Source organism: Aplidium turbinatum, chromosome 8, assembly GCF_918807975.1.
Source record: "Aplidium turbinatum chromosome 8, kaAplTurb1.1, whole genome shotgun sequence".
NCBI classification, from domain to species: Eukaryota; Metazoa; Chordata; class Ascidiacea; order Aplousobranchia; family Polyclinidae; genus Aplidium; species Aplidium turbinatum.
In genome coordinates this window covers 13,099,449-13,236,514 of record NC_137479.1, presented here as the reverse complement: position 1 = coordinate 13,236,514, position 137,066 = coordinate 13,099,449, and the positions used below count along the sequence as shown (strand labels likewise).

The following is a 137,066-nucleotide window of genomic DNA, read 5'->3' as shown; positions in this document are numbered from 1 at the left end:
AACTTCTCACAACCTAATGTAGCAGTTCAACAGTCATTGCTGTCATATAAATACAGTACCGTAGTTCAGTTTATTTGTTTTCGTTGGCCAGAAAAAAATTAATTGTACAAAGACGTGGGAAATAGTGCGTACAAGAGGAAAGTGGGAAGAGGAAATTGGGATGTTCAAAAAGAATATGGAAAGAATAACTGAACTTGGATGATGGTGATGAATGGCAGCGAAAGATTTAAAGGTCACCAAAGTCTGCTGCACGTATTTAATACACATCATCATCATCAACCAATTTTGAATATACAGGCCATGAACTAATCCTCATGTTGAGGGTGTGGCCTGTCTGTCTGTTGAAGTCTTCCTTTTCACACCTTACAGTCTGTTGGGTTGAGAGAGTCCATATGTTTAGGACTAAAAGGCTTAAAAGGTTCTTCCTAAGAAATCACACATGCAAAAGTGTTTTCAGGGAAGCTATCTGTTGACATATTTTAAGATCTAAAACAATGTAATGTGCTTTTGCCTTCCAACTACTCTTTCCACAGCACTTGCGGTAGGTACTCTGCAGACCATTTTAGCTACAGACGGTGTGTTTGCCTTATATGCTTTAATATTCTTATAAGAAAAGTTCACCAAACCTTTTTTAAAAGTTTTAAACATTTTGATCACAACTTTATTTCTCCATCGGCTTTTAAATTTCCAAAATAGGAAAAATAAGTCCCTATCGGGCAACACAAGGCTAACATACCGAATTACCACCAAACTGCATATTTTCGTCTGCTTCTGCACAACGTTGGAGTGTTGCCAAATGTTCATCAATCTTTCAGCTCGAAGGCAAATTATCTTACTCAATCTAATAAAGACCATAAGTTTAAGTTTGCAAACTGGGGTAAGCGTGCGATTACCCACACGAAATAAAATTGTGGTAGTAAGCCTACGCAAGAAAGATTCTAGTAACAGTTCTGTATTGTAGGCTATTAGTCCAGCACGGTCACCTAAACAGGCTAAACTCAACAATTTTTGTCAACCTCCTAGTGGTGAGTACCGGTAATTCACAATTGCAATCAAGCGAATGAAAATAATACAAAGACAGCTGCTCACAGGGCCCTATGCTTCACATTGGACTAGGGCTACCATATGTCCTCTTTTAAGAGAATTTATCCTCTTTTTACAAGAAAAATAAATTGTCCTCCGAGGACACCCAAAAATGCTCAAATCTCCTCTTATTTTACATTTTTAGTTTTCTTGCTCATATTTTCAACAAGATTTCATTGTTATGTGACTTTTTCGCAATTTCCAACCATTTCTGTACCAATGCAACATGTTGATTCATAGATTTTCAAAAAAATATTGCCGTAGACCTACCATTTGATCTGTTGTTCTAAATCAGAGGTGACGAACCTGCGGCCCGCAAAACAACTTGACAATCGCTCATGCATTAAAGACATCTCAAAGCTGTTTTATGCCTTCACTGGTAAAAAAGAAGAAATCCTACACATATGAATGCAAGCGCTTCGAAAATTATACTGTCTTCATTTTATCAGTGCAAGTACTGTTGCTTTATCATTTTTGCTCAAGTTGATTTGTTTTTATTTTTTACTGTTGTATGTTTCGATTCTGCGTAAGATAATTCCAACTGTGTAGGTTTTATTACTTTCATCTGCCGTTTGTTACTTTTCATGAATAATATCTTGAGTTGCTTCTAAAAGATTTCATAGTAGGTTACGATTAAAAAGTTGTGTGGCCCGATAACTCATGTGTACAAATTGACAAAGTGGCCCGCGACCGCAAAAAGGTTTGTCACCGCTGTTCTAAACAATCCTAGTGTGGTAACGTTTATTTAGGCCTAACTTCGGGAGCAGATTGCATGGAAAATTACAGAAACATTAGGAAATAAATTTAGGTTAAAGTAGTTCACTTTACTAAAAGAAAGGAAAACTTATATGACGAAATAACGGATCGCTACACTAGACATTCATTGAAATACTACATTGCTTTGCGATTGTCGGAGGTAGCCAAATCGTGATCAGCGATGAGTGCGAGCGGAACTGCAAATCCACTTGTGAGGGAATTTCCTCATTTGAGGAGATCTGATCAACAAATTTATGAAAAAGAAAAATTGGGACAAACTAAAAATATATTGATAAAATCAAAAAAATGAGTAAATCACAAAAAAAATACAACATTAAAAAAATCAAAAACTTGCAAAAGAATTTGACATGTTTACATTTTAAAGTTCTCACACTTTTACAATAAATTATTGTTTTACCCAGATCTATTTTATATTGATTCAGCGCTTGTTGACGTTGCTGATTGCCAACTGAATAGTTTGGCTAATTTGTCAAGTGAAACAAATCGAAAAAATAATCCAAAGTGCACTATGCAATGCATAATATATAACCTATTTCAAAATATATCGTGGCATGGATAGGCCTACTTACAACTTATGTGGGTGCAAATGTAGAATGAATTTTATCTGTGATGTAGCCACAAGGGTACAAGGAAGGAATCAGCCGTTTAGTTGAGTCTGCCCTTAGCATCTCATTAACAGCTGTATAGCCCTACAACTTCAATTATAATTCGTGCAAGTAATTTTATGATTTCGTTAAAGCAGATCCCTTTTTTTCCGAAAAAGGTTAAGGCATGGCTACCTGCAGATACTGCCTGATTTGTCACATTTTTATTACATTATCACATCACATTTTTATTTTGTCACACAAATCTAACAAATCGTCTTGCGAAAAACAAATTTGTCTGATTTTTTGTGTCTGTTTTTTTTGCCGCATACGTCTATAATTGCCCAAAAGGATGTAATAAATTCTTTAAAGTAACATTGTATTCTACGTATTTTACTCGCTTGCGAAACGTGTCCTCTTTTTAGGTGATGAAAATATGGTAGGCCTATATTGAACAGAATGATGCCGATCCAGAAAATGCGTCCTTCATGTCAAATTAATGTTCAGGGTGGGGAAACTTCGGTTGTTGTATGGGATGCCATCAGGCCCATCACCTTGCTGCAGTTGAATGTAAAATATTTTTGTTGTATAATTTTAAATCTTTATCCTCTGACTGACAAAGCCTTGATAGATTATTCCTGGTAGTTTCGCATACTTGGAGAGGGTTTTGACGCAGAGTCGGTAACTGAGATTGACAGAGTAAATTTTTCCGATTGTTGAAGCCTTGTTGCCAGGAAATTATTCCATCCTTAGATGTTGCTGAATGGAGAACAGTCTTCAGAATGCATTGCACAATTGCACACCCCGAGAGTCGAACCAGCATCGCTTCATCTTGAATCGTTCACGAAGTCAAGCGCTAACCAACTGAGCTATTGGAGCAAAATGTTGACCAGGGCCGTGTAAACCGCCCCCTGTGCCCCTCCACCGGGGGACATGGCTGTTTAAGGGTCCACTCATTTTAGTCTGTTCAATGTTTTTTGAATGTTTAAAAAAAAGCTGTTACAGAACAAAAGCTCAATAATTTCAAATCTTAAATCAGTGGTTCCCAACCTTTTTTATCTTGCACTCCACAGAAAAGAAAAATAGTTGATTGATTGATTAAATCTTTATCCTGGGACTGGGCAAGCTTCTTGCATAACTTAAACATGGCAATTTTGCATACTTGTAGAATGTAGAGGCTTGGAACCACTGACGCAGGCCCGGTCACCGAGATTGACAAAGTGAAGTTTCCGATTGTTGAAGTGCCAATATTGTTGCCGGAGCATTATTCCATCCATTAGGTGCCACTGACTGGAGAGCAGTCCTTAACGTGCGTTGCTCAAGCCTTTACTCCGAGAGTCGAATCAGCGCCGTTTGATCTTGAAGTTCCAGAAGTCACGCGCTAACCAAGTGAGCTATCGGGGCGGGCCCAGTTTGTGGCACCCCGTGACAGACTAACGACCTTTCCTTTGGAATGCAGCAGGTTGTTGAAATAAACCTTTACCGTTTCATACCAAAGACTTCAAAAATAGTATTTATAGCTTTTTTTTATAGGTCTACATGACTTTCAGCTTTAATGCAACAATAATAGCAACACAGCAAATTTACTTGGAGATTGAATGCCACTGTCAAACTGCATTTTGAAAAAAAAAGCAAAGTAAAAGTTTACTTCGGCAATTTCAGAGGAAGTGTGAAACTAATATTGGCTACTGCTCTTTCTGCAGCAAACAAAATGGATAAAAACCTCTCCATTTACCGCTGAAGTACAATCGATAACACAGTGTGTAGGTACATTTTGGCTAAAAAATTTGTCACTGGCAATAGATACATGTTTTATGGTCAAATCGACAATGCTGAACGCGAATTTCGCCATTAAAATGAGCTCCTGTGTACCATTTTTGAGAAAAAAAACTTTTTAAAAAAATTGATAAGTTGTATTATTCTGTATAATAGCCTATATATAACAAGAGTTAGGGTGCACTGTGCTAAATAAACGTGGTAAAGTCAAGAGATAATAGCGCCTGTGATTAGGCCTAAATCCAGTTGAGGCAAGACTCAGAAGTGTTGTTCTGAAGCTTTGCGCTTGTATTCACCAGTAGATTCTCTCTTCCTCGACAAGCAGATTCCGGCCAGCATCGCCCGGCTATTCTTGCCCTTGTAATCTCCTCTCTATAATGTTGGCCATATTGTGCTCTCCAAGGTTGTATGATGCCCTAGCCGGCCATTCCTGTTGAATGTAGTGATATTGTCCGGACCGACTGTCCCATAGACATGAGAAACAACAGTACTTTGTGTACGGTACCCCAATTGCATTCCCATCAGCATGTTCAACACCTTGAAGTCTCCACACAGGTACCTTGGAATGTATCCTATTTGATGGCTTCCAAGATAGCTTTCATACTTTCTCTTGACTCCTTCATTGTTGTAGAATATGGAACAGGGACTGATGGCTTTCTATTCCCATTATGCAGTGGTACTGCTTTGAGACTTTCCTTAGAGGAGTTGATGAAGAGTCCCCAGTCTTCCGGATCATGATGACCTTCCAGATCACCCATCAGTCGTAAAACATCATTGCAAAATGTCAGCTGGACCCCATTATCAATCACCTTAGTTAGAAAAAAAGTCAATCAACTCCTTTCCTCGTTCACGAACACCCGAACAGTGACAGCTTTATCTGCAAGTTTCCACTGTTGCAACCGTGAAGCAAGTAACTCTGTATGTCTCATTGACTACTCCAGTGCTCTGACCAAATTGTTGCACTCTGGAAATAAGATTTCGTGGTGGTTGCATCGTGGTCTGGGTTCATAGCAGTCAGACAAGGAAGCATGAGAATCTGATGCAATGCTTGAGTCACTATCACTTTGTTCAGTCACTGGATATACAGGAATGGATAAGTCAGGGTCATCAGCATAATGTTGCAGAAGTCGTATTGCAGTGGGAACATGAGGATACTCAATGGCAACCCGATTTTCGTTATTCAATACTTAGGGCAATTTCGTGAGACAAAAGTAACAGTTACTGCATGATTAAAGGAAAGGGTTCACGACGGCAAACAAACTTCTTTTCTGTCCTGCTTTTCATGAAGCTAGCTTTGATGAACAATCTGCACAAACGATGTGAAGAGCCCAGCTTCTGTCTTGGTCTCCAAGTTTGACTCCAAAATATTTTGCATACAATTCGGAAATGTGTGACGTCACTGGACGTCTGTTGCCCACTACAATGTATAAGCCGCATATGTAGCAGAATTTATCTGGATGGTTAACACAGGATCACTTTCGAGAGTCAGATGTAGAGGGCTTCAAGGTAAATTTGTAATATGATGTAGGCCTAGTAGACATACATATATTTTTGGTACCGGTACATATCCAATGCAATAAGGATCCCAATAAAACTGTAAGCCTAATGATGGTCAGACTTACTCGTTGCTGCACTACCACCATGTGTGTATGTATGTATATACAGTAGGTCTTCATTGCAAAAAAATCATCATCACACAGTTAGAATGGCCCATATACACCGGCATTACCTTGCATTTCAGCTTTACATCGTGCAGTGCAGTGTATCAAACAAAAATTCAATTTTTTGCAAAAACTGTACACAGGAGCATCTTTTAATAGCCATATTCGTGATCAGCGACCCCAAATTAGCTAGAAACAGCGCTTCACTCCCCAGTGACATTTTGGTGTACACACTGTGATAATTAATCAATGCAACTTTTACAGACATTGACGGTTAGTTAGTTTACGGTTTTCCGTCCTTTGTTTCCCGTATTGCAAGGGTTGGGCATCAACAAATTTCGAACCGGCTTGATGGCGGCTTTCCACGCACTCCTATTTTTAACGTTGATCATTATGTAGCGGACGTCGAGTGGTCTGAACATCCGCCCATACCTAGCTGTAACTGCTACAGCAACATCCCGGGTACTAGCGTGTAGTGGGTATGATCTTGAGAACAATACCTTGCTCCTTTTTGCGAGTATGAGTTTATTGCAAAGAAATGAATGAACTTCCACGTCGGAACGTTGTAGCCAAATAATGCCTTGATTACAAATAGAATGAGTTAAACTAATTCAGAACATAAAAAACTACACTACAACCATAATTAAACTAACACCATGACTTCCAAGAAAGGAATCCGTGGCAAACTGACTGAGAAAATAAGGCACCACACAACTGGCCTCAAAAACCATACTGAAAACTGAAAAACTAACAAACTGACTGTGTTTTAAGCTGAACGATTGATTTAAAGGAGGCTTATTGCTTCAAGAAATGCAGCATGTGTCATATGCGCAACGCTACAACAACGTAAAACTACGTATGTAAATCAAACCCTGATAAGTGGTGCAAATTCCGAGGAAACGCCCTAATTTTCAGGGTTATAGGTGAATTGTTCGTAAACAGTTTTTCGTAAAACAATTGTTCGTAAACAATTGCTCGTAAAAGCAATTCTTCGTAAAGCAATTCTTCGTATACATCAATTCTTCGTATAGGTGAATTGTTCGTAAACAGGTGATAGGTCAATTGTTCGTGAACAATTTTTCGCAACAGCAAGGTTTGTCTTGCAATTTCCGATGAAGGTGCATAATGCAAATTTTCCTGAATAACCAAGTTACGAGACATAAACAAATAAGCACAATGAAAAAGCGCATTTTTTGTTATTTATTGGAATACAACAATTGTCTGTGTTTAGCAATTCTTTGCTTACACTACCAATACTACTTTAAGTAACTTCGTACAAATTGTCCACAAGCCAAGTTTAGTATGAAGTATTGTGTGCAATTCCACGCAAGTAGGCTAATCACAAATTTCATCATCTTGAAAGTCTTGACGCCAGGTTCGGACGACTCTAGTTAGTCTTTCTGCACTGTCCTTGTACTTCTTCTTTGGAGGGAGTCCTGCCTGGCCACTGACATACTGTTCAATGCGAACCTCATTTAGGTTTTGCTCTCGCTTGATTGCAGATATGAACTTCCAAATATCTGGATGATTTGCAGATACCTGGAACATGAACCCTCTGTGCCATCCTTCAATGCTATTATTAGTTTTGGGAAGGCCACTGAGGACGCCATCATAGCAGTTCCACATTTGAGTTGCAAACATTGGAGGACGGCGCCCTTGACGACGATCTGGGCGCCCAACCCAAGTGTCTTCAAAATAGTCAATTACTGGCTGAGCAACATCTGGTAATACATTCCCATCGTTTTTCTCCAAATGCACTGGCACAAATGGAAGAACCAGCCACGGTGAGTTGAAAGTGGGTACTCTCTGCTTACTGCATTGACCATGGCCATCTCAAAGTCAGTCATGATTGTCTCTGGAACAGCAACAGCAGGTAACAACTCCATGAATGTATGTCCCTCTCCTTTTGTCCCCCAGCAAGGCATACACCAGAGGCACTGAAGTGTTTTCCGTCAGTCCGTGTATCGTGTAAAGCTGTTCAAACAGTGAAGGCACTGTCTTGAAGGTGGCGTCAGCATACCAGTGCTTTGAACGGGCAAGGAGCTGCAGATTTCTTTCAGTGGCACAATTATGTGTTTAAGCACAATTAGCACATATCTAGCATATAGGCTACCCTAATTGATTGTTCGTAAACAATTGTAACTGTTTTTTAAAAAAAAAGCTGTAGCCCAACTTTCATGAACATTTGTTTACGAACAATTAGTATTACGGTCAATTGCATGCCCGAAGAATTGCTTTACGAAGAATTGCTTTACGAAGAATTGCTTTTACGAAGAATTGCTTACGAACAATTGTTTTACGAAAAACTGTTTACGAAGAAAACGTCGGACACCAATTTTCAGCCAGCGTTTCAAATTCCTACCAAGCACAAATTTCACAACGGCAATTAGACTAACGCAAACACGAAAAAAGCCGCTGGCGCTACAATTACAAGGATTCCCCTTACGAAGGTTGCTGGAGTACGGGGAGGAGGCGGTTAGCACGGCCCTGGTTGCAATTGAATAATAAACAATATGGTCGTTTCGTTGTTTCACTGTCAATATGAAAACTTGTGCCAGTTTTGCAGTGTATGTGTATTATGCAACTTGCATATTTAGAACATGTAGCTTATTGCTTTTACACATAAACATGAGCATATTAGGCCTACTCCTATACTAAAATCCCCGGATTGGCTTGCAATATTGTACCGTAGCCTATTCGCTTTAAAATATGTCTATTAATTTATAAAGTTTTCCCCGAGTTTTCCATGGTTTTGCTCCGACCTACAGTATCTGGACACTTTCCTTGTTCAGAATAAACCCAGGGACCTCAGAATACCTCAGGGACCTCAGAATACTTCAGAGATCCCTGATAAACTTGTCAGAACTTTGCGTTCTCAACATCAATTGCTCTTATGTAGGCCTAACCCTTCATGTAAGACACAATATGAAAATTGCACCTTCCCAGTTGTTGCTGCCAATTGCTGAAATTGTTTTCTTGTTTATGTAAAAGATGGTAGGCTACTGCAATTATGCATTCATCAAATGCTGGCATTTGCACAACAATCTAACCTCTTAGTGTAATTTCTTAAGAATCGATTTCGCTATAGTAATAGCATCTTCAGCTAGCACATGTAAAAAAATAAATTTGAAAAATTAGTAAAACAAACAAATAAAGCCAACTCCGATATTATCAACACGCATAAAATTCTATGTTAAATAGATGGTTACATAAGTAAAGATTTAAATCAAAAGCTGCAAGCCTAAATCTTAAACTGGTGTTCTGCCACAATTTCCAACAACATTCTGGTACAAAATTCAAGAAATACATGGTCACAGCGGTAAACCATAATTTCTTCGTGGGAAAATTGTAACTTAAAGTTCCCGGATCCGTTCGTCTGCATATAATGACCGAAGAAACACACACTTGAACTTCTTTTCAAAAAGTGTATTTCTGTAAAAATTAGCCCACGGCTACCGAAAACGAGGGGGTGCAACGCGTACACCACTGAAAACTGTCACTACAGAACAGATTACTTGGATAAAAGACGGAACCTTTGTCCAGCTAGCAAGCACTAAGCCAACAGTTAAATGTGCGGCCAACTTTCAAACAATCATTTTACGAATGACCAGAATAGATAGCAATATCTCAAATTCACGTATGCAGTACTGCGACGCAATAATGAAAGACAATTATGAAGTCATTCCAACAGGTGTTTAAAGCTGATGTAATATTTCCTGTTTAAACAGGCCCAAACAGGTTTGACACAATTCTTATGAACGCTGGTGCAATTTTGGCACATGCTTTAGGAATTTCCATGACGTAATATTCAGTAGACTTGAACGGTTTTTATATGACGTTTGATTTGGTGAAAATTGTCGGGAACATAGCGGCCCCTAGTTATGACAGTCTGACATGGCATAACTAAAAGGAAATGACGACAATTGTGAGCCAATGAATAAAAACACACGATACACAAATTGTTTGAATCACTCACGTTTAAGTTAATACGTAAATACAAAGGGCATGCAAAGAATGAACAACAATACGGAATAATACACGACGATAAATGAAATTGGTACCATAGGTACACGCTAAAAATGACGCTATATACCATGGTTGCGATAATAACCGACTGTTCTGGGCTCAGACAAGGGTCGGCCACCGCAGACAAAACCAGGCTCAAACCATAACACTTAGGTGTTCTTTACGGGGGCGAGGCACGAAATATCCCTCAACACGTAGTCTACTTTCACTTTCCCCGTACTCTCATCATAGTTGCAGACGGCAACTTTGGCTCTACGAACCACAGGCTTCCCTTTCCTAATTTGTGGAACTACCTCATGCACCCTCCCAAGTTGATACTTCCCACGTTTACCAATGTCTTGGAGAGAACCTACCACTACAAGTTGACCAGGCTCCAAATTCTCGGCCATTTTTAGCCATTTTTTCCGGCCCTGAAGACCTGGCAAGTAAAAATCGATCCATTTACTCCAAAACTGCTGAGAAAGTGACAAATTGAACCGATAATCCCTTCTTAATTGGTCACGATCATGTGGTTGCCCAACAGCACAGTATGGGTCTAAGTATGGGGTCAAAAGTGAGGCAGGGGTGATGACAGTAAAATCCCTAGGATCGTCACTCAAAGGTACCAAAGGGCGTTCGTTCACGATCCGAACGGCACTACTGGTGTACGTAAGCAGTTCAATAAAACTGGGCTTACGTATTGAAGAGTCCAAAACGTGAAAGAAGTATTTGGTCATATCGGCCACGAAACCAAATCTTTCAAGCCGAAATCTAGCCAAGACATCTACCAGAGGGTTTAACAAGTCAGGACCCGAAAACATTACATCATTAACACAAGTTCCTCGAAATTCAGACTTGCCATCGTAAAAAATGCGCTTTTTTAATTGTGACGTCACAAAGTATGGTAAATACCATTCAAATCCCTTGACATTTCCTGCTTCACCCGCGCGCTCAATAAAGCCATTAGATTTAAGATCTTTCATGGTGTCAGTAAGGAAATCACGAAGTTCAGGCTGTTTTAAAGCCTTCTTTCTTAAAGCAGCAGCTCTATCTGACGCCAACACAAAATTGTTAGGTAGATCAATATCTTCCTTCAACGGAACAGGTATCTCAAATCGACCATCTTTCAACTCAATATTCGGTTCGACAAGTTCTCTAGCCAACTTATCATTGCGAGACAATTCACAGGTTTCATTTTGCAAAGTCAAATCCTGAATGACTTTATTCAGGTCTGCTATTTCCATATCACGAGACTCAATTTTACGCTGAAAGCCAGAGATGGCATCCGACTCTGAAGACGTCTGCACTCTGCACACTTTAGCAACGCTTTCAACTAAGGGTGACTTACCACCACAAGCCAACCAACCGAGAGGAGTGAGTAAAGCATGCGGTTCACTGCGATTTTCACCAACACGTTCTTCTTTTGCCCACATCAAATAAGCGTTGTCGTTTCCAATCAGTACATCTACAGTACTACAATCATTCAAATGAAACATATTCACGTCATGAAAATGACGGAAACTACTTAAATCCTGCTTATGTGGTAAAGTCTTAACATCTCAGCCCAAGCTGGGTTAACCACCGAAGTTATATCACAAAACAGTTCATTCGTCTCTAACGACTGAATGTTGAGTTTAACAAGTTCAGCACAAGTAGGTTTCTGACCAGCCAGAGTATCCATTTTAAACGACGCTTTATCATACGGTTTAAGACCAAGTTCGCACACCAAGTCACTCGAAACAAAGGTCAACTGCGAACCAGGATCATGCTGACAATACACCAACTTCGATTTGCCAGTCATTGGATTCAAAACACGAGCAGCAGTAACGCGGTTAAAGGCTGCTTTAACATTTCCAATCTTAACATTACGCACAGGAACTCTGGCACCAGCATCATCTTTACCGACCGAATCCAGAGAATCACGTGACGTCACATAAAAATCATGCAGAAGAAAATAGTGTTTCCTATCGTTGTTAGGCCCACACTGACGACAGTTGTTTGCATGATTACAGTCCTTAACCATATGCTGGCGCAAACAGTTCAAGCATTTTCCAGCTTTCACAATGACATCTCTCCGACCTTTAGGTGTCAAGCGCAAAAATTCTTTACAATTAGACAAAAAATGATATTCAACTTGACCACGTGATGAACAACAAAAACATGCCGGTATGTCACTACGTCTGGCCACACCGCCGCGCGGTGCGCCAACAGCAGTCGAGTACTGCGAACTCCCTGAAATCACATTATCATGGGGTTTTACCGACGTCTGCCTAACCGGACATGAAGGCAATTTTCCTTTGCCAAACTTTTTAAATTGCTGCGACTCACCAGAATCGCCCATTAGCATAATGCTAAAATCAGTCGACTTGCGCGTTTCCTCTCGTACTACAAATTCAAACAAACTCTGAAAGGTAGGTTCCTCAGTGCTACCATACTGATCACCTAAAAAGTCAAGATAACGCTGCTTAGCGTCAAACGGGAGTCGCTTAGCCAAATCCAAAACAAAACGTCCTTCTAATTTATCACGCTGACCATAAGCTTTCGCGTAAAGCAAACACTGCGACAATTCATCTTTAAACTCTTTCAAATCACTGGAAGAGATAGAAGTCAATTTGCTACCATAGCGATACTTTCTAATTTCTGGTTCTGCGAAAAGACCTCCACGAACTCCAAAACGTTGGGACAAGCGAGCTAACGACATTTCTATCCTGTCTTCCTCTGACAAGCCAGGAGTGTCAGAAACCAAATTAGCAATCGTTTGTGCAGCTGTTCTAACACAAGCTGCTTGCAACAAAGGCAAACGAGTTCCCTTAAAGGGCGAAGCTGCCATCAAGGCCATAACACGATTTTTAAAGAAGACAAATGGCATATTATTACCATTGTAACCAATCAAGGCCGCCTTATCGAAGAACGTCCTACTATTTTGGTATTCAAAAAAGCAATTCTGCTGTTGAGAACTCGATTTAGCGGGAGAAGACAAGCTATATCCCTTAAGGGGCTGAGTGGGCTCAGTCACATGCACAGCCCGATCACGATCCTCACACACGTTAAAATCAGGAGACGCGATACGCCTCTCACAACCACCCAAATTACGTGTAGCTGGGCGATCAAAAACTAGCGGCGCTGAAAACTGTGAAGGGGGCAAAGCATTACTGCTAATGGCGGCCCCGTGACCTGTACGCTCTGGGGGAGGAGTTCGGTTGTAATTTGCAGACCTTGGCTCTACAGCCTTCGGAAGACCCTTAGCCGTGGCCCCGAGACCTCCTGAAACAGCTGGAAAACATGTGGATTGTACAGGTCCACTTACGGATTGAACAGGCGTGTGGAAAAGGTTAGGTAAATTAAACTGTGATTGATGTTCACTTCTGGAATGCCTAGAAGAGCCCTTCCTAGAGCTACGCCGGGAGCCCAACTCAGAACGATATTCAACTAAAACTACCTCTTTACGTTGTTCGGCCCTCAACTGAGCGTCTTTGAGTGCGAACTTAGCAGCTCTCGCTTCGGCCTCAGCTCTCGCGATGGCCTCAGCTCGTATGGCCTCAGCTCTCGCGGCGGCCTCAGCAGCTCTTGCTTCGGCCTCAGCTCTCGCGGCGGCCTCAGCAGCTCTCGCTTCGGCCTCAGCTTGGATCTGGAGCTCCTCTCGTCTTAACTGTAGGTTAATTTGTGCAACTATCCGTGACGAGCTCTCAGACATCCTAGTGCTTACATTTGAGGCGCTATCCTCAGGATGTATGTCAGCATCCAACCTATCTGACAACTCACTTTCTTTTTGTTCGAAGTTATTTTTTAACGAGTTAAATTCGGGATCTACCCTATCACGAAGTTCTGCCAAGATTGCAGAGTTAACAATTTTACTCAAAAGAGCATGGAAATGCCGTAATTCCTCTTCTAAAGTAGATAAGTTAGATCGAAAAATTAACAGTTCCTGCTTATCACTCAAAGAACCTAGGGCCACAGAAAGTTTCCCAATTTGAGTCAAAATATCCCGTCTAAGATGCCGGGCCTCTCGAACTGACTTAGCCTCATCGTTAATGGGTCCCTCCCCAGAATGGCCTGCCCGACCGCAAAGAACATCATCAGGCTTAAACTCAGTCAAGTCGACGGCGGTCGAGTCCCTGTCACCACCACCGAGTGTAGACATATCAAATGTTAGGGCTAAATTTAACAATTAAAAAATTAAGTTACACAAACACACAAATTACAGTAGTTATAAAAAACTTAACTGCAAAGACCGTAAAAATACAAAAAAGAATTTAAATGCACGATACCGTAGCTGTACGAGTATGTGAAGTCCAAACGTCCACAAAACTTGCTTGGATTCTTCCACTTGAATCTTCAAGCACAGATGGATTGCCTTTAATCTTCTTTCTTGCCAATAAATGTCAAAGTTATTTTTCTTCTGTACCAAACTGAGAAGAAATGTCTTTACTTTTCTTTACTTCTTTAGACTACCAACCAATAAGATCTTCTTTTATTATTTCTTTGCTTCTAAGTGCTTCTTGGCCTACCAACTAACTAACTTCGTCTTTTATTTTATTTTTTTCTAAGTGCTTCTGTGCCAAACACTAGACAGAGAATCGTCTTTTATTTTTTATGGTCACAGCGGTAAACCATAATTTCTTCGTGGGAAAATTGTAACTTAAAGTTCCCGGATCCGTTCGTCTGCATATAATGACCGAAGAAACACACACTTGAACTTCTTTTCAAAAAGTGTATTTCTGTAAAAATTAGCCCACGGCTACCGAAAACGAGGGGGTGCAACGCGTACACCACTGAAAACTGTCACTACAGAACAGATTACTTGGATAAAAGACGGAACCTTTGTCCAGCTAGCAAGCACTAAGCCAACAGTTAAATGTGCGGCCAACTTTCAAACAATCATTTTACGAATGACCAGAATAGATAGCAATATCTCAAATTCACGTATGCAGTACTGCGACGCAATAATGAAAGACAATTATGAAGTCATTCCAACAGGTGTTTAAAGCTGATGTAATATTTCCTGTTTAAACAGGCCCAAACAGGTTTGACACAATTCTTATGAACGCTGGTGCAATTTTGGCACATGCTTTAGGAATTTCCATGACGTAATATTCAGTAGACTTGAACGGTTTTTATATGACGTTTGATTTGGTGAAAATTGTCGGGAACAATACATCAACATATATGATCATCCATCAAGTAAATTAGAAGAGTTCAACAAGATGTATATAAGGAAAAACGCAATTTAGTTTACAGTCCATTACAATAAGTTTACATTGATTGCATTAAGTTTGTGCAAAAGAAGCTGAAAAGTTTACATGAATTCAAAACTCGCTTGAAAACGTTTTATTTTACTGAACATTATGACTGAAAGTATCGTATTATTTATCACCATTGTCATGTACAGCGGCCAGGAGCATAGTTTGCACTGTGGATAAAGTTGTTATTATTATTGTACGGTATGGTGCTGTTCCCGTTTCTGGCAAATAAACCATTGACAGATCAATTATCCGCCAAGTGGCGGTAATGCGCTGGTAAAAATGGTAAACCAACGTTGAGTTGATTGACAGCTTTTACAAAAACAAGTTAATCCTTTTGATTGGATGAGCATAGTTCCCCACGTTGGTATGCTTCACTGTCTTAGTGAATCTCGATTTCCTGGTTGAGCGCCGCGTGCTGCCGCATAAACCAACTGAGTGATTTGCTGTTTGGGTGGTTGAGAATTAGTTGGGTTATGGCAAGCAGTCTACCTGCATTTGAAATAAGTGATATGGTGTTTGCATCCATTAGACTATTGGTGGTTTCACAGTTCAGCCTGATGCAATGTTGCTAAAGATTATTTTGTTATTATTCATTTGTAGTCTTGATTTTTAGTGTAAATTGTAGTTTGCTGAGTGAGGTCAAGGAAAGGAATGTGAGGACCTTGTTGCACTTTACTCCATAGTAGGCTATGCTGATTGCTGTACTATGAAGCTGTTTTAAATGCAGATTACTTAATTGCACACACCTTTGAGAAAGATTTTTGTTGAAGGTACAGTTAACTTACCAGCCTACTCAAAACCAGCAGGTAGTAATATGGGCTGTTCTGTGGTATCAACCCACAACAAACTTTGATTAAAACATAAGAGAAAATGACAACAGGAAAGCTTCAGTATTTTGCAACAAATAATATTGAATTATTTGAATGTCACAAAGGCAATAATTGTCTATGGTTCAAGAAAATCACCTCTTTATCAAAATTGTACGTTTTGTCACAAGGCAAACCATTCAGCTTAACATTTAGGCATGATTTGCATTGGGGTACTTGCACTAAACAAAAGGCATGATTGATATGATTTAATGTCCAGAGTGGTTTGAATGTATTGTCGCTTCCAGTTAGCCTGCTGCAATATTACTTTCATTGTTATACATATTTGTTTTTCATCCACTTTTAGTTTTAGCTTAATTTACATCAATTGTTTATGTTTTTCAGTCTTATAGGTTTCAGCTTTCTTTTGCCTTTAAATTATTTAATCAATAGTTTATTTGTCAGAAATAAGAACATAGTATATATTTGAAATATGCAAGTAAGATACACAATGCAAAAGTTGCACAAGCTCCCATAATAACAGGGAGACGATACAACCATATGGTCTAATAGTCCATCGCCAGTCGCCACCCTACAGAAATGACAATATACCATTTAAAAAAAGGTGCTGGTTTAGGATCGGCCGCCTTGGTTAGTGACGTCACGAAAATATGTGACGTCATGCAAAAAAACGCAACTACTTTTAGGAAGGGTGCAAAAACGCGGAATAGAAGTAAAAGCGGAATGCCTATTGATTTTTACTATTTTGTACCAATTCTCAGCAATTCATTTTTACAATAAAAATACTTGCTTTATTAACGTAACAATTTTCACGTTTATATGTTATCTATAAAACGAGAAATCGTTGTTCAAACGTAACCGCTCGACGAAGCTTTTTTCCAATGCATTTTTCAAGGCGATTCGATCGTGGTTCAGTATAAGCCGCCCACAGTTTGCTGTGATCGATGAATACTCCCTCCACCAAATATGCTGTAGCTTTCTCATTTCTGCTCGGATTTCAACAATCTTCCTATCGTTGGAAAGCATGATGACTGACCTACCCGAATGGATTAATTGCCAGTCTAAAGTAGGCATTATATTTATGCAGCGCTAACTTAAACTGTACTATTTTGTAACAATTTTCAGAAATTCATTTTTTACAATAAAAATATCAAACTAACACAAATTAAAAAAGTATGTCTTGCTTTATTTATATGTTAACTTTCACATTTATATCTAATCTACAAAACGAACAATCGTTGTTCAAACGTAACCGCTCGACGAAGCTTTTTTCCAATGCATTTTTCAATGCGATTCGATCGTGGTTCAGTATAAGCCGCCCACAGTTTGCTGTGATCGATGAATACTGCCTCCACCAAATATGCTGTAGCTTTCTCATTTCTGCTCGGATTCTAACAATTTTACTATCGTTGGATGGCACTATGCTTCATCTACTCGAATGGATTAATTGCCAATCAAAAGTAGGCATTACATTTATGTAGCGCTAACTTAAACTTTACTATTTTGTACCAATTCTCAGCAATTCATTTTTTACAATAAAAATACCAAACCAACACAAATTAAAAGAATATGTCTTGCTTTATTCATATGTTAACTTTCACATTTATATCTAATCCACAAAACGAGCAATCGTTGTTCAAACGTAACCGCTCGACGAAGCTTTTTACCAAAACAATGCAAACACAAAGCGATCAGTTTCGAGTGTTCATTGCAAGCCGCCCACAGTTTGATGCGATCGGTGAATAGTGCCTCCACCAAATATGCTGTAGCTTTCTCATTTCTGCTCGGATTCTAACAATTTTACTATCGTTGGATGGCATTATGCTTCATCTACTCGAATGGGTTAACTGCCAATCTAAAGTAGGCATTACATTTATGTAGCGCTAACTTAAACTTTACTATTTTGTACCAATTCTCAGCAATTCATTTTTTACAATAAAAATACCAAACCAACACAAATTAAAAGAGTATGTTTTGCTTTATTAACCTAACAACTTTCACGTTTATATGTTATCTACAAAACGAGCAATCGTTGTTCAAACGTAACCGCTCGACGAAGCTTTTTTCCAATGCATTTTTCAAGGCGATTCGATCGTGGTTCAGTATAAGCCGCCCACAGTTTGCTGTGATCGATGAATACTGCCTCCACCAAATATGCTGTAGCTTTCTCATTTCTGCTCGGATTTCAACAATATTCCTATCGTTGGAAAGCATGATGACTGACCTACCCGAATGGATTAATTGCCCGTCTAAAGTAGACATTATATTTATGCAGCGCTAACTTAAACTTTACTATTTTGTACCAATTCTCAGCAATTCATTTTTTACAATAAAAATATCAAACTAACACAAATTAAAAAAGTATGTCTTGCTTTATTTATATGTTAACTTTCACAATTATATCTAATCCACAAAACGAACAATCGTTGTTCAAACGTAACCACTCGACGAAGCTTTTTTCCAATGCATTTTTCAAGGCGATTCGATCGTGGTTCAGTATAAGCCACCCACAGTTTGCTGTGATCGATGAACACTGCCTCCACCAAATATGCTGTAGCTTTCTCATTTCTGCTCGGATTCTAACAATTTTTCTATCGTTGGATGGCACTATGCTTCATCTACTCGAATGGATTAATTGCCAATCTAAAGTAGGCATTACATTTATGTAGCGCTAACTTAAACTTTACTATTTTGTACCAATTCTCAGCAATTCATTTTTTACAATAAAAATACCAAACCAACACAAATTAAAAGAATATGTCTTGCTTTATTCATATGTTAACTTTCACATTTATATCTAATCCACAAAATGAGCAATCGTTGTTCAAACGTAACCGCTCGACGAAGCTTTTTACCAAAACAATGCAAACACAAAGCGATCAGTTTCGAGTGTTCATTAGAAGCCGCCCCCAGTTTGATGCGATCGGTGATAGTGCCTCCACCAAATATGCTGTAGCTTTCTCATTTCTGCTCGGATTTTAACAATTTTCCTATCGTTGGATGGCATTATGCTTTATCTACCCAAATGGGTTAATTGCCAATCTAAAGTAGGCACTATATTTATGTAGCGCTAACTTAAACTTTACTATTTTGTACCAATTTTCAGCAATTCATTTTTTACAATAAAAATACCAAACCAACACAAATTAAAAGAGTATGTCTTGTTTTATTAACCTAACAACATTCACGTTTATATGTTATCTACAAAACGAACAATCGTTGTTCAAACGTAACCGCTCGACGAAGTTTTTTTCCAATGCATTTTTCAAGGCGATTCGATCGTGGTTCAGTATAAGCCGCCCACAGTTTGCTGTGATCGATGAATACTGCCTCCACCAAATATGCTGTAGCTTTCTCATTTCTGCTCGGATTTGAGAAATTTTACCATCGTTGGAAAGCACGATACTGCATCTATCCGAATTCATTAGTTGCAAGTTTAAAGTAGGCATTATATTGATCTAGCACTAACTTAAACTTTACTATTTTGTACCAATTCTCAGCAATTCATTTATTACAATAAAAATACTAAACCAACACAAATTAAAAGAGTATGTCTTGGTTTATTCATATGTTAACTTTCACATTTATATCTAATCCACAAAACGAGCAATCGTTGTTCAAACGTAACCGCTCGACGAAGCTTTTTACCAAAACAATGCAAACACAAAGCGATCAGTTTCGAGTGTTCATTACTAGCCACCCACACTTTGCTGTGATCAGTGAATACTGCCTCCACCAAATATGCTGTAGCATTCTCATTTCTGCTCGGATTCTAACAATTTTACTATCGTTGGATGGCATTATGCTTCATCTACTCGAATGGATTAATTGCCAATCTAAAGTAGGCATTACATTTATGTAGCACTAACTTAAACTTTACTATTTTGTACCAATTCTCAGCAATTCATTTTTTACAATAAAAATATCAAACCAACACAAATTAAAAGAGTATGTCTTGGTTTATTCATATGTTAACTTTCACATTTATATCTAATCCACAAAACGAACAATCGTTGTTCAAACGTAACCGCTCGACGAAGCTTTTTACCAAAACAATGCAAACACAAAGCGATCAGTTTCGAGTGTTCATTACAAGCCGCCCCCAGTTTGATGCGATCGGTGATAGTGCCTCCACCAAATATGCTGTAGCTTTCTCATTTCTGCTCGGATTTTAACAATTTTCCTATCGTTGGATGGCATTATGCTTTATCTACCCAAATGGGTTAATTGCCAATCTAAAGTAGGCACTATATTTATGTAGCGCTAACTTAAACTTTACTATTTTGTACCAATTTTCAGCAATTCATTTTTTACAATAAAAATACCAAACCAACACAAATTAAAAGAGTATGTCTTGTTTTATTAACCTAACAACATTCACGTTTATATGTTATCCACAAAACGAACAATCGTTGTTCAAACGTAACCGCTCGACGAAGCTTTTTTCCAATGCATTTTTCAAGGCGATTCGATCGTGGTTCAGTATAAGCCGCCCACAGTTTGCTGTGATCGATGAATACTGCCTCCACCAAATATGCTGTAGCTTTCTCATTTCTGCTCGGATTCTAACAATTTTACTATCGTTGGATGGCATTATGCTTCATCTACTCGAATGGATTAATTGCCAATCTAAAATAGGCATTACATTTATGTAGCGCTAACTTAAACTTTACTATTTTGTACCAATTCTCAGCAATTCATTTTTTACAATAAAAATACCAAACCAACACAAATTAAAAGAGTAACCTATGTCTTGCTTTATTCAAATGTTAACTTTCACATTTATATCTAATCCACAAAACGAGAAATCGTTGTTCAAACGTAGCCGCTCGATGAAGCTTTTTTTGACAATTTTACTGACGTTGGAAAGCATGATACTGCATCTACCCGAATCAATTGGTTGCATGTCAATTGTTCAACTCCAAGCTATACAGTACATTTACCTAACGCTAATTTAAACTTTACTATTATAACATCAATTACTCCAAAAGTGATATGACATTTGGACAACACCATGAACTCCAAACAAACTTAAGCAATGATATCCATATGCAGACAATAGGCAAAAAGTGTTTACTAATTCCTTTTAATTGAATCTTGCTTGAACATTTTTAATTATTCCAGACATGTTGGATCAATGTGCTTGGCCTACGCAGTTTTTGAAGTCAAGATTCAGTTGGTCAAGCAAAAATAGTAGGCTACACATTTAGCCAAACGCAGCAGCACCACTTTTCAAGATTAAACAATAGAAACCCGTTAATGATGCAGAAATCAGTAGTCTTTTTTTTGGTACAAAATAGTAAAGTTTAAGTTAGCGCTAGATCAATATAATGCATACTTTAAACTTGCAACCAATGAATTTGGATAGATGCAGTATCGTGCTTTCCAACGATGGTAAAATTTCTCAAATCCGAGCAGAAATGAGAAAGCTACAGCATATTTGGTGGAGGCAGTATTCACTGATCACAGCAAACTGTGGGTGGCTTGTAATGAACACTGGAAACTGATCGCTTTGTGTTTGCATTGTTTTGGTAAAAAGCTTCGTCGAGCGGTTACGTTTGAACAACGATTGCTCGTTTTGTGGATTAGATGTAAATGTGAAAGTTAACATTTGAATAAAGCAAGACATACTCTTTTAATTTGTGTTAGTTTGGTATTTTTATTGTAATAAATGAATTGCTGAGAATTGGCACAAAATAGTAAAGTTTAAGTTAGCGCTACATAAATGTAATGCCTACTTTAGATTGGCAATTAATCCATTCGAGTAGATGAAGCATAATGCCATCCAACGATAGTAAAATTGTTAGAATCCGAGCAGAAATGAGAAAGCTACAGCATATTTGGTGGAGGCAGTATTCATCGACCACAGCAAACTGTGGGCGGCTTATACTGAACCACGATCGAATCGCCTTGAAAAATGCATTGGAAAAAAGCTTCGTCGAGCGGTTACGTTTGAACAACGATTGTTCGTTTTGTGGATAACATATAAACGTGAAAGTTGTTAGGTTAATAAAACAAGACATAATCTTTTAATTTGTGTTAGTTTGGTATTTTTATTGTAAAAATTGAATTGCTGAGAATTGGTACAAAATAGTAAAGTTTAAGTTACCGCTACATAAATATAGTGCCTATTTTAGATTGGCAATTAATCCATTCGAGTAGATGAAGCATAATGCCATCCAACGATAGTAAAATTGTTAAAATCCGAGCAGAAATGAGAAAGCTACAGCATATTTGGTGGAGGCACTATTCACCGATCGCATCAAACTGTGGGCGGCTTGTAATGAACACTCGAAACTGATCGCTTTGTGTTTGCATTGTTTTGGTAAAAAGCTTCGTCGAGCGGTTACGTTTGAACAACGATTGCTCGTTTTGTGGATTAGATATAAATGTGAAAGTTAACATATGAATAAACCAAGACATACTCTTTTAATTTGTGTTGGTTTGGTATTTTTATTGTAAAAAATGAATTGCTGAGAATTGGTACAAAATAGTAAAGTTTAAACCATCAGTTAATGGCTCCAGTGTTTATTTGTGAATTAGGGTTAACTGATTCGTATAGATGAAGCATAATGCCATCCAACGATAGTAAAATTGTTAGAATCCGAGCAGAAATGAGAAAGCTACAGCATATTTGGTGGAGGCACTATTCACCGATCACATCAAACTGTGGGCGGCTTATACTGAACCACGATCGAATCGCCTTGAAAAATGCATTGGAAAAAAGCTTCGTCGAGCGGTTACGTTTGAACAACGATTGTTCGTTTTGTGGATTAGATATAAATGTGAAAGTTAACATATGAATAAACCAAGACATACTCTTTTAATTTGTGTTGGTTTGGTATTTTTATTGTAAAAAATGAATTGCTGAGAATTGGTACAAAATAGTAAAGTTTACGTTAGCGCTAGATCAATATAATGCATACTTTAAACTTGCAACTAATGAATTTGGATAGATGCAGTATCGTGCATTCCAACGATGGGAAAATTTCTCAAATCCGAACAGAAATGAGAAAGCTACAGCACATTTGGTGGAGGCAGTATTCACTGATCACAGCAAACTGTGGGCGGCTTGTAATGAACACTGGAAACTGATCGCTTTGTGTTTGCATTGTTTTGGTAAAAAGCTTCGTCGAGCGGTTACGTTTGAACAACGATTGCTCGTTTTGTGGATTAGATATAAATGTGAAAGTTAACATTTGAATAAACCAAGACATACTCTTTTAATTTGTGTTAGTTTGGTATTTTTATTGTAATAAATGAATTGCTGAGAATTGGTACAAAATAGTAAAGTTTAAGTTAGCGCTACATAAATGTAATGCCTACTTTAGATTGGCAATTAATCCATTCGAGTAGATGAAGCATAATGCCATCCAACGATAGTAAAATTGTTAGAATCCGAGCAGAAATGAGAAAGCTACAGCATATTTGGTGGAGGCAGTATTCATCGACCACAGCAAACTGTGGGCGGCTTATACTGAACCACGATCGAATCGCCTTGAAAAATGCATTGGAAAAAAGCTTCGTCGAGCGGTTACGTTTGAACAACGATTGCTCGTTTTGTAGATAACATATGAACGTGAATGTTGTTAGGTTAATAAAACAAGACATACTCTTTTAATTTGTGTTGGTTTGGTATTTTTATTGTAAAAATTGAATTGCTGAGAATTGGTACAAAATAGTAAAGTTTAAGTTAGCACTACATAAATATACTGCCTACTTTAGATTGGCAATTAATCCATTCGGGTAGATGAAGCATAATGCCATCCAACGATAGTAAAATTGTTAAAATCCGAGCAGAAATGAGAAAGCTACAGCATATTTGGTGGAGGCAGTATTCATCGATCACAGCAAACTGTGGGCGGCTTATACTGAACCACGATTGCTCGTTTTGTAGATAACATTGCTCGTTTTGTAGATAACATATAAACGTGAAAGTTGTTACGTTAATAAAGCAAGTATTTTTATTGTAAAATTGAATTGCTGAGAATTGGTACAAAATAGTAACAGTTTAAGTTAGCGCTAGATCAATAATAATGCCTACAAACATTTAAAAATCAATAGGCATTCCGCTTTTACTTCTATTCCGCGTTTTTGCACCCTTTCTAAAAGCAGTTGCGTTTTTTTGCATGACGTCACAGATTTTTGTGACGTCACTAACCAAGGCGGCCGATCCTAAACCAGCACCTAAAAAAAATGTTACAGTAAGACACAATGTTCCTGTGTTTCAAAATGCACAAAAAAAACATATTTAAAATAAGAAAACATAAATGCAAAATTCCAAAAAAAGCAAGCAGAGCTTATTCAAGTTTCAGACTAAACCTTTAATTGCATATGAAACTGAAAAGTTGATTTCCATCACTGTTGATACCACTGTTAACTTCAATAGCCTATTGTTATTATCATTATTAGTTTGGGCACTGTATGTGATTGAAAGGTGAATGAGCATTCTGCTTTGCTAACATGCCATAAGTTATTATTATAACATATCACTTACGGTGTAGCTTTGTAAAAATTAATGTTTTCATCTATGTTTTGAAACAATAAAATGATAGTTTTTTCAAACTGTTTGGAACCTTTGACCAGACCACTGTTCCTAGACTCCTAGTACCTGCAATCCTGCATGGAGTTGTTACTTAATTCAGTGTTTGATCTATTTATACATTAGTTGCTGCTTGTTTGATATCTCGAGTTATGCTGATGGATGGATAAAGCATTTGTAAATAAATCACAATATATAGAGGGATACTGATTGGTATGAACTTTGTGGGCTACATATGCAATTTTGCTGAATCAGTCTATGTTAAAAAATTTACTGATTATTCTGTATGAAGCACCTATCTAGAGTGAAGTATCCCTATTTTGTATTTTTGGCTCATAATGGTTCGCTACTACAGTACGTCTATAGGCTAGTCTATACCCCCACAAAATATTTTTTAATACTATTACACTGTTTTAATATCATTGTAGTTTATGTTGAATATGTTTTCCTCCCCCCAACTGATGCTTTTGCCCCTCCCCTAAAATTATCTTTGTATAGCTACGTCACTTTGTTAGTTTAGTTAGCCATTGGTGAAGAAACGATTTCATCACCCAGACCCCACTATAAATATCACTACAATTAGCAAAATCTGAGCTTTAGCTGAATATCATTACCGTACTTCGGTATATGGTACTCACCATGGTACTCACCAACTCAGCTTTTTAAACGAGTTACTACAACACTGCACCTATCTGGAGTGAATTATCCCTATCTGCATTTCCGGCTAATTGTTCATTACTATATCTATACCCCCACAAAATTGTGTTTCAATAATATTACAACGTTTTAATACCGTTGCAATTCACGTTGAATGACGTTTACTCCCCCAGAACAGATGCTTTCCCCCCTAAAATTTTCCTTTTAACCACTAACTCAGCTTTTCAAACGGGTTACTGCAATACTGGGTGCTCTTCCACAAGACGCCCTGTTGGTCAACCAGACAAAATGATGACGTCACACATTGGAATGGACTATTATGAAGGAGGAAGTGCGGGGTGGAAATGGAACGAAATACACCAGAAGGAAATTGTCTCCCATTCATTCATTTCTTGTTCAATTTCAACAAATTTGCTATTGTTGGAAAGCACAAGCATAGATCTAACCAACTAAATTAATACCAAGTCCCAAAATACTACTAGCTCCATCTGGTGGCCACCTAAACTTGACCAAATTCAAACCATTATCAAAAGTTTATTTGCAATGATAAAAACATTAAACGACAAACAATTAAAAGAACATGTTACTGTTTATTGAAGTGATAACTTTCATTTTTATACCTTATTTAATATATGAGCAATCGTTGTTCGAAGACAGCCCCCCAACGAAGCTTTTGCCCAATGCATTTCAATGGCGAATCGATCCTCTTCCAGTTCACGCCCTGCGTGATCAATGGTGAATCGATCGTCTTCCAGTTCACGCCCTGCATGTTCACGATAATTAATTGTCTCCCATTTATTCATTTCTTGCTCAATTTCAACAGATTTGCTATCGTTGAAAAGCACAAGCAGGGATCTAACCAACTAAGTTATAACCAAGTCCCAAAATACTACTAGCTCCATCTAGTGGCCACCTAAACTTGACCACATGCAAACCATCACCAAAACTTCATTTTAAATGATAAACAATCTAAATTAAATCCAATTAAAAGAACATGTTACTGTTTATTGAAGTGCTAACTTTCATTTTTGTATCTTATTCAATATGCGCGCAATCGTTGTTCGAAGACAGCCCCCCAACGAAGCTTTTGCCCAATGCATTTCAATGGCGAATCGATCGTCTTCCAGTTCACGCCCTGCATGTTCACGATAATTAATTGTCTCCCATTTAATAATTTTTTGCTCAATTTCAACAGATTTGCTATCGTTAAAAAGCACAAGCATAGATCTAACCAACTAAATTAATACCAAGTCCCAAAATACTACTAGCTCCATCTGGTGGCCACCTAAACTTGACCAAATTCAAACCATTATCAAAAGTTTATTTGGAAGGATAGGAACATTAAACGACAGCCATTTAAAAGAACATGTTACTGTTTATTGAAGTGATAACTTTCATTTTTGTATCTTATTCAATATGCGCGCAATCGTTGTTCGAAGACAGCCCCCCAACGAAGCTTTTGCCCAATGCATTTCAATAGCGAATCGATCCTCTTCCAGTTCACGCCCTGCATGTTCACGATAATTAATTGTCTCCCATTTATTCATTTTTTGCTCAATTTCAACAGATTTGCTATCGTTAAAAAGCACAAGCATAGATCTAACCAACTAAATTAATACCAAGTCCCAAAATACTACTAGCTCCATCTGGTGGCCACCTAAACTTGACCAAATTCAAACCATCACCAAAACTTCATTTTAAATGATAAACAATCTAAATCAAATCCAATTAAAAGAACATGTTACTGTTTATTAAAGTGGTAACTTTCATTGTTATATCTTATTTAATATGCGCGCAATCGTTGTTCGAAGACAGCCCCCCAACGAAGCTTTTGCCCAATGCATTTCAATGGCGAATCGATCGTCTTCCAGTTCACGCCCTGCATGTTCACGATAATTAATTGTCTCCCATTTATTCATTTCTTGCTCAATTTCAACAGATTTGCTATCGTTGAAAAGCACAAGCATAGATCTAACCAACTAAATTAATACCAAGTCCCAAAATACTACTAGCTCCATCTGGTGGCCACCTAAACTTGACCAAATTCAAACCATCACCAAAACTTCATTTTAAATGATAAACAATCTAAATTAAATCCAATTAAAAGAACATGTTACTGTTGATTGAAGTGCTAACTTTCATTGTTATATCTTATTTAATATGCGCGCAATCGTTGTTCGAAGACAGCCCCCCAACGAAGATTTTGCCCAATGCATTTCAATCGCGAATCGATCCTCTTCCAGTTCACGCCCTGCGTGTTCACGATAATTAATTGTCTCCCACTTATTCATTTCTTGCTCAATTTCAACAGATTTGCTATCGTTGAAAAGCACAAGAATAGATCTAACCAACTAAATTAATACTAAGTCCCAAAATACTACTAGCTCCATCTGGTGGCCACCTAAACTTGACCAAATTCAAACCATTATCAAAAGTTTATTTGCAATGATAAAAACATTAAACGACAAACAATTAAAAGAACATGTTACTGTTTATTGAAGTGCTAACTTTCATTTTTATACCTTATTTAATATATGAGCAATCGTTGTTCGAAGACAGCCCCCCAACGAAGCTTTTGCCCAATGCATTTCAATGGCGAATCGATCCTCTTCCAGTTCACGCCCTGCGTGATCAATGGTGAATCGATCGTCTTCCAGTTCACGCCCTGCATGTTCACGATAATTAATTGTCTCCCATTTATTCATTTCTAGCTCAATTTCAACAGATTTGCTATCGTTGAAAAGCACAAGCAGGGATCTAACCAACTAAGTTATAACCAAGTCCCAAAATACTACTAGCTCCATCTGGTGGCCACCTAAACTTGACCAAATTCAAACCATTATCAAAAGTTTATTTGGAAGGATAGGAACATTAAACGACAGCCATTTAAAAGAACATGTTACTGTTTATTGAAGGGCTAACTTTCATTTTTGTATCTTATTCAATATGCGCGCAATCGTTGTTCGAAGACAGCCCCCCAACGAAGCTTTTGCCCAATGCATTTCAATAGCGAATCGATCCTCTTCCAGTTCACGCCCTGCATGTTCACGATAATTAATTGTCTCCCATTTATTCATTTTTTGCTCAATTTCAACAGATTTGCTATCGTTAAAAAGCACAATCATAGATCTAACCAACTAAATTAATACCAAGTCCCAAAATACTACTAGCTCCATCTGGTGGCCACCTAAACTTGACCAAATTCAAACCATCACCAAAACTTCATTTTAAATGATAAACAATCTAAATCAAATCCAATTAAAAGAACATGTTACTGTTTATTAAAGTGGTAACTTTCATTGTTATATCTTATTTAATATGCGCGCAATCGTTGTTCGAAGACAGCCCCCCAACGAAGCTTTTGCCCAATGCATTTCAATGGCGAATCGATCGTCTTCCAGTTCACGCCCTGCATGTTCACGATAATTAATTGTCTCCCATTTATTCATTTCTTGCTCAATTTCAACAGATTTGCTATCGTTGAAAAGCACAAGCATAGATCTAACCAACTAAATTAATACCAAGTCCCAAAATACTACTAGCTCCATCTGGTGGCCACCTAAACTTGACCAAATTCAAACCATCACCAAAACTTCATTTTAAATGATAAACAATCTAAATTAAATCCAATTAAAAGAACATGTTACTGTTGATTGAAGTGCTAACTTTCATTGTTATATCTTATTTAATATGCGCGCAATCGTTGTTCGAAGACAGCCCCCCAACGAAGATTTTGCCCAATGCATTTCAATCGCGAATCGATCCTCTTCCAGTTCACGCCCTGCGTGTTCACGATAATTAATTGTCTCCCACTTATTCATTTCTTGCTCAATTTCAACAGATTTGCTATCGTTGAAAAGCACAAGAATAGATCTAACCAACTAAATTAATACTAAGTCCCAAAATACTACTAGCTCCATCTGGTGGCCACCTAAACTTGACCAAATTCAAACCATTATCAAAAGTTTATTTGCAATGATAAAAACATTAAACGACAAACAATTAAAAGAACATGTTACTGTTTATTGAAGTGCTAACTTTCATTTTTATACCTTATTTAATATATGAGCAATCGTTGTTCGAAGACAGCCCCCCAACGAAGCTTTTGCCCAATGCATTTCAATGGCGAATCGATCCTCTTCCAGTTCACGCCCTGCGTGATCAATGGTGAATCGATCGTCTTCCAGTTCACGCCCTGCATGTTCACGATAATTAATTGTCTCCCATTTATTCATTTCTAGCTCAATTTCAACAGATTTGCTATCGTTGAAAAGCACAAGCAGGGATCTAACCAACTAAGTTATAACCAAGTCCCAAAATACTACTAGCTCCATCTGGTGGCCACCTAAACTTGACCAAAATCAAACCATTATCAAAAGTTTATTTGCAATGATAAAAACATTAAACGACAACCAATTAAAAGAACATGTTACTGTTTATTGAAGTGCTAACTTTCATTTTTATACCTTAATTAATATATGAGCAATCGTTGTTCGAAGACAGTCCCCCAACGAAGCTTTTGCCCAATGCATTTCAATGGCGAATCGTTCGTCTTCCAGTTCACGCCCTGCGTGATCAATAGCGAATCGATCGTCTTCCAGTTCAAGCCCTGCATGTTCACGATAATTAATTGTCTCCCATTCATTCATTTCTTGCTCAATTTCAACAGATTTGCTATCGTTGAAAAGCACAAGCATAGATCTAACCAACTAAGTTAATACCAAGTCCCAAAATGCTAATAGCTCCATCTAGTGGCCACCTAAACTTGACCACATGCAAACCATCACCAAAACTTCATTTTAAATGATAAACAATCTAAATTAAATCCAATTAAAAGAACATGTTACTGTTTATTGAAGGGCTAACTTTCATTGTTATATCTTATTTAATATGCGCGCAATCGTTGTTCGAAGACAGCCCCCCAACGAAGCTTTTGCCCAATGCATTTCAATGGCGAATCGATCGTCTTCCAGTTCACGCCCTGCATGTTCACGATAATTAATTGTCTCCCATTTATTCATTTTTTGCTCAATTTCAACAGATTTGCTATCGTTGAAAAGCACAAGCATAGATCTAACCAACTAAATTAATACCAAGTCCCAAAATACTACTAGCTCCATCTGGTGGCCACCTAAACTTGACCAAATTCAAACCATCACCAAAACTTCATTTTAAATGATAAACAATCTAAATCAAATCCAATTAAAAGAACATGTTACTGTTTATTAAAGTGGTAACTTTCATTGTTATATCTTATTTAATATGCGCGCAATCGTTGTTCGAAGACAGCCCCCCAACGAAGCTTTTGCCCAATGCATTTCAATGGCGAATCGATCGTCTTCCAGTTCACGCCCTGCATGTTCACGATAATTAATTGTCTCCCATTTATTCATTTCTTGCTCAATTTCAACAGATTTGCTATCGTTGAAAAGCACAAGCATAGATCTAACCAACTAAATTAATACCAAGTCCCAAAATACTACTAGCTCCATCTGGTGGCCACCTAAACTTGACCAAATTCAAACCATCACCAAAACTTCATTTTAAATGATAAACAATCTAAATTAAATCCAATTAAAAGAACATGTTACTGTTGATTGAAGTGCTAACTTTCATTGTTATATCTTATTTAATATGCGCGCAATCGTTGTTCGAAGACAGCCCCCCAACGAAGATTTTGCCCAATGCATTTCAATCGCGAATCGATCCTCTTCCAGTTCACGCCCTGCGTGTTCACGATAATTAATTGTCTCCCACTTATTCATTTCTTGCTCAATTTCAACAGATTTGCTATCGTTGAAAAGCACAAGAATAGATCTAACCAACTAAATTAATACTAAGTCCCAAAATACTACTAGCTCCATCTGGTGGCCACCTAAACTTGACCAAATTCAAACCATTATCAAAAGTTTATTTGCAATGATAAAAACATTAAACGACAAACAATTAAAAGAACATGTTACTGTTTATTGAAGTGCTAACTTTCATTTTTATACCTTATTTAATATATGAGCAATCGTTGTTCGAAGACAGCCCCCCAACGAAGCTTTTGCCCAATGCATTTCAATGGCGAATCGATCCTCTTCCAGTTCACGCCCTGCGTGATCAATGGTGAATCGATCGTCTTCCAGTTCACGCCCTGCATGTTCACGATAATTAATTGTCTCCCATTTATTCATTTCTAGCTCAATTTCAACAGATTTGCTATCGTTGAAAAGCACAAGCAGGGATCTAACCAACTAAGTTATAACCAAGTCCCAAAATACTACTAGCTCCATCTGGTGGCCACCTAAACTTGACCAAATTCAAACCATTATCAAAAGTTTATTTGGAAGGATAGGAACATTAAACGACAGCCATTTAAAAGAACATGTTACTGTTGATTGAAGTGCTAACTTTCATTTTTGTATCTTATTCAATATGCGCGCAATCGTTGTTCGAAGACAGCCCCCCAACGAAGCTTTTGCCCAATGCATTTCAATGGCGAATCGATCGTCTTCCAGTTCACGCCCTGCATGTTCACGATAATTAATTGTCTCCCATTTATTCATTTCTTGCTCAATTTCAACAGATTTGCTATCGTTGAAAAGCACAAGCATAGATCTAACCAACTAAATTAATACCAAGTCCCAAAATACTACTAGCTCCATCTGGTGGCCACCTAAACTTGACCAAATTCAAACCATCACCAAAACTTCATTTTAAATGATAAACAATCTAAATTAAATCCAATTAAAAGAACATGTTACTGTTGATTGAAGTGCTAACTTTCATTGTTATATCTTATTTAATATGCGCGCAATCGTTGTTCGAAGACAGCCCCCCAACGAAGATTTTGCCCAATGCATTTCAATCGCGAATCGATCCTCTTCCAGTTCACGCCCTGCGTGTTCACGATAATTAATTGTCTCCCACTTATTCATTTCTTGCTCAATTTCAACAGATTTGCTATCGTTGAAAAGCACAAGAATAGATCTAACCAACTAAATTAATACTAAGTCCCAAAATACTACTAGCTCCATCTGGTGGCCACCTAAACTTGACCAAATTCAAACCATTATCAAAAGTTTATTTGCAATGATAGAAACATTAAACGACAGCCAATTAAAAGAACATGTTACTGTTTATTGAAGGGCTAACTTTCATTTTTATACCTTATTTAATATGCGCGCAATCGTTGTTCGTAGACAGCCCCCCAACGAAGCTTTTGCCCAATGCATTTCAATGCTCGTTGTAGGACCAATTCTAGGTTTGCTTTTTTGTGTGGGGAAATTGAGAGAACATCTAATTTTAAAAACACATTTTGATGGTAAAGCAACTTGCAATAGATTGAGTTTCGCTTTTAGCAGCATGATCGTTGTTAAAGATCGAACAAGGTAAACAGCTTGATTAATCTTTCTGTTGATATCAACAGTTTTTCTTTTCATGTCATCGTTCCGGTGCCCCTGTGTGTAAAGCAGCGTTTCTCAACCTGGGGGTCGCAAAGGTCATTTCACGGGCTTCGCAAAGATATTCATAAAAGATTTTCGAAATCGCAAAGAATCCTGGAAAAGTGAAAAATCTTTGCAGCAATCACTTTAGTACACAATAATGTACCGTAGTCGATTGTTGTAGAAAAATTAAATCTTCGTGTTTTTTAATAGTTGCACTGAGGTCTCCACAGGGCCTCTGAAAGAAATTTTCTGTAGGGGTACGAAGAGTCATTCCGGGCCCCCTTTGTCTTTGGCAAAGCGCGTGATTTTGCTTAGGCGTATTACACACCATACAACATTTTACTGCAAAATTGGTCATCTGTGCGCAATAATAGCATCAGGCTGCAATAAAACTATTATTTAGTGTTTTGTGTTGTACATAGCCTATCATGTGATCTGTTCCTCGCCAATTATTCCTCGCCAATTGCGTAAGCTATCCTGCATTGAATTCGTGTGTCAGTTGTTGATGCCGGTGCTGTTGAGAGGTGTCGCTTGTAGCTTACAGCTTTAATGCAAAATTTTCAAATTCATTCATTTATTTCTCTTAGATGTAGCCTATAATTAGTCCTGATGAGGACACTATGATTTGGTGTCGAAAACGTTGGATTTAGTAGTTTTTTCTTGTTTTTTTGTGTGTTTAATAAAAAATGTTAAATCCACTAACGTTACTGAGTGTTATATGTATCTGCGGTACAACAAGTCAAGCTCTCTACCAAGGCTCAAACGTAACATCTTGTCAAAACATCATCAAATTAATCGTCTGACCAATAAGCTTTCTTCATTAACTTTTGTATTCACCACATGCCTAGCAGAGGTGAACGAAGTTACTTTTTTTTGACTCGGTTCCGTTCCTGCTCCGAAAGTATTCACTTCGGCTCTTGCTCCAACTTCTAAATTCATTTTGAAGTGAAATAAGCGTGAAACTACCTTTTTCAAATAATTTTAAAAAAACACAAAAAAGCCCAAAAACACCCGAGCTTTTTAAGAAAAGCCCGAGTTTTTCTCAACCCTGCTTTTGCTTCCCTATGTCCTAACCGAACAGGAGAAAAACCAACTTTTACGATTTAATTTTGGGTGCTTTAAAATGGAACATTTTTGCACGTAAAGCATTAAATCACCACTTTGGGCCCCTAATTTGCGCGCAATGCACTCAATTACTTCTCCGGGCCTTTTTGCTACATTACGGGCCCCCCAGGACTAAATGATAACAACTTTTATGCTTGAATTTAGTCGTTTAGGGTGGTTTTAACCATCATGTTTTCGCGTAAAGTATAAAATCACAATTTTGGGCCTCCCAACAATCACAGGCCTGGGCCCTCAAGGGTACGCCGTACCCTCAGTATCCCCCTCTCATAGGCCCTGGGTCTCCAAGCAAAACATTCAAACACAAACGGTTTTGGAACTACAAACATTCGTGCTTGTACGAAAAGCATAGGCTACTATGTGGCTTCATGCCACACCATCACTATTGATGAACACGAATATTTGCCATTTGTTGATAACGTACAGGTCTGTTCGGAGGATTTGTTGAGGAATCAGCATCAAATCGGTGGACCTGGCCACATCGTCGCTATCGATGAGTCCTTGGTGGCCAGACGAAAACCAGGAAATTCACAAGGGCGCCCAGTGCCACAGCAGTGGATCTTCGGCGGGATTGACACCACAACAAAGTAAGTTATATATTATGTGCATGTTTACCCCCTACAACTAGGCCTACGCCTAGTCAACTACGTTCGAGCAGGTGAGCAATATCACTTGGGCTTGGGATTTGAAGGAATATTTGACAACACTTTTATTTAACCTACCCTCCTTAGGGCACGTTCTTTTGCACCTCAATGCCTGTAGATATCCCTAGTAAAATTGTGCTATTAGAGAATGCTTCATTGTAATGGTACCGCGGCGGGACAGGGCTACACTGGAGGCAGAAATTCTACGCCACATCGCACCAGGAACAGAGATTCATTCCGATGAATGGGGTGCATACTCTAACTTGTCTAGTGAGTGTTTCTTGTAGTTCTATTTTAAAATGACATAGGCTACACTAACATGTAAACACTTAACGTAGATTATGTTAAACATTAAATGGATTGGATGAAGTACATAAAATGCATGTAGATTAAACATTTGTGTAGACTAGGTGTACTGAGAGTAAAAATGTGTAGGGGAGATGTGGCACCTATGGGACGAATATGACATTATTTCTAAAAAAACGTTATTTTAAAGCAAATCATGAACTAAAGCAATTTTATTGCAAAGTTTAGTCATTGTTTCTTAACATGAAATCAAAACAGTGATGACTGTAGGCTAATATTCTTTATTGTTTTTTTTTCATCATTAAAAAGTGTCAGACAACTGTCCCATAGGTTGCTTACATACATGATCAATGGGACAAGGGGTTATGTCCCAGGAGACACTTTTCTAGATACATCAATTGATTGTCAAGGGTATGATGGAATGAAAGAGACTCAAGAGAAAAGAAGCAGAACTTGTTTTCTTGGTTTTCATCAATAAATAGACCCGCTTTTCTTTTCAGACATGATAAAATAAGACACTTTAAAGGTTCAATGAATTGAAATCTAAAAAGGTATATACTTTTGCCATGATCTATAGCAAAGTGTAGTGTAATAAGGCTTTTCAAGATTGTACAAAATAAAGCAGTAGCTCTTATCTACATCCCTAGTGAAAAATACTTTTTAAGTGAAAAAAATTTCTTTCAGCCTTAAAATAACGTAGGAATATGTCCCAAAAGTGATTGCTTGCACAGTCCCATTGGTCATTCAACCACCAGTTTGTGTTTAGCTTGTCTGAAGACATATCACAGTACAATGTGTACTTTTCTGTTGTGATAGCATCAGACCCAACCATTTGGCTTAAACTGTCATGCCAGGTCCCACTTGATACAACTTATTCATAGTGTAGAAACTGTTAACAACAATTAACCATTTAAAGTTACTTTGGGAGCAGAAAAAAAAATCAACTGACCTCGCCACTTAACTGCACAGCTCCTTTTCAAAAAGCACGATGGCTCATGCCAAAACAATTATGCATCCATTAAAAATAAATTTAACAATTTAACATGTTTTTGTTATTTCTATTTGGAAACCGTTGCAGCAAGCATTTTAGGCTGAAATTTATTTAAAGTTGCTTTCGTATTTTTTAGATCTTGGATATCGCCACCAAACGGTCAACCATCACCATCATTATGTTTCGGCCACAGGGGTTCATACGAACCACATTGAAAACCTGTGGCTGAATTGTAAACGGAAATTTAAAAGAATGGGTGGCACCACAAGGCCCATGATACCTGGGTATCTTGATGAATTTATGTGGCGACATCAGTTTCCACGGGGACGACATTTTCCGGAAGTTCTCCGCGCCATAAGGGAGTCCTACCCCTTACTGTAGCCGCCACATCGTCCATTTGCCAAAAAAAAAAAAAACAGCCCTTTTCAGGGCTACCTAATGATAAAAAAGAGTTGCTGCCCACATAGCCTACTTTGTGATATTTATTCTATAACAAACAAACTAGGCTAAAAAAAGTGCAATGTCACATGAAACAAAATAATTTTTTTAACTTACGTTTGTAACATGATTTTTGTGTGTTAACGTTTAAGGTTTGGACCTATGAATCATTTTGTTTACACACACGGATGCCTTTGGGAAAAAGACTTCGTGTGGTAATGAAAGAACACGAGAATGCAAGCCCAAGTCATTTCATTACGGTTTCGTTACTTACCTTTGATCCATATTTAAGCCTAGGTTTATTAGGCTTAGCCTATGTGTTGCGAAAAAATTTCTTGGCTAAGCATTGAACAAAACATAAGTATCCGCACCCACTGTCTCGCTGGTTGTTGTTGCTTTTTATTATTTGCAGAGGTTTCTCCATCCAAATAGGAACAATTTTCTGGCTCCTGCACTTGGAGCTGACATCACTTGCTTCCTCAACCGAGCTTTTCCAATAGATGTCGACTGAGGGCCGAGTGACAAGAATTCTTCCACGACCTCCCAAAGGATCAAAGTTCTACACCGCTCTAGAGCACACATCGCTTTCCTATTGATCAGTGTTTGTTACATTACTTGATTCGGACAAGCCATCACACCACCAACTAGGCTATTTGTGTGCCTGATCCTAATACTTTCTATGACTTTAGCATTTTTTCAATATAAATGGGACACAATTAATTATCGCGATCACGCAATGTGAATCCAGAAAGACGATCGATTCGTAATTGAAATGCATTGTGCAAAAGCTTCGTTGGGGGCTGTCTTCGAACAACGATTGCGCGCATATTGAATAAGATACAAAAATGAAAGTTAGCACTTCAATAAACAGTAACATGTTCTTTTAATTGGATTTGATTTAGATTGTTTATCATTTAAAATGAAGTTTTAGGGAGGGTTTGCATGTGGTCAAGTTTAGGTGGCCACCAGATGGAGCTAGTAAAATTTTGGAACTTGGTATTAATTTAGTTGGTTAGATCTATGCTTGTGCTTTTCAATGATAGCAAATCTGTTGAAATTGAGCAAGAAATGAATAAATGGGAGACAATTAATCATCGTGATTACGCAGGGCGTGAACTGGAAGAGGATCGATTCGCGATTGAAATGCATTGGGCAAAAGCTTCGTTGGGGGGCTGTCTTCGAACAACGATTGCTCATATATTAAATAAGGTGTCAAAATGAAAGTTAGCCCTTCAATAAACAGTAACAAGTTCTTTTAATTGGTTGTCGTTTAATGTTTTTATCATTGCAAATAAACTTTTGATAATGGTTTGAATTTGGTCAAGTTTAGGTGGCCACCAGATGGAGCTAGTAGTATTTTGGGACTTGGTATTAATTTAGTTGGTTAGATCTATGCTTGTGCTTTTTAACGATAGCAAATCTGTTGAAATTGAGCAAAAAATGAATAAATGGGAGACAATTAATTATCGTGAACATGCAGGGCGTGAACTGGAAGAGGATCGATTCGCTATTGAAATGCATTGGGCAAAAGCTTCGTTGGGGGGCTGTCTTCGAACAACGATTGCGCGCATATTGAATAAGATACAAAAATGAAAGTTAGCACTTCAATAAACAGTAACATGTTCTTTTAAATGGCTGTCGTTTAATGTTCCTATCCTTCCAAATAAACTTTTGATAATGGTTTGAATTTGGTCAAGTTTAGGTGGCCACCAGATAGAGCTAGTAGTATTTTGGGACTTGGTATTAATTTAGTTGGTTAGATCTATGCTTGTGCTTTTTAACGATAGCAAATCTGTTGAAATTGAGCAAAAAATGAATAAATGGGAGGCAATTAATTATCGTGAACATGCAGGGCGTGAACTGGAAGACGATCGATTCGCCATTGAAATGCATTGGGCAAAAGCTTCGTTGGGGGGCTGTCTTCGAACAACGATTGCGCGCATATTGAATAAGATACAAAAATGAAAGTTAGCACTTCAATAAACAGTAACATGTTCTTTTAATTGGATTTAATTTAAATTGTTTATCATTTAAAATGAAGTTTTGGTGATGGTTTGCATGTGGTCAAGTTTAGGTGGCCACTAGATGGAGCTATTAGCATTTTGGGACTTGGTATTAACTTAGTTGGTTAGATCTATGCTTGTGCTTTTCAACGATAGCAAATCTGTTGAAATTGAGCAAGAAATGAATGAATGGGAGACAATTAATTATCGTGAACATGCAGGGCTTGAACTGGAAGAGGATCGATTCGCCATTGAAATGCATTGGGCAAAAGCTTCGTTGGGGGGCTGTCTTCGAACAACGATTGCGCGCATATTGAATAAGATATAACAATGAAAGTTAGCACTTCAATAAACAGTAACATGTTCTTTTAATTGGCTGTCGTTTAATGTTCTTATCATTCCAAATAAACTTTTGATAATGGTTTGAATTTGGTCAAGTTTAGGTGGCCACCAGATGGAGCTAGTAGTATTTTGGGACTTGGTTATAACTTAGTTGGTTAGATCCCTGCTTGTGCTTTTCAACGATAGCAAATCTGTTGAAATTGAGCTAGAAATGAATAAATGGGAGACAATTAATTATCGTGAACATGCAGGGCGTGAACTGGAAGACGATCGATTCACCATTGATCACGCAGGGCGTGAACTGGAAGAGGATCGATTCGCCATTGAAATGCATTGGGCAAAAGCTTCGTTGGGGGGCTGTCTTCGAACAACGATTGCTCATATATTAAATAAGGTATAAAAATGAAAGTTATCACTTCAATAAACAGTAACATGTTCTTTTAATTGTTTGTCGTTTAATGTTTTTATCATTGCAAATAAACTTTTGATAATGGTTTGAATTTGGTCAAGTTTAGGTGGCCACCAGATGAAGCTAGTAGTATTTTGGGACTTGGTATTAATTTAGTTGGTTAGATCTATGCTTGTGCTTTTCAACGATAGCAAATCTGTTGAAATTGAGCAAGAAATGAATAAATGGGAGACAATTAATTATCGTGAACATGCAGGGCGTGAACTGGAAGAGGATCGATTCGCCATTGAAATGCATTGGGCAAAAGCTTCGTTGGGGGGCTGTCTTCGAACAACGATTGCTCATATATTAAATAAGGTGTCAAAATGAAAGTTAGCCCTTCAATAAACAGTAACAAGTTCTTTTAATTGGTTGTCGTTTAATGTTTTTATCATTGCAAATAAACTTTTGATAATGGTTTGAATTTGGTCAAGTTTAGGTAGCCACCAGATGGAGCTAGTAGTATTTTGGGACTTGGTATTAATTTAGTTGGTTAGATCTATGCTTGTTCTTTTCAACGATAGCAAATCTGTTGAAATTGAGCTAGAAATGAATAAATGGGAGACAATTAATTATCGTGAACATGCAGGGCGTGAACTGGAAGACGATCGATTCGCCATTGAAATGCATTGGGCAAAAGCTTCGTTGGGGAGCTGTCTTCGAACAACGATTGCGCGCATATTGAATGAGATATAACAATGAAAGTTACCACTTTAATAAACAGTAACATGTTCTTTTAATTGGATTTGATTTAGATTGTTTATCATTTAAAATGAAGTTTTGGTGATGGTTTGAATTTGGTCAAGTTTAGGTGGCCACCAGATGGAGCTAGTAGTATTTTGGGACTTGGTATTAATTTAGTTGGTTAGATCTATGCTTGTGCTTTTCAACGATAGCAAATCTGTTGAAATTGAGCAAGAAATGAATAAATGGGAGACAATTAATTATCGTGAACATGCAGGGCGTGAACTGGAAGACGATCGATTCGCCATTGAAATGCATTGGGCAAAAGCTTCGTTGGGGGGCTGTCTTCGAACAACGATTGCGCGCATATTGAATAAGATACAACAATGAAAGTTAGCACTTCAATAAACAGTAACATGTTCTTTTAATTGGCTGTCGTTTAATGTTCTTATCGTTCCAAATAAACTTTTGATAATGGTTTGAATTTGGTCAAGTTTAGGTGGCCACCAGATGGAGCTAGTAGTATTTTGGGACTTGGTATTAATTTAGTTGGTTAGATCTATGCTTGTTCTTTTCAACGATAGCAAATCTGTTGAAACTGAGCAAGAAATGAATAAATGGGAGACAATTAATTATCGTGAACATGCAGGGCGTGAACTGGAAGAGGATTGATTCGCCATTGAAATGCATTGGGCAAAAGCTTCGTTGGGGGGCTGTCTTCGAACAACGATTGCTCATATATTAAATAAGGTGTCAAAATGAAAGTTAGCCCTTCAATAAACAGTAACAAGTTCTTTTAATTGGTTGTCGTTTAATGTTTTTATCATTGCAAATAAACTTTTGATAATGGTTTGAATTTGGTCAAGTTTAGGTAGCCACCAGATGGAGCTAGTAGTATTTTGGGACTTGGTATTAATTTAGTTGGTTAGATCTATGCTTGTTCTTTTCAACGATAGCAAATCTGTTGAAATTGAGCTAGAAATGAATAAATGGGAGACAATTAATTATCGTGAACATGCAGGGCGTGAACTGGAAGACGATCGATTCGCCATTGAAATGCATTGGGCAAAAGCTTCGTTGGGGAGCTGTCTTCGAACAACGATTGCGCGCATATTGAATGAGATATAACAATGAAAGTTACCACTTTAATAAACAGTAACATGTTCTTTTAATTGGATTTGATTTAGATTGTTTATCATTTAAAATGAAGTTTTGGTGATGGTTTGAATTTGGTCAAGTTTAGGTGGCCACCAGATGGAGCTAGTAGTATTTTGGGACTTGGTATTAATTTAGTTGGTTAGATCTATGCTTGTGCTTTTCAACGATAGCAAATCTGTTGAAATTGAGCAAGAAATGAATAAATGGGAGACAATTAATTATCGTGAACATGCAGGGCGTGAACTGGAAGACGATCGATTCGCCATTGAAATGCATTGGGCAAAAGCTTCGTTGGGGGGCTGTCTTCGAACAACGATTGCGCGCATATTGAATAAGATATAACAATGAAAGTTAGCACTTCAATAAACAGTAACATGTTCTTTTAATTGGCTGTCGTTTAATGTTCTTATCGTTCCAAATAAACTTTTGATAATGGTTTGAATTTGGTCAAGTTTAGGTGGCCACCAGATGGAGCTAGTAGTATTTTGGGACTTGGTATTAATTTAGTTGGTTAAATCTATGCTTGTGCTTTTCAACGATAGCAAATCTGTTAAAATTGAGCTAGAAATGAATAAATGGGAGACAATTAATTATCGTGATCACGCAGGGCGTGAACTGGAAGACGATCGATTCGCCATTGAAATGCATTGGGCAAAAGCTTCGTTAGGGGGCTGTCTTCGAACAACGATTGCGCGCATATTGAATAAGATATAACAATGAAAGTTAGCACTTCAATAAACAGTAACATGTTCTTTTAATTGGATTTGATTTAGATTGTTTATCATTTAAAATGAAGTTTTGGTGATGGTTTGAATTTGGTCAAGTTTAGGTGGCCACCAGATGGAGCTAGTAGTATTTTGGGACTTGGTATTAATTTAGTTGGTTAGATCTATGCTTGTGCTTTTCAACGATAGCAAATCTGTTGAAATTGAGCAAGAAATGAATAAATGGGAGACAATTAATTATCGTGAACATGCAGGGCGTGAACTGGAAGACGATCGATTCGCCATTGAAATGCATTGGGCAAAAGCTTCGTTGGGGGGCTGTCTTCGAACAACGATTGCGCGCATATTGAATAAGATATAACAATGAAAGTTAGCACTTCAATAAACAGTAACATGTTCTTTTAATTGGCTGTCGTTTAATGTTCTTATCGTTCCAAATAAACTTTTGATAATGGTTTGAATTTGGTCAAGTTTAGGTGGCCACCAGATGGAGCTAGTAGTATTTTGGGACTTGGTATTAATTTAGTTGGTTAAATCTATGCTTGTGCTTTTTAACGATAGCAAATCTGTTAAAATTGAGCTAGAAATGAATAAATGGGAGACAATTAATTATCGTGATCACGCAGGGCGTGAACTGGAAGACGATCGATTCGCCATTGAAATGCATTGGGCAAAAGCTTCGTTAGGGGGCTGTCTTCGAACAACGATTGCGCGCATATTGAATAAGATATAACAATGAAAGTTAGCACTTCAATAAACAGTAACATGTTCTTTTAATTGGATTTGATTTAGATTGTTTATCATTTAAAATGAAGTTTTGGTGATGGTTTGAATTTGGTCAAGTTTAGGTGGCCACCAGATGGAGCTAGTAGTATTTTGGGACTTGGTATTAATTTAGTTGGTTAGATCTATGCTTGTGCTTTTCAACGATAGCAAATCTGTTGAAATTGAGCAAGAAATGAATAAATGGGAGACAATTAATTATCGTGAACATGCAGGGCGTGAACTGGAAGACGATCGATTCGCCATTGAAATGCATTGGGCAAAAGCTTCGTTGGGGGGCTGTCTTCGAACAACGATTGCGCGCATATTGAATAAGATATAACAATGAAAGTTAGCACTTCAATAAACAGTAACATGTTCTTTTAATTGGCTGTCGTTTAATGTTCTGATCATTCCAAATAAACTTTTGATAATGGTTTGAATTTGGTCAAGTTTAGGTGGCCACGATTGCGCGCATATTGAATAAGATATAACAATGAAAGTTAGCACTTCAACAAACAGTAACATGTTCTTTTAATTAGATTTGATTTAGATTGTTTATCATTTAAAATGAAGTTTTGGTGATGGTTTGAATTTGGTCAAGTTTAGGTGGCCACCAGATGGAGCTAGTAGTATTTTGGGACTTGGTACTAATTTAGTTGGTTAGATCTATGCTTGTGCTTTCCAACAATAGCAAATTTGTTGAAATTGAACAAGAAATGAATGAATGGGAGACAATTTCCTTCTGGTGTATTTCGTTCCATTTCCACCCCGCACTTCCTCCTTCATAATAGTCCGTTCCAATGTGTGACGTCATCATTTTGTCTGGTTGACCAACAGGGCGTCTTGTGGAAGAGCACCCAATACTGTACTACCGTATAACCAATTTTCAAGCATGCTTTCTTTTGCATTTTGACCAAAAAGATTGTAATGCGAGAGACTCAACCAATGAAGTGAGTCTGCGTTTTGAACATCCCTCAAATATTGTTGGACTGGCTACAGCTACTGCAGCACCCACAATACATCATCCCAGGGATGATGTAGGACTGAATTACATAAATTTGTTTATCATCCCTGGGATGGTTATGGGCCGCAAAGGGTTAAAGTAAAAGCCTGAAGAACAGCATCATTCAAATTGTAGTATCTTTGTGACGTTTAAATTCGTTTTTCTAGTTACCCAAATTGTTGCATGATGTTTAGTTTAGAATTCTATTTTGTTTTAAATGTTTAGTTGTTTTATACTATAGAGACATAGTGTTCTTCCATGCAGTGGCGTAGCCAGGGGGGTTTTGGGGGTTACAACCCCCCCGCTTTGGGAATGATGCTTTCAGTCTAAAAAAAATTTGCCTAATTTTAAACAAATCTGCATTAAAAAAGCGAGTTTTGCCAATAGCAAACACTGAAATATCTCAGCCTGGAAGTAGCAACAAGAAAACATAGAGACTTAGCTTTATTTCCGAAAAATACCGAAAAAAACATGATCTAATGCTTTTGCTATGCCACCGGACAGCACCATTTTACAGTAATATTCATACCCACATTTTTGTTGAAAATGCTGTCAGAATGCACCAAATTCAATGTAATTTTTCAAAATTTTCTGGGGGAGGCCCCCCAGACCCCCCTGCCACTGGGTGTCGTCTTAGGCGAAAATCCCCTCCCCTTTCAAAATTCCTGGCTACGCTACTGCTTCCATGTTAGACAGGCAGTCATTGTCAGGTTTCTTGAAGAAGTTGGTTATGTTTGATAGGCGAAATATCAGAATATGTCAGCACTTGAGGTTATCACTTACAACACACCTTGTGATAATTACTTTAGTCTACACCAGGGGTAACCAAATTTTTTTTTCTGAGGGCCGGATTGCTGCGAGATTTAACAGCTGCGGGCCGGATGCAAATTGCGAAAATATATACAACTATTTAGAATCTCCATTGGCTTGAATTGAGCACTATAAATAACAAAGTCAGCGGTGGAATAGCAAAGTTGTGATGAAAATCGAAAGGTTGCTGGAAAAGTCATCCCCTGCTGTGATACACTACAGGGCATCGTGCTCTTGAAAAAACATTACATTTTTCCAAATTTGGCCTAGGCTGTCCCGGGTGTCCCCATTTGTCGAAATTGTGGTGACCTAATGATGAACAGCAACGTCAGTCCTTTCCAAAAAGTTTGGTAACTTTTTTCCTTAACGGTTGTAGTGCAGCTGTTATTTCTGCAGCACGTGGCGGCCGGATGAAATCAGTTTGCGGCTGGTTAATTTTGTGACCCCTGGTCTACACCAAAAGAACATGCTTTTTTAACTAGTTTTATCAACTGTTAGCATTGTATTGCTAACATTCTATTGTTTCTGAATTGTTGCAGTGTTGTTATCGCTGTGCCAATTTAGCAATACTGTAGTAACCATATGCAGCATTGGTTAATAACACACTTTCTGAGAATTTTAACATGATATCTATATCTCTTTTCAAGTGTCATCTAATTTCTATCTAAGTAATTGCAAATGTGTTCTATTATTTGACATATGTATACATTGATGTGGGATGTTTAAAATGGTTTACATATGCAATGATCAATGGAACTTAGGCTAAGCAAGGGGAATTTTAAAGTTCCCTTAAAATTTTGGTATTTCATACATGTGTCAACTTGTAAAGCAGAACGCTAACAGACATGAAGAATTCAATAAATCATAAAACTTTTCCTTAATGTAAAGCACATTTTCAGCATGATAGCTTATTTGCTTAAGCATGTAACCAGTTTTGTCAACTGGGAAAGTTGAAAAGATGTTTAATTTAAGCTTCCTGCTTATCATTAGTAGACATATAGAAATATACGAATATTACCATAACCTTCTAAAGGTCCCATTTCATGTTGAAACAGACCATAAATACTTCCTTCTAGTGTACATTGTACATTCACTGTAGTTCTACCAGTTGTGTGCAGCTAATGAGGTTCCATAATCAGTCAGAGAAAAGGTTTAAGTTGATTTGATTAATATGAGTACCGGTATGTCTTTTGCTTTGTCAAACGCGTAACATAATTTGAGTATTGATTTTTGTCTATGCAGTAGTAACTGCATTAAACACGGTTTTAATTCCTTTAGAAAAAAAATCAATACATATCAAAACTCAAAAATGTTTGAGTATGAATTAAATACATTTTGTTGTATTTTTGGTCCTTCACAATAGGTATTACAGTATATGTTTCTGTGTCCAACTTTAGACAATTTATCTAGTTCAACTATAGAAATACAATAGTTTTGTTCTTGCTCATTTACCTTTATAAAAAAAGCTTTGTAATAACATCTGCATTGCTATAACTCTGGTGGTAATTCACTAAGGTGGTAAAAAGTAGTCTCATTTTCAACTTTAAAGATACCTGTCATACCAACACTGTTTAGTGTTTATGTGATTGCTATAAAGAGATTATTACATCTTTGTTTTGGTATCATATCATCTATTTTCATCCCTTCAAGCACTTAACACCCAAGATTGTCAATTTGCTGTTGTAAAAAAACAGGCAACTTATGGAATATGGATGGCTGAATTTTCATTTGGCTTTGAAAGTTTCTTGGCACTTTTCGTCTGTTGCTGTAATGTATATAAGACTCTATGTCATCATGCACTGCACAATAGTGACATGCGTATGCAATCTTGCTGTGAAACCATTGTTTTCTTGCAATACCTTGAAACTATAAGCCAATTGAAAATCAAGATATTTTTCATACTCACTGTCGGGTCATTTCATTATAATACAGACAACATTTCAAAATTTGGGCACCACCTAATTTTTTTTATTGGCTTAAAACATGCTTCTTACTTTTCTGAGAAGAATGGTGCAAATTAGATAAAAATTAGATAAGCGGTTCTCGAGTTATATGTGAAATAACCCTTGGCCACTAGGTGGCTTCATAGATAAGGAGCAATAGAAAAACGACAATATCTCAAGAACCACTCAACATATTTGGATAATTTTTAGCTCTACCCCCATGTTTTCTGGGGTGGGCTATCTGTTTATAAACATTAAAACAAGTTTTGGCTACTGCTTTTTGAGATAAAAAGAAATTGACCTCTTGTCGTTACGCACCAATAAAACCATGATGCGTAACTTTAAAAAAAAATTTTTTTTAATTAGGTAGAGAAAAGATTGATAAAATGTTTGGCAAAAACAGTGTAGTGCTAAAGTCTCAACTTTCTGCACAAATCACATTTAAAAGTAGCTAAAGATGGTTCCCTGAAGAGGTTCAATACTCCTTTGTGATGTCATAGACATATTTAAAAGAAATATGGTTGCACTTAATCCATCCAATTTGAACTAGTTTGCAGGACTTTGAGACTTTAGCAGTTTTCTGTTTTTGCCAAACTTTCCATCAATCTTTCCTCTACCCAATTAAACAAAAAATATTTTTTTTAAAGTTACGCATCATAGTTTATTGGTGAGTAACGACAAGAGGTCAATTTCTTTGTATCTCAAAAAGTAGTAGCCAAAACTTGTTTTAATGATCATAAACATATAGCCCACCCCAGAAAACATGGGGGTAAAGCTAAAAATTATCCAAATATGTTGAGCGGTTCTTGAGTTATTGCCGTTTTTCTATTGCTCCTTATCTATGAAGCCACCTAGTGGCCAAGGGTTATTTCACTTATAACGCGAGAACCGCTTATGTGGCTTTTATCAAATTTGCACCATTCTTCTCACAAAAGTGAGAAGCACCTTTTGAGCCAATAAAAAAAAATTAAGTGGTGCCAACCAATGTCTGTATTATAATGAATTGACCCTGTCACATGAAAATTAAAGCTGTATTGAATGAAATACAATTGCAAAAAAACACATCAGATCAGAAGATACAATAGATTGAGTTTTGCTTCGTGATAGATAGCACATGACTAGGACTCTGTGTGTAACAGCTAGTGCAAACCGCTACTGTATTACCACAGCGAACTCGCAGCATCAGGCTTAAACTAGTCGTTAGTATCTACGTAGTGCAGACATCAGAAGATGGTTGTACCAGGTACATAAGTCAGACAACATGCCTTTAGTACAGAAGGTGTCTTCCTTGGCATGTCACCATAATACCTGCTGTGAGCCTGTGGTTCACCTGAGCAGCGAGTTGATGAATTTTTCTTCACTGCTATAGTCTGTGAATTTGTGTTGGCACAACATTCTTATTTCCTAATAATGTATTTTTTTTTGTTTACCCCAATGATTCTCAACCGCGGCCCTTCTGGCTGCATGCGGCCCTCAACCATTTTTCTTGCGGTCTTTATCGATGCAGTGAAGAAAATGTTTGTGTTAGAAAAAATGCCTGAAATTGCGAGTATACTCCGTTGTCACATAACTTACGTGTTTGCAAAGAAAAATCTTATAACATTTCTTCATCTTTCACCAAAGCCATTAGTTTTGTTTAACAGGGGAGTTACGCCAGACTAACATTCGCGAGAAATTTCTCACTCTGGACTCCATTCCCAGCGCAACAAAAGGGATATCCATGTTTTGTAAATATTGTGCAAGTCTCGTAGAAGCACAGTTAGACCCGTCAAAGCTGTGTCCAGTTGCAACAGATAGGTGTCCTTCAATGTTAGGGAAGAATCAAGGTCTTCATGGACTTGTAAATAGATGGTGTGAAGAGGATAATCTTACTCCTGTGATGTGGCACCACTGCATTTCACACTCAGAAAACATCGTTGCTAAGTCACTGAACAAGTCTGTTTGGATAGAAATCGTTACCTCAACAGTAAATTAGATTCGTATCGCAAGTTTCGGAAATTTTTGGCAGGTTTTAATGCTGACTATGGAGATTTGCTCATTTTTACTGCAGTTTGGTGGTTAAGCTGTGCTACACGTCTCAAAAATTTCCATGGTACTTCTCCCGGAGATTTGCTAGCTAGAGACAAGGATTTCAACATTTTAACCAATATCTCATGACTTTTGCGTTTATTTGTTTCTTAGCTGTTGCTCAGTTTGTGTAGGCTACTGAGCAGAAGATACACAGTTTAAGATGGCGTAACGTTGCCGAATTAACAAGAAAACCAAACCGCTTACGTAGCAGTTGAGATAAGTAAAAGCATACCTTCTTGCAACTAAAAGTGAAGTTTTTTCATAAATTTTTGATATGAGTTTTATCTCAAACACTGATAAGTGGTTTTGGATAATTTTTTGTTGGAGACAGCTTGGCTTCGTTTTTCACCTTTACGTTCTTTGTTGTTGTTATATTTTATTCTCTAAAGATTTCTAAGAATATTCCTTGTCTTCAATCGTTTCTAATTAGCAAATGATATAGTAGGAGTAGAGGAAGACTGTGTGAGTGCGACAAAAGTACAGTAAAACGCGTCTATATGTGTGTGCATTGCACTAAGTGTCTAAGAGGGACTGTACGATGATTTGAATAAATGAATAAGGTCGGTGATTCAAAAGGTAACCAAATCCAGTTTGTTGAAATTTCTGTTGTCTCAACACACATACGGTAACTATTTAGCTTTTTCTTTTCGACTTGTATAGACAAGGACAACCCAAGAGTGCTCGATAGTACTTTAACTTAGTTAAACAAGTTTTTCAATGATAGTTGAGTTGGAAGAGAGGGCATGTCCGATCAGTGTTGTTTCTGTATCTTAATGCCAGGAAATAACAATAGTGCTTTTTTCTCAACAAATTTGATAGAGGATTTGTTTTACTTTGCAAGCTTTGTTCCATCCTATCATTGTATTAATATCACTCCATTGTTTTCAATATGTCAGTAGGATGTTAGAAAAATTATGATATTTTTGAAGTTGGTGAAATATGAATGGCATTTCCCCCGTTGATTTCAGCTGTAGAAGTGTATTTAGTTTTAAGTTGTGCCACGCAGGCACTAAAAAGCAAAAACCTTACATTGCTTTTTGAAAACCCTCGGTGGTGTGAAAGAACATCGGAGTCTTTTGTATGCTTTTCAACAAATGAGTATGCGTATCTTTGTTAAAATGGAGACTGTAGGCTACAACGTTTTGACATTTTTTAAGTTTCTTTCAGCAGCACCATTTCAACAGCTGTTGGGTAAAAATGTATCTTTCAAATCTCGGCTGTTCTGTACCTCTAACAACAGACAACAGCGCTGTTTCATCCATTGTAGCAACATCTGTTTCATCTATTATTGTGCATCAAAGGTGCTTCTGGATTGATCGGTTTGCTTTATTGGTGTTCTTGATATGTTTTCTCTTTAGCTATGTTTAGTTGTGGGAGCAAGACAAGCTCACAGGGAAATACTTTCCCTTCCGTATTTGATAGTAAATTACCAAAAAACTAGTGGATTTGCGTCGTCGCAAGTAAGGTATTTTTATGATTGACGGAAATAATATGAAGGATTGAAGGTCCATATATTTAAACTACCCTTTTAATTATTTATGAATTTTATCGCATTGATCTTGTCAAAGTGACCAATATTTTTATTTTTGTGGTTGAGAGGTTTGCTTTACCTACTCTCAGTACGGTACATCAGTAACTATGTATATACAGTAGTTAACCTTTTAAGATACTACCCTAAAGCTTTGAGTGTCCCACTGTCCAATGTTGTAATTTATTGCAAAAGCTTCAGTCATACCGCTTGTTCCCATCCATTGGTACGATTGCTGAAATATTGTTGCTTGTTTTTGACAGAGTTAAGTCTAAAAGGACTCACTTGTACACCTAAATAGAGCGTTGCAATTTTGACTCAAGCGAATTGCTGCTGGATTTACAAGAAAACAGTTTCCTGAATTCCTTCCAATTGCGCAGGAAAGCGTTCAGCGACAATGTTTACCAATAGGCCACCGGTAAGTTAGACACAGCTTTGAAAGCTATCTGGTGCATTTCTTTTACCGTCATATGACTTTTGGGGATTTTTGAAGTTTGTTAAAGACTTCACTTCGCAACAAATACTGTAGATACGCGTGTAAATTGGTTTAGACCTGTAATTCTTAAAACAGTTTTTTGCTGCTTTACACATTTTTTGTACAAGCTTGCTTAGTTTTTCGTTCAATCAAATGGTTTTGCAAACACTTGCCAATCAAAAAAATCATACCAACTCTTTGCAATTCCAAAACTTATACGTATACCGTATTTGCTGCATCTCTGCTCAATCGCACCATATTAAGACTAAACGATCCGATTCACCAATTTTCCTCACGTAGCAAACAATGGCACGAAAGGGTAAAATCGAAGCCGTTGCAAAACTGCTCGGTTAGGCGAGTAGTTGTATTTAGCATTCAATCATTGTAAAAGCAGGCTGCAATAGGTTTTAGGTTTAAAATTCAGTTCAATACATTTGTTTTTATTTCTGACCACCACAGCGCAAACAATACACGTCAACATAGAAAAGGGTAGAAGCGACAGTTAAAGCTCATTACATGAGTGAGAGGCATTTAACACAACACATTCGGTTTGAGGTTATTAGTTTCACCACTCACATGGCATGTTTTTTTTTACTAATATTAAGACAGAAATAATGGATTTATCGGGCGTTGACAAATTTACCGATAATGTTCAACTCTGCTGTTTTTGTGTACCCAAACAGTAAACTGTTTACTTTGCGCTTCTATGCCATAGTTAATATTTGCCAACTTGAGTCGACGCGCATTATAAACCAGTAAAGTGATTTTCTAGTGCTGTGGACGGCCTATCATTGCACTCGCCCCATATCACCTATTATCTTGCATAATTATGTATGTTGCACCCTTCACAATCAGTGAGAATGTACTTTTGCAGTTGATCGAGTTTCTACTTTGTAAACTTACCAACTGAAATACATCGAAAATGTGTAGGTGATGTTGAAACTGTTGTGTGGATATTTTTGAGACTGTTCTTACAAGGAAGTGGCATCAGAGCGTAATGTGCTGACAACTGGTCTTTTACATTGCACGTGCGTTTTTTAAGGAAGACAATTTGTCTTTCTAATTTTGTTTTACTCAAGCAACTGCAGTTTTCGAGTTTACTTTTTAATGCTCATTTTGTGACTAGGTTACTTTCATGCTCTTGTTGAGACAGCCCTAGTGAATTATGTGCTTTATCGCATTCACTTGTGATGTTCAAATTAGTGGGCCATATTAATCTACCTGCTGCGCCCATGACGGTTTTCATTATTAGGCTCCCAGATCGAAAACTTTGTTATCTCCTTAACTTTACAGCCTATTTTAGATTTAAACAGACTTCAGGTTTTTTTTTTCAATTTTTTTTGAAACTTTGAAATGTTATTTTTGGTATCAACAGAATAGTAATTTTTACCTTGCTAATTTCTTTTTGCATGAGCTTGTTTTCGTGTTCTTGGTCAGGGTCATTTAGATTTGATCAAAGCCAATACGAAACGAGGACAGAACATAAGAATATCTTGAAACGTAGACAGTGCGGTAAAATTTGAAACGTGTGACTTTGAATCACCCTTAGGGGTGTTCGAATAGCATTTAAAATCTTTTACGTTTCAAATTAAATTTGTAGTGAAGAGTTGCGTTTCGCTCTGGTATAATTCATTTTGATTACGCCTCAAAGAAAGGTAACTTGGCGGTTAACACAAGTTATGCAATTTTGTGTAATGGCTTAGCAAAATATCGATTCTCTTTAAGTTTTTGAGTTAATTGATTTCAAAGAATCAATTTTCAGGAATCTTTCCGGCTGTTAAAGCAAAGACACCTCTTTGTACCAGCTGCCCTTGAATTATTATTACAACCATTCAGTGATCATACCACTAGTGCAGCACATTATATGGAAGACACTTGAAACACAGGATGGTGTGCCACCAATACCAAGCTCCATGGTTTTATACCTCACCCCGTGGCGCGCCCCCATGGTATGGACCTGACCTGACTTGGGTCAAGCTCAATAGAATTTGAACAGGACTCGTCCGCAGTATGTACAGGTGTCTCCCTCATCGGCCTGCAAATGCGGCCGGAGGAACAAACTGCTGACCATGTCGTTCTTGAATGCCCCATTTACAAGGCGCCAAATGGAATGCATGGCGCAGCAGAACTGAACGAAGCCACACTCACCTGGCTTTCCATCACCTGCCCCGAAATTTGAACAATCCTGCCTCACGCGAAAGACGAAGAAAGACTATCTTACTAAAAATCATTGCTGTGGATAAACTGAAGTTGTTACGAGAATCATTTCTTTTAGTTGTCCAAGGCTTTTCACGCAACTTGTTTGTTCGGTCAACATTAGGCAAGGTACTGGTTTCGTACAATATCAGCTACATGCTACGGCAAACAACAAAATTATTCTTGTGTTTTTTCGTTTGTTCAAGTCCAGCATGGGTAAACACTGAACTGTGCAAATAGTCGAAAGGCCGAACACGTTAGTGAAACCGTAGGCAATAAATAACGATGATGAAGTACAGATAGCAATTGTTTTTAGACATGAATCCTATCAAATGTTAAATCGATCCTAACTGCACTTTTTCAAACGGTTTTAATTTTGCCGTACGGTGTATCGCGCTTCGGAAATGTATTTGCGGGAGCAAGACGGTATTCGATGCGCAATGTAATTAATGGGTGATCCATTCAAGGCTCCAATAAACAGAGAGAAACTCTATAAATTTTAAATGTTTACACAGATCTTGCTCTCTTTGAAAGATCACAATCAACACCCCACTAAAATTCTTCATTTATTGCACAATTTTATCACAATGTTTAGCGAAGGCATACTAGCTGTTTGAACACTGTCGAAATTCCATCAAATTGTAATAAATAACTTTTATAGTTCAGTTAACAATCTATTGTTTGTCGCAGGGTCCCTCAGCCCAGAGCTTCAAGACTGTGCCTGATCTTTGCGACAGAATAAAGGGGGACTTCGGATGCCTTCAAGCTTACAATCACAAGTAATTAAAATTACTCCACGAAATTTAGTTTTTTATGCTTTGCTATATTACTTGTATTTAATAAGACACTTTTTACAAAAAAATTTCTTAAATCTTGGAGACTTCGCCTAAATTTGTGTGCGAAGTGATTCTAGAAATAATAAAGTGTTAGTTAAGTGCGCTCAAGACTCTGCCCTACACTGGCTACCATACAACACCTTCTTGTGCAAAATGAATAAGGCCCAAGTTGACAAAATATTTGGTTTTTATGGCGTTGGAAGTCAAGTGATGTTTGCTTTGTGCATAATGGACAGCTTCCATTCGCTTGAAAGGCTGCTTTGCTTGTTGTGAGTTTAAAGACTGCCTTTGTGTCTCTCTTAGAAGGGAATCAATTTCTTGTGTTGACAATGTCTGTGTGTTTATGGTATCTGCTTAATTTCGACCAGCGATTTATTCACCCCAAGTCCATCTCATGTAAGCAGTTGGTCATGCCATCCACATTTTGCTGGTCAAGCAAAGTTGAAATACGGAAGAAGTTTCTTTCATCTAATCTTTTGTCTATTAATTATTCTTTGCAGCTTAAAAGTGGAGATTGAAAAACTTGCCACGGAAAAAACAGAGATGCATCGACAATACGTAATGGTGAGTCTAGTACAAATTGAATAAAAAGTTAAATATTTTTGATCACTGCCCGATCAGGCAGTGATCAAAAATAACGACTGATTTGCCGTCTGTGTATCGGTTGTCGAGTATTCTCGATTGTTATTTGATGGTAAAACTTGGTAATATTAACACAGCAAAATCAGATCTTTTTACGTTGGTTTAACGTTACATAAGTTCAACGGTGGTTTGAAATGTATTTCATCTTTTGAGGCCACTCTGCTTGCAAGCAAATGGCCACGTGATGTGACATTGCTACTGCTGTGTCAAAATCTCCGTGATGAGTTCTAACAACGCTTTCATTCGAATGTGTTGGTAATTTAATTAAAATGACACCTACTTCGTCTAATGTGTGCCGTCTTGCTAGACTCGCGAGAGGTCCCAAAAGAATTCACGGGTTTGCGACTTTAGACTATAGCAACTGGTAGGGGTACAGCGTGTGTTGAAGCGGATATCGCATTTCACATATGCTGGGCAAAGAACTTCTTTGTTTTGCCGTTAGTAAAGCATGGCTAGTCGTGTAATCGACAATATGCTTTGAGTTCATGATTGAATTGAACATTGGTCCAGTTTCCTCAAGCAATTACTTGAGCGCTGTATTCAGGCAATTCGCAAACAATTAAAGGAAAAATCAAGCTGATGAGGCAGGCATTTTGAAGAGTGTTGACATCCTGTGCCGTGGTGCAGTACAATGGCTTATAATCTGGCACTGAAATACGCATTTGACAGTTGGTACGTGAAAAAACTTCGCTACATTGCAGACAGGAAGTATTCGGAGTGTTTGAGCGGTCTGCCATTGGGTAATAGATTAGAAATGCTTCCCACTGCACTCGTAGAAAACCTTTCTTCGAGTGAACCTTTTGCGCCAATGTTCATCCGCCGTGTCAAGACTTTTCGTATGCCAATCACGATGTAGTCGAACCTTGCGAATATCTTCTGCAGTATTCGCTATTAAACTTACTGAAACTTCCTGAATGTTTCGTCTTGTTTGAAAGATTCTTCTCGATTAAGTGGCAATTGTTCCCATTCGCTTTCAAATGAATTGCATCATATTCAGTGATACCAAATAAAGCAAAGCTCTACAATTTGGTGATCAACGCAAAGAATTAACGAAAGTGTTTGTAGATCACTAACCTCAGACTTTTCATGATTATAGTTGCCTAGTATGTATTGCTGCAGACAGATTTTTAACGACACATGTATCGAACGAAACTCAGGCTGTTGTGTGACTGACTTCCTTGAAGGCTGACTCGCGTTACCTTTGCGCACCCAGAGAGCAACTCAGTCGCTTTTTACATTGATTCAACGTCTACATACGTTGAATCAATGTAAAAAACGACTGATTTGCTGTTTAGATACTTCCTGTGGTATTCACATAGTCGCAAGCGCACCACCACGTTCCTGTTGGAAAGTGAACATATTTGCATTAGTCGACCGTTGAAAAGGAGCAAGGGTATATATTACACAACTATCTAGCCTTGTCCCGGACGCAAAATTTTTTTTCTAACGAACTTTTTGTTACTTCGCATAGAGTTTGTATTAATACCGTGTGAATGCAAACATTTTTCGTTGGCGTGTTTGGTTCAGTGGTTTCATCTTGTGCCTGATGTTCGTGAGAACAACGGTTCGACGCCCATCGAAGTTAATTTTTTTTCTTTAAATAAATTTTTGCTGTGCACAAAGACTTTTCAAAAAAAGTAGGATTAGGGTTAATTTTTGATCAATTCGGAAAATCTTACTTTTAGAAATTTAGAGTGACCAGATTCAATTTCTTTTCTCAACTTTTTTAAACTTGACTAGACTAGGTGTGTCTCCAAGCTTTTCAATGTTTAAATTTGGACCTGGAGCTTTGAAAACCGCGCGACAAAAATGAATCGGCAAAAACAGTTTCGCGCGTTGCGCGGTAACCAGTAATGGTTACACTTACAGAAATATGCAAATGAGACAGAAAGTTCGTGACAGGTTTTGCTGTGTGGGGGATGGGACACTGATTCTTGCCACGCGCAAGGAACATTATCCGCTACCCCCCCAATGTTTTGCTTTATTGTCGAAATTTTGTGCTAATATCAAGTTAACACTCTCTCTTAACTCTTGTTATTTTTATCCTTATGACATTTGCTGGTTTCTTTTACAGTATTACGAAATGTCGTATGGCCTGAACTTGGAAATGCATAAACAAGTAAGTCATTATTTTCACGCATTGTTGAGCAATAAAACATTTTATTGATTAGCCTGTTTCTAACTAAAATTTCAACAAAGCTGTTCAACAGGCGTCTTATCTATGCAAAAGCAGTGTGTTCTCCTACTGTATTATGAACTAACCTGTCACAAAATGTTGCAATAATTAAATCGATGTAAATTCAGATGTTTTATTAGACATCATTGACTTGTTGGAACAGGTAAACGTTGCCTGTTTAGCACATAGCAAAGCACTACTGTAGACCAGGGCTACTCAACTGGCGGACCGCGGCCCGAATCCGGACCTTCTGAGTGTTGATAGTGAACCTCGGCCTTTTGAAAGAATAACCTCATTGCCACGTTTCTGGGCCTCTTTAAATAGATTTATACTGGGAGAAAGCATTTTTTTTCTGTAATTATCCTAGTCCTAGTAGCTGGTGAAGGGGCCCCCAACACTTTGTCAAAAATCCTAGAGGAGTTACATTTTACTTTAAAAAAAATGGTTTGTTATTATCATTGATACTTTAACTTTCGTGGTTGCGTATGAAATAATTTATTCACCGGACCCCTAAAAGCATTCAATTCGTCGCACCGGACCTTTATCAGCATTAGTTGAGTAACCCTGCTGTAGACCCCGTCGTAGCAAACAAGTGAAAAGCACGCATTTGGGTTTTTGTTTCGGATTTGCGTTTTTTTACTTCATTCGTTTGCAGCCAAATGTTTCTGTGCTTTATCATTTTTGAACAGGTACGGTACTCGATCCACTAAATTGGTCATGTTTGATTAACGAAACGTCGGAATATACGCAGTTTATCACTTAAAATTTTGCTCATTTGCACCACGAGAACGTGATACGCTTTCAAATGCTTCCAGTTCTCTAGAGTCCAGATGTTGCTTTGACAGCCAACAATGCTTTATTCAGTTTATTGAACTTGGTTGCTTTCAAAATCATTAACACAAAGGGGAGATTAGGCAGGATCATTTCGCTTGTTTTAATTTATAAATGCTCAAATTGATTTAGCTCTATGTTTTTCTTTTGGGGATGCTGTGTTGTTTGTATCAAGGCCAAGATGTAGTCTTTGTACCAACGGAACAGCAAGAGTTTTTATTTTTGCATCGATTCAATCTAGCGATGTTGAAGTAATGGTTATCAAGATAAAATAACACACTTAATTTTAACGCAAAGGTTTGCATGTCTCACACGTTTTGAAAGATTGCACTATATGGGAAGTCCGACCAAATGCAAATCCATACGTCACAGCTGTCTTTCTATGCTTTGATATTCACTCCTTCAAGTTGAAATTTTGTGGCTTGCATCATGAAGTGTAGTGTGTGTGCTGCAGCAGTTCAGTTTTGGAATTGGTGGTTCGTTTTAACAATCTTTTCTCAGGTGTATAAACATAGATAACTATTGAGTAAACTATTGTACCAATAATACATAATTGTTTGCTCTTTGAGACCCAAAATTTTCAACTAAAGATGTTGAAATGTTAGAGTTGTTACTTTTTCACACAACGTTGAATAAGTAAATGCAAATTAGGTCATTATCCTCTTACACAACAGCAAACATTAACACATTTTCCGGACTGTTGGGGTGTCGTAGAAGAAGGTCAAAGAGGCATTGTGAAGTCAAATGAACCAACTTTGCAACAAAAATCAGCGTGCTGACAATACAGCTAGCTCGTACTTACGCAATTTCGTCTGGAAAAACAGCTGCTAAGCAGCAAGTTTTGGCGAACGTTGCAATCGCACGTGCAACGACAACGTAGGAAACGTAGCATGCTGCGCAGGCAACAGACGGTAGCAGTCTCGGAGAGTTTTGAAAAGTAAAATGGGACCACAGAAAATTCATAGCTTGCACCCCACACGGCTCAAATTCCAGATCGAAAAGAAGTGTCATTCTTGGATAAGTCGTCGATATGATGACGATCTTTGATTTGCGTAAAAGTGACCAATCTTCTTCTTTATTTTACCTTTGGCAAACTCTCCCAAGGACAACGACAAATTTACCCCACCAGCTATTTTTTTGATCAGTCACTGCGTTTGTTATACAAGAGCCTACCTATGGTAACCGAGCCTCGGTTAATAATCTAAACGAGGCTGGGAAGCTCGAACACATGGTCTGATGAATGACGCAAAACGTGATTCCTCTTGTCACGTTGCAACTTGATCATTTCATTACCCATAATATTTGAAGACCCATACTGTATGAGATCGTGAGCCGCGTGCCACAATTGATAATGAAAGGAACAGGATGGATTGTTAGCTTGGCTGGATTGCGCTTACTTTTAGCGTGTTTACTCTTACCCGACTGCGGTCGGAAAATTTGAATCTACAAATAGTTATTCGATTGCACTCAAGTTTCTTCTCAAAAACGAATTGAAGTTTGAAGCGCACTCGTCGTGGCCACTTGCTCGGCACTTAACCACCTCTCTCTGTATGCTTTGAAGGGCTACCACTCGATCTCGTCGCCAACAATAAAAACCTAATCATCAAATATTTTGTAATCTCTTTGCGCTTTAATTCAATTCTTTAGTAGTTTAGATTGGCTTAGGAAGCAAAATCACCTTCAGTCATGGACAGTCTCGAATAATCCGCACAATTTTTATGCTTTGGAAGTGTTTGACGTCTGTTGATATTGTGTTTGCCTGTGGAAATGCCTTTTTTCTGTGACTATATTACTTTGTGACATCAGCATTCAGTTGTGTTGTTTCTTGTTGACCTTGACTGGTGTTGTGGCTTGTGACGAGGAACTATTTGATGTTTCTGGTTTGTTGTGTTGATGTACTTGTTGTTGAAGTCTCGTCAGTTTGATTAGTACTGTATACAGTCTACTGAAGAAGGTAACAAACACACTAACAAAGCACATGATTTTCGAGTAGGAAACAATTGCCCATTACTTAAGTATTGGTGACTCTTCTTGGACGATGAACAGTCGAAGTGACACCAAGTCGTTTCTACAAAGTGGAGAGTTGAATACGCAAAAAGTTTTGAATCATTTGCGGGGAAACAAGTCAAAACAAACCATTTTAGGCAAAGAGTGAAGCAGCTTGCATATAAAAAGACACTGACTTGGCAACTAAGCCAGCGATACAGCAGTTGTTATTTTCAAATGTTACTGTGTCGTTAAAATGAACTGTTTGGATACGAGCAGTGGATTCTAGGGCTAACAACGTGAACCGTATATATTTTTTTTATCAAATAATCGAGCAAAACAAAAGTTTTTTGTCTAATAATCAATTCAGCTGAAACATATTCAAATCTGTGCAAACTTGAATGTCGACATTGGTTCATTAATAGGTGCAACAATTTATTAGGTTCGCTGTGTCATTAGTTGCTACTGATCCCGTCATTTGCACAAACCGCTGCGAACATCTGCACAAGCCGCAGAGACTGGTGCAAATTGTTGCCCAGTGGTCGATAAAACTTAAAATAATGTTTTTGAGACGTTTCAAGAGCCAGTTTAGCGTTAAATGCTCTTATTGCTCTTGCTTAAATTGTCGATTCCAGCATTTTTCTGCAAAATGTTATCGCACGTCCAGGTTAAAGCGATGAGCACTATCATGAGATGATAATGGCCAGGGGGAAACCAGATATGAAGAGCTTATTTGCAGGGCGCTTGGGATATATCGAACATACAAGTGGTTGACTTTAGGCCAACATCTGTCGTTGCTCTTGCTTAAATTGTCGATTCCAGCATTTTTCTGCAAAATGTTATCGCACGTCCAGGTTAAAGCGATGAGCACTTTCATGAGATGATAGTGGCCAGGGGAAAACCAGATATGAAGAGCTTATTTGCAGGGCGCTTGGGATATATCGAACATACAAGTGGTTGACTTTAGGCCAACATCTGTCGTCTTATTTTTCACAGTAGTTGGTAATATAAAACCAATTAGGCGCTTCTCTGAAGTATGGCCTCACTTTTTGTATTGGTTTCGTCTGCACGTTTCTGTTAGGGAGGTTAACGTGGTTAAGCATCTCTAAATAAGTTCGTATTTTGTCGTTTTTTTTTACCTTCGTTTATTGTCTTTTTAAATTAAACTTATCTGACTTTCAGCTGAAATGAATAGTCTGTCGATCAATGGACGGTTATTATTAGTTTTTTTGTTGTTGCAGCAGGGCGCAGCACTGAAATCAATCGATTTGCTTGTCATAAATTTTGTGGCGTGCTGTTTGACGTGAATACACTTGAATGCATATTCGATTTCTATTAGCGCACTGGCTTAAGGGATGATACCATTCAGCGGCGCGGCAGCGTATAATTGTATTTGGTTGGGAAGTGTTTTGAATTATTCAGCAATTTCCTCGCGCACTTTGATTCAATCGATGCAAACACTATTAATTTCGGAATCGTAATTTGCACACTAACTCGTGTTTTGTATTCATGTTTGTCTCAAATTTTTTCTCTTCAACTCCGACTTAGTTCATCACCAATGATAAAATCGATCAATGCTCACTACATGGAGCGTTTGTGGTTTGCTTTTGTCACTAACAACGTGATTTGAAAACTTTTCCTTTCTCTTGGGTTGTCCTGACCCTTAAATTTTATCCAAAACGTGTGTGTCAAGCTTTCTGAGGAAGCAATGAATTGAGAAATCGCTTTTCAACAACGTATTTTTTGAATTAAACTTTGCCACCAATTACGCGTTGTTTCAACATCATGAAATGTTGTTGCCTAAACCGCAGACAACTTGCACTTTTTCCACTTTGCAAGATGAACATGCAGTTGGCATACTCTATATATCTAATTAAGGTTTTCGACATACATATTTCCCAGGGGTCTTAGTACTAATCGGAAATTTTTGTAATTTTCTTCTTAATGCGTCATCTGCGCGTATTCGACAATGCAATCATTTTATTTGATTTAGGATTGATCTGCCCTTTTCAACCACATTAAACACTTTCACATTTCACGGATATTTTGGACATTATTTTTTTAATTTGTACTTGCTGCCCAACTTGTTTTAACACTTCAAACATTTACTTACTTTCTAGCAATTTCCCTAGCCAATCCACCTGTAGAATAAACAGCCTAAATCTGCTAAAGTAGCTTTTAAAATTTGTTTAATTCATAGCCGCGTTAAAGCCGACACAGAAGTTTAAGTATCAGCCTGTCAATTTCCATTGTGGATTATTTTATTACCGGAAGTAAAAAGTTTTTACTTAAGCTTTGTCTTGCTTGTCGAACTTCAGTTAACAGTACAGTCTTGGTTTCATGCTTGATCTTTTTCAAACAAATTAGCTGACTTATTATTTAACAGTAAAGTTTTTAGAGTTTCAATGGATTTTTTTATGTTTGACTGACCATATGGACTGACATTTTTTGGCCACCATCACAAAATGTTAAGCTTTGCTTTTTTTTATCTGCGTTTATTTCTATTTTGACAGGTCTGTAGCGCTGCAATGATCTGACTAATTGTGTATCTAACGATAATGAACAACAATCATTTGATAAAACTTTCTACACGTCATGCTCCACAAGCAGCTTGACAACGTGATTAGACGACAGCTCACTTTGCAGCTTAGGGCAAGTTTTCAAATATTCAAAACTTGTTTCATTTTACAAATGCATATAATGTTAACTTCTGTGTTTGTCCTAAAGAATCGCAACCGCTTTTGTGCAGGGATAACTTGTACTGTTAGTTTGTTTTCGTAGAAGTATATCGTATATCTGCTTGACTGAGAGAATGCAGGCTCGAAGGCCTCTCACGTGTCACGCCTACACAGTAGGCTACACATGGCTATGGTCTTTCGCAGTCTTTCATTGGACACACACTCTACGTTTCGTTTTCTTTTTTATGTACGTTTTGTTTTGCAACCGAACAAAAAATAAAGAACTGTCTGTACCATGGACTTGAACCGAATCTGGACAGAATCGATTGTAGAAATGCGCCGACCAAACCATGCTCTTCACGATGGTGCCAAAATTATCACATTGTTAAGCACCGTCCTTCGTGCAGTGTTGAGTGAAGTTCCGGCTTGCTAAGGCTGCTAAGCGAACTGCTTGGTGAAAATCGTCATTTTGGCATAGGTAGCGTTCTGAAATGTTTAAGATAGTGCGTATATATCTAAATAAATCACATGGATCACGGCGCGCTCTGGTTTGAAAGGCTTTTTGCCAAAATTTAAGCTTTTACTGCAAGTTTTGTTAAATGAATTCGAATTCCTCATATCTTCGCTGCAACAAAAATTTGCCGCAGCCATTACGATCACTTTTCCTTGAAGGAGTAATTATAGAACAAATGTGTCTTGGTATTGGAAGCGCAGTACAACTTTTAGCTTTGAAGCAAAAGCTGTTTAGCCAACCTGTTTTTGCTTTACATCAAGACACTGGAAGTTCTTTTTTTTGCGTCTGAATGCGTGCAATGTCTTTTCATAAACTTGTCAAACGGCGCGAAATTAAAACCGAAAAAGTTGCAACAGTTTTTGCGGCTGTCACTTCATCATATGGTCCTTGTTATATGGGGCTGTGCTAGGAGGAAGCACGACCCAGGCCATGTCAGATTATCTCGGGATGCGTGGTGTTAGTCACTTTTTTTGTGAACCACTCACTTCCTCGGGGCTGCTGACGCGCAATAAATTTTGAAGTTTACCGTCACGATATCAAAGCCTGCTTGAAACGCAAAATTAACAAAAAAATCTCAACATTTTGGATCGATGTCGTGTGAAGAATCTAATCCATTAATTCCTTTTTGCAGTCAGAGATAGTGAAGAGGCTTGGAACAATATGCACACAGATTCTACAACATCTTCCGCAAGAGGTTCGTTTAATACTGACAATCCTGAAAAGCAAACTTTATAAAAAAAAAATTTCTGAAAGTTTCTTGTCTTATTTTGTTCCTTGTAGTCCTAAGCTAAAATCGAGTTTTAGCTTTGGTCCAGCGGAGGTAAGATCACTGGCGCAATTCACTTTTTTATCCGATTATGTCCAAAACATCCTACTCCCCCATTTTCATCATCTCCCTTAAGCTATCTTTCTATCTTCGTTTACGTCTTCTTTTTTCTTTCCCAATTTCAAACTGTCATTAAGTGTCCCAACCTGTTGTTCTTGTTTCTAAGTTTGTCTAGTTTTATCAGTATCTCAAACCATGGCAGCATTTCCATCTCCATACCTCCACACCTGCATCTTGTATTTGCCATCGCTTCTATCTCAAATCACCTGCGAAGTTTTATCAATGTCTTCCATGCATCTGAATTTTACTTGTTTTGAAACCTTCTTAACCTCTTTGTGTGTTGAGCCAGGCCTTAAAACTCGTGTTTTTGTCCGGCAGCCATCGTGGCCTACCGAGAGCTCTTTCTCGGCGGCCAACTCTGCATGCTTGGAGGCCAAAATACAAAACAACGATAGCACAATTAAATAGAATTAAACTTGCAACAATGCCAAAATGATCACTTAGTGTTATTGAAGTCTCAGCGTCCTGCTATAGAATCGTTGTACCACGCAATAAATGCTTTATCGGGATTGTAATCCGGTATTGTGGGACCATCTAACGACCCTAAATTATTTCAACTGCACACCGCCTTTCGTAAAACCTGACCATTTATACCGTTATGATGTCACCATTTAGGGTGTGAACTGTGACGTCACTATCCCACAGCGGAAACATTTCTCAACTCTGAAGACACGTGTTTTCCCCTCGGATGTCAATTAACCTTTCCAGATAACAAAATCCGTCATTTTGGCATTGATTCTACGTTTGCAGTGGTTAAATTAGGGTAAAAATGACGAATTTTGTTGTCTGGGTAGTTCTCCCTTTTAACAACGATTCAATGTCCGACAACATTGAATCAACATAAAAAAGACAACATTGCCAGCCAATGTAAATTAGCACTTCGGATTAACGCTTTGTTAAAATAAATGTCGGGAATTACAAACAAGACTTATAACCGGTGATCGCAGCTGGACATTTTCCATACAATAGCAAATGTTTCCGCACCATATAACAGTGGTGATTATGACGTGCTGACCTAGTTTTGTAACACTTTTTGATACTAGATATTTTCGACAGTTAATCCACGATCTTTCTATTGCAAAATTAAATAATTAGCTGAAGAAACCGGCGGCCAAATTGGCCGACTGAGGAGGCAGCACCGGCGGTCATTCAAGCACTACTTAGCGGCCATGTCCGCGATGGCCGCCGGCTGCTTTAAGGCTTGTTGAGCGTTACTGGTCTTAAAATGAGAAAATGCGACATACAATCTGTTAAAACGGTATGAAGGTTACGACAAATATTGGTCATGACTAAGCTTGCTTTTATTCTTTTTCCAGCAACAGCAGCAAGTCCTATCTGCGATAGAACGAGCAAAGCAAATTACGACGAGCGAGATTAATCAGGTAATTGTGGTAAGTGAAAAGGTACCGCCACGAAGAGTTCACTAACAAGCCACCGTAGATACATTTTGAATTTTTTTTAGTGATTGTTTTATAGTCAACTGACGTGAAGAGAAGAATTGCAGTAAAATGTTGTTGAGACCGAATATTAGTGCTGTAGTCTTTGATAAGTGGTGGACGGTGGTGGAGTTGAAATTAATCCGTATTTTTTAAAAGTAAAACTAGTTTTTTCAGATGCGACGCTAAATTCTTTATTCTGAAAATATGTTTTTTATGCAGCAACTCCAAGTTCAAAACTTGATGTCCCATTCTGGGGGATCAACGCATCCTTCCGGACACCCATCAATGAACGCCCATGCTGCGATGGCAGCTGCTTTTGCTGCCAATGGGGTCGTTCCTCCTCCTGTTCTTCCTCCTCAATCTGCGGCTGGGTTCACTCCTACTGGACTTCCCGCATCTTCATCTGCTGCTGCGGCCGTAGCCAACGCTCTCGCTTTTTCGCACTCCGCTGCAGCTGGACTTCTTCCGCAACACGCTCTCGCTCAACATATGTTCGGAGTTCGAGGTCCTGGAGGTGCCCCGGCAGTGATGATGCACGGTCTCAACATCAAAGATGAAGGGAGACGACCCACTGACCAAACGGCATCAGGTAGTGCATCTTCTTCAATTGTTTATCTCTTGTATGAAGATGGGAGCCTCGCTACACTGTATCATGATCATATCCATCATCACGTCAGATCATGTTTACGTGGACAAGAGCAATTGAGCATCCAAACATTTCAGAGATAATGAGAACTTTTAAATGCTCTACGACTTAGTGTGCGGAACGTAGAAAAATTTGGCGCCAGCTGGATGTCGAAACATTCTGAAAAATAAGTCTCACGACTTTGATCGTGTTCGATAGGCTATAATGAGGACAAGATTCCGCTGCAGCTGCTATCAGCGAAATAGACCGTCTTGTTATCGTAAGCTCCATGCAACTGAACCTCATATTCTTGTTTACGGACACTTACTGTCTTTGAGTGTTGGATTAGCTTGTGCACACTTGCTTTTTTAATGGTCCAGGTACTCAAAACAACTCTCCGTGTAGCCAAAGGGTTGTTGAGTGAAGTATAAATACACTTAACAGGTATTATTGACTTTAGTGCGGTAGTTTTTGTCTGTTTGTCAAATCTACCATAAATAATTAACGTGGATGAACGATTTCTTGCAATTTATAATTTATTGGCAAGCTTCTTATAACAGCGTGTACCATCTATCACCTCCGCCAAATATGTTGGCTGTAAATTTTCTCTCTTTTTGTCTGTTTTCTTCATCGCTTTGACGTTGAGGATGGCTAGTTGTTACTTGTTATTCATCCGCTGATTTTTGCAGGAGAACGTGAAAGGGAAAGAGCTACAAGTAGGCAGGTGAGGTTTCAAGCCACGTTTTGCAAAATGCTACGTTTTTTGCAAATTATCTAGCTAAGCAAAAGTGCAACTTTTGCTAGCTGGATAATGAACATTGCAACTGGCAAAGTTTTTACAGCGCTCTACGGTTTTTTCGTCTTGCGTCTGTTTCATGCTCCCCATGGGCCTTCTTGCTCCTTTATTCTAAAAAAATAATTGAATCCCTATTTAAAAGCTTTGGCTCAACATCACCAAGACAGAGACCCGGGCCTTCCAAAAGTTGCAAAGAAACTAACTGGGCGTTGATTTGGTTATTTTTACGCATTTGCTTTAATTTTTTGGAGTTGCGACGTTTTGGAAACCTCGACTTCGCCAATATTATTTTGTTTTGTCATTTTGTTGCCCTGCAATCCCTGGATTGGTACAAGGTGATAGGGTGGGTATACGTTTCTTTTTAGTCCTGTAGCTGTATTTTACATGCACTTTGAATCTGCTATTCCTTTCTAAAATCGATTGAAGGCGCTAATTAATAATTATTACTTCCACTGGAAAAGGTTCACAAGCGTTTTTGCCAAGCCTGACAGTTTTAATAAATAATTCAAGTATTTTCATCTTTTTTTGGCATGACGCTTCTTCTATTCAGTGATTCTGTTTTCAGTGAGGATTTGGTTTGGTTTCAGAAAAACGTAGACATGCTTTCGTCTTGATAGATCACGCCCCACGTTTTTTTTTTAAAATTTTTTGTTGGAAACGCCTTCATTCCATTTCATCTGTTAGGCTCTCACTGTATGTCCCAAAGCGCAATATCAAACGCGATTATTGCCATTCAATTGATGCGGCCGGCTGTTCATATGCCAGACATTGTTGCTTATTGCTTTGTGATTAAACTTGAACCTAATGCGTCTTTTGATACCAATTGCATTTCCTATTACCCATCATGGAAAAGTATCGCTCATAAAACGTTGATTCACTTTTTCCAAGTGCCAATCCTGATGATGCCATTACGTAATGGCACATGCCCTGCACGCTGCAGTATTTTTCACACAGTTTAGTCATGCTTGCAAAGATTGTGATTTCCCTACGTGGAAGTTACCTAAATCTAGATCAATTTATATTTTCGAAGAACAGTGAGGTGAGAAGGCAAGTTCTCTCACACATCATTTCGTATTTGAACTTCATAAAAAGCACGCACTTTATAACGTCGCTTTTTTGTAGTTTCTAAAGTTTTATGGACGCGACAGAGCGTCAAACGAAAGTCTGTGGTAAAGGCCTCCCGTTTGATCAAATTTGTCATTACTACGTCACAAGAATGAATTTAATCAACTTCACGCGTCTGGAAAAACCTATCCCACCCAGAAAATCGGTCTATTTTTACGACGTCTGTGGACACTGAATCAATGTGAAAAAATACTGGTTTGCTGACTGAATAAGCTGAATAAGCATGCGTTGAACAAGCAACCATATCAAGGTTATCCTATTTTTTCATATTGTAATCTAAAGATCATGGCTGTTTTCATGATAATCCACCAAATCGCACCTGTTCACACATAACCATTTAATGTCATGTGTAAAGTCAATACCTTCGGCTCATATTCTCCATATGCTAATCACGCTATCATATTTCGCCGAGCAAGATCAAAGAGATGCCACTAGATTTCGCTTGAAGGCATTCACATTTCACAACCCCACCGAGTGGGCTCATTTTCAATGAAACGATTTCTTTTTGACTTGCTTGGCGTTTTTTTTTTGTCGGAGTTTTTCGATGATTACCGTTTGCGCATCTTTCCCATGTTTGCAATGAACGCTCTTGGATATAAGCAGAATGACATCCCATTGCACTTTTCGGAAAACTTATTGTTGTTGCATTGTGACATTTCTACCAATCTTTGTGGTACTATCCAGTATCCAGTGCACTGCTTGTGAATCACGTGTTCGAAGACGCGCTCTCACTAGCGCCCACCGATCTTCTTACTAATCACAGCGCCTACCTATGCTGGCCAATCACAGCGCACTTTTCGAAGTGTTAGTCTAAGACTAAAAAGGTAATCACAGTTTTGTTCATTTATTTTTGTAATATTTCATAATTTTCATTTTTAAAACTGGAAAGATTGTGCTTTCTCATTTAAAATTTTTCAACTCACATCCTCGTGTAAATTTTCTGATCTGGCCGCAATTATTCTTGATCTGTAGTTTTAATTCTTTTTCTATGATCTTACTTCAATCAATATGAAAGAAATTAACAAAATATCGATCGTACTGGAGGGCATTTGTCGAGAGTTTCATTTTTACAAAAGATTAGCTCAATTTCTCTTGTCCTGTCAAACGTGCATTAAAAATACTGAATAAAACTTCACTTCAAGCTGGAACGGAGGTTAATTTTTGTTAATAATTTGGCAAACGAACACTTTTTAACGACCCTATGCTTTTAAACGTTGCGATGATGTGAAAACTAAAAGTTTTGCTTTGAGCAGGTTGTTATATTGCCATTGTATGGTATGTGCTACGCGTTGACTGAATGATAAATAGCGTTAAATTTACGCTTTCAGACCGAAATTTCAAGCCAGTGCTATTCTTGTGCTTTACGTTTTCCTTCATACTGCACAAGCGGATGAATAATTCAAATCTTTGTGTAAATTACGCAATCGGATTCATCCAAAATTCATCGCAGACTGCGACCGGCGTGTGTGCTTTCCCCATACTCTCTTATTGCTTCTTGAATAATTGATGTGGGTAACCTCTAACTGTCAGATCATATTTTTGCGCATGCTGAATATTGCATGCGCTTTCGAGGGGGTTTAGGCCACAATAAAATAATTATTTGCCTTTTCTCTGATTGCTAATAGCGTTATTTTCATGCAGAATTATCGTATGATTTTAATAAGGAAAACAAAATCAATTGATTGATTGTGTGTCTTCTTTAACATAGCTTTTCTCCGCAAAGCAACGACTCCCCTATTGCAGCAGAAAACCGTTTGCGACATAATTTCTGAATGCATGACACGCGAAACAGCCACTTTTTTATAATCTAGATCTAAACACCAGTCCTTGTTACACATCGTTGAAATTTATCACATTGTTTTAACTGTTTCCCGTCTCCCAGGCAACAAATCAGTTTGTTATCATTGATTCAACGTTTGTGAAGTGTGACGAATCGTCTTTATTTATTGACCTTTATAGACTGTGTTGAATCAATGCAAAAAAAGAACTGATTTGCTGGCTAGAAATTTGCGCACAGCTTGGAATTGTGAACAAGTGGGAAGTGTAGTGATAATCATCAGGGCTTTGCTGTAATTTCTCTTAAAGCGTCGTTTATTTCTATCACCGGTAATTTGACACCATCTCACAGAGCAAAACACACACCCTGCAGATACGATCTGCCACAACAGCCGATTTGCCTGGACGTAATTCACAGCAAAAAATGTGCTGAAACTTAAAGCTACATTTGCGTGTGTGGGCAGTTTGCTACTGTCGAACTGGCAAATATTTGTCCATATTTTTGTTTGGTGTTCACATGTCGTCATATCCGCTTACGTTTGCTTGATCAACCGCGACGTTGTTTACTCAAGTCAAGAGCTTGGTTTTTGTTCTACGTAAAATTCGATGTTTGAATATGTTTCAATGGTCCTTGTAGCATTCCATGTAGATCAGATATAGTAGCTGTCTCTCTGTTGGAAACTGTTTTTTTCCAAAACTTTTCGTTTCTCGGGTGGTCACATCAAATATCAGATGCATACAGAAATGAGTTGTCTTTCCTGGTAGTGAGGTCTTAAATCTGCGGCAATCAATCTATTTTAGAAAGTCAATTGGAAACGCTGAACTGTCTGCATGCATTGGCCGCGTGTTTTGCATGCTAAAAGGTAGCACTTGGTACTTTGCAACCACACAGAAACTGTTTTGCATTTCAAATCTGAAGTTTACCTTACTCCCCTTGGGCCATGGAAACTAATGACTAAGGTCTTGTATATTTTGTGGGAAGTCTGCAGTGCACTTACCGGCACCGTCCATACTAATTTGTGGACTTTTTGAAATGACATTACCATTCTCCAACCACTTCCATTTCACACAAAGCGAGATGATTTTAAACTGTCGATATCTTTTCTTCAATATTCAGTTACCATGTGTGCAATTAATCCACTGTCGGATAATGTGTTTGGTTATTAAGTTATCTTCAATTGAATAAGGCCGCTCGTTTGTCCAGGCGAGAGCAGTTTTATCCATTAACCTTATTTTGCCATCAAAGGCCGAACAGTTGTTTATGACGTTGGCCTTCCAGTGGCACAAGTGTTAATTCAGTTACCTCGTGCAAAGCCGTTGTGTTTGACTTGTTTTCCTTTTTCAATACCAATTTATAGCTAATTAAGTTTTTCTCTCAAGTAATCGCATTAGCCGCTTCGCATTTACGCTGTAATTGTGTTTGATAGAATTTGCTTGTTTGTGGTCTCAGTATATCGAATTTTATCGCGTGCATTTACGTCTAGTCGGTCCTGACAATTTTTCTGCAAAGAGTAGCTCATAATTCTACGAGCTTCACACCTATTTAGACATTTCATGAAGTATGCATTCGTATATTTAAGCTACTTAAATTAGAATGGGTGTACCTTCGTTATATTCCATTTTCTAAATAACCTTCACCTACTAAACCAAGTGTCATCACACTCTGAGGGTTTTTATTTCAAACTGGTTTGTTATAGCATGTAAACTATCGCTTTTTCCCAATTCGTGGGTTCATTATTTTTCGTAGTGGGCAGTTACCATTCGGTATGCAGTTATTTTAGTGGTTTTATCATATTCAAACATTTTGTAGTGAAGTTTTTTTTGTTTTTAAAAGCCTTTTTGGAAAGCATGGGTTCCAGAGACATACGGTGGAAGCTTTGTTGAAAGGTTTAAACCGGATGTTTCCTGGGAAATCCGACTTTTCCGAAATCGTTACTGCTGTAGAAAATTTAAGACTTTTTTCAAAATGCGTGCTTGGGTTCATACATTTTAACGTGGAATCCTGACCCGAATGGCGGCAGCGGCTTGTTTGTAAGCTTAATAGTCGAATAACCGCTTGAGAGACCTTTTTCGTCGTTTCAATTTGCGAATCATCTACAAGTACAGCTTAATTTGTTATATTATATCAAGGCGCTTTGAGGCTACTGTGATAACCTTGATGTTTGAAAAACACAGTTTGTTGGTTTCGATTACTATCTGACGCACCAATCATCAAACCTACTTGTCTCTTGTCCTACGTTGTATTTTTGAATTTATAACCAATACAGTTGTTATGCTTTGTTACGATACTTGCACATGTCAATTTACCGTCTTAATGGAGCTTTCCAAAAGGTTAGATAGCATCGCAAAACGGGTCAAGATTTCGGGTTATTTTCGGGTATTTATTTTTGAAGCTCTATTTAAAGATTCGAAGGCTGAACTTACCAAGTAAACGGTTTGAAGTAGAAAAAAAGTTTGCGTCAAAAGTGTTTATCTGCCCCTTTGAAGCAACACACGGGAATCCATTTCCACGTCTTGTCAACTGTGCTGTGTCTTGGAGCCCTTTAGCGCCGCACTTGTGTTCAGTTTTGAAGAGGTTTGAAAGTCGCTTCTTTTTGTCAACACCACGGTCATTGCGTACTCGCCTGTCTACTTGTGACGTCATTATCGCGTTAAGCGTTGTGCGAACACTCAAAGCAGAGCAGCGAAGGGTTGTTGACTTTTCTTTGTTATGTGATTATTATTCTAAACACGCGTAAAACCCTGTGCGATGTTTGTGGTACTTGACTGGCGACATGGATTATTTTCATAAATTTGTTTTAGTAAAGTTTGTTTTTAGTAATTAAACGTCGAATGAACGGAAAAACCATTCTAGTCCGTTGGAAATTTGTCAAGTGCTCGAAAAACCCTGATCTGCTAATGAAATTGAAATACTCGAAACCTCTCTCATTCTACCAAATGCCACTTCATCTTTGTGTAGGCTCGATGGCAAATTTTAAGTCAAGTGCTTCCACTAATATATCACCGTCCATTTAGGTAATGGGCGTTTGGCATTGTGATCATGCATTCTCTTAAAAAAAATTGCGATAAGCCTTATGTAACTTATGTAATTCCTTTGTTCATGTAGTCGTACATGCACTACGGATGTGACAGCTTTCCAGCTGTTGCTAGGTGCTGAAATCGTTTGCTTATTTCCATAGAGCGATCAGAAAATTTAAATAGGTTCAAAACTCGAGTGAAAACATTCTATTTTACTGAACACTATAACTGAATGGAACATTTTTTCACCTTTTTCACGCACAGCGCTTGGGAACATAACACTGGTCAACAGCAAATTTTTAACGGAGTTCCGATGTGACTCTTGAAGTGGTTTTGACGCTAATTTCTAAAATGTCCTTATGTATTTCTCCAGCACACAAGTTTTTAAGATTTTAGAAACCAGATTTTTGAGATATTTGAACATTTGTTGTTTAAGTTTGATCTACAGTGACGCAAATCCGACGCGATTTGCCCCAATAGTGACAATTTTGACCTCAAGCTTGCACAGTGCGGATTTCACAATGCATTGTGATTACCACTTGCATTTTAGAAACATTGTTTTAATGATTAAATACGTAAAATATTAAAGTGCAAATATTTTCAAAACCTGATGTGCTGAGAATAAAACGAGCGCAGATTCGGAATCATGGCAGAAAATTCATCTAGAAAAAGTTACTTGTATCTCTGATTAAAAAAAATAGTTAAAATCTGTTGACCAGTCATAATTTGTGCTTTGGAAGTGGCATTGTATAAATACTATTTTTAGGATTACTATCTATTCTATATTATCGTTAATAATTAGACACTGTTCTGTTTGTACAGAATTCGTCCTCTTCTCCTGTTGTGACGTCATCAGAGAAACATCGTCTTTCCGACCAAGACAGTCAAGCATCTGCCACCAAGCGCCAGAGAGCAGACAATGAAAAACACATTAAGGGGGTGCGGTCTTATTTTGATGCCATTTCGTTTTTTGGTTTACATATCGATCTCCTTTGCGAGCAGAAAAATCGATGCAAAATGTTTGTGTCTACTGTTAACGCGTGTCATTACACATTGGTGTGAATGCACGCATTGTTTCAGCCAGTGTATTGCCATTTCACAGGAAGTCAGCGATCACAGTGACAAGGATGTTGTGGTCGATGACGACTCATCACCTGACGAACCGCGCAACAAATCACCCGTGACGAGGTCAACGACCTTGGACGATGGAAGGTAAGAGATCGAAATGTTTGCATTTCAAAATAATGCAAAAACATACGCTCTGAACTGATTTTTGAACATGTTAGCATTTTTATCAATTATTCAACTAATTTGCCGTTCTGTACAGGTCCCCAAGAGAGAATATCGTTTCTTCGAGCACACAAGCAAACAATAGAAGTGGGGGGAGTGCAAGCAGCACCCCCACCGCCGTCAACGGTACTTCTAATGCGGGTTTCAACAATGCAGTGAAGAAAGATGTCACATCGACCACCGGGAAAGCTAAAGAGAACCATTCTTCAGTGAGTTCCATTGCGCTTGACTGTAATTTAACGTTGATTCAACTTGTAAATTTTTTAAATACTTTTTACGTGTGATTGTCACGAGTTGTTTGCTTACGTGCATTTTAGGTTGATAAATCTGGCAGCCCTCGCTCCAAAGCTTCGGGCAGTCCAAGCTTCGTCCCATTAAACCATAACCACGCTCGACACCGCTCGCTGAGTCCCCGACCAGTAGGGCCTCAGCCCCCTTTAATACCTGGGAGACTTGGAGATGACATGGGTAAGATGCTTAATTGTTTATATTGTATGTTCTGCTTACAAGCAATTTAATAGGAGAAATGTTACGCTGACATCGAGATCGAAGGATCATTTCTTTTCTTTGTTTCATCGGCGAGATATGCCTCATACTCTCGCATTGCGGTGGTTTGTGCGGAAACCTGGCGTCACTAAATTGGTTTTGTCAAAGTGGCAAGTTGCAGGCGTATGCCGAGCTTTATGTTCACGTTGTGTTTCACACTTCACATTATTCACCAAAATCTCGACGTACTTGGTGACGATGCAGATTTGTCAAATAAAACGTATATGTTGCGGTGTATTTACTGGTATATTCTTTTTATAATGTAAAACATGCTTTTTGTTTCACCTGATGTAGCACGGAAACAGTACACATGTAGTCTAACCACGTGGCTGCAGGAAATGTTTATGTTCAATGCAAGGCTGAAGTTTAGAATAGAAATGAAATTCACAACAATGCTTAAAGATATTTTTAAATCTATCGAATTATTTTTTTCCTTTTCCACTGAACGAAGAACCTGAATTTTTTCATAAAAGTTCTCGAGTTGAGCAGTTTAGTTTTCTGACTTTAAATCGTTTTAATTTTCAGCCCTTCCCCTCCGTCCTCCTGCTCCTTACAATCTTCCTTTCAATTTTCCTCCTGACCCCGCCACTGCTGCCGCTCTCCTTAACTTCCAGTCCAGTCCGATCGCCTACCAAGCTGCTGCAGCTATGGCATCTCGCGGACATGCCCATCCGACTGGATATGACATTCATTCACACATCAGAAGTGCTCCTCCTGGTATCCTCCCGGGATCAGCTGAGAAAGTGAACGAGTTAGTCCCTAGCAAATAATTTTTTGCTCTTTTGCAATGTTTCTAGCCAGCAAATCAGTCATTTTTGTTGCATCTGTAGTTGAATCATAAAACTATGCTGATTTGCTGGACGGCTTTTAACGTCTAGCGATTTTTAAAAAAATGGAAAGTTTCGCCATCTTTGTACGTTTTCTAAAATCGGGAGATTTGTATTCACTCTATCGATTTCAAAATGTTAATATTTGTTAGTCACAATCAATTTACGATTTACATATACTGATGGTTTTAGAAATTTAGAAAGGGTTTGAAGGTTGTGACAATTTTGGCATTTCTCACCGCCTTTTTCTTGATTTTGACATCCAATTCCATAACTTAATTCTTTGAGCACGTGTGCTGCTTTTAATACTACATTATCATGAGTTAATGATCTGCTTTTTGTTAAACAGGTACTCTTTCCATCTAAGCGCTAAAGGGCAACGCCCACAACCAGTTCAATTTCCTGGCGATGCTCTGCATGGCGTACCAAGGACAGCGCGCCCTGTACTGAGCCTCATGCACGGCGAGGTAGTTTGCGCCGTGACCGTGAGTAACCCCACGCGCCACGTTTACACTGGAGGCAAAGGATGCGTCAAGATCTGGGACATGAACATAAGCAACGGCGTAACCGGCAATAACCCGGTAATCCGGCAAAAACCGGTTTCGCAATTGGATTGCCTTGAGCGCGAAAGCTACATCCGATCTTGCAAGCTGCTCCCGGATCGTCGGACGCTTTTAGTAGGAGGAGAAGCAAACTCACTTTGCCTCTTCGATCTAACTGGCACTCCGAAAGTAAAAGTAAGAAAATAAGGCAATGTTCTTAAACTATGTTGATAACACTAACGGATGATAATCTCGAAACTTGTAAATTTACAAGTCTGTCCTGAGCATGTAGCTTTGCCATTTTTTTGTTAAGATTTGATTGCATGAAATATTGAAAGGAATTAGATCACTAATCAACAATCAACATGTTATTTTCCGACGCAACGACCAGTTCGTTTATATACTTATCATCATCAACAGTATCATAGCCGATGCGGCCTTTGATGAACTAGATGCTCAGTTCGTAAATTTTTCCAGTGTTCCCTTTGTCGCGCAGTGTCCCAAAGTGTTCTTGGTTGGCTGATTGATGTATTGAAATTGGATATAAATGTTGTTCGTTGTCTGCCACGAGCACGTTTCCCGAGAAGGCGGCCGCTTAGACAGAGATTTTCAAAATCTTCTTTTCTGATAATGTGACCGAGAAATTTGAGTTGCCTTTGAGTTATGTTGTTCAATAGTTCCTTGTCTTGATGTACCTGGTTTAAAACTTCTGCATTTGTGATGTGATCAGTATATGAAATCCTGAGCATTCTCCTGTAAAACCACATTTCAGCTGCTTCAATGTTACGCCTAGTTTCTGTGTTGAAGGTCCATGTTTCACAACCATACTGGAGAACAGACCACACTAACACTTTGAGAAGTCGCACCTTCAGAAGAATAGAAAGCTTGCGATCCAATAGAATAGGTCGTAGTCTATTAAAAGCGTCTTTAGCTAGGCCTATTCTTCTTCGTATCTCTCTCTTACATCGTGCATCCGCTGTCAAGAGAGAACCAAGGTAGTTGAAAGAAGACACTTGTTCAATTGTGTTGCCTCCCTGGTGAAGTACAAAGTGGGGTTCAGGACTTTGTTTGGAGATAGTCATGCATTTTGTTTTTTTGTCATTAATTTCAATTCCATATTTTGCACTGATGTCTGAAGTTTTGTTAATTAGTGTTTGTAAACCATCCGGGGATGTCGCTATGAGCACAGTGTCATCAGCATAGCGAATATTGTTTAATGAGATGCCGTACACTAAAACTCCCTCATCAATACCTTCTATTTCTCTGAGAATTATTTCACTATACAAGTTAAACAGATCTGGTGACATCACACAGCCTTGTCTGACCCCACGTTGAATTTCAAAATATCTAGACAGACCTTCTGGTAGGCGAACTGCAGCTTGTTGTTGGTAATACACATTCTTAATTATGCGCAGGTCCTTGTGATCAACGTTAATGTTGTTCAGCATCTCAAAAAGCTGTTCGTGACGAACTTTATCGAAGGCTTTTTTAAAATCTACAAATGCTAGATATAGGTCTTGTTGGACTTCGATTGCTCTTTCACCAAGCATTCTCATCGTAAAGATTGCGTTGGTTGTTCCCCTGTCTTTCATGAAGCCAAATTGATTGCCCCCTATTTCTGGAAGCAATTGCCTTCTTAAGCGTTGGAGGATGATCTTTAGCAGCAATTTCACAGTGTGTGAGATCAGACTAATAGTGCGATGTTTGTCACAATCAAGTGTTCCTGGAACTTTGGTAGTGCAACGAATACTGATTTCAACATGTCCTCAGGAATCACACCACTTTCATATATTCTGTCTAACAGCTTCCATATGATGTCTATTCCTTCTTCGTCCAGGGCTTTAAGCATTTCCACACAGATTTCATCTGGCCCAGCTGCTTTTCCTGTTTTCATTTGATGCAGAGCCCACTTAACTTCGGCTTTCAAGATCGGTGGACCTGTCACATCTCGAGATGCGTCTTCAGTAAGCTTGCTTCTGCTCGCATCCCCAAAGAGGTCCTGTATATATTCCTCCCATCTCTGAGTTACATCTTTTGGGTCATGAAGGATGTCTCCATTTGCCGCTCTGATACATTTCGATGTTGGTGCTGATTTTTTGCCTACAAGCTCGTTTATCTTTTTGAACATGTTTTTCCCATCAAGTCGAAGTTTCTCAATTTCTAGACATTTTTCTTCAAGCCATATTATATCAATATATCAACATATATTCAAGCCACTTATATCAATATGCTATTCTTAAATAAATTATTATTCCAAGAATAAATTGTAGCAAATGCAAAACAAAGTGCTCAATGCAGGTAGCAGAGCTAATAACGTAATAATAAGTATAATAATAGAATGAAACCTCAGGTAGCGCATAACTTAGCCAGTTTAGTTTTTTTTTTGTAAATAAACTATAACTATTGTATACTTATTATATTTACCGACCAACTTATCGAATGTTGATATTCAGGCGAAACTGCCCTGTGCAGCACAAGCTTGCTATGCCCTTGCCATCAGCCCAGATTCAAAGTTATGCTTCAGTTGCTGCAGTGATGGCAACATTGCAGTGTGGGATTTGCAGAGCAACTCCGTTGTAAGGTAGGTTGTAGCCAAATGGGGTTCTTATGTTGTGTTTCAGTGGAGCCTATTATCGTGCCGTTTCCACATTGATTTAACGCTATCGAACATCGGATGAGTGTTGTTGAATTTTTATTCGTGGAAATAAAAAAACAATTCTAGAATAACACGTTGAGGTGGATCCGGCCACCCTCGGTGAAGGGGACGTCACCGGATTAAAACTGGACTACTCCTACCAGTAACAGTGAAAATCTTGTGGTTTTGCCATTACAGCAGTGCAGCGTCGCCACCCTTACACAAATGGCTTCTTTTTTGTCCTGTTATGCCAAGTTGTGCTAGATTCAACACAAAAACAAGAAACATTTTCACATATTGTAATTTACCACCTTTTTATCAACATACAGTGATCAATACGCTTCATTTTTCATCCGTCGTGAATGACGTAAGCAATTAAGCATGCAACTTTACTGTAAAGGTTTTTCCTGGAGCTGTTTGTCATGTTTCAATTTGACACAAACATTCAGGAAATTCCAAGGCCATACAGACGGTGCAAGCTGCATTGACATATCGCCAGACGGGACCAAGCTTTGGACTGGTGGTTTGGACAACACTGTTCGGTCGTGGGATCTCACTGCTGGAAAACAGCTCCAACAATATGACTTCGATTCGCAAATATTCTCTCTGGGTTACTGCCCGACTGGGGATTGGTTGGCTGTGGGGTAAGTTAATACTTTCGGATTAATTGAAATTTATTTGCCCTTTTGCTTTTGTTGTTGCACGTATGAAGATGTTAAACATGTTGTTGCTTTTCAGCATGGAAAACCACACAGTCGAAGTACTGCACGACACGAAAAGCGAAAAATACATGCTGCAGTTGCACGAGAGCTGCGTTCTCTCGTTAAAATTCGCTCATTCCGGAAAATGGTTCATCAGCACCGGGAAAGACAACATGCTCAATTCATGGCGGACTCCATACGGTGCCAGTCTCTTCCAGGTACTAACTGCAGCTACATGTGATCTAGTTTTATTTGCACGGTCGTTCCATTTGCTTATTCATTGCATCACATTTTTCAGCACAAGGAAGCCGCTTCCGTCTTAAGCTGTGACGTATCAACCGATGACAAGTACATTGTGACAGGATCAGGAGACAAGAAAGCGACGTTGTATGAAGTCATGTGATTGTCACGGTTCAATGAGCATGGAAGCTGCAGAGAATTTCTTAACGGAAGAGGACAAGAGACGTCTGAGTTGGTGTTTGCTCCACAAGGAACCCCCTCCTTTGTTTTATAGACAGAGGCTACACTGAGCGAAGATTGCTTCGGTAAACAACTTACCTTTTACGTAAATGTAACATTGCGCGATGGTTTATCGAGGTAACCACTTCATTGCACGTCTGTGTTGTTGGTTCGTGATGAAATCGTTGATTTTATAAATAAACGAGAAGGTTCGTCTTTTCCGGTCCGAAAGAGCTTTCATTTTTTCATCGTTAGACAATTTTTGCATCGTTTTAACAATGCAAAATCACAGTTTTGCGGGTTGGGTTATTGTGATGTTTCAAATATATGGATATTTGTGAAAGATATGCCGCGGAAGGATACAAGTGCGTTGCTGTTATTAATTTGCTCTTGTTGCGTCAGGAAACGTCCACTATGCGTGCAAACAGTATATTTTTAGCTGCACGGTCTTGCTTCGACAATGGTGTTTTTATATCATTAACCCCTTGTGCACAACACCAACTTTGCAGCTTTGGTAATGAACACAGTGCTGTGATGAAGTTATTTCAAACCTTCAATTTTAACTTTAGATTGAGTTTCAATTTAATTTTGTACTTATGTTTTAATCGTGATTTCGTGCGGAATAATATTTTCTACTTTTCATGATGGTCTTGTTTATATTCAGTAAGAAAAAAAAAACACTTATGCCAATTCAGCGCATTTTGAACGTTGAAGCAACGTCATGTGTGTGGGAAACTGTTGGTTATTGGCAAATATCCTCCAGCGCTTTATCCTCAATTTTGCACAATTTATTAGTTGCGGTCGTGATTTTGTTTGCAATTTTCTTTCGTCGTATCACTTTCCATTCTAAGGTTATGCCGATGAGTTAGCAACCTCTCTTACTGTACCGTTTGCATAATGTGGTCTATATACAACCCAACCAGCATTATATCAGTTTCCTTTTACATTGTATCAATATAAAGGGAACTGACTTAAAAGTTAGAAAAAATATTGGATTAAAAGACACATGGATTTTAATTATCGTAATTATGCGAAAAAGTCCAGAAATAGCTTTTTACGATTTTCTAGCGCTTCCTTGTTTGAAAGGTCCGCGTTTATCATAAAAAAAAGCTATTTCAATGTCCCTCGCGTTCGATTTTCTAAATTGAATTTTTCCAAGGAACTCCAGTAGTTCTTTCGATGAGTTATAAAAGTGTGTTTTTTTTCCATTTTAACGTCAAATTACTTGCTGTATGGTCTTCAAACTGCTTGCTTATGTGAATCGGTAGGTGTTGATAAAATTATTTGTGATTGTGAAGCTATTTTTTGTTCAAAATCATGGAATCTTTGTAATGAGAAAATAACTGTGTAATTTAATATGTCATATTAATTTTCATCGGCTTGTTTTTTTAATATTAGGTTGGTAGGCTATATTTTATTGTCGGTTTGGCATGTAGAATCAGCCAAAATATCAAGAAACTTGCAGAAAAAATCGCAAGAATTCATGACACTTGTGCAAATAGAAAATTTGACGGAACTCAGGACACAAATGTATTTATTTTTAATCTGAAGCAATGTTTTGCATTTTTAAGCGTTTTTTCTTTAGTATTGTTCTGATGATGGGTTGGCTAGTTGAGCCGGGTCTTGCGGAGTTGCAGGCTTTTTGTTGGTGTTGTGAAATCTAAAAACTTACTTTTTTATACTTTGTCCGAATGGTTGTACTATGGGATCGAATACTCTTCAAATCTTCTCCCTTTGCCAATTTATCACTGTCAAAGTTTTCATCATCCCGTGACGGACGCTGTGCACAGCAAGGTTCAACCATTGTCCAACCTGCTGGCATTAACTGCTTTTGTTGTGATTGTATTTTATTTTTTGCGTGTTAGTTTAGGTGAGTGGAAGCAGCACGTTTCGGTACTTTGCAAAATTTCTAAAACGGTTGTGGATTTTTCAGCACGGAGATATCTCAGACACGTCCTTGGCACGATTTTTTCCTTCGTTAAAATTGATTTTCGGCACTCTTAACACTCTTCCGCACCATTTTATCTTGACTGAAATTTTTGTTTGGAAACACTCAACAGCCCCCTTAAAAAGGACACGCCATTTTGTGTCTAATTCAATGATTTACTTACAGGAAGCATATGCCTCTGGAGGTGTTCTATTTTATTGGGAAATTATGACGTATTTGTTGCCTGTAATTTTGGGAAATTTCTTATCCCAGTGTAACGCGAGATACTTTATCACTTGCAATACTGAAAGTAAACGGTTTTTGGATTATTATTTTAATCAGTACTAGACTTACAGCTTTTCAGTTCTTGTTTTAAAATCGTTATATTTTATGCTAGATATGAGTCAGCGCAGAAAATGGGGGTACATGTTGTATCTTATTTCGCGCAATCGGTCCGTTATTTGAACCGATTTATTTGCAACGTTTGCAGATGTTGAATCAACGTATTAGGATAGATTTGCTAGCTGAGATGGAAAGATGTGTTGTTCCTGTTGTTATTTGTTTTAAATAGAATCGAATCGAAGCAAACCTGTGATTATTTTAACCAAGTGCAAACAATCGAAAGTGTGTATTAACATTAGACATGGCGTAGGAAACCCGAAGTTGTGGCCCCCGACACCTCAGCGGAACTAACGCCAAACGAAAAAACAGACCATGTCTTACTCCTTGCTGACAGTTTCGCATACTTGTAAAATGCTTTGCACGACTGACGCAGGCCGTTTACCGAGATTGGTAGAGTGAAGTTTCTATAGTTGTTGTCTTTAAGCTGCTACCCTATCCACGAGATTCCGCTGAATGGAAAGCAGTTCTGAAATGCGTTACTTCAGCGAACATCCCGAGGGCCGAACCAGCGCTGCTTGAGTCGGACGTTTAACTTTTGAGCACAGGGCTAGTTTACAACTTACGTGGAGCGAATACAGAAAAAAAAATTAAGGAAGGATGCACTAAAAGTTGAATGACCCAATGATGTTTAACAAAATGAACAGGGTAGATTTCTAGTTTTGGTCGCTGTTTTCGTATTTTGTCTACGCTTCAGAATCACACTTGTACGCCCACTTGACTAAATTCATCCAATTAAAAATTTAGATTTTTGTAGAAGCAAGAGTCACAAAGTTTGGTTTAAAATTGAGTTTCAAGTCAATTTCATTTCATCACCACATGACCTTTGACGAAGGTTTGCCTGGTCTTCCAGGGAAATTTCGATTATCCGTCCACGGTGTGGACTACCGCATCATGTAGGCTAAGTAGGCCTACACATGGCCAGGGGCTCCGAGAGAGGAGGAAGTCGGCCTACTTTCCCCCCTAGCATAACGTTGCAAAGGAAAAACGAGTAATTGATTGAGTTTCGCTTTTAGCAGCATGATCGTTGCTTACTTCACAGTGTAGATTCTAACGATCTGTTTAAGCCTGATGCTGCAAATTAGTTGTGGTAATATCGAATTACACGAGCTTTCGGAACACAGTTCCCTAGTCATGTGCTATGACAAATGGTGTTGAATTCAGTGAGTGCTTCTTTCATGTGGCTCTTTGGTTTAGCTTGAGGCTGCCGGCTGTTGAGTTTCTGTGCTGTTAGGCGCTATTGCTGTGAAATTTTGTTGAATCAGTTGTTGGTAGATTAGGTGACGTAGTTCTTCCCTTTCGGCACGGTTGTTGATTTTTGGATTTTGCCTGCTGATGAATATGGCCTCTTTGAAACGTAATTGTACCGCGTCATTTTCTCTGGCAATAATTTTAAATTCAAAGTCGGCGTGGCACTGTTGTTGATGATCAAAGATCGAACTTTTATCTGAGCTAATGTGTTCTTTGATGCGGGAGTGGAGTAGGCGGATCGTGCTGCCTATATAGCTTTTCCTGCATTTTTTGCATGTGATCTTGTAGACACAGTTCTTGGTGGTACACATGTCGTTGTTCCGTAGTTGGCAGTTTTGCAGCCGGCAAACGTTCGGATTTTTGTGGTTTTTTAAGTGCGTTTCGGAGGGTTCGTGAGCGTCGAAAGAGGCGGACTGGCAAGTCCAGGTCTTTGAAGACTTTCTTTATTTTACGATCCGCGTCGTCGCTCATATACTGTAAGGAAATTCGAAATGTATTGGGTTGTATTGTGTCTGAGGTGGGGGTTGTCTGCTTTGTTGCTGTCGTCGTCGTCGTCGTCTGGGTGGTTGCTTAAGAAAGTCCTTTGGGTATCCCTTTTCCTTGATTGTCTTTTCGAATTCAGTCAGGTGTGGTGCTGCTTTATTGGGTGATGAACATCTATCCCTTTTTCTCTGTATTTCGTTTAAGAGTATGGTCTTCTTACTGCTTGTGGGTAGGGCCGAGTCGAAGTGTGGGAGTAGTTTTGCCTTTGCTTTTTTCTGGTAGAACTCGTGGTGGACTGTGCCGTCTTTGTCGATTTTTATGGTGAAGTCCAGTGGTGAGATGATGTTGTCTGCTGTTGGTAATTCTATTTCAAAGTTGATGGCTGGTGCGCTTGGTTGAGAGCATTTTGGATGGCTGAGGCTTCCTTATTGTTGACTGTCAGCAAGAATGTGTCGTCAACGTATCGTCTGTAGAGAGTGAGGTTTGTCTGGTTCCGCAATGTCTGCTTTTCAAGGGTGTCCATGAAGAGGATGGCCAGGACTCCAGATATGGCGTTTCCCATTGGTAGACCGTCAACTTGGCTATAGAACTCAGGGATATCTAGAACAATATTTCTTACTCAAAGACGAGCAATTTTCCGGGTGGCAATTTTCTCGACGGCAATGTTCCCACACGGGCAATTTTCCGGAGGGCAGCTTTCCGGCGGGCAATTTTCCGATGGGCAATTTTCCTAGTGCCGCAGTTTCAAACCTGTGCTTCTCTGCATTATGTAGATCACAGTCCTAAGCGAGATTCACTCTACTAACCTATTTATGCAGAGATAAAGAACTGTTCAATGTTTTTCGGCCCTAGAGGAGGCTCACACGACGTCGACGAATGGACAATAAGCTGATGAATTTAATAAAGTTAAAAGAAGATGTAATCAAAGTTACAAAAAGCTGGAAAGTAGGCTACTCGCAAGCTTAAGTTGTTATAGGAACTATGAATTAAAAAAAAAATGTTTTTCTGAGGACGAAACGCTCCAACAACTCCGCTTCACCAGCTCAATCTTGCAAACGAAATTTATTCTACTGTAGGCTACGCTATGTTGCAAGGGATTCGCTAACTGTTGGTAGCTTATTCACAAATGTATCAACAAACTCCAAGATATCATTAAGCTTAAAAGTCCTATGGAAATATCATTGTATGTCTGATGTGTAGTTGCTCGCATGTGGAACAAATTTAGACAAGTTGTAGGCTACATTTGTGCAACAATGACATTTTTGATGAGCTGGTAGGCTACTTTTGAAAGAAAACTACCCAGCAAACTTGAGCTGCAAACCGGAACGCATCACCCCATGATATCTACTCAAGGAAGTCATTGATTGCAACATTCGAAACACTTTTCCAAATATTTTTGTTGCTTTGAAAATTTGTTACCTAAACCAGTAGGCTACCTCCAACGGTTGCGAGTTGAAAGCGTGGTTTTAGCACACAGAAATTTGTAAGATTTGTGTACGCACCACCACGACCCAAAACCGACTGAAACAGTTTATGCATGTTGTGCATCAAATTAGACCTTGCAAGATCTTCATTATTTGATGCTGTGATCCGTAACTTTGCATGGCAAAAGGTTCGGAATGGATTGAATGCTTTGTTGAGCTATTTTCATTGCCCGCATTGTGTGTTTACAATTTTTTCTTTAGGCTATCCACTGTAGATTATACTAAAATTAGGCTACCACCTATAGCAATTTCGATTCACAACATGACTGGAACCAACGCAGACGCAGTGACACAGACTTGTCAAGGGAGGAGACGTTATCACCGACCCAAAAGCGGCTCTTGCAGGATTTCACACAACGAACAGACAAGAATTCATCAGCAAACACGCCCGCACTGCCTTAACACTAGAGAGTTTGAACAAACTATACAGCATTCTTTGGATATGGTGCATTTTTATTGGAAGTTTCTTTATTTGGGGCGGAAAATCGTTTTGGTACGGACCTAAATTCTTCTCTCAACGGCCGTAGCCAAAGGCACCATGTATGAGGTGTGCATGTGCACATCATAGGCCTACAACTTTTCTGCAATTCTTTCAAGAGAAAATATTGAGCAACAATGCCAATTTTGCTGCAAGTGTAGTCGAGTGATTTTAGTTGATTTTCATAATTATTGGAATAAGTTTTTTCCAGGGATTCATAGTATGAATCCCTGGTTTTTTCATATAGATATTAGATATATAGCCTACGTTGTTTAAAATCGAAACTTTAAAGGAATTCAATTTCACGATGAGAAAAGTAGCCAAGTTCGGCTTAAGACACATGATGCAATGTTCGTTACAAACTCGTTACTTGTATTTTTGCTGAAAAATGTTTTTTTGGGGCCCACTTTTAGTATTGTTTCCCGACCAGTCATGATTTCTCTCGGAGGCCCTGCACATGGCACATTTTACTTCATACTTTTATAAACACTGAAATGAGTTACTTAAATTGTTAACCACTTGCGTGAGTAGGCTAATGTGTTTTACTTCAAAATTTTGCTTTATTTTTTCTGAGCATGTTCAATGGCATTCTGAGCATGTTCAATAAAAATTTAGGTATGAATATTACGGTACTGTAAAATGGTGCTGTCCGGTGGCATAGCAAAAGAATAAGATACCTTGAAATACTGAAAAATACCTTGTTTGGCATTTTCAGAAATAAAGCTATGTCTCTATGTTGAGTCTGGATGCAACCTATTTGGTCCCCTGAAAAATTCGTACCCCGATTTCGTACCCTGCAATCGGAGTAACAAAATCAAATTTCGACCTATTCGACCCTGAAAAGATCGAGAGAAATTTTGAAATGTTTGCGGCAACTCCGATCAGCGATTTCGGCTCTGTTGTTTTTTTCCTCGATCTTTTCAGGGTACGAAATAGGTTGCACCCGTTGAGTATGTTTTCTTGTTGCTAATTTCTTTGTTCTTCTTCTTGCGTTTGAGGCCGCCACAGATTACGTTGTTACATCCAGGCGTAGCAGCCAATGGATTGTGTATTCATCGAGCGTTGTTAGGTCCACATGTCTATCTTGTGGTCGGTATACAGGACATTGATAGATAATGTGGTGTGCAGTTTGAAAATCTGAGCCACACGCACAAGATGGTGAATCGGCGAGGCCCCACTGGAACATGTTGCTGCTAAAACGGCCCACTCCAGTCCGCAGGCGATTGAGCTTCACCCATTCCTTCCGGGGTAGTTCTGCTCCAGGTGGGGTGTTGGTATTGGGACGGACTGTGAATTGGGTTGGTCTCGCAACTTCTCTCCATTCACGGTTCCAAACTTCGGAAATGTGGAAGTTCGATTTGCACATAGCTGCAGCATGTCGGGAGAACGGGCGTCGAGATTTCAAGCGCTGGGGCTTTTGGGAGTGCGAGTTTAGAACAATCTGGTTGAGGAGGTGGTCATCCCTTGACATAGCTTGTAGGACCAGACTACGTACGTGGTTTTCCCTTCGAAGTCTGCCTGGGGCGATGCCTGATAGTACCGGCAGAAAGTCAGTGGGAGTTGGAAGCAGGCAACCGGTGATTATTCTCATGGTGGTGTTGAGGGCAGTGTCAATTTTGGAAGTATGTACGCTGCGGCACCAAGTGGGGGAAGCATATTCGGAGGTGCTGTAAACAAGTGCAAGAGCACTTGTACGGAGTGTGGATGTACTAGCACCCCAGGATGTTCCAGCTAGGCATCTCAGCAAGTTGTTGCGTGCTGATAGCTTAGCATGGAGGGCTTCAGCATGGTGTTTGTAGGTTAATTGTCGGTCGAGCTTCACTCCTAGGTAGGTGGGACACGGGTTGTGTGGGAGTGGGTTTCGTTGAGAGAGACTGCTGACAATTGGCGCGTAGATTCCATGATGCAAAGGTGAAAAGGTGTGACAGTGGTCTTTGCCAGGCTCAGTTTCAGCATCCACGGCTTCAGGTAGTTTGCGATTTAGGCCATGTTATATGTAAGTGCTTCCTCTACCCCATGCCAGGACTTGTCAGAATTGAGTAGTGCCAGATCATCAGCATAGCCGTACTGGCGTGACGTAGTCTCTGGTATGTCACTAATGTAGATGTTAAATAGTAGGGGTGATAAGCATGATCCTTGCGGAACACCGTTTTTTAAGCGGCGGGGCCGGCTGCACTGCCCGTCACTCGTCTTAAGCAAAAAGGTCCGATTTGCAAGAATATTTGCGAGAAATCGCACTACCTTTTTGTCTGGGATCATGCGGAGGAGCTTTACGGTTAGCCCTTGGTGCCACACAGTGTCATAGGCAGCAGTGAGGTCCACCAAGATTACTCCTGCTTTGTTGCCCTTCTCGAAACTTTCCTCAATATCCTCGGTCAGCTTGACTGCTTGATGAGTCGTACAGCGTCCGTGCCGAAATCCAACTTGTTCTTTTGGTAGCTGGAGATCAACAACTGGCTCGAGTCTAGTTAGCAGGAGTCGTTCCAGGATCTTGTATAGGACGCAGAGTAGTAATATTGGGCGATAGCTCTTGGGATCATCAGCTGGCTTGTTTGGTTTAGGTACTGCCACTACAGTTGCTTTTCGCCAGATTTTAGGTATGGCCTGGAGGGTCAAGCAAGCAGAATAGAACCTTTTCAACCATGCCAGACATTTGGAGCCACAGTGCCTCAAGAATTCTAGAGGGATGTTATCGGGCCCTTGTGCTTTCCCGCTTTTAACTTGTTTGATGGCAGACGCAAGTTCTCTGGTGCTGAAGAGGCTGACAGATGGCCATCTGCGCTTGGGGCGTTCCAGAGCCTGCTGCATTCCTGCTTCACTGCAATGGCGTGCTTCTTGTTTGCCACTTTACATTTACCATTGGCTAGGAGCTGTTGTGCTATGGAGTTAGCGGTTACAGGGCATCGTTTAGGATTGGAGGTGCGGCCTGTAAGACGATTGAAGATTTTCCATGCAGCTCTGCTTGAGTGGGTGAAGTCAATGCCTTGCACTGTATCTTCCCAACGCTGCTTACGTTTCACGTTGAGGTGTTCTAACAGATCAGTGGCAGTCATGGATGTCTCTTCACTGGTTTTTGAGGCCAGGAACGCATCATAGCGTTTGTTGCATTCTTCGTCTCATGATGGTATAAATTGACGACGGAATCCACGGGGGATGGATTTCTTTGCTGCGACGAGTAAGGTTTTGCAGAAGGCTTTATAAGACTTCTCCAGTCCGTTAGAAGTTGGTTCTGGGAGGTGCCGGGTTTTCTTTTCAACCAGGAGTGTGAACTTGGTCCAGTTTACCTTGCGAAAATTCCACCTCTTCACAGGTTTGCTTGGGACTGGGTTGAATGGGTTTTCAGGGGTGATGAGCGATGGTCTATGTTGGGACTTAGGAAAGGGGCTAAGGATGGTACGGTTTGGTAAAGGTTCTTTTAGGTTGGCACAGGGATATCTATAACTACGGGATTGGAAACTGTGTGGAACTGAAAACCATTTTATACACCAGTAGGGTCATTTTTCTTTGTGCGCTGCTGTGATAAATAATCACATAAATTGACCTCAAAGGGTAGCAAGTTGTAGGCTAAACGAACAACCAAAAGTGTAATCGTCAATTCACCTGTAAATTGTAAGGTCTATGCTTGCCTGGTTTGTTTATTTGTTTGTATTCCATTAGTGCAGTTACGTTGTATTTTGTTTGCTGCTTAAAAAATTTCCAGAATGACTATTGGTTTTAGTTCTGATGACATCGTAAACGAATTGGTTTCGTACTGGATCGATGAGTGAACAAGTAGATGATACAACAGCATATTTCACTGATTGCTGAACACTCCTCATTTACTTCTGATCCGATTTGCAGTACGCAAAATGTTAAAGAACAACAGTAGGCTGTTTTTGGACTCGTTGCATTCATTCATTTTTTGAATTCATCATTTTTTTTCTAGCAGCGTAAATGTACTTTTATACATCAATTAAGTTTCATGTGAGTGTACATTTTGTATTATTATTGCAAAATCTAACTTTGTATATCTTTTAGTCTGTATTTTATTTTGTTAATCTTTCTGTAGTCCTAGTAATGTGATGACCCTACTGATGTATAGCACTGGATAGAGTTTCCAATCCCGTAGTTATAGATATCCCTGGGTTGGCAAAGGCCAGATCTGGATTGGTTGTTGTTTTTCATCTTCCTGACAAAAAACTATCTTGTTGTTTTGGGTTGAACATTAATTGGATACCAGTGACAGCTGCCCATGATTCAAGCGCTATGCCGTCTGCATTTGAGTGGCGGTAGCCCCAGGTTGTGCTGTGGGAATTGAAGTCTCCGGCATACATGCATGGTGGAGCAAAGGCGGGAATGGAGTTAGCTTGCAGACGTGTATTTGGTGGTTTATACACGTTGATCACAGCTGTGCCTTCGATTTCGGTGGCTGTCCATTCAACTTCACAATCAGGGTTGGATGAAGCAATCGGTATCCACTTAGCGGAGTTCTTTACATATGTGGCTATTCCATAAACATTGCTATTGGTGCATGCTGCCAGGGTATATCCACTGATCTTTGACTTCGATACTTTGTTGAATTTTTTTGTTGTTCGATATTTCTTTGTTGAATTCACTTGTTGAATTTTTCCATTGGAAATGACAAAATTACTGCATTTTCTGAGTAAATTGCGGGCTCCTAATTTGCGGGCCCTGTGTGATCGCACGGTTTGCACACCCCAAAGACCGGCACTGCCCCGGCCGCGAATTTTTTTTTCCACGACATTACTGTCTCATTTGCATATTTTGGTAAAAGTTTGTATTAAAACCGTGTGAATGCAATATTGCGACGTTGGCACGGTTGGTTCAGTGGTTTCATCGTCTGCCTACTGATCGTCAGAACGGAGGTTTGACGCCCGTCGAAGTCAAACTTTTTTTTTCTTTAAATTAATTTTTGCGGTGCGCAAGAGCTTTTCAAAAGAAGTAGGGTTAGGGAAAGCTTATATTTTATTATCATTGCAGAATTTCATTGGCAAATAGTTATTTCGCAATCTGAATCAACCAATCTCTCAAAACACTTTCGGAAAATCTTACTTTTAGAGTGACTAGAATCAATGAGACAGAAATGTCTTGGGAAAAAAATTTCGCGCCCCAGCCGGAGGGCCACGGCTGATTAGGAGCCCACTTATTTTAGTCTGTCTAATGTTTTTTGACTGTTTAAAAAATAAAATACTGCAAAAGCTCGATATAATCAATAGCTTAAATCATGCAGGGCCGTATTTACTGCTTTCCAACCCCCCGACTGGGGGCCTAGCCTACCTCTACCTAGAGGCCCAATCAGGGGCACCAGAAGAGGGGGCGGATGTTTCTGCCCTCAATTTTTCTGTGCATGGGGACAGGGGCGCCGGAAGCGGGGGGCAGGGAGGCGGATGCCCCACCCCCTGTTTTCAATTTTTCTGCAGATGAAGGGGCAGGGGGGGCAATGGTGCCTTTTTAAAGTCATGTAGCCTAAGCTACTGCACATTTTGCAATATAATAATTTCTGCTATTCGCTTTTAGCTTATTTATAATCTTTCATTTTTGCCTCAAAATAATATTTACGGCACAAAATTTTGCAACTGCAACACAGTAGCCTACAGGCCTTAAAACTCGTTTTTTTTTTCGGCAGCCATCGTGGCCTAACGGGAGCTCCTTCTCGGCGGCCAAATCTGCGTGCTTGGAGGCCAAAATACAAAATAAAAATAACGATAGCACAAGTAAATAAAAATAAACCTGCAACAATGCTGAAATGATCACTTAGCGTTGTTGAAGTCTGGGCCTGGGCCAGGCCCGTAATTATACATTTTAGCTTGGGGGGCTCAAAAGCTGTTAAGTAAAAGGCTATGCGCATAACATTTGTAGTTGCAATGAGTCTAATTTGCGTTTTTTCGGGCAAAGGCACGGCAAATGTTATAAAGTCACAAGGTGCTAGATAGCAGTAATTTCGAATGGTTGGGATAATTCCAGCCAAAACATGAGTAATTCCAGCCAAAATGATTGCAGAATAGAATAGATGCAATATTTTTAACACACAACTTTGTCAGGAATGACCCTCGTGACCTTGTCTGGTACAGGTCTCCACCAAACCAATTTATCCCCTTTGGGGTGTAGGAGAGAGTGGGTATAATTGGGACGCGTTACAACTGGGACACCTGCAATATTTCCCGCGTTTTACATCCAGTCATGCTAACGATCACGTGTTCACGTAAACATCAGTTTCCTTTCACTTGTGTGCATTTGAGATCATTGTTGTAGCAGCTATTCAATTATATTTCTCCATTCTTTCAAAGTCATCTTAGAAAGGAACAATAGGCTACTTCATACCAAGGACAGCATAATATTTGCCGTCAAGTTTGGAGATCTTTATATTCGCTAAAAGATCAAAGATATTTTTTCACAAACATGTTTAAAACATTGCATTTCTATAGTGTGCTGACTGTTAACATCATTTTCGTTATTTGAGTTTGTTATTATTGTAATAAAACTAAAAGACAAGCTTCAACAGCAAAATTTGTGTGCATTTTTTGTACTGCCCATTTTACCCCAAGGTGTCCCACTTCTCCTAACACTGTGTCCTAGTTATCCTGCACGTGTCCCAAATATACCCATTTGACTCACTGCTTTCAAATTCAAACCATTCATTTTTCTTTAAACCTATGATTTCATGCAACTCATAATAGATGAAGGGCATCAAACTCCACAAAATACAAGCGCTAGTAATAAAATCTCGCAAAGCAAAAAATCGTAATTTGCGTTTTTCTGAACTCTTAAAATTTTGTCTCACTTATCAGGGCCGTAGCCAGACCGTAGAGCAAGGGGGGGGCCAACTTTTCGTTAGGGGGGGCCGAAAAAATTTGAATGATTTTGGCATTTTAACCTCTTAAACACCGGTATCCACAAAAATTGCAATATGTCAGTTTAGTGTTAAGACCAGTAGCGTAGCCAGGAATTTTGAAAGGAGAGGTTTTGACGACCGGCGGACGAAGCCCGACGGCGTGTTCGCCTAAGACGACACCCAGCGACGGGGGATCTGGGGGGCCTCCCCCAGAAAATTTTGAAAAATTACTTTGAATTTGGTGCATTCTGAGAGCATTTTCAACAAAAATGTGGGTATGAATATTCCTGTAAAATGGTGCTGTCAGGTGGCATAGCAAAAGGATAAGATCATGTTTTCTTCAGCATTTTTCGGAAATAAAGCTAAGTCTCTATGTTTTCTTGTTGCTAATTCCTGGCTGAGATGTTTGAATGTTTGGTATTGGCACAACTCGCTCTTTTAATGCAGTTTTGTTTAAAATTAGGCAAATTTTTTTAGACTGAAAGCATCATGCTCAAGCATAAAGAGACTGAAAGCATCATTCTCAATATCGTGACGTCACACGCGTGCCAAAGGGGGGGGGGGGGTTGTAACCCCCCTCCCTTTGGCTACGCCACTGGTTAAGACCAACACTGGTCTCTTATCACGGCAACCATATTACAATGACCAACATAACAAAACAATTGTTGACTTGTTGTATAAATAGCGGTACTTGTTACGAGCAAAAACTTTAACTGGCTTGAAGAAGCTAGTGCCGAGGATTTTGATATATATGATTACATTCCGCCTATACAACCGTGAGCTAGTCTATTGCAATTGCAGTCGCGGATGTTTGGATGCAAGCCGTCTCACGAACAAGTCTAAATCGATAGATTTCGATACAGAATGTTCAAAGGCCATAAGCACTAAGTTTGCCTGTCTTGGTTGTTGTTACAGACGGTTGTTCGCCTGGTCAAACGTCATGTAGAAACCGTTCGGGTCTACTGAATATTACGTCATGGAAATTCCTAAAACATGAGCCAAAATTGCACCATCGTCCGTAAGACTCGTGTCAGACTGGTCTAAACCTGTTTCAGTTTGAGGCCTGTTTGGACATGAAATGCTGCGTCACGAACTGCTGGCGTGCCTTTGAGTTATCACAAATTTTTCTGATTCATTCTTGAAGTTGTTTGTTGGAAGTCAGTTGCACATTTAACTGGTTTATTTGGTGCTTGCTAGCTGGACAAACTCTCCGTCTTTTATCCAAGTAATCTGTATCGTAGTGACAGTTTTAGAGGTGCAAGGAGTTGCAACCCCATTTCGATAGCCTCGGGCTAATTATACTGGAATACACTTTGAATAGACGTTTCGAAGGTGTGTTTATTTTTCGGTCATTACGTACAGACAAACGGATCCGGGAACTTTATGTTACAATTTTCCCACGAAGAATTATGGTTTACCGCTGTGACCAGTTGTAACATGCTCCGTCTACTGGGAGCGTCAGCCCTTGTTAACACTGAGAATCCACACTCACAAACGGCAGTGCTAGATTCAAATGTAGCAATATCTGCTGCAAGGTTGAACACTTCACAGATCAGAAAACTAGAAACAAAATTTATTTACACTGATTGGATTGAAGAAAAAAAAATAAACACTGCTTAACTGCACAAATTTGGTTTATCACTGCACAAATTGGTTATCACTGACCCTTAGAATTAAGTATGGTAAGTAATGGGTATGAATTAAGTATGAATTAAATATGGTAAGTATTTAAGAATGGTAAGAATTAAGTATAGCCTAATTTGTACCGGTTTGTAGGCCTGCTGGAAATCCATTCCCTCTTTGTTAGGTTATCATTCTTTCCCAAAACATTTTTATTTTACACAGTTTCTGACAATTTTTTTACCAACCTAACACGTGTTGGCCTTGGTTGAATTGAACATGTTGAGGTTGCCAAAGGAGGAGTTAAGGGGGGGGCGAAATTGTTTAATCATCATAGCTGTTAACTAAACAAAACAATTGTAGTTAATTGGGCCAGTTGGAGCTCTGCAACGCGAAAATGGGCAAAATCATTATAATTGCAGCTGTTGCTCAAGAATGTTGGGATTTTGCCAGGGGGGCGAATTTTTTTTCAGGGGGGGGGGGCGAGGCCCCCCTGGCCCCCGGATGGCTACGGGCCTGCCACTTATCTCCAGTCTCCCCTAATATTCGGCAGTAAACGTCAAAAAACACTAACAGCTATCCAAGCTGATACCAATACCAATGTTGATGGATGATTTGTTTTTAAGAGATATTCATGGACAATATTTCCAAAACCAGCATCTTACTCCATTGTAATTGCTTTTACCTGAGATGCCTTGCCAAAAAAACTCACCCAAATTGTTACGATATAAACCAAACTAGAAACATAACTTGGCTTTAATCAACTTAAATTCGTGCTAAACAAACAAAACAAATATAAGGTTAACTAAATATATCTACGGTAGACATAGTTCTGTAACGTTTCTGGGGTGGCTGGTTGAATGCTTCTGACTAAGAGTGGCTGACAACGATAGGCTACTAGATTGTTGAGATCAGGAAGTACATCTTGTATTACGCCACGTGTTGAAGCGATCAAGGCGGATTCAGAAACGTCACGTGGTCATTCCATCAGAAGTGTGTTGTTTGAAAAGGATAATAATAATGTTATGGTTTTATTTATTGTCGCTCTACAACAGCTAAGGTCTTTTAGCGACAGGGCTCATTTTTAATTTATATCAAGTTTACGATGTTATCACATTATTACCCGACTCATTCTCACTGCGCTATGCAGGATAGAACACAATCGGTACCGTTTTTAAAGTCTTCGGTTTGACCCGACCTGGAATCGAGCTCAGATCTACCAGCACCAGAGCCGAAGGCGAAACCACTCGGCCACTGAGCTGGTTAACTGCAAGATGAAACAGTGGCAAGGCTAGAGTACAGAACTAGAAAAGCGTACAATTACCTAGTAGTCTGGGAGCCTACGACAGAAGATTTCACCCCATAAGGTACAAAAGGTTTGACCCCTTGAAGTTACCTGGGTCAACCATGTCACTCACAAAAAGTATGGAAGATTGACCGCACCGGGTGGATCTGGTCCCTAGAGCCCCCTAAAAAGCCCAAAAAAGGGGGTTAATTTCACCCCATAAGGTACATGGACCAAACTTGGTGAAAACGAAGTTCTATGTCAGGACATCACAAAAATATCAAATCTAACAATATTTTCGAGTGGAAAGGTGATGTAAGACCCCCCCGAAAGTGTCCTCCCGGGGGGTTAATTTCACCCCATAAGGTACATGGACCAAACTTGGTCAAAACGAAGTCTTATGTCAGGACATCACAAAAATATCAAATCTAACAATATTTTTGGGTGGAAAGGTGGTGTAAGATGCCTTCAAAGTGATTTCCCTTAATGTGACCCCCTCGGAAGGTTTATTTCACCCCATAAAGTACATGGACCAAACTTGGTCAAAATGAAGTCTTATGTCTGGACATCACAAAAATATCAAATCTTACAATATTTTCGGGTGGAAAGGTGATGTAAGATGACTTCAAAGTGACTTCCCATAATGTGACCCCCTCGGAAGGTGTATTTCACCCCATAAAGTACATGGACCAAACTTGGTCAAAACGAAGTCTTATGTCAGGACATCACAAAAATATCAAATCTAACAATAGTTTTGGGAGGAAAAATGATGTAAGACTCCCCCAAAGTGACCCCCCAGGGGATTAATTGCACCCCATAAGGTAGGCTACATGGACTAAAGTAGGTTAAATCGAAGTCTTATTTCACAGCATAACAAAAATATCAAATCTAACAATATTTTCGGGTGAAAAGGTGATGTAAAATGTCATCAAAGTAACCCTAAGAGGGTTTATTTCACCATAGAGTACATGGACCAAACGTGGTCAAAACGAATTCTTATAGGACACCACAAAATATCAAATCTAACAATACTCTCAGTTGGGAAGATGATGAAAGACCTACCCAAAAGTGAATCTCCTCCTGTAATTTAATTTACTTCATCCCTTACTCGAACCAACCTTAGTGTAACGGAAGTGCTATGCCAGGACAGTACCAATGGATTAAATCTAAAAATATTTTTATTTAGGTTTTGGTGAAATACATACGTACACAAGCTGTCCCATGATGCATGAAATGGAACTATAGCCTACTTTACAAAAAGTTTTTGTATAAATCATGTTCAGTCAATCGAAAAAAGGCAACAGGACATGACAATACATGGCTTTGTAACACCAAAAACAGAAAGTACATGAGAAGCATATAGGCTACAGTAGCCAGAAAATTGATCCAAGATCTTGATACGACCACTAAATGTTGACTTAATCGAACAACTGACTATCCAAATCAAAACGTTTCGAAATGAATCATTTGGAACGTTAATTCAGGCAGTAATAAACATTTTCCAGCTGCTACAATAAATAACCCAATAAACCCAATGTAGTAAATTTTTGTTTAATGCCATTTGCTTCATGTCTCCAATCAGTTATTGTAACTGTTCATTCATAAACAGAGATTGTTTGTGTAAATGTAAACGGTCGTTTCTTTATTCTTCATTGTCACTGCTGTCGCTTTCACTTTCTTCGTCTTATTCTTCGTCTTATTTGGATAGTCAGTTGTTCAATTAAGTCAACATTTAGTAGTCGTATCAAGATCTTGGATCAATTTTCTGGCTACTGTAGCCACGGGCGCCGATCCCTATAGGACAGTGGGGACATGTCCCCACCATCTTTTTACATGTCCCCACCATCTTTTTACATGTCCCCATCATCTTTTTACATTATTTTTGTAACGTAAAAGGGAAAATATTACCCGAATGTCACAATTTTACCAGTCAAACGTTTAAAATATATTGAAAGGAGGGGACAACATTTTTGTTTTATGCGAGGAAGCTCCAACCGTAGTAGAAATGTTTTATTAGGCAGAGAAACCCTGGTGTAACTCGCAAATTGTATTTAATTTGGTTACGCCAGGGCCACACAGTGCAGAGTTTTAGAATTACTTTGAAAGAGTCGTACAAGCATGTAGTGCAGTAAATGTAGCTTGTGTTACTTTTGTATAAGAAAAAAGCTATTTTTTCAGTTATTATTACATTGAGGTTACATTGAAGAGCTGCTGAAATGTCTTTACCGGTTTGGCAAAAAATTGTATATAGGAAAATCAGCAGTTGGAAGGCTGGCAGGCAGCTTTTTTTCAATTGAAAAAACTCTTACCCTACCCAATTTTTAAAAGACTTGTCACGTTTCAAATCGTCTTCAGTATGGACATGGCCATGGTCAACCTCCTAAACTTCAAGATCGATCGGTCAGAGTATTTTGCAGTCATTGACAGCTCGCAGCAAAATCTTACTGACTATTTCAAGTCGACCGATCTTGAGTACTACAAAATTCTACAAGAATCACTCTTCAGTGGAAAGCTACAATCACATTTGGTAGACGATTATCTTCAGTTCTTTGACACAGAGTCCCTTGCACAAGATTTTCGAATGATATTCAAGAAGATACCATCCGCTGTTCGGCAAATGTTTCCCCAAGTGGAACTTTTGCTCATATCACCAGCCCGCTCGTGTTCAGCTGAACGCTCATTATCAACTTTGCGACGTATCAAAACTTTGTTACGATCTACCATGACACAGAAACGGCCAAATCATGCAATGGTCTGCTATGTGCACAATAAAGTTTTGAATTCGATCAACCTTCATTACAAGCCAAGAATCAACCAAGGACTTCGTTTTTAATTCGCCGGAGACTCGTTGCCGAGTTGCAGTGTTTGGACTTCTGCTGTCCAATGCTGACACTGACAATTAAAATACATCACATTAGACTTGTAGCCTATCTACTGTAGGCCTATTTGTTTGTTCGTTGAACAGACCCCAATCTTTCAGCTCGCTTCGCTCGTCTGCCCTTTCTTTCCTAGTAAATGTCCCCACCAATCTTAGAGAGCGATCGGCGCCCATGACTGTAGCCTATGTGCTTCTTAAGTACTTTCTGTTTTTGGTGTTACAAAGCCATGTATTGTCATGTCCTGTTGCCTTTTTTCGATTGACTGAACATGATTTATACAAAAACTTTTTGTAAAGTAGGCTATAGTTCCATTTCATGCATCATGGGACAGCTTGTGAATGTATTTCACCAAAACCTATATAAATATATTTTTAGATTTAATCCATTGGTACTGTCCTGGCATAGCACTTCCGTTACACCAAGGTTGGTTCGAGTAAGGAATGAAGTAAATTAAATTACAGGAGGAGATTCACTTTTGGGTAGGTCTTTCATCATCTTCCCAACTGAGAGTATTGTTAGATTTGATATTTTGTGGTGTCCTAGGACCTATAGGACTTCGTTTTGACCACGTTTGGTCCATGTACTCTATGATAAAATAAACCCTCTGGGGGTTACTTTGATGACATCTTACATCACCTTTCCACCCGAAAATATTGTTAGATTTGATATTTTTGTTATGCTGTGAAATCTGACTTCGATTTAACCTACTTTAGTCCATGTAGCCTACCTTATGGGGTGCAATTAATCCCCTGGGGGGTCACTTTGGGGGAGTCTTACATCATCTTTCTTCCCAAAACTATTGTTAGATTTGATATTTTTGTGATGTCCTGACATAAGACTTCGTTTTGACCAAGTTTGGTCCATGTACTTTATGGGGTGAAATACACCTTCCGAGGGGGTCACATTATGGGAAGTCACTTTGAAGTCATCTTACATCACCTTTCCACCCGAAAATATTGTTAGATTTGATATTTTTGTGATGTCCAGACATAAGACTTCATTTTGACCAAGTTTGGTCCATGTACTTTATGGGGTGAAATAAACCTTCCGAGGGGGTCACATTATGGGAAGTCACTTTGAAGTCATCTTACATCACCTTTCCACCCGAAAATATTGTTAGATTTGATATTTTTGTGATGTCCAGACATAAGACTTCATTTTGACCAAGTTTGGTCCATGTACTTTATGAGGTGAAATAAACCTTCCGAGGGGGTCACATTATGGGAAGTCACTTTGAAGGCATCTTACATCACCTTTCCACCCGAAAATATTGTTAGATTTGATATTTTTGTGATGTCCCGACATAAGACTTCGTTTTGACCAACTTTGGTCCATGTACCTTATGGGGTGAAATTAACCCCCCGGGGGGTCACTTTCGGGGGGGTCTTACATCACCTTTCCACTCGAAAATATTGTTAGATTTGATATTTTTGTGATGTCCTGACATAAAACTTCGTATTCACCAAGTTTGGTCCATGTACCTTATGGGGTGAAATTAACCCCCTTTTTGGGCTTTTTAGGGGGCTCTAGGGTCCAGATCCACCCGGTGCGGTCAATCTTCCATACTTTTTGTGAGTGACATGGTTGACCCCAGTAACTTCAAGGGGTCAAACCTTTTGTACCTTATGGGGTGAAATCTTCTGTCGTAGGCTCTCGGTCTATAGGGCACACATGATTATGTAAGCGAGTAAACAAGGTGAACTACAGGCAAGCAATCATTACACAAACTTAAAAATCATTATCGTGCAATCTGTCTGGAATAACCCTATAGGCCTAACTAGGTATTACCCTACCAGTACATAACAACTACAAAATTACAAGCAAGATAATTGTACAAAGTGACATATGAGAATCAAAACAAATTAAATATAGAAAGTCTTGGGTCTGGGATTACTCATTTGGAAAACCAAACGTAGCTTGTCTGGCAGAGTTTGCATTGATGAAGTCCCTTGATATATTGTTTACATTCAAGCTAGAAACTAGCCTACCTTTTTGTGTACATGCAACAGCAATAAATTATACAATCTGTCATGAGACATAGATGTTCTTAAACAAGTTTTTAAACGCTTCATTGCTGAAAATGAACGCTCGCTGCAAGCATTAGTTGATGGTGCTAACAGAATCATTTTCACCAGTTTTTTGACTTTCCCCAACAAATTTGAAGAGCTTGAAGTTTGGCTAGTTTTTAGAAATGCCAATATGTCCGACAGTTTAGTATGCTCAATATCTAAATTTAAAAGGGAAGGGCTACTCAAAATAATTGTTGTTGAGTGATTTTATAAAGGGAGGAATTGAAGTAAACGTTTTAGCTCAGTCTACAATAGGCTATGTATCTCTTACTTTAAGCTTGGGGGGGGGGCATTGTCCCCCCAAGCCCCCCGGCAATTACGGGCCTGGCCTGGGGGACGTCTGACAATAGAATCGTTGCACCACGCAGTAACTGCTTTATCGGGATTGTAATGCAGTACTGCAGGACCATCTAACGACACTCGCACGAGTGTCTCCAATGTGGCTTATTTTAAAGAAGTTTGCCACTCTCCTAGAATTCTTTTTAGCAACGAAAAACAACGTTCGACATATTGTGTTGACGATGACGGCAAGGTAATAAAATAAGTATTTCAATGATGTGAAGAACATTAAGGCACCTGCAGCTAATAAAGCCCGGCCAGTAATAAGGCCTACCCCCTGGATCTCCGTTGTTACAAATCTTTTAAACAAAATTGGAAGATCTGATTGCTGCTATGGTGAATTGAGACTAACTGGTAAAGTTTCACAGCCTAAAGTTGAGAACTTTTTGAGTTACTGAAAATAGAAGTTTAGGGGGACTGAAATTGAGTGGTTTTATTAATTTTGTGAAAGATATGTGAAAGATATGTGCAAAGATATGTGCATATATCTTTGTGTGCACATATGTGAAAGATATGTGCATGCTGATGCAGTAAAACCAATAAATTTGAACTTTTTTTCTAATTAAAGCAAGACTGATAATGATGATCGTTAGACTAGGCTAATTTTGGTAATGAGGCCTATGGGCTCCTGGGGTAACGTTGTGCACCCCTGGTTAAGAAAGTGAGGGTTAAAGACTTGAGTGACCTAAAAATTCTTGTTACACCATTAATCCAATTTGTTATTGCAATGGAAATATCATAATTTCAGAATCAAAATACTTTATCATCCCTACCATATCTAAAAACACTATGTCGCTTTTTAAAAATGGAGCATGGGGCGGGGGAGGGAATAATTGTCTCTGTGTATTTAATTAGTAGTTATGTGCCTGTGTTGTCGATTAGAATTTGTTTTGTGGTGTTGTTAATTGTGAAAATACACCTTTTCCATCACTTTTGGTGCTAATTCAAACCGGGCCTTATTCACAACACATGCATCTAATAAGGCCCGCTTGAGATTTTTTTAATTTTTTTAATATTTTACAACCCCTTTCATTTAGAAACTTGTTTAATAGATATGTTGTTTATATAGACCCAAAGTATCCTCATTCCAAGTTTCGTTCAAAATTATTTTAGAAAGCAGTATTTAGAAAAATATTGAGGTTTGAAAATTAGCGGACCTTATTAGCTGCAGGTACCTTACTAAAAGAAGCACAATTTTTGCAAAATAACTTATGATCAAAAAATGTTTTCCCCTGGGATGTCAACTAACCTAGTTCTCCTTTTTAACAACGATTCAATGTCCGACAACATCGAATCGACATAAAAACGACAATATTACCAGCCGATGTAAATTAGCACTTCGGATGAAGATTTTGTTAAAATAAGCGTCGGGAATTACAAACAAGACTTACAGCGCTGGTGATCGCAGATGGATATATTCCATCAATAACAAATATTCCAGCACAATACAACAGTGGCGATTATGACGCGCTGACCTAATTTTTGATACTAGCCTACATATTTTTGACATTTAATCCACGATCATTCTATTGCGAAATTAAATAATTGGTTAGACCGGCGGCAAAACTTGGCCGACTGAGGAAGTAGCACCGGCGGTCATTCAAGCACTATTAGCGGCCATGGCCGCCGGCTGCTTTAAGGCTTAACAGTAGGTTACATCATTATAACATAGTATGATGCCCTTCTTTGTATACCGGACACTTGTAGGCTATCATTACTCAATAGCCTACATAGTGAGCTGAAGGATTAGCATTATTGCCATATCTTAACTTAAAACTTGAAAAAAATTGGCCCTTTACTAAACAAAAGTGCCCTTTTTTTGTAATCTTGCTCCCTCAGTCAAAAATCGTTCCGGCGCACCTGGATGGGGAGCAGGGTTGGAAGTAACGACTAGTTGTCTCTATTCCACAGCGTTATTCGTTGCTTTTTGAATATCGAGTGCTTATACCCATTCCTTTTAAAAATAAATATAGAATGCGCGTTATTCACTGCTTTTTTATACAAGTAACGAAATCATTATTCGTTTTTCACTAATCGATATTTAGGAGAACTGCTGAATCATTTTTTGTTGCTCACTTACTTCGTCGTCAAAACAAATTTACGAAATTTAGCTTTCGGATTACTATCCGACCTAGTCCCCTTCCGGTTTTCGAACTTTAAAGGATTAACCCTATCTCAATGCGAGCTGATAGGCCTACTTCGTACGCGGAAAGTACGTCACGGGCTATCTTAGCCCCGTGCTAATTAATCGCTAATAACGAGAACTATGAAAATTACAGTGCCAAAATATTTTACAAGATAATAGCCATGGCCCATGTGTATTGTGAATATAGAAATTAATTTTTTTCCAATTAGGTTACAGTAATTTATTGAAATAAAGTGTTTGAGATGAAAAAAAGTCAGAAAGTTGTTTTTTTATTCTAATTTCCCGAAAATAGCTTCAAAATTGACAGTTCGAAACTTCGAACGCATATTTTTGAATTATAACATGGAGTAATGCTAAACTAAACAAAAAATTACTTTTGCTCATAAATATAAGGTATTTTTGGGCGTTTTTATATTTCAAAGTAATATGAAGACGCTCTGAGACGAAATGCTTATCATGAAGGGCAGGAAGGTAGAAAAATGACCAGTTAGGTTTAGAAAATTCTCAAATAAAAAATAAAAGTCAAGAAATGTCACATTTCTAGCATATTTCTTTTTGTGAAATATTTGACTACTAGAGTGGGGCGTCCTCATAAAACCCCGTGTCGCTACAGATAGGGTTAAGGAAAATTTTGCGACAACACGGTTCGGAAAACGATGCCAGTGAGAGTCGTTAACAGTGTTGCCAACCTTGCGGTTTTCCCACAAGTTTGGGCTTGCTTTTTTTCGAGTTCTCGTATTTTTTTTTAGTTTGCGGGTTGCTTGTTTTTTGGCCAGTCAAACTTTTTTAAACTTATTTTAGTAATTGCTATTCATTGCTTTTTGTAAGTATTGATAGCGGAAAGTCATTGCTTTTTTTGGCACTATCGAATAGTGAAATAATCATTCTTTTTTGACTAACGACTTTCAACTCTGATGGAGGGCAGGGAGCAATGGTGCCCTTTTAAGGTCATGTAAGCTACTGCACAATTTGCAATATAACCATTTCTGCTATTCGATTTTAGCCTACTATAATCTTTCATTTTTGCCTCAAAATAATATTCACCACACAAAATTCTGTATCACAGTAGGTTACATCATTATAACATAACATGATGCCCTTCTGTGCCATTGTTCTTTGTATACCGGACACTTGTATCATTACTCGACAATGAGCTGCTGATAGCAGGACAAAAAGTTTTACATTGTCCATTTATTTTATAAACTTTAAAACTCTGATTCTTTCCCTACTTTTTTTAGGGAAAGGATCAGCTATAGTTCAGCGGCTGCAATGTTGGTTTGGCTAATAAAGTGTTTTTTTTTTGTGGAAAATCTAAGAGTAGTTTACTCTTTGCTAAAATGACGAATGTGAACTTCTTCTCTACATTGAAAGAGTTTGCGGCCCTACCCCAATGCTTTCTTGTGGTATTTTTAAGCGTCATCATTAAATATAGAGGCCCACTAGTGGATTTCGAGGGGAGGGGCAAGATAGTGATTACGTCTCTGCTTACGACTGACTTACTTAAAGTAATCTGTGACTGATTATACGATTTCATATTATCTTGATAGAAAACTTTTTTTACAAATCCAACAAGAACACAATTTATCCCACTGATTTGAGATTTAAACTTTGGCTTTGTCACTGTGATTATTATTATTTTTATTCCGGAAGCGTTGCTCTTGACAATGTGCTTTGTTCTTAAAACAGTTCTTGTCGTAAATAGAGAAATTTATATTGTTCTTAAAAGGCAATTACGTAGATCTCTTTTGTTTGATGTAAAGAAAAACATGTTCTTGCGAATGAACCCCATGTTCTTTCAAGAACTTTAACTGTCTCTATTATTCAACAGTGCAATGAAACAATCAACACTAGCGTGGATATTAAAACAAAACTATTGTTTTTAAAAAAAGATTTCTCATACAAAAACTTGTGTAGTGACATGGGGATTTTACAAACCATCCTCAATTACTTAAAAGACGGTGCTACGAATCAAGAATTTCACATTTTGGAAAATAAATCCAAAATCAGTATAGGTCTTGAAAATCGAGTCACGTTAACAAAAAAAATATATAATAGGCTTAAATGTAAAAAAGTATAGAATAATTTAAAATGAAACAGATCAAGCTTTTTTTTAATTATGAATATGTTCAACATCAAAAAACAATATATTGAAAAAATACTGATTTTCTTCCAAAATGGGTGAGTTCGAATTTAATCTTTGTCGACAATAGTTCTGTTCCATTTTTACCTCTAAAACGTGTTATAAAACAGTCTAAACAATTACAAGACCTGAAACATAGTAAATCTGGGATGGTAAAGGATGGACTCGCGGCTCCAGAGGCTCACACGACAAAGAAGAACACCACATTAAATCAAAATTAAAATTGTTTTATTAAAAAAGGTAATAAAATATACAGTATGCTGAAAACATTGATTAAAATATTAATTAAGGAAAAGACCAACACGCAAAGAGATGTGACAAATATACCGTAGTGACAATGGAGGCTACAGTATAGCCTATCCTAGTATGTAAATGAGGAACGAAAGCGGAAGGTAAAGCGTATGATAGAAAAGTGTATTAACTAAAACGTTACTTGATGAATTATTGAAATATATTACATATTAAAAATACTTTTATTTTAAAAAGTCATGTCAAGATTGTGCTTTACAGGATATTGCAAACATCTTTTTGATATAGAACAACACCAGGGACGTAGCCATGGAGAGCTTGGAAGGGGAAATCTTTCCAATAAAATTTTATCTTGCTCCCCGAAAAAAATATGTTTTAATACCATTACAATTGATGTTGAATGAAGTTTGCTCCTCCAACAGTTGCTTTTGTCCCTCTATTTTTATTTTCTAGCTACGTCACCGAATATAACTTGTTAATGATGATATTAGTTTTAAAACTACCATCAATCCCGCTTAATTATCCAACAATTAGTGGGACCACCAGCTTATTACAACCATTTTTTTAATACGTGAAAACAAAAAGACCAGCAACCTATCAAGCACATTAGTAGCTCCACACTAAAGAAAATAAGAAATGACGTTTTGCTGTCGTTTGAATTTAAAAGTTTTCTTTAAGTTAGATGCTAGTTTTCTTTGTCATTAGAGTCACAGTTTTGACATCTGTAGAATGGTTCTTCTAATGTACACTCTTCATGGGAAAATAACCGACATGAAACGTATTGGATCCATTGCTCAGCTGATCTACTGTTGCAAAATGGCTCTTCATAAACAATGCATGCTCGTTTTCTTTATCCTTTGAACGTTTGTTTTTCTTGAAGGACAAGTAGTGGGTTTCTCAGGCACTTTGATGCAAAAGTTTCGTTTTCAGTACCAATTTGAAAGTAAGGACCTATAAAACAATCTTGGTCCGAGTGTCAAGCTATCAGATGAAAAAAAACAAAATGGCCGCCAAAATCTAAGATGGCGGCCAATTTCCAGATTTTTTTACATTATGCTTCGTAACTTTTGTACTATTGAACCTAGAATGGTGATTGTGGTCTCTAAACTTAGGTTTGTATGTATAAGTAATTCGATAAGAATGAAATAAACATGATTGGAGCACAGAGTGGCGATTTTGGTGTCTATGTCAATGATACGTTCACTGTTCGCACCCTTATTACATCATTGTTTTTTAGTTTCGAAATCGGAAATCGATGTCTAAGTAACTTCGAGTCATAGCAAGGAAAACAAATTACTTCCTTTGTTTCTAGCATTTAAAGAGAATGTCCTCACTGATTGATAACCCCTGCTGATAATTTGTGCCATAAACAGAGTTTTTTAGGCAACTAACTGGCCTCAACCGACTTGTTTGTTTTGATGCTAAACCAGCTACGTAATGCCCACTGCACTGTTGTTTGTGAACGCCGCTTCGTTTGGTCGTTTATTTGAGCGTCAGCAAAATCTTACATTTTGTCGACTCTGTTTCTTGACGTTGAACCAACGTCTGTTCTTTGCTCTAGACCACCACAATTACGCAAGGTGGATTCCAATCTTTATCCGAGACCTAGAAGGTCTTCCACTTGGCATCCAGGAAGAATTTAATATGGGACACTGGACAATAAATCAAAGCAATCACCGTTTCACATCCTTACCTATCGATCAAGCACACGAGCAAGCCAACAAAAGGGTGAAAGGAGTTGGTGGCACTATTGGTCTCACTGAGAATCGTGACATGTTAGAACGCTGGATATTGACTGGCCCAGAAATCAGCCGTGTCGTTGAGGAGTTCAGTGGTGTAAATGCTCACGACGATGATGAAGAAGAACTCCCTCATCATGAAGAAGGATGTGCATCTCAGCACCGATTTTTGCGCCATGTTAAAGACCTGATGGAGGTGTTGCTGAGCAGTGGAAATCCTTTTGAGGAGTTCAGTGGAGACATGGTTACATTAGATAACAAGATGTGTGAGTCGGCGGTTGCTGCTGTATCTGTCCATAAAGCGAGTCTTTGGGACAAGAGCAGTACAATAACTTCAGACAGAGATTCCAATGACACATCTTTTACAGCACCGATCAAGCGCAACAAGTTAGTGTTCTTCCATGAGAAGAAAACACAAAAAAAGTCAGCAATTAAGCTGAAAATGCAGCACTTCAAACGTCACGCAGAGCTTTTTGGGCAAGCTTTTCTTGAATTAGACAGCCGTGTGGAGAACTTGGAGAAGTTTTTTTTCAGCGCGAATCTTCCCTATACCCACCTGCGTTGTCTTCTGAAGGGGAGTCTGCTACTATTCGGTGAGTCCGATTCGGTAAGTCCGATTCGGTAAGTCCGATTCGGTGAGTTCCTAACTTCTAACCCTTAACCCTAACACCTAACCTCAAACCCTAAAACGGCAATGATAATTAGGCTACGGTACCCGATAATTTAAAAAAAAAAATAAAAAATCCCCCGTTAAGGGATCGGACTCACCGAATCGGACTCACCGAATCGGACTCACCGAAACGGGCCATTCCGTCTGAAGGGTCCCTCAACTCTTGTACAAAGTCAGATTTGCTGGTATATATCACGGAAGCCAGTGCAAGTAGCGCAATTTCTGTCGACGAGGACTTACTTGCGCCAGATGCTTACGACTTCATTATTATTGACGGTGGAGTACTGATACACTCACTTCCTGGTACAACTGTCCAAGGCAAGACCTTTGATTCATACTTCGACAAGGTATTTTGCCCAACAGTTCACCATGACTTGAACCGATCGACAAGAGTAGACATTGTTTGGGACCAGTCCAGTATTGTGCACTGACGATCAAAGGAGGCACAAGGGAAAAACGAGGAACAGGCATCCGACAGCGCGTATCTGGTACTGCCAAAGTCCCAGGAAATTGGCAGAAGTTTCCAGCGAATGCTGATAACAAAAATGAACTGTTCACATTCCTGTCAAAGATAACAGAAGAAGAGTTCCTAAATGACAAGAATGTCTACATCACTGCAGATAATCAAGTCCACCATGTTGGGAACGGTCCACCAATGAATCAATGCAACCATGAGGAAGCTGACACGCGTGTTTTAGTACATCTCCTCCACGCACTCCAATCTTCGTCAATTGGGATGGTGTATATTGGAGACACATATGTTGTCGTAATCCTTCTGAGTAACTTTCATCGCATAAAGGCTCTGAACCCGGCAGCAGAAATTTGGATCTCATTCAAAGCGGGAAAGAGAACCAAAATGATCTCCCTAAATACTATTCTCCCTAAAATAGTCGGCAGCAGTGGCCGAGTGGTTAGCGCGTTGGGCTCGCAGTCGAGAGCCTGAATGTTCGACTCCAGCCACCCGCACTTGCTGTTGTTTCTCTGGGCAAGAAACTTTACGATAATTGCCTCTACCCAGTGATTGATTTCGAGTAATGGGTAGTACCAAATTTAAGTCATATGTAGAGTAGACAACCGGAAACAGACATTGCAGTCGGCTGCAGCGTGGGTCAGGTGTACGTCGGAAGGCGTAGACCGATGCATAGCGCTCAAGTCTGCTTTCCCGCAATGCAGGATAAAGATAATAAAAAAAAAAAAACTATTGCCATAAACCTAGGCACGACAATATGCAAAGCCATGGCCCTTTTCCATGCATTCACTGGATCAGACAGTGCTTCTTCCTTCAAGTTCAAGGGTAAGCAATCCTGCTGCACGTTGATGCACGAAGTTCCATCCCTCATGGAGCAATTTTCAACTATTGCCGACACTCCATTCCAAACATCCCCAAGGTTGAAGGAAATGGCAAAAAGCTTTGTCTGTAAACTGTACTCAAATGAATCAAATGAGGACAATGATGTTGACCTCGTCCGAATGAAGTTGTTCTCACAGACAACTAGGGACGTGGAGAGAATTCCCCCAACTAGTGATGCTTTGGATCAGCATCTTAAAAGAAATGTCTTCCAAGCAAGCATCTGGGCAACAGCCTACATGTCCATGATGTCTGTCATGAACCCAATTGACCATGGATGGAAGGAAGAGGACGGAAAGCTGCTTCCCATTTGGACCACGCTGCCCCCGCCAAGGATGTGTTCCATCTATATGTGAAGTGCTCTTGCACAATTACCTGCTCTCGGTGCAAATGCGTAAAGACTAAGTTAAAATGCACACGCCAGTGCAAGTGCACATGCAAGAAATAGCTGGACTACACAACAATTTTCAATATTGACAATTGACATATATATAAAATACACAATTATTTCAATATATGGGCCTTCATTAATTTGTTAGCCATTTTCTTATTAAATGTATTGTTTTGAAGAGTTTTTTCGAGCAATTTTGCAAGCCTTTTGTTATAATTGAGTTTGCTTTATGACCCTAAACCAGGGGTCGGCAACCTTTTGAACGCAGCCTGCCAGTTTGCGAATTATGTGGCTATGTGCTAATGTTAATGACTTATTCTCGTGCCAAACATATTTTTGGTGCGGACAGTTTTGCCCTAACTGCCCTAAACTATACGAGCTGAATCTGTAGCCTATTGATGTAGAAATTTGGCATTCTTGCGTGCCTTCGACTAACTGTGTGGTCAACTCTGCATTGCTTCGTTATTTCGCAGTCATTCGTACTTCTAGCGCAGAACTAACAAGATTGTTACACATTTATTTGGAACTTCACTCAATATAAGAAAACGTATTGCTCTAATCGTGTTTATTTTACTTTAACTGAATTACTCATACATACAAACCTAGGTTTCGAGACCAAAATCACCATTCTAGGTTCAATAGTATAAAAGTTACGAAGCATAATGTGAAAAAATCTGGAAATTGGCCGCCATCTTGGATTTTGACGGCCATTTTGTTATTTTTCATCTGACAGCTTGACACTCGAACCAAAATTGTTCCATAGGCCCTTACCTTTAAGTTGGTACTAAAAACAAAACTTTGCATCAAGTTGAAATGAAATTAAAAAAATGCACAGGCATGGAACCCCACTAAAGTGGTTTCTTGCATGTTTATTTAACGACGCCTTGTTTCCTCTTTTACATGTGTATTTTTAACCTACTTATAGGCTATACTATTTTTTTCTCAATAAATTTTTTCAAAGGGATGGTGTGGAGAGATTCGAATTCTGCTAAACACGAATACGTGTGCGTTTAAATATCGATTTCATAGGTTTGCATTATTGAAATAGCCCACGTTTGGCCGACACAATGTCAATTGTTGGTAATTGTGTGTGGGTACCTTTACATGAAGAGGAACATGGAATGTCAATTAAGTTTACTAGGCTACTGCTGTACTGGTATTGTTGAACCTTGCTTGCTTTTGTATCTTTACTTTTCACATTTCTGGATGCTACATGCATGCCATATTTTTATTATGTGTTGTGACTTCCTTTTAAATGTTTTGTTGGACTGAATTTGCTTCGACTGAAGCAGATCACTTTAGATGTTATTGTCTTCTGGTAAAGGAAGATAATTTCTGAGTAACAAAAAATTTTTTGATGATGGTCTAATAAGGTTTCTTGATGTGATTCTAGCTTATCAGTAAGACAATATGAAGCAGAGATATTATTACAGGAGATGTTGTCATTGAAAGATCTAAAATCACATGTCCTGAAGCCATTAATTGACTTTGCAATGGTAGCTAATTTATTACATGTCACAATAAATATTTTGACAACCTCAAAGTAACTGATTTTATTCCGTAATTGGCAAACATTCAAGAGTCAGCTGATGCATTACACGCACTTTTTAAAGGTTTTAAACTGTTTAAAAATTGAAAGAAAGATCGTTTCATTTTATCGCAAAATTACTTGTGAGTGCAATAAGATGAAAGAGTGAAAAAGAGAAGCTTTCTCAGTCCGAGGATAAACATTCCCACAGTTATTCATTCAATGGATCCTTTCATTCTTTCCGATCTTCTTCGTGAAAGATACCCTCAGTATCTACATAGCCTATACAATGATGGCGGAAATATAAAATAATTTAAACAAACTCTTCCAGAAAAAAAAACAGGGCACAAGCGTTTTACTCTTGATAGACCTTTCAGTTTTTTCATGTCTTGTTGCTTTATATACACATGCAAACCTGTACATAACCTACTTTGTATGTTTTTGCGATTGTTGATATGTAGGATACATTTTTTATTCAAGTGAAGAATTGGCAAGTTTATGGCACCTAAGAGATCTTCAGAATGAATTCAAAACTAAACGTTTTCTTAGCTGTTGCTACAATCGCTGTGCTGACTGCTGCAACTAACAGCAACAAAAAAACATCAAGTGAGTTTGTTTAATGTTAGCCTACCTAGTTTCTGCATGAATAAATAACTGTGTAGCCTACAACACTAACATAAAAAGGATGTGTAGTCAGGCCCGGTTTTAGGAGAGGGCAGAGGGTGCAGGTGCCGCGGGCCCCCGACTTTTGAAGGGCCCCCCTACGTGGACTAAATGTGATTTTGTGTTGTTGTTTTTTTCTTTCAGCATGTGAAGTTTCTGTAAAATGCTGTGTAGTGCAGTGCTGGATTAATGCTACTGTAGATGTACAAGTGGTTTTCCCGCCGTAGGCGCGAAAAAATTATTTGCACGGGGGGCCCCCGATCTAAAAGTGCCCCGGGCCCCCCATGAGCTAAATCCGGCCCTGTATGTAGTAGTGATGTTGGGACAACAATTTTTGTCTAGGCTTACAAGACTACTTTTTTTATATTGAGATGCCACAAAACGCCAAAGCTTTTCTTGTCATTTAACCGGAATAATTAAGCGATGAGTTATCTAAGGCTTTTAAAGTGTCTGCTGATATCAACTGCCAACCAATGATCCTTTAATCTAACTTTGGATGCCAAAAATTATACTTCCAGAATTACATTGTGATAAACAAGTTGAAGCGTTTGGAAAATCATTGAATTGTAAACTTCACTTTGAGCTAGAAACTTAAACTCTAATAAACCCTATTGCGTATGTAGTCAAATAGCAATATCAAAGAAAATAATTATAAGATAAGACCTTTAATAAAAAATCCTCTTTTTTCAGCCAATACCTACATACCCCAACATGCCACGCCTACGTCAAATGAAGTGTCATCACAAAACCAAATATATGGCTCAGGAGATGGTTCTGGAGGTAAGAGCTAAACTTACTTTTTGTACAGCAAACAGCGCATAGCTCTCAGCAAGAATACGACTTTTAACATTGTAGCACAAAAAATAGAAAGTAGTCTCAAAATCCAAGGTTTTTACTTTTTAAATGCTTGAATTCCATTTCAATAATTTTCTCAACTTTAGTAAATTCAAAGTGCAATCTCGAAATCAAGACTTTTCACCTAAATCCCTTTACAGTAGCCTAATCCTACAAGACTTGCAAGGTCACCATGCATAATGCTTTCAGTCGTTGGTATTTTCTTGTGAGTTGCAAAAGCTCACAATTGTCACAGTCAAAGATAAGGATATCTAATATTGCTAAAAAGATGTAACAACGTATTAGAAACGTTACTTTTATGCCATCCGGTTAACCGACTAAATAATATCCAGACAGTGCCTGTCTTAGGGTATTTCGGGCCCTGTGCGAAATATGCTTTGAGGGCTCCAATGACAATCATCCAATTCAGTAGCGTAGATAGGTATTTTGAAAGGGGAGAGGGGGTTTTGACGGCCGGCAGGCGAAGCCTGACGGCGTGTTCGCCGAAGGCGACACCTAGCTGCGGGGGGTCTGGGCCACCCCAGAAAATTTTGAAAAATTACTTTTATTTTGGTGCATTCTGATAGCATGTTCCACAAAAATTTGGGTATTAATAGTGCTGTAAAATGGTGCTGTCCAGTGGCATAGCAAAAGAATAAGATCATGTTTTTTTTGGCATTTTTCGGAAATAAAGCTGAGTCTCTATGTTTTCTTGTTGCTAATTTCTGGCTGAGATATTTAAATGTTTGGTATAGGCAAAACTCGCTCTTTTAATGTAGTTTCGTTTAAAATTAGGCAAACTTTGTTAAGAGACATAGATTGATTGCTTTTTTTGCCAGATTATTACTGTTTTATTATTGATTAATTTTGTCCTTGGTTGATAAAAAAAAACGATCTTATTACGGTAAGTCACCAACTTTTATGCTTTAAGGTTAACCTAAAGTTTAGAAAATGTAACGTTATAGACGTCATACATCTTGATGAGTGTCCGACAAAAAGCTTTAAGACAGTGAACTTACTTCATTTCTGATATTTTCAAGTTTTGTATAACGAATCACTGGAATCAGCTATAAATAAAAGGTGAAGGACAGTGCAATTTTTCACAGCCGTGGATATTGCGGTGTTTCCATGGACTGCACGAGTTAGCTGCAAACTACTATGGATATTAAACAGTTGTAGAGCATTATAGATCCTATGTCCTATACCATACTAATTTAGTGTTGATTTGAAAATTAGAAAGCACAAAACACTGAAAGCATCATTTTCAATATCGTGACATCACACGCGTTCCAAAGGGTGGGGGGGGTTGTAACCCCCAAACCCCCACTTGGCTACGCTACTGATCCAATTTGTTTTAAGAAAATCGGTTTACTTTTACTTGGTTGCATAAGTATGGATAGAAAGCATGAATGAAAATACATCAAAAACACAATGCTCAACTTTCAAGAAATGTGTGCATAGACTGCATATTGTCTTATGAGAATATTTAAGCATTTACTATAACAATGCAAAAGAAACAAACCCAACCAAATGTACCTGTGCAACAAGGACTCCTTATTATGCTTAAATTGTCGGAATCTATCTGAAGTCAGAAGTAGGTAGATTGAAGTTGTCTGAAATGCTTGCAAAATGTCCAGCAGGTTCACTTTAGAAAAAGTTTTTACTAAAACTGCTGGCTGTCAAACTCAAAGTAACCCTGCATCTGAAGATGGGCAATATTCTCTGTCAAATTCATTTTCTATATAATACAGTGACAGAGCAGCATTTATTTAAATTGTTTGCCTTATTTCTGCAAATACAAGTTAAAACATAATCAAGCAGGCTAGAAATGGATTCGTATGTCATGAAACTAAGCCACAACAGGCAACAAGGGGAAATTTTGAAGAAGAGTGAAGGTGTTATTATTGAAGACATCATCAGTGACGATCGGTGAGGGAAAGCAAGGAAAGCAGTGCTTACCTGAGCGAAAACTATGCAAAATATAATGACTGAATTCTAGGTTTAACTTATTATTTTTATCACGTCTATTTTAACTTGAAAATTACTGTGTTCGTGACTAGAATTACTCGTAACGCTTGTGAGTAGTCTACGTCCTCACCAAACCGCATGTCTTGCCTATAAATGCCAATTAACGCAAACGCTCCTGTCAGAAACAACCACTAAGGCTTCAGGGAAATCAACTTGCAAAGTTGCTTTTTCCACGTCCAAAAACGTCCAAAAACGCCTTCGTTTTATCTAATCCTCAGTCGTTTTGCGAAACGTCACCAGCTGCTTAGCCAATCAGATGTGTTATGGTTAGAGTTGCTTTCCCAGTGACGTCAATGCGTTCAATCGCTAGACTAACTGGTCATACGCACAGAATGGTCTCTCGTCACGGTACACAGCACAGCATCATAATGGCGAAAAGGTTGTTGCTGTTTTTTGATGTCTCCTCGCCATGTACTTTAGCCTACTAGCTTTCATAGTCATGCCTTTGCCCTTTTTACAGCGTTGATATAACGTTACTTCACCAATGAACGTTCAGGTGCGGATGCAATATTTAGTTCGTTAAGCTTCTATACGCAGGAGGTAAACTTATCCAGCTTTTTGTACAAATTGCTTGCGGTTGTAATGTTTAGGCCTAAGTGTTAGTTTTTGTAGTGTAGGCCTAACTGAATATCTGAGAATGAACATTCATGACGAATTAAATATTTAGACAACTATTATTCCATGTCTAACACTGGATTTTGGTCCTGCAACGTTAAAATTAAGATTGTTCATGACTTCTAGACATTAAATGATGTATGATCACGACATAAGCGAAGCACAATTTGATAGATTTTTAATTTTGATTTGTTTTGGAAATGCTCTCAGAGCGCACCAAATTGGAAGTGTTTTTCAAAAATTTATGGGGGAGGCCCCCCAGACCCCCCGCAGGAAGTGTTGCCTTCGACCACACGCCTTCGGGCTTCGCCCGACGGTTACGCTCTTCGTGCCTACTTACCTTGCTGCAGCATATTTCCAAGTTGCTTTCCCAACGGTTTAAGCCACCGAACGTCACTGGACATCATGCATCAAGTACGTAAACCATGCATCTTAATACTTTGCGGTAAAATACCTCATGTTATACAAACATTGAAAAATAAATACAGCTACTCAATCCAAGGGAAAAAGCACATTGAGATGTATATTTCAATAAGTTAAATAATAGTTACATTTTGTAAGCACACTAGCTCTTCGAGCAAAGACTTGGCGTTCAGGTCATTTGGGTAAAAATTAGCCAGCACATCACACTTAGAAGAAATCAAGCATTTCTGCTTTTGATTTAACATTATAGGAAGCAGCTGGAATTTGAATAAGGCAAAGCTGACCTCAAAATTTAGTAGAGTTAATATGTTACCACCAGTAGTGACATCATTTAAGATGTTGTCAAAGAAGTAGACTCACTGGTGTCATTATTGCAACTAGTATATTTTAAAAACTTAGAAATTGAAGAATGCTTTGCATAATTGCTCAACATCTGGTATTGTACGGTAAATCTTTTTTTTCTTTGCTCCACTTTTACAATGATTAGGTAGGCTATAGCTAATGGATAAATCACTAATGGTACTTGTAGTGTATTGAAATGTGATTGTTATGTTATGCTTATGACCGGTTACCAGATTATCTTTTGGCAACCCTGGCAAGTATCCCGGAAGTACATTCTGTTGTCAGTAATTAATCAAAGGAGAAGTGCATGTTATTTCTGTATATAATACACCAGTAAACAGACAGAATATGACATTTGGCGACGAGGAAAATATTTAAATCTGTAGCCTATTAGTTCAAGAGATCCAAGCAGACAGTGAATTGTTCTTATCGTGTTGTCCAAACTACTAGTGAGCATCATGAATGGAGCTGCAGTTACCTGTGAGGTGTCAGCTGTATTACCCTTTGATGTCAATGGTGATGCACAAAACCAGGGACAACGTTGGAAGCGATGGAAACGGGCGTTTTCATTGTATATCACTGGAAAAGGTGTCACCAGTGATGAACAAAAACAGGCTCTGCTGCTGCACACTGCTGGTGTGGATGTGCAAGAAATTTATTTTTCTTTGGTTCCAGACAATGAAGGTAAAACTCTTCAAGAGACTTTAACATTGTTGGATGATCATTTTCTTCCTAAGGCTAATGTACCTTTTGAACGCCATGTTTTTAGGCAATTGATGCAAAAACATGATGAGCCGGTGAACAAATTTGTTTGCAGACTGCGACAACAGGCAGCTATGTGTGAATTTGGTGATTCATTGGATACCCAACTTCGTGATCAAGTAATTGATAAATGTCATTCCAATCATATACGACGAAAGTTTTTGGAAAAAGGAGATGTGCAGTTAAATGATATATTAGCTATTGCTAGAGCACATGAAGCAGTTAATTCACAGGTTAAGATGATGGAAAGAAAATCATTAGAACCAAGCATGCAGCATGAAGTAAATTCAGTTCCTATACAAAGAAAGAGTAACATTAAGTCAAAACAGGGAAAAGACACACAAGAGTGTTTTGCATGTGGATTATTTGGTCATTTCAAACTTGACAGGCAGTGCCCTGCAAGAGGGAAGAAGTGCCACAAATGTGGAAATCTGGGACATTTTCAAAAGAAATGCAGATCAAAAGTAAGGAATACAACACAGTTTTATCGACAAAGAAATGCAAAATCTAAAACCTTTTTAAAATCTAATGCCAATCAAATAGATAATTCAGGATTGGGTGAAAATGAATTTGGAGCATCAATTAATGTCTTTTCAATGAAAAGTTCAACACATGGGCTGTGCAGTGTAAGTTTAAACATTGGTGGTGTGTCGGTGGGAGACATGTTAGTTGATTCCGGTGCATCATGCAACATTGTGAACAAGCAAACTTGGGAATGGCTGAAGACATGTAATATTAATGCAACAACAAGGAAATCTGCTAAAACATTGTACGCGTATGGAAGTAAGAAGCCAATTCCAACATTAGGAACATTTACGGCTAAAGTTGAATCAAAAGTTACACAAAAAGTATGTGTTGCTGACTTTGTTGTAGCAGATACCGATGGACACAGACTATTGGGCAAAGACACTGCAGAGACTTTAGGTTTGTTGCATGTTGGTCCAATACATGTAAATGGTGTTAAATCTGGTGCTAATAATGTTGAACCTCAAGTTGATAATGACATTGTGTCTAAGTATGATGGTTTATTTACTGGTGTTGGCTTGTTAAAAGATTATGAGTTAAAATTGCATATTGATGATTCTCTTAAGCCAGTAGCTCAACCTGTTCGAAGAATACCATTTCCGATGAGAGAAAAGGTAGATGTAAAGTTAAATGAATTGCTTGATGCTGATATTATAGAAGAAGTCCCAGAAGGACCATCAAGTTGGATCTCTCCATTGGTAGTCATACCTAAGAGTGATGGTGACATTCGCATTTGTGTTGATATGCGACAAGCCAATCAGGCTATAGTTAGAGAGAGACATCCAATTCCCACTGTTGAAGAACTGTTGTATCAACTCAATGGTAGTACTGTTTTCAGTAAGTTGGATTTAAAATGGGGCTTTCATCAGATAATGTTGGATGAAACGAGCCGCCATATTACAACATTTGTTACACATCGAGGTCTATACAGATATAAAAGGCTAATGTTTGGACTGAGTTCTGCTCCTGAAAAATATCAGAAAATTATTTGGGATTTATTGAAGAACTGCGATGGTGTTGCTAACATTGCAGATGACATTGTCATTTATGGAAAAGACAGGACAGAACATGACAGTCGATTACATGTGGTACTGGAAAAGTTGTTAAAATCTGGATTGACTTTGAATAAAACAAAATGTCAGTTTAGAATGTCAAAGCTTACATTTTTTGGACATGACTTGCACCAACAAGGGGTAAGTCCCAGTGCAGAGAAAATTGCAGCTATTCAAAAAGCACAACCTCCAACTTCAGCTATAGTGAAGTCAGATCATTCATGGGTCTTGTTCAGTTTTCAGCTAAGTTTATCCCAAATTTAGCAACCATTGCAAGGCCTATACTAGACTTGACCAAAAAGACTGCAAAGTTTCAATGGCATAAAGCACACCAAGATGCATTTTTGAAATTAAAAGCAGCGATCACAAAGGCTGATACATTGGCATATTACCGGAATGACTGTAAGACAAGAATTGTGACAGATGCATCTCCAGTTGGTCTAGGTGCTGTGTTGACTCAGTTACAAGATGGAGTGTGGAGAGTCATTTCTTATGCATCTCGAAGTTTGTCAGATGTGGAAAAGAAGTACAGCCAAACGGAAAAAGAAGCTCTAGGGTTGGTTTGGTCTTGTGAAAGATTCAATTTGTATGTATTTGGAAGACATTTTGAACTTGAAACAGATCATAAGCCCCTGCAATACATTTACACGAAGAAATCAAGACCATCAGCAAGAATAGAACGCTGGGTATTGCGTTTACAATCGTTTGATTTTAGTGTTATCTATCGTCCAGGGAAAACTAACATTGCTGATGCATTGTCAAGGCTAAATAAAGAGCCCTATGAAGAAAGCAGAGATTTAAAAGAACCTTATGATTATGTGAGATCTATTGTTCTTCAAAGTATGCCAGTCGCTTTATCTACAGAAGAACTTGAACAAGAATCAGCTGCTGATCCACGGTTGTCAGAAATTAGGGACTATATTCATTCAGGAAATTGGTCCAAGTGTACAGACACAAGCTTTTTGCATGTAAAAAATGAACTGTGTACATATGGAAACTTGTTGCTCAGAGGGACAAGACTCGTTATACCTGCTACGTTGCGTGAAAAGGTGCTCAATTTGGCACACGAGGGTCACCAAGGCATTGTAAGACAAAGAATCGATTACGCACAAAGGTGTGGTGGCCAAAGATCGATGCTGATGCAGAAAAGATGTGTAAACTTTGTCACGGATGTCAAGTCACCAGCGACTTTTGCAGACCAGAACCAATTGCTCGGGTATTGCCACCAAGTGGGCCTTGGCAAGATTGTGCGGCAGATATTCTTGGTCCATTACCAAGTGGTGAGAACATTTTAGTAGTGGTAGATTACTTTAGTCGTTTTTACGAAATTGCAATCTTGAAATCAATCACAAGCGAAAAATTGATTCAAGCGATTCTGCCCATGTTTTCAAGGTTTGGAGTACCTTACTCATTGCGAACTGATAATGGTCCACAATTTGTATCGAATGATTTTGAGAATTTTCTTGAAGAATATGGAGTAATACACCGCAAAACAACACCATTATGGCCTCAAGCAAACGGTGAGGTGGAACGACAAAATCGAACATTGTTAAAGGCAATCAAAGTTGCTCAAGTTGAAAAGAAAGATTGGCGGTATGAGATCAACAAATTTCTAATGGCATATCGTTCAACTCCGCAAGTTTCTACAGGTTCTACTCCTTATTATATGATGTTTCGCAGAGAAATGAAGTCTAAATTACCTGAACTGTGCCGAGAACCTCAGATCTTTGATGAAGGGATTCGAGCAGGGATACCTAAACATTCAGGGATGCGAAACTACAAATACGAGGCGCCAACTGAAGGTACGACGTTGTCGCAATAAAAGCCATTGCTTTTCTAAGCTATTTGCAAAGCCTGCAGTTACCATATAAGCACAATGATGATTAACGTTTTGCAATATACAAGTGACTGACATCTTCTCTGTTTTATTTCCAACGTTTCGCATGTGTAAACGACTTGCATCTTCAGTTACGTTGTTAAAAAACAATTGTAAAATCAAGAAATATGTAAAGTTCTATGATAAAATAACGCCAGCACATTAAATACAACGCATATCGACCAAATAAATTAGTTATTTCTAACGTTATGCAAATTCAAACGATTTCTATCTTTTCAAGTACTTTGTCAAAATTAATTGCAAACAACAAGGAATAAGTAGGAGCTTGCTAGTGTAATGTTACACAGACTTCGACAACTACAACATGACTCCGACACTAAGTCGATTGAACTTATAATTATAATAACGTAATAAATGTCAGAATGTAAAAAGAATGGTGCAACACTGTCAAGGAAGCCTAAAGGCGACCAATTATGACGTCATGAAAAGCGCGCAAAGTAAAATGCGAGACACTGGTAAGGGCGAATTCCCACACACAATTATGAGTGCAACGGTGCGGTTCCAATACATTACATTCCCCTTTGTCTGAAGAAAGAAAGGAACTATCTATCGATACACAAACAGATTAAAATTATGGAGTGGAGTACACTATTAACTGCAGATGCAACAACGATGTCACGTTTACTACACAATTTTCCAGTGACTCAAAGTGAACAGCAAGCATTAAACTTATAGTTCGTATACTCTCGTTGTGCAAACTCCGATAACAGCACAAGTCTACATTGTATGCATGATGCACAACACGAAATCTCCACGTATCACTATACATACAAAACGATTCAAGTTACACAAACACCATATCTATCAGGCGGCTTCACTATCCGGCCAGAACGGGTAGTACACGGTGCTGGCATATTATTTTTACATGGCACATTGGGCTCGTCGTTAAAATCATCTACAGCAACGTTTTCATCAGCATTCAGCAATAACGTTTTCATCAGCAGCAACGCTTTTATCAGCAATAACATTTTTATCAGCAGCAACGCTTTCATCAGCAATAGCGTTTTCATCAGCAGCAACAAGTAGCTGCATTCTTCTAGATTTGACTGCGGGTATAATGGCCTAGACGTTCGGTGATTAGTTTTCCTACTATCACAAAAATTCGCAAATTTGAACGTTAACTCGACCATCTGCCTCCTCTTTTTAAAATTATCTGCAACATTTCCTTGTTGGAAATTCATCTCTGACTTTGTTGCTTGCATCGAATCCATCTCTGACACCATGTAATGTTGCACAGACTTCGACAACTACAACATGACTCCGACACTAAGTCGATTGAACTTATAATTGTAATAATGTAATAAATGTCAGAATGTAAGAAGAAATAGCACAACACTGTCAAGAAAGCCTAAAGGCGACCAATTATGACGTCATGAAAAGGGGTCCACGTCTTTTAGGCGCAGACAGTTAGGCGTCTGGATATTTAGGTGCGGAGCACTGTGGCGCCCGTTCATTTAGGTGCTATTCCTAGTAAAGTTTGCAGATTGTATCAGCTTGGCATGTAGGGCAATGCTTTTCACATATAATGTTACATTGGTTAGAAACATATGTTGTTTTGTTAATGCGCGTGTGGAGATGAGGTGCCAGACAACGCTCTACTACTCTTGGTGTTAGCACATCTCCACAGGACATTTGCAATGCATCCTGAACACAGGTTGCAGCCAGATGGAACTTTACTTAATCTGTTATCTTTCGCAATTACTTTTACTCGGGATGGATTGGTCGACTGGTCGTATTGCGAGTAGGCTACGTATGAGACAACGCTTTACAACATGAATAATAATACATTTCCATAGAGCATTATGAACCCTGCCTACAAGTTGCAAGCATAATGGTGCGACTTTGCTCGTTATTAAACCTAGTCGGGGTTTTGATGGAAAACTAAGTTAGGCTACTCTTCACTCAAGCCTACCACCCGCTTGAATATAGACTACGGTATATTTTTTACTGATGTTTAGTGTACCGGTAGTTATTATTTGACTCACTAAAAGTGAACTCAGTTATGTTCGCAAACTTGAATAATTTATTGATAAAGCTTTCGCCGCTGCAAACCTGGACTAACAACAAATAAGTGCCGAACACGCGCATTAAAAAACATTATGTTTTTCTGTTCAATACAACATTTTGTGTGAAAAGCATTGCCCTACATGCCAAGCTGATACAATCTGCAGACTTTACTAGGAATAGCACCTAAATGAACGGGCGCCACAGTGCTCCGCACCTAAATATCCAGACGCCACAGACCACAGTGTGCGCGCCTATTTGACTGGCGCCTAACTGTCTGCGCCTAAAAGACTTGCTCTCATGAAAAGCGCGTAAAGCAAAACGCGGGACACTGGCAAGGGCGAATTCCCACACAAAATTAAGAGTGCAACGGTGCGGTTCCAATACATTGCAACTAGTACCGGTAAAATAACCATAGACGTAGCAGGGGGGCTAAAGGGTCCGTGGCTTTCCTAAATTTCTAATTAATGTAAGTCATGATGCAGTTTTTGTACCACTGCCACTGGTAAGTTTTCGTACTTTCCGGGCCGTTTTCTCTGGTTCCTCACGTCCAGGTGCATTAAAACGTTTCAACTCATTTTTAGCAAAACAATTAAATGCTGTTTGAAGAATAAGTTCGAAATTTGAGTGGCCTGCAGAACACATCTGTTTGAATGCACCTCTGTAAACGTTCGACGCCTCCACTATCTTTTTCAGGGCTCGTATAAACACGGAGCGCTGGTTTGGTGCAGTCCACAACTTCTCTTTTGCATTATAATCAGATATCACTGCACTGTAATAGTGAACAGCCAATGTTGTTGCAGAAAAACAAAATTCTGTTGGGACAGACAGACCACCTCGATTGGCAATTTCAAACAATTTCACATGCTCTTCAGATTCACATGTTGGGGCTGGGCAGTCATCACTTTTTACCAACAGAACTTTACAGGGCGAACACCGTCGTCTTCGGGATATACTTCTTGCAATGTAGCCACTCACAAAATATGCCACATTTGCATCTGTCTCCGACAAATCATCAAGTGTTACCTCTGAGAAAAACCTTTCGAGCCAAGAAACAATGGAGCTGTCTGCATTAATAAGCTTTCCGCTTCCCAGAGAAATAGAGTCAAGCGAACATAATTTGGATGCAGCCAGTATGCCATGTTGTTGAAGCAAACTCAACTTGCGTATTTTCTTTTCTGCCTCAAGCAGTTGCTTTATGGACATAAAAAAGTTTCCTCCACTAACCTGGCGGTACCACCCGAAACGGCCTTCGATTGGATCAGAGGTAAATTTTCCCGGTAACACATACTTCAATCCAATCTTGTCGTGCAAGTATTGAGCAAGTTCAGGCATTGCAGACATGGTTTGAATGCATGCTAGGAATGTTTGGTCTGTAAGCCCAGAAGTGCCGGATTGCTGCCATTTCACTAAAATATCCTTTGCTGACTTAAGAAAGCGTAAATTTGCAGGTTTTTCTTCTTCCGTTGAAGTGAACTTCATTGGCATGCACATCTCATCATTTTTTGCCATGCCTGAAATATATATATAAAAGTTGTTAAAAATAGTGAAGGCTGGTTAGAGTTCTAAAGTAAAGGTTCCCTGTATACCAAGTGCAAGGCCGTGTGCATTTTTGCATCTTTTAGTCTCAAAATTCAAAACATAATCAGATTGATTTTTCAATGAGCTTCTAAACTTACTCTGTAAGTAACAACTAGGTCATTTGTACAAAAAAGTAATAAAATTCTAGGAAAAAATCCAAATGTTTTACTTCAATTGCAAAAAATCTTTGTGCAGCTTTCTAAAAAGTTGTGCATAAACTGTACAGAAAATATGCCCAGAGAAAACTAGTAACCTGTGCCGACGTGCCGTAACGACTGGATATATTTAAAAATATTAATCACACTTGGAAAATATACCTTTGAATGGTGTTTTGACAGACATCACCTTCCAAACATTGCAGATGAATTGGAGAAATTTGGCAGTTTCCTTAAAGCCCGGATTGGTGTCAGCATACATAAGAAGTCCATTTATGGTGGATTCACTAAACACACCTGCAAGTGAAAAACCAAAATTATATATATATATGAATTGCAACTGCTGCAATCAATTTCTGGATTATATATATATGATACAATAAATCAAATATAGTTATTATTATTTGAAGCCTTTACAAATTGTTTCACCTATCGGATCATCAGAAGGTCTTATTCAAATAGATTCTATTTGAATAAGACCTTCTGATGATCCGATAGGTGAAACAATTTGTAAAGGCTTCAAATAATAATAACTATATTTGATTTAATTCGCTCTGCTTTGCCTTTTTGCTTGGCATTGAGCACTTTTTGTAGTATTAATAGTTTTCATTGTTTTATGATACAATAAATATATAATGTAATTTTCTTATACAAACTAAAACAAGTTAGATGACTAAATAATGTGAAAATGTAGCCTGCATAGGGTTGAAGGATCAACTGAAGATCCCGTGACCATTTTCTGGGGGAGAGGGAAGTTAAGTTTGAGTCAACCTTTGTAGGGGCGATCATCATCACTCCAAAGGACCGGGGAGGATCTTCATTTGAGCCCTGCTTACAAAAGCTACTGTACTTACTTAAAGCGTGTAGAGGTGAGGTGCGGGCAATATTGCTTGGGTTAAGTGATGCCTTCTTCAGTGCAAATGCTACTTTCAGAGGTTTATGCTCTTCAAGAGTGTACAAGCGCTTTATATGTGCAAATTCAGCTGTGCATTGCTCTCCCAAAATATGTTCAGCACCAGAAATATGAGGAATGTGGAATCGCTTCTTATTCACAAAATTGTTAAAAATGTTTTTAAAGTTGTGGGTGAAGTCAAACAAGAGAAATAAACGCTCTCCATTCCTTGAAGGGTGTGCAATGCTGTTTGAGAGCTTATTGCTTCCACATAAATCCATAAACAACTTCCTGAAAATGCATAACCCATTATAAATCACACATAAATTTTAGCATGTAATATTAAACCAGTTTCATTCAATAGACAAGATGTTTCAAAAAACGTGACACCACTTCTTTCAATCGAGGTTGTTTCAGTTTTGTCAGCCAAAAAAAAAAACTGGCGAAAAACAGTTTGCAATAAACTTGTAACTTTTCTCCATATTGGGACTTTAGTGCAGAAATTGTTTGTATAAAAACTATTACATTTTAACCATTTGCAGTCCAATTTTTTTGCAAAAAATTTTCAGATATCATAAAACCGGTTGGACTTTGATTGAATGTGAAAACAATAGCCTAATGCTTTAGCATGTTATTATAAAATGATAATCAAGGTTTAACAACAATTCTGAACAGCATTTCTTCTATTTTCACATTTTTAAAAATTCTGTTTTATGGACGGGTTGTGAAAAACAATATTGAAATAGGATTAAAATATAATACGTGACAGGGTGTTTAAAAAAATCTGACACCATTTACCTTTGAAATGTATTGAAATCATTGTTGTAAAAAAACCCATAAACATAGGATTTTTCACAACCTTGATTTTAATACATATTAAAGGTTAATGGTGTTAAATTTTTGAAACACCCTGTAATCCTATTAAATTTGCTATAGATAGTTGTCATCAAGCATATTATAAGCTTACCTATTGCACACATGATTGTCAACAGATATAGCAACAACAAAGAAAATTTCATCTAGAGATTGCATCACTTTGTTAAAGAAGGTTCGAAGCAGCTGTGTACTTATCTTTTCAATTGGCACCAGGCACACAACATCTTTATATTTTTTACATACTGATTGCACCATAAATGTCAACACGGTTTTCGCTCGTTGGCCTTCCTCTGTTAATCCAATGAAAGCGCCATTGCAATATTCAACCCTTTGTGCAGTGTATACCTCATCAATAAGCAAGGTTACCATTTTTTCTCCTTCAGATAAGTCGACAGTTCGTTGCTTCAGGTATTGCAAATCTATAGATTTAGTCTCTACATTACAATCACTCGAAACTTGCTGAAGTCTTCTGACTGATGGCAGTATAAAAAACTCGCTAAGCTTTTTGTATAGTGAGTTGCTAGTGAGCTGCCACAGAAACGACATGGTTAGTAACCTGGGTGAATACCGTCGGCCATTTTTATCTATGTACAACAACTGAAGTTGCTCGGACACAAATTGAATTAGGGGTAAACCTTCATCTTGGCTTTCGTTTTCTTCCAGGTTTGCTTTGCATTGCTCAAGGGCTGCAACAGCCGACTTGGCAAAAGTCTTACTATTGTTACCACTTGGTGATTCTATAAGGTTTTTGCAGAATGCCAGAATATTGCAAAGCTCTGATACTTTGCTTAATGAATCGGAGCTCATCAGATGCTGAAATGTTTCTTGTGGCACAGAAATAGAACATACAAATGCATGCACATCTAAAGTTTCCCCTACCACCAAAGATGCCATTAACTGAGGAGAAATGTGGCTGCCATTGTTATATGTTATAAAGTGGAATTCCAAAGAAGATTCTTTTAACAATTTGATATATCCAGAAGGAATAACCACTTCATTGAGTTTATCTTTTAAAGAACCCAAATCACAACAAGAGTCTTGCAACAGAAATTCTTCATTTTGATCTTGAAGTTTAGCTTTGTCTTTTTTCAGTCTTTCTGTGGCAGTTGCAGCAGAAGTTGAGCGCTTTACTGGAGCCGGTTTTGTCAGATAGTGAGGCAGGCCAGCAAAAATGCGAGGCACAGCTGATGGCTTCAACCGTGGCTGATTAAGTTTCGCAGACTCTCTGCGTTGTTGGCGATCTAAGTGGCTATCGATTGATGTTGTTTCAAAATCATCTCCGTAGAAATGCTTACCACAAATTCTTGTGTGTGGTGTCACAGTTAAATTTTCCCTGGATATAGCTCTAATCCAAGCCTTACGCAATTCAGGATCTGCTGGAAATCGAAACATTGAAACTTTTTCCCCAGTTCTTTTAAACGCACGATTACCAACTTTGCACCCTGGAGCACAACAATAGTATCCCATATTGCATAAAAAATCTTATAATACTGGAGCAGAATTTCACCTTGAACTGTAATATTGTACAAGTAGAAAAGCTATAAATAAACAGAATTACTGTTTTAGGGAGTTACCGTACCGTACAATAGGGTAAGCAAAATTGTAATGTTGCAAAATTGTATGTTTTGGTTAATAAATAGCATTAATAATTTCTATTCTACAGCACATAACATAAATGTGTTTTGCAAAGAATGCAACCTATTTCGTCCCTGAACAATTCGTACTCTGATTTCGTCCTCTGAAATCGGGGTACGAAGTGTTCAAGGGACGAAATAGGTTGCACCCTTTTGCAAAGCTCTATATTTGGTTAGTTAGGCTATAGTATATAGGCCTACAGTATTACATAATGATTAAAATACAGTAGGCAATCATTTTTTAATACCAGATTAACCTCAATGTCTCTTTGCAAAATTGGACAGTTAGGCCTGACACCACTACACATCTGTTTTCATGTGCCACTTATCAGTAACTTTTAGAAAGGGTTAGGCTTCATGCATAAAATAGTCAGTTAGAGTCAGGTAATCTACTCCTTCTTGAATAATACTGATTTTAACACTAACCACACAGTGAACACCCTTAGTTATAAACCAATTGTAACATTAAAATATATTTCTACTCACGGGCTGCAATGTCTCTGTAAATTGGCCTTACAATTTAACTAAAATATACAGTAGCCCACAGATCAGGTTAATCACCGATAACCGTAGACTATTGATTTCCTGTGGTCACTGACTGCTAGTGCTGAGTACTGTGCAAATGTGCCATCACTGATCACTCATCACTGCCATGTGTGAGTGTACCGTCAGTTGGCGTCAAAAATGATCACTAGGGGCGTAGTTGCGCATCCCGTACTGTTTTGGTATCCCTGGATTCGAGACAGAGACTGGAAGGGTAAAATAGACGGTAAACTATATACTGACTTTAGGCGACGTGCTGTCGACTCAGATATTCGGGTTGGAGATGAAGTTTTGGTTAAAAGTCAAAAATCAAATAAACTTTCTGCAAATTTTGATAGCGCTACCCAACAGGTAGTTAGGAAGGAAAGGGGGGAAGTGACAGTACAAAACAATAAAGGGGTTCAATTGACACGAAATTCGTCGTTTTTTAAGAAATTGAACACCAGTGATGAAAATGTAAACTCACCTCCTGCTGACATGACCGTGAACGCTGATTCGAATGAGTCCTCAATACCTGTACGTACTCGTCCGACACGTAATGTCAGTAAACCTGCTCGCTTTAACGATTATGTAACTTGAAGTGACTAGAATGCAGACTTGTATGTCTATGATTCCTTTTGTTCTTTCGTTATAAAGACTAGCTCTGGAACGCATGTCTATTTGTTTAAACGTCATGTCAATTGAGTGGTAATCTATTTAATTGTTCGCCACTACAATTTCAAGATCAAAGTGTGAAAAGTAGAAGCAAACGTATTAGGCTAATCATGATCTTTGGAGTATGGCTATATTGCTTTTGACAGTAAATGTTGGTACTTAAAGTTAATCTGTGTATACCATAGATTGCATGAATGATGCTTACGTAAACGAAATCTAATGATGATGCGTCGTTTGGTTCAAGTGCTCATGGTTTTCATCACCTGTTATGATCCTTTAGTGTAAAATAGGTTTTTATCGAAAGAAGTAGGCCTAATGCCTTTGAAAACTACGTTTTAATCCGAGAAGGAAGGGATGTAGTGTATTGAAATGTGATTGTTATGTTATGCTTATGACCGGTTACCAGATTATCTTTTGGCAACCCTGGCAAGTATCCCGGAAGTACATTCTGTTGTCAGTAATTAATCAAAGGAGAAGTGCATGTTATTTCTGTATATAATACACCAGTAAACAGACAGAATATGACAGTACTCTATTGTTGAGCTCAACAACCTTTGCTGGTACAAAAATTACATTGATATATCATCAATCAAAGGATTATATTTCTATTCAGTGAAAAAAATCCAAACAACAATGAATAAGTGTAAAATGTAGCCTAGCCTACTCAGTGATGGGCATTATCGGCGATAAATATCGGCGATAAATTTTTATCGCTTATCGTTATCGCTCAATTATTTTTTTAGTTATCGTTTATCGGTATCGCCAAAGGCAATATTTGATTATCGCTGATAATTAATCGCCGATAAATTTTATTTCGGATCAACACACAAATGGAAAGACCATGAAAAGTAATATTTTTACTAGCCACCTAGTTAATGAAACTAAAATTAAAACCAGTTCTTCTTCAATGCCTGAAGTGTATGTGCACAAGTCGTTGTCAAGGGAGGGGGCACGCCCCCTGCAGCGACGGCTCTGACAACACAATAATTTTTAGAGTTGCAAATTGCAATGCAATGAAAGGCATGCAACAAGTCTCTTGTTGTTTTGCTGCAATAGGCAATCGCGAGTGAATTTTACAATTAAAATGTAAGCGCACAGACAGTACAGATTTCTTTGAAGCGAAGCGAAAGAGATTGGCAAGTGGTTTGCGAAAGTGTCGCAATACGAGGCCGCTTTTAAATCGGAAACATGGTCTTTCGCGCCATCTCACGATCAACTATTTTATTCTTGTGTTTTCTTTTTTATTTGGAAGTGTTAGTTTTTAGTAATTGTCGTAAAAAAATAAAATTCCTCTCGTCAAAACATGAAACTTACTGTTTTAAGCGCATTAAATCTTTAGATGAGTAGATTAACAAAAATTGCAAGAACTTGCCTTGAGACGTGCGGTTACGTCACAAACTCAGTTTAAGACAAAATTCACACACAATAACAACACAAGATCGGTTATAAACTATAAGATCGATTTTTTCGAGCTTGGCGATATAACTTTAATCCAAAAATAATAACCAAATTCGTAAGTGCCATTTAACTTATAAAGTTAACCCATTTGTGCCGAAAGTGAAAGTAGGCTACTTAAAAAAATTTTCGGAAAATTTAAATATTGCATAATTATGACCTAAAGAACATATCACAATTATTTTTTTCCTAATTGTGTTTGTACTTTTTGAGAAAAAAACCTTCCTATATATAAGACGCTAGGCAAATCCGTTATCAAATTTCACAAGTTTCTTGCGCGTAATGCGCGTTATTACATTTTACTTATCGCTCAAAGTGATAAATGGAAAATGTCTTGTTCATGTCTTGTCATGTCATTATTGTCATCGAGCATTTTATTGAAATGAAAGTTCAAAAAATATGAAGATGAAAATTAGCAAAGTAACACAATATCACTGAAACAAGTCATTGCGGAATATGATATTGCTTGAAGCATGTGACATGCAGACCGACATCACATTTTTTTGCATCTTGTAGTAGTTTTTGCATGACAATAGGCGCATCGAGTTGCGTGGTAAAATTATGCTTAATACAGTATAACCTTTCTCATTTACCTATGCGACCTAGCCTACCTCAATCAAATATTTTTATGCCCACTTATACAGTGCTTAATGCTTATATTGTAATTCTTATCCCAACAACTCAGCATTCTGCCATTGCTTTAATGAAGGTGTTCACAAAGAAAACAAAACAAATATCTGAAATTATCAGTAAATTAGCCTACGATAATTATGTTATTGTTCTTAAACAAACACGACTAATTTGACAAGCTTGATGGATTTCACAGTATGCACATTTTTACTATCAATAACGTTTAAGATTACTGATAAATTTTCAAGCACTTTTCGTTTTTTGGAATTTTTTCAATTATTGCTGACTTTGCTGTAAATAGCCTTTTAAGCAAAAAGCAAAGTACAAAGTTTGGAATTTTTTATGGTATTTTCATTTGATTTAATTATTTTTCCTCCTGCACGTAAGCGGCAGTGTAACTCAATTGATAAAAGCATCCAATTGGTATCTGAAGGTATAATTATAAGCACGGCGATTACCTCAGTGGTTTGATTCTGGATCAAGAGGTTGAAGATTCGATACCTGCTGCCGCTGTTGCGATTCTATTCATGCATAACTTACAAAAAGTTTTGTCCCTTTACAGTATATTACGTTCGATTTTTCGTCATGCTGATGAAAACAGTTCGTGCTGCATGGGATGGGGCAGCGCTTATCAAGAAAAAAAATTATCGTTATCGGACATTATCGGCGATAATTTATCGCTTATCGTTATTGCTTAACTGAAAAATGAGTTATCGCGCCCAACACTGAGCCTACTGCACAAACTGTATCTAAGTATAATAACAAGTGTATTAAGATTTAAAAATTGTTTAGGTTGGGTACTACAGAGTAATCAACTTGAAACAATTTGAAAACACCCGGGCCCCTTAAATGTTATTTTTGAAGCTATGGAATACCAATGACATTTCAGTACTGGAAGTAACATATGTCTAAATACAGTTGCTACAAGATTGAAATTTTTGGTTTAGATGTTGTCACTGAGCAATGTTACACATTTGGTAGCCTACATGGCGTTTTGAAAAAAACTGGGCCCCTCAATAGTAGATTTTAAAAATTACATGGATAGGGCATAATAATGATAGTTTAATACTAGAAGGAACATGCATTTAAATTTTCACAAGAGTGAAGTTTCCTGAATTTACAGAATATTAAGCAATTTGATAGCCTATATGGCGTTTAAAAAATCCGGGCGCTTTAAATGTTTAGTTTTAAGACTACATATATATGGCATAATAGCGATGGTTTTGTATTGAAAGTAACACTTATTTAAATGCGATTGCCACAAAATGAAATTCTGTTGTCACACTGCAATGTTAACTATTTGGCACATGATGAAATGTCGTGGGTGGCCTAAAAGCATGTAAGCTTGTACAGGTGGCCTGACGCGACAATCTCAGTACTTGCCTCACTCTAAAGCCGCAACTGACTTCAAGGCAGTGGCGTATTTAGAAAGTTTGTTAGGGGGAGGCCAAGACATTGTGTCTAGGGTTGAACGGATAGTTGTAAAAGCTTGATATCCGGATAACAGATATATACGGATAGTTGGCAATTTTATTATCCAGTTAACCGAATATTGGAGGGAACACTGAAAGCTACCCTGTCGCAGCATATCTAGTCTTTTAACCACTAAAATACACATGTTATCTTACAAGCAACTCAGTTACAAGTTAATGGTTCAACTCTGTTTCATTTTTACACAATAAAACGAAAACTATCGAATGCTTATTTTTTCTGTTACGCATTTCGAATAAAGCCCAACGCATCAATAGTTGAATCGTTTAGACGAGACCGGAGTTTTGTAGCAAAAACCCGCATGCACTGAATGCTCTTTCTGCTTTTACAGAAGTGGGCTGAATGGTAAGCAGCGCTTCATAAACAATTTGAAGATTGGCCGGCCGTTTCGCTGTTGCTTCATAGACTTCACATTCTTTTCGGATTGTCCTTCTGCTAAGTTTTATGGTATTGGATTTGGAAGGTGGAGTTGCAGTGGCAGCAACAGATGCTGACATGATGGCTTGCTCTAGTTGTTCCTTCAAAGATGTAGGCCCTCTTTCTACCCTTGCAGAAGTAGTTGATACCAAGTTGCTTTCATCTTCTACTCTAGGTTCAGGATCTCTTGCAACCTCTCCAAGTAACCTTTGCAAGAGGGTTGCTGCGAGAGCGTATACCTTGCTTCTTTTTCCGAATTCACCAAACGTGTCAAGTTTATCTTCCATCAAAAATCTGGGATCATGCAGGATTTCAAAATTGCAAAAGAGGCGTAAAACACTCAACACACAGTAATACTTTTACTTTTTTATTACACGGTTAACCGACATAAAACCATCCGGATATCAGATAGGTGAAAATGTCTTGGTTAGCCGGTTAACCGATATCCGGATATTTCAACCCTAATTGTGTCAGTCAGCCGCGTAGCGTAGCTGACTCGGCAGCTGGAGGCCAGTGGCGTAGCAGCCACTTCTGGCTCTGCGCCAGGGGCGGCAAAATTAGGCTGCACAGTGCACACAGCACGAGAAATGAAGTAATGCAAAAATAAATAAAAAGTAAAACCAGAAAATGATTTACAAAGAGACAGCTATGTATAACACACCTTAAAAAATTTAGGGATAGAACAATAGTTAAAAAGCTCGAGTTGCTTCTTGCGTGATGTTGGATAGCTGCAGCCTGTGCTCCGTCTGTTGTTCAATTCTTAGTAACATTTATTACGTCATAAATCTGTTGTCATAATCACGATTCATTTTCTCTTTTTTTACTTGGGTTAAAATTAGACTTGTTTGACCCTAGGGAGGGGGTATACCTACCAACTTTAAAAGATAGCGAGCAATGCTCATTGAATCTCTTGTGAATTTGTGCCATGCAATTGTCAAGAATTAAAAAGGAAGAAAAAATGTTCACAAATTAGCCTACATTGTAGAAAGTATACCTCCCCCCGCGCTAGGATGAATCATCTAAACAATTATGTCCTGCACTAGCGTACAACTTTTTTTTTGCAAAATGTGTGCTTTTTACCTGATCATTAGGGGGAGGCCATCGCCCTTTATCCTCCCCCCTAAATACGCTACTGCTTCAAGGATACCGGTACTTGCTTGTGAATCGAATTAAATTTTTTCCATTGGAAATGACAAAAATTACTGCATTTTTTGAGTAAATTGCGGGCTCCCTAATTTGCGGGTCCTGTGCGATCGCACGGTTCGCACACCCCAAAGACCGGCAATGATCCAGATAACAGATGGCAAAAATGTTATCGGTTGTACGGTTAACTTCTATCTGGATAGTCAAACCAGTGGCGTAGCCAGGCAAAATTTTGAGAAGGCCAAATTTTTTGACTAAATGTTTAGTCTATTTCAACGAAAAGTGTTGAATTGGCAAATTAATTTACTCATTTAAATGTGTAAGCAGCTAGCTTTTATCAATATAAAATTCAATTTTCCAAACCTTTTTTTAACTGCTAAACATATTAAATATTTACAACCTTATTAGTAGATATTACCACAATTAAAATTCCATTCATGGCTTTCGCCAACTCCGCACACCTGTGTATAACGGAGTGATTCCATAGTGTGCTCATGACGAGGAATATGTAAAACGACAATGGGACAACTGTCAAGAATGCGATGGCAATTTCAAACAGTTCAAACGTATTGTAAAATTTCGAAACTATAAACTTGACCCATATCTTATTAGATCGACTGATCAACTACTTGAAAAAAGACTCAAATGTTGGCTTCCTCTTCTGTGGTCAACTTGAAAAACTTCCACCACCAAGCATATGCAAGACAGCAAGAATACAACAAATTCAAAAAAATTGCAAAAAAATACACATTTTCAGAACAAAAAAATGCGTGCCTAGCTACACAAAAACAAGAAAACATGCTTTTAAGAATGATAGACGTATTTCTAATGATTCCTTGCTTAACAAAGACGGTGTTTCTCATTAGGACGTTGCATATTAGAAACAGTCTATCCTTGCTAAGATGCAAAAAACACTTGAGTCCACATTTCATCTAGATTTTTTCTTTTTTATTAATGCAATAATAATCGAATACTCAGGTGTCCATTGTCTTGTTCCAAACGTACTCGCATGGACAGTGAACACAATGCTGAGTGTTGGCGAGAAATTGAAGTACACTTGCGCATCAGATTTGTACATTAATGACAGATCAAACTTCAGACCAATTGACTGTAACGTAACATGCCAGAATGACGAAACATGGTCTGCTGCACCTCCGATATGTTACAATTGCCAGTAGCCTACTTTGATTTTTTCTGTTGAGCATTCGTTTGTAAGGATGACATATTTAATTTACTTAAAGGCCTACTAAATGAAATTTTCAAACGGGAATTAAGCATTAAATGCGTAAACTGAACATTCAAGAATACATGTAAAAAAACTACCGAATAAAATTTGTTTTCAATGGCACTGGCAAGGTTCAAAGTCCAATGTTTCATCTATTTTTTTCAAAATGACCAAAAAGTGGAAAACTGCTCGAGAATACGTCACTATCGACAGCAATAACAAAAGCCACGTTACCACGTCTGATGCTTTAACATCAGATCTGATGTTTTGAGCAAACTGTCTGATGTTTTGACGTACATACATGCATAGCCTACAGTTAAATCGTCCGCAGTGACAACTATTGCGCGATCAGCTGATTGCTAGTCTATAGTGACGTTGCTGTACAGTCGCACGCTTCGCTGCTCACGCCCATTGCCGTTTTGAAAGCTCTGACAAAAGCACGCGCGGAATGCTGATCAGACCGCAATGGGGCAAAATTTTATTGAAAATCGTTTTATGGTAGCATGTTAAACACAAAGAACGTGGAAAATCGCCAAGTCAGGTTTTTCCTTTAGTATCCCTTTAATAAGATTGCCATAACAAAGGCAGGGGCGCCGGAACGATTTTTGACTGGGGGGGCAAGATTACGAAAAAAGGGCACTTTTGTTTACTAAAAGGCCAATTTTTTTTCAAGTTTTAAGATAAGACATAGCGATAATGCTAATCTATCAGCTCACTATGTATTGAGTAATGATAGCCTACATAGTAATGATAGCCGGTATACAAAGAAGAGCATCATGCTATTTTATAATGATGTAACCTACTGTCAAGCCTTAAAGCAGCCTGCGGCCATGGCCGCTAAGTAGTGCTTGAATGAACCGCCGGTGCTACCTCCTCAATCGGCCAAGTTTGGCCGCCGGTCTCTCCTAGCCAATTATTTAATTTCGCAATGCAATGATCGTGAATTAACTGTCGAAAACATGCAGTATCAAAGAGTGACGCAAAGTTAGATCAGCGCGTCATAATCGCCACTGTTGCATTGTGTGGGGAATATTTGTTATTGATGGAATATCCATTTGCGATCGCCAGCGCTGTAAGTCTTGTTTGTAATTCCCGACGTTTATTTTAACAAAGTCTTAATCCGAATTGCTAATTTACATCGGCTGGCAATATTGTCGTTTTTATGTCGATTCGATGTTGTCGGACATTGAACCGTTGTTAAAAAAGAGAACAAAGTTAGTTGACATCAATGGGAAAACATTTTTTGATCATATTTTGCAAAAATTATGCTTCTTTTAGTAATGTCTTTTCGTAATGTACATCATTGAAATAGCTAAAGCCTCAATTGCTAAGGCAACAGGATCAGATGTCAGTAGATGTAACAGAAAAAATATTTCGCACTTGCTAGTGCATCGTCAGTTCTGATAAAGGGCAGTTAAAGCCTACAAGTAATGTTTTAATCATTGAAATACTTATTTTATTACCTTGCCGTCATCGTCAACACATGTCGAACGTTGTTTTTGGTTGCTAAAAAGAATTCTAGGGGAGTAGCGAACTTTTATAATATCAGCCACATTAGAGACACTCGTGCGAGTGTCGCTTGAATAGTACTGGATTACAATCCCGATAAAGCAGTTATTGCGTGGTGCAGCGATTCTATTGTAGGACGTCGCCCAGGCCCATACTTCAACAACGCTAAGTGATCATTTTAGCATTGTTGCAAGTTTAATTCTATTTACTTGTGCTATCGTTATTTTTATTTTGTATTTTGGCCTCCAAGCACGCAGATTTGGCCGCCGAGAAGGAGCTCCCGTTAGGCCACGATGGCTGTCGAAAAAAAAACGAGTTTTAAGGCCTGTACTGTGTTGCAAAATTTTGTGCCGTAAATATTATTTTGAGGCAAAAATGAAAGATTATAATTAGGCTAAAAGCGAATAGCAGAAATTGTTATATTGCAAAATGTGCAGTAGCTTACATGACTTTAAAAGGGCACCATTGCCCCCCCTGCCCCTCCATCTGCAGAAAATTTGAGGGCAGGGGGGGCATTCGCCCCCCCTGCCCCCCCGCTTCCGGCGCCCCTGAACAAAGGCTTTATAAAACATGACTAAACGTAAACATAAAGTAAGCACCTAAGCTCTTGACACTTTCAAAACACAACTGAAACAAGAGCTTCGCGAATCACGCCAGAAGCCAACACGTCGACTGTGCACAGAGCACGCAAGATCAATTACACACAACCGATCAGAAGAGAGAATCAAGAGTTTTACAACAAAGGACAAGTTTCTTACAACATTCTCCCAAACTTCAAAATGAAAGCAATACATGCTAACAAAAACTTGAGAATAACTAATAATACATTAAGCGTTCAACGGGCGTACTTCACGAGTAGAGCGACGTAATGTTTCTTGTGCGACAACACTTCGCCCATTTATTAGATCGTCCGTAACAGTCTCAGGCTGTGTATCAGTACATGGAGCGACAGCTTCTTGGACAAAATCGGTGCATTATTCAATTCTGATGCTTCTAGAGGAGTCTCGGTGGTGTCAATTTGTTCGAAGACTTTACTATACTACTACTGCTAGTATTTTCTTCATTGTCATTTTCATCATCTGGAGCACACACTCTGTCCCAATTGGGTACGATTTTCAGTTTTTCAGAAGATCCTCCATACGGTGCTAAATGCTTTGTAGCTATTCTTGAGGTTTATCGATTTGGATATTTTACACGAGCATAATGTAAATTAGCTTTAATCAGTTGTACTTCATCAACTAACGGGTCGTTTTTTGACTTTCGTACATAGCGTTTAAGAAGCACCGGGCCCGGAGTCGACAACCACGTAGGCATTGAATATCCACTTGTAGATCTGCAAACAAAGTTAAAAAGTCTCTCATGTGGAGTGACGTTAGTAGCTGTGCATAAGAGTGATCTCATATTCTCATCGAATGTAGGACATCAGGCAGCACCTTCTGCCAGCACTCAGTAGGTTAGCCTCTCGACTTTAAGGCTAGTTGAATACCTTTCCAAATAACGCCATTGCATTTCTCGACTTGTCCATTTCCAACAGGATTGTACACTAGCGTGGTTCTGCTTGTTGCTACTCCTCTTTCCAAAAAAAAAAAGAAATGTTTTAGTTCTTAACTCATAAAAGAAGACCCTCGATCAGAATGTATGTAACCAGGAATTCCTAAAACGGTAAACAATGAAGTTAACGCTTCGATCACACTTTCAGTGATCATACTGGTAGTGGGTAGAGAAAATGGGAACCTAGAAATTTCAACGGTGAGACATAAAAAGTATTTGTTACTATTACGAGATGGGAGAGGTCCTTTATAATCTATATTCAAACGTTCGAATGGTTGCGTTGCCTTCATCATATGTTGTTTATCTGGACGGTGAAACGGAGGTTTCCATTCACTACATAT

General features: G+C 38.5%; 2 protein-coding genes across 2 annotated transcripts; one reads left to right on the top strand and one right to left on the bottom strand.

Annotated features, from left to right (window-relative positions):
- The first annotated feature begins 49,848 nt into the window (after window positions 1-49,848).
- On the top strand, window positions 49,849-81,076 carry LOC145775311 (transducin-like enhancer protein 4). The gene is made up of 18 exons (XM_082586581.1): window positions 49,849-49,986; window positions 52,930-53,018; window positions 53,576-53,639; window positions 55,792-55,836; window positions 62,534-62,596; window positions 64,105-64,176; window positions 64,447-64,816; window positions 65,545-65,576; window positions 72,390-72,506; window positions 72,670-72,779; window positions 72,895-73,066; window positions 73,175-73,325; window positions 73,929-74,154; window positions 74,580-74,967; window positions 77,226-77,353; window positions 77,857-78,051; window positions 78,146-78,326; window positions 78,407-81,076. The coding sequence occupies exons 1-18, from the start codon at window positions 49,966-49,968 to the stop codon at window positions 78,509-78,511; spliced, it is 2,529 nt and encodes an 842-aa protein (XP_082442707.1). The 5' UTR covers window positions 49,849-49,965; the 3' UTR covers window positions 78,512-81,076.
- A 40,326-nt stretch (window positions 81,077-121,402) lies between these two features.
- On the bottom strand, window positions 121,403-124,950 carry LOC145775555 (uncharacterized). The gene is made up of 3 exons (XM_082586853.1): window positions 124,565-124,950; window positions 122,868-123,002; window positions 121,403-122,483 (listed from the first exon to the last, which is right to left on the bottom strand). Exons 1-3 carry the CDS (start codon window positions 124,614-124,616, stop codon window positions 121,444-121,446), a joined length of 1,227 nt encoding a protein of 408 aa, XP_082442979.1. The 5' UTR covers window positions 124,617-124,950; the 3' UTR covers window positions 121,403-121,443.
- Between the last annotated feature and the right edge of the window lie 12,116 nt (window positions 124,951-137,066).

Bases quoted from the DNA above. Each gene is read 5' to 3' on its own strand.
- LOC145775311 (XM_082586581.1), top strand. From the start codon at position 49,966: ATGTTTACCAATAGGCCACCG. The intron at 53,640-55,791 runs GTGAGTCTAGTA...TTTCTTTTACAG, and splicing joins TGCATCGACAATACGTAATG to TATTACGAAATGTCGTATGG. The intron at 55,837-62,533 runs GTAAGTCATTAT...TCCTTTTTGCAG, and splicing joins ACTTGGAAATGCATAAACAA to TCAGAGATAGTGAAGAGGCT.
- LOC145775555 (XM_082586853.1), bottom strand. From the start codon at position 124,616: ATGAAATTTTCTTTGTTGTTGCTATATCTGTTGACAATCATGTGTGCA. The intron at 123,003-124,564 runs GTAAGCTTATAA...TTTCACTTGCAG, and splicing joins GACAATCATGTGTGCAATAG to GTGTGTTTAGTGAATCCACC. The intron at 122,484-122,867 runs GTATATTTTCCA...TATATATTTCAG, and splicing joins TGTCAAAACACCATTCAAAG to GCATGGCAAAAAATGATGAG.